The sequence below is a fragment of the Falco cherrug genome, chromosome 13, assembly GCF_023634085.1.
Source record: "Falco cherrug isolate bFalChe1 chromosome 13, bFalChe1.pri, whole genome shotgun sequence".
Lineage (NCBI taxonomy): Eukaryota > Metazoa > Chordata > Aves > Falconiformes > Falconidae > Falco > Falco cherrug.
In genome coordinates this window covers 13,138,292-13,282,470 of record NC_073709.1, presented here as the reverse complement: position 1 = coordinate 13,282,470, position 144,179 = coordinate 13,138,292, and the positions used below count along the sequence as shown (strand labels likewise).

The 144,179-nt window shown below is 41.6% G+C and overlaps 2 protein-coding genes across 2 annotated transcripts; one reads left to right on the top strand and one right to left on the bottom strand.

The window, feature by feature from the left end:
- Positions 1–51,444: 51,444 nt before the first annotated feature.
- RMDN2 (regulator of microtubule dynamics 2) lies at positions 51,445–101,714 on the top strand. Its single transcript, XM_055725873.1, has 11 exons — positions 51,445–51,593; positions 52,101–52,567; positions 60,129–60,321; positions 61,260–61,362; positions 63,455–63,515; positions 76,512–76,587; positions 78,293–78,370; positions 87,204–87,302; positions 89,059–89,112; positions 89,202–89,282; positions 99,612–101,714. The coding sequence occupies exons 2-11, from the start codon at positions 52,113–52,115 to the stop codon at positions 99,663–99,665; spliced, it is 1,254 nt and encodes a 417-aa protein (XP_055581848.1). The 5' UTR covers positions 51,445–51,593; positions 52,101–52,112; the 3' UTR covers positions 99,666–101,714.
- Positions 101,715–121,550: 19,836 nt separating this feature from the next.
- On the bottom strand, positions 121,551–128,873 carry LOC102051876 (cytochrome P450 1B1). Its single transcript, XM_055726135.1, has 3 exons — positions 127,853–128,873; positions 126,028–127,044; positions 121,551–124,465 (listed from the first exon to the last, which is right to left on the bottom strand). Exons 1-3 carry the CDS (start codon positions 127,870–127,872, stop codon positions 123,853–123,855), a joined length of 1,650 nt encoding a protein of 549 aa, XP_055582110.1. The 5' UTR covers positions 127,873–128,873; the 3' UTR covers positions 121,551–123,852.
- Between the last annotated feature and the right edge of the window lie 15,306 nt (positions 128,874–144,179).

Here is a 144,179-nt window from a genome sequence, read left to right as displayed (position 1 = left end):
GAGGCAGAAGACAACCACAGAGTGTGGGCACATCGTATGGGTATATATCTCACTCACACAATGCTTGGTGGTTTGGCAAGCATAAAATATTCCTTGCTTGCATTATACAGTCACTTTGGACCTGTGCTATCAGTCTGAAACTTACAGGAAGAATCAGCTTTAATTACTGGGCTAGTGTTGCAGAATTACTCTGTGGAGGGGCAGTAGGTCTAGGAAATCCCAGAGGTACGTATGGTGGTGCCACAGATAAAGCATCAGTGGTAGAGTTCGGCTGGTCTTATCCTCAATTGTACAAGAATAGCTATTTAATCAACTTTAATTCCATACCTTCAGTTAATTAGTCCTGGCTTTCTTGAGTGCTTTCTCAAGGACAAGCTCTCAGTGGAGACAGTCTCATTTCCCACTTGACCCAGCTCTAGGATTTTTTTGGGACTACCGGAGATTTTGAATCCTGCTGCCTTTTGTGGCTTGACATATTTGTGAATGCACATTAGACATTTAATTATATTTGGGATTTCAAAGAACTCCTGATGATCTGTGACAAGTTCATTCATTCTGCAGCCCACTGAGCACATGAATATATAACCCTCTGAAGTGTAGCTGAAATACTGAGGTATAGTTCCTTTTTCAATTTACTCATTTTAACTGGAATTTAGAATAATCAGACGTTCTATTTTTTTAGATTTATGTAATTATATGAGCACCACTAAGACTACAAATACAACCTTAGATCATTGTGAAATAGCAATAACAGTCCAAGAAAAACTCCAAGTCACCAGAAGAATGTTCACTTATGGAAGGAAAGATAAATATTTTAAGACTCACATCGTAATTTAGCTGTATCTGAAAGATTTTTTATTTTTTTTTCAGTTTATCTTTTACCTTTGGTAATTAGAAGCTATGGTTCTTGCCCTGAGGATCTTCAGCTTCTATTTAGCTTTAATTTCAGTGTATGAATGGTATGCAGCCTTCTATGCAAAATACACATGCTGCCCTGTGGCTTTCTCATCTCTGAAGATGTGCTTGTCTGGTTCTTGGTGAGCTAGAGTTAAAAAAAAAGCCCTGCATTTTGGGTTGTGCAATGTCCTTCACTTATGGATGTATGGAATAGATTTGTACACAGATAGGGCTGCTGGTAGCATTTCCATATATGTGAGCTTGTCAAATATATGTTTACCTTTTAATCATGATCGCATTTACACTCATTACATGGATTTGCTTCATTAACTCTTGCATTCTGAATTGTCAGTCAAGAAAGGGTTTTCTATCCATTCTTCTCCAGAAAAAATATAATATAGGAACAAAGATAAACATCAAAAAAGGAGAATCATCTTTTGCCAAGATTATAAGTCCTAAAGAATTTAGGAAGTTTGTTTGACTAAAATGTTTTATTTAAAATAGTAACTGCATTTATGATACACCAGTTCCCTTCCCCGCTAAGCTTCTTTGGGATCTATAAAAGCAGTCAGAATAACAGAGAGATCATAGTAATTAAAATTTTATCAGGAGTTGTTTCACCATGCAGTTTATTTCATGCAATTGCAAAATTCAGGCATCTAAAAATAATAAAACAGTTTCCCTCCACAGTCATAAGATTTTGATATAAATGTTGATGCTGGTTTTATTCCTTGATGCTAGATACACTTTGTGTGACCTTCTACCTAGTCTGTGTCATACCTTGCCCTAAAAATAGCACATGATACTGTATTTCATTCTCCTTAAAAGCCTGCTGTGTCCCTGGACATTCAGCAGATCTTCCTGACATATCAGTTTCTGTGCAGTTTTGCTTAAATCAAAAGTATTTCCAAGTAAGTACCATTCCATATGTGCATTAAATTAATCAGGTCAAGTTTTCTCATGAACGTGGTGTCTGTTGACACAAACATATATTAACAATAGCTACTATGCAGATTTAATGCTGTTTTAACATAAACTAGGTTCTGTATTTCTTCACTTAGCCTTGTCAGTCCCAACAATCTGCAAAACAGGAGTCAGGCCTTGAGGTCAGCCTACAAATCACAGTATTAGTAAATAAATAAATGTTGTATCTATTTTTTGGGGGGGTGGGTGGGGGTGGTGTCTTTTTTTTCTGTCTTTATAACTTATTTAATCGTACCATGTGTTCATGCTTTTTGCAGCACAGATTTACAGGAACTACGAATTTTTTTTTTTAATGGAACACAGTAAATATCATAGGACTTAAAGTGAAAGGCTATGTTGGCAACTGTACTGCCATTGTAACATCATTTAAAATGTGCCTGCTTTCCTCCCCTGCCAGTTCTATATAAGGACATTGAAAGAGATGCAGGGGGAAAGATGTAGCAGATTTTTGGCTACAAAGGGCTTGAGAAGCTGTCACAAAATCAGTGTCTAGTTTGCAAAAAGAAATTTGTCATTTTAAGTCCTACATTTTTGCATGTACTTAGAAACATAGGAGATCTAAATGAAGAATGAATAGTGGACTGATATTCGCAAAAATCCCAAACCAAACTTTGCCCCTCTGGCTCAAGGTATATTTATTCTGTACTTCCTAGTTCAGTGAAGGGGTTCTGATAATAACCAAAGCATGTCTTCTACCTGAAACTGTCTAATAATATCTCTCAGAGGAATAAATGGGCTTTCAAAGAGCTCTGTGACAATTGCAGCTGAGCTACTTCCCATATTTGAACCAGATCTTTTCAGCTCCAGTTGGACAAATGTTTTATGTTGCTGCTGCTGTCTTTCCCCCTCTGCCCACCCCGGATTCATGCCCCCACCGCTAGGGGTGGGGGGGCTTCTTTTATGCCATTATCATTCTTTTTCAGCCAGATCATTTCTCCAGCTCACCCTGTGGTTGCCCAGGTACTTGTATTGGCACCAAGTAGGGGATAATCTGGGGAAGGGCATGAGCAGCTCAGGCCAGGGCAAGATTGTTTCCTTCAGCAACAGGTGATATCAGTTTGTGCTGGCTGAAGTTTTTCAGACTACCACCTTGGACATCAATACGTTGCATAAGACATACTCAATGAAAGATAAAAGTACAAAACAGTCTATCCATTGATCTACTGTTCATTGAGAAGTCCTACAAGGAGCCATGGAGGCTCATTGCTGTTGATTTGAGAGGGCTCTGTGCTGGTGCTGGTATGCACACACCACCCACCGTGTTGCAGCCATTTACACAGGTCTAAAATTGGAAGCCCAAAAATAGCTAAAGTGCCCCTAAAAGCCCATTCCTCAGCCAAACCCCACCGAATGTCACAGAATCCATGCAGAAAAAGAGGCATCACCCCAGATGTAAGCCCGACCTCACACTCAGTATTTTAGCTTAACTTGCATACGGTGTGGAGGAAAACATTTTAAAATTGTAACGGGAATGGGCTTTTTAATTCCTGAAGACTGGTGCCAAAGTCAGTCACTTTCTTGTTAGGCAAAACTATGTCCACCAGAAGGCTATTTTATTTTAGTCTAATAAAATCAGAATGAAAATTTTATTAAAATATTAAAATCAAATTATATAGTTACGTGAACTGTTAGGAACTGAAGGCTAAGTCATATCCTACTGCAGAGGTAAATACTGATAATAATACTTTGCATTTTTTGATTCAAAGCACACTTGATTATGAACTAATTATCTACTGATTAGCAATTGTCTACTAATTTATGCCCTCTGACATAGCAGTGACTTCCATTTTATGCATGGAGTAATTTGGGTGGATCAGATTTACCTGACATCAGATTCTGATTCAATGATATGATGAAGATCAGACTTCAAATTTCTAAGCCATTGTCTTTTCACTGGCAATTAATACTTTAATAAATATATATAAGTAAATGCAAACAAAGCTTTTTAGTAGCCAACCTGCATTATAAAGGTTAATTTTTAATTAAACAACTACTGATTTAATTTGATCTATCTGACCCTGAAGTCTGCAGCCTGGATTTTCTCAGGGTTTACATGGTTGCTTCCACCAAGAGAAGGTGAAGATAAATTGCTTCCAAGTCAGAAGTGCAGCAGTTTACGTTCATGTGTACTTCCAGACAAGTAGAAGTGATTTCACAAGTGATGTGGGTCTCTGGACGTGAATCTTCATGCTGTAATCTCAGGCTGTGGTGTCATCATGCACCTCGCATGGTGAGGCAGATGGAGTACATTGCATTGCTCCAGATGCGAACTTTGGAAAACAAAGAATATGAAAGCAAGGCACACATCATCTCTACAGCGCAGTCTCACCTCTGCCTTTCTGAAATGATGGCACTGCATGCCAGAAATGCAATAGCTTTACAGATGGTGTGGTGATACTTTGGGAACCAATGTCAAGGCAGAGCCCTGAAAGCCAAACCCTTACCTTTTCTCTTCATTCAGAAAATCTCCAGCACAGGTTAATTACATTCATTAGGAGATACTTACTTCACACAAGCCATCTCAAAGTCTGTAAATGTTATTTTCCTCCTTTCTTCTGCTCTCCACATTACTTCTGTGCTACTGCATTCCTTTGACCTTCAGTAAATCTTTGAGTCCTTTCTGCAGGGTACATCCAGCTTGCTGGTAATTTCTATGGTGATAGGTGAGCTTGTATACCTCTGCAGGCACAATCCACAGAATTAACTATTGACAAAAGCCTTGTTTCATGTACATGTCTACTCCCCTCTTACCGCAGTCACAGCTCTGGGGAACTACTGCTCAGTTTGTTCACCATTCTGTACAGCTACATACAGCCCAGTGGCTGCAGCTGTACTGAATACAGAGAAATACGGCAGTTTAAACCATTAGAACACAACTCCAGTAAAAGCAATTATTTCAGTACTTCTGCTGTTTATTTTCCAGGTTTTGGACACCTCAGAGATTAAGCACGACCGAAGTATTTCTCTGAGGAATGCCAAGCTGGGTCAGACAGGGTTCCTCTGATTCACAGCCTGTGGCCGTGGCTATAGCAAGGACAGGCAGAGGGGGAAGAGGGAACAGATTCAGATGAAAATAGTGAGTGTGGGGCTACCCTCCCCTCTCAGCTCTGACTGCTCAGCTTTTTTCACCACATTTGGCCCTTGCAAAGCAGGAACCTCTGACTTAATCATTCAGCAGCTTTATTTGACCACACTGTCTCTCCCTTTAGGAAACATGATTACTAGGTCCTAAATGCTTCCTAGAGTCTTTCATCTTTCCTCTATCTAATTAATGCTAATTTCCTTGATGGTACTCCTAAAGTACAGTTGGAGCCTGGAAGTAGATTACAGAGCACTTTACAATATCAGCAGTAAATCAGCCAGAGATTGTGAAGCACATATAATATGCATTTCCTGAGACTTGTGGAGGGTGGGATTTTATCTTGCAATGCACTAGTGCCCCTAAGATTGTGTAACACTGTAAGTCACTCAGTTATCATGACACTTGGTTGCCTGGAAATCCTCTTCCTTTACCCCATATGCCTATTTCATTTTTGTAGACAAATCAGTTTGACACATGTTAACCTGACACTATAACTTTTGTCTTTCAGACAGTTTTCAAGAAAAATTTTTCCCAAAGACAAAATGTATAATGAATGTGCTGAGAGCAATGAAGAGGGACTAAAATAATCTTCAGGAGGATCACACTCATACTTTGAACCTAGAAGTGTACCTGAGACAACAGAAAAGTGCACATTAAAACTGAAAGGTACATTCAGCTTGCACTGTAACAGGGATGAAACCATTGAATCCATGAAAAGAAAATTATCCTCCATTTTGGAGATACTTGCCTCCAGTAAGAAAGGTATATGGGTTATTTTTCAATGTAATGTTAGACCACTTGGCTATTTGACTTCAACCAAATCATGCAGCCGACATCATTCCATGTATTGCTGAGAAGTCTTTCATAGGGGGATATATGACTGCTTGCACAAGCATGTTTCAGGGTATATTTGTGGATGTACATGCAGAACTTCAGGTGGAATTTGGAGGTCAAGTTCTAGTCATGTCCAAAATGCTCTAAAAGCCAAACCTGTGTGGCTCTGTAACTCCAATAGTCACTGTACTCCATCATCTGGTCACTTCCAGTGGTGGAAAGCAGATTTGAAATATGACTCTCTTGGCTTGGGTAGTATCTTGTCATCACTTCCTTCTGATTACCCAGGGATCTGCTCAGCCCAGGGAATTCCCAGAGATTTCATCTCTGCTGTTCTGAACAGTATTCTCTTTGATGGCAATACATGCAACCCAGTACAGTTTTGAACTTGACTCAGATTACTGTTGTAACTCTGAGTTACAGTATTGGCTTAGTTTCTTTGTATGTCTTGTTACTGCCAAAGATCAGAAGAGCTCTTAGTAGATCTTCCTAGCTAAAGTACAGTATATTCTAAAATTAATTCAAGGAAGGAAAACTCAAACAAATATACTCTTTGGTCCTTAATAATACCAAACTTCCACCTTTTTTTACCTCATTTTTTATATAAATTATAAAATGAGAACATGATCAGAGTGCATTTAAGAGAGATGGTATATTGAACTTTCTCCAGAGATGTTTTTCTGAGCCACCATACATGAAAATCAGTTAATTTTTTCAATAACAGCTTAGCTTCAGTGAACACAGTGACCCAAATACAAACTATTTTCATTGTAAATTATGATACCCACATTTTACAAAACCTATGTGTTATTTAGTTCAAAATCCTCCTCCCTTTTAATGAAATACAGTAGCTGGCACTTCTGCTGAAAAATTCATTAAATATTTCCATACTGGCTTCCAGCTTGTCTGGTGTTTTTGCCTGGCAGAATACAGTGCATCTTTGTGTGTTATTAATGGGCTGAGCTTCTGGACAAGCCCATGCTTTTTGCCACTGCCGAATTTTCTTACAAACTATACGCTATAAAATGGACAGAAACAGAAACTTTCATACATTCAGCAGACTCTTTCTAACAGAGTAAGTTAAATCACTTTCATTAGACAAAAGCTGAAATAGAGATTTCATCCCTTCAAAGCATAAATGGAATATCTTAAAAAAATCCTAGGCATTTTAGCAGTTGCAAAACTGGGAGGAATGTGGGAGGATGTTAGTCTGCAGGTCTGGTCTTTGGTCTGTGCAAGTCCTCTCCTCTTTTTGACCCTAAAATGAAGGATAACTGTATGAACACTGCAGATGCAGAATTATATAGAAGGGTTACCAGATGGGGGTGGTGCAAACAAATCGCTGTCAAGCATTAGAAGAGCCTTTCCAGGATAGCTGCAGGCTCTGGACTGGGAAATGTGCCATTCCCAACAGCACTAGGAGCCAGTGCAACACTGCTATATCCTCCATGCACTCTGGAGATATCCCAAGACCTTAAGGTTGATTGCCGAAATACAGCATTTCATTATAGGGTACCCTCACTGCCCTGGTACCCGGGAATCCTGTAGTAGGGCAGTGCAGATGTGTCTCCGAGGCTCAGTGAAGACCTCTCTGTACTTCATGGCATGCTCAGTGCAGGTGGTAGAGCAGGAGACCAGCTGTTCTCGGCCCAGTGCCCAGCAAGAAGGAGCTGGTGGAGCTGGTTCTTCCCCATATGGAGGAGTTAAGCAAGAGGTTTCCTTGGCTGTGCATCTGTCCCCTTAATCCTCACTCCTGCAGCTGAACATGTCTTCTGAAATGAAGGCAGTACAGCAAACTGTCTAGGAACTGTCAGCCCTTTGACATCTTTATACTACAAAGACAGTTTTTGGGTAATCTTCCAGATATTGTCACCCCTGGAGCAGAAACAAACATGTGCCTTAGTTTCAGCTGCAATATTAAACCTGGGCAATGTGTTAAACTGCTGGTGAGGAGGTAGTTGTGCCATCGAGCCCTAACAGTAGGGAGGTAATAACATGCTTTCCCTTGCGCTGTCTCCCTGGTGGGGGGGCCATCTCTGGCATGCAGGCAGAGGGATTTTCTAAAATTAACTGATCCAAATTTGCCAAATGAGACCATGCCCTAAATGACAACAGGAAGGTCTCATGGAGCTGAATATTTTATGAGCAGCATTTCTATCTTCCTTCATTTCAGAATGATTGGGATAAAAACAGACACAGGCAGACAAATTGGTTCCCTGAATCTCTTATTTATGAAGTTTAATACAGTAAAAGACAAGGCAAGGATCACTCATTTAAACTGCCTCAATCACATTCACCAAATCCATGTATGTAACCAATATATAACACCAATATAAATTATTTCGAGTGGGCTCCTTCCCCACCTTTCCATTCGCCCCCATCCAAAACCTACCCTCCCACCTCAAGGCTTCTAGGTTTTGAGTGAAGAAAAGTGGTGTTATCTGTTATTTGGCAAAGTGAAGGTGTCCTTCAGCTCAGTACAGGATGAAAACTTAGTGTCCCTAGCCTTGATGAGGTCACAAAGTGAAATTCATACAAAGATGGGAGACCATGTCCTAGGAGTTTCAGTGTTAATTTAGTGGGAAGGGATGGGGATCTGGCCAACATGGACTTGTATTTCCTGACTGCTTGGCAGAAGTGAATCCCTCAAAACGATTTTGTGCACAATGGCTGCCTCATGCTTAGCAATCTCATATCCTGGAATGAGACATAAAGAAATGAAAAAGGAAGCAGTAGTGATTGAGTAAAGAACATGACAGGATATGAAAATGGGGATTTTTTTTAAAACGAGGAATTTGGAGAAGATTCTAACATAAAGTCTTCAGTGGAGGCAACAGCATGTCTTTGATGACAAAGTCGTTTGATAAAAATTCTTCTCTCAATATTGCAAGGAAATGGAATGATTTTTAACCTACTCTAACAAGACGAAAATCCAGATTGCCTTTTTCTTTAGCTGTGCGTGCTCTAACACCAACAGACACTTGCTGGGAGCAACAACCAAAACTCGGGAACATGCTGCATGTTCTTCAGCACCATCTACTGGCACCTTCCCTATCCACTGCTTGGGCATTGCATCATCTACAGCCCTTGAAACAGTCAGGAACAAAGGAAACAAGTTAAATCCTCCAAAAGACTGTCCATACGTAGTAAACCTAAAGACTAGCTTGGCTGAATTGGTGCTTACATAGGTTTTGATTCTTATAAGAAACAGCACCAATCAGTCAGCTTAGAAATTGTGCAACCAGCCTAATGGTCATACTAAGAAATGGTCCCCTAAGAAAAGCACAATGGAAGCCAGGGACAAAAAGACAACTCAGAACAAAACAAAGCTCGTGAGGTGGTGAAAACACAAAATGAGGTTATCTGGGCAGGGAAAAAATCTACAGGAAATGTAAGAAGATATTAACCTGGAAAAGAGCTTTTGGAAGCAGAGACTGGGAACAGTACGTATTTCCTGAGATCTGTGCCTTAAGAGTGGCATTCCTGAACAGACTTGGACTGTTATTCTCAAATTTTGCAATACTCCTGTTTAAATATAAAACTGATTAAGAGGGAGGGATGACTGTTTTTAACAAGATTTTAGATAAACAAGCTCTGACCCCTCTGACCACAGCATCTCTACATACTCCTTCAGTGGGACAGATCTGGTGCTAGGTTTATTGACAGTCTCTACTGTCTTCAGAAACAGTGACATGAAAACAAAAAGGAAAACAAAATTTGGAGCATATCTTGTAGACACTGGCAATCAGTGCAACTCACTGACATCAAAAGCACTTACTTTCACAGTGATTCACAGCCTTTCCCTCTGTTTGTTGCCTTTTCTGCCAGTGCAGTAAACCCAAATTGAAGCACAGCCACTGAGTGAGCCCTAAAATATATTAAGTTGAACAGTGTTCAGTGCCAATTTTCAATATTAATTTCATTGACAAATGATGGTGTGCCAAAGGCATTCCAGATAGCTGTGAATGAGCTGTTCGTGGTGTTCTGAGCATGAAATACGAACAGAGAAAAATGGCATAACAGAATGTGCTACTGACACATTGGGATAAATACTCACTAAGCCTGTCTAAGTTTTTTTTATTTGTTTATCTACAGCTCTATCTCCACAGATTCATAACAGTTCAGTGAAGCAGTAGAGAGAAAAGTACATTCTCAGCATGGAAATTGACCTTAAAGTCATCTAGTCCAATGAAAAACTATTCATTAAAGGCTTCTATACACAACCTTCTATTCATAACCTTTTCTTCTTAAAAACTAATTATCATTATACTTAATTGCAACATCAGCCAAATGTTGACAAAATTACCGCTTTGGAGTAAACAATTTGCAGTATCTATTTTGACAGCAACACCTTCTGAAAGATGTTTCAACGATGTCAGCTTGGCCTCATAAGAACAAAATGTAGGCAAAACCTCATTTAGCATCAGTGCTTACGGTATTGCTGCAAACACGAATGCCTCCAGCTGCTAAAGACAAGATAACTCAGTTACTTGCTGTAGCTAGAGGTTCCGGAAAGCTATTGTTCCCCATGACATCTACAGGCTTGTGAGTTTCATAAATCTTTTGGGAAGATGTTATTTCCAAAGGAAATACAAGGATCTGAGACATCTTCCAGATAACTGCAGCTCTGATAGAAGTGGCCATAGGTGTGGGTAACAGTTTAATATAGGAGAAGTCAGTGGATGAACAGACCACAGGTAAAGCACTTAACAAGTGAGGTTAAGGAGACAAAGGCTTGAAATGACAAATGCTAGTATCATTCTTTGAAAAGGCAATTGATAAAGAATGTGCAAAGGAAAATTCAGAAGAAACATAAATAATAGAAAAATTGCCCCCAGAAGTTGTTCTGGAATTGATACAGATCAAGCTGTTTACCATTTATATACTTCCTTAAAAAGACTAAAACAAAACACTGGAGTATGCTTTTGGGGATATAAAGTATCCAACAGGCTCCTCGGTTTCTATGCAATTTTTCCAAATTTAGTAATTTTTTAGCAACTATGAGCTCAGAAAGTTGCTACTGTACTTCACTGAAGATCAGAAGTTGGCAACGCGTTATTCCAGATGGCTTCTAGACAGATCCAGGATGACCAGACAGAGCTGAAGAGCGTTTGGTGAACATATGGGCGAGTAAGATGCTTGTAGATTTTGCAAGACATTGATAGCACCACAATTCTGGCAAAACACAAACTACTTGTTCCCATTTATAAGAAATTAAAGCCTTGACAAGTGTTTGTCTTGGGTGACAGAGAGTAGAATGTTCACCAAATAATTTCCTTGTAGCATCTACAACTAAGGTAGAAGAAATCCTATAACTTAGGGATAGAAATATAAAACAATGAAACCCCACAGCTGGAGTTCTGGAGCTGGAATTTGGCTGGGACTTGCAGATGTAAAGATAATCATATCTTTATGCTGCATCTCAGTGTGTCAGTCAGAGTTATAACTTGGTCTTCAAGTGCAATTCAAAGTGCTGATTCAAAACTACCATGTCTTCCATCCTCCAGGGACAAGCCAAAACCTGACATTAAAAGAAGGTGCTATTTCTTGGTCTGAGGGTAATCAAAGATAGCTTTGGAGGACTCTGAGAGTTAATACCTGAGCAGATGGCCTGTGGTAGTAACAGATTTTAGCTCCTATTCCCTTCTTAGTCACTGCTTTACACATGGCACACGTATCTTTTGCTGGTGCTAGCATAATATGTTCTCTATGAAAGTGCAGAGTAGCAAAGCCCAGAATAAAATTAAGGAAGAGTAAAATGTGACTCGCACATGCATACAAGAGGGACAGGATTTTTCCATGCACATCAACAAACTCGTCCAAGAGCTACAATGAAAGGAATGTAACTTCCTGTTAATAAGGCCAAAAACTCATGGCAAGGACCATTTATAAACGTCCAGTGCTGAGACTCCGACCTGCAGTTTGTGTGGGGACTTCTGTCCACCCAGAAGATGCATATGCAGAAGGAAAATGACTCTCAGTGGATTCTTGCCCCATGCTATGGGCCCAGCTAGCCCAGGGGCTCCTCTGCCTGCCCTGCAGTAAGGCCTGCATGGAGGTGTTTGCTCTCCTGCCCCAGCCTGCCCCTGCAAGCAATTAGCTGTGGTCCACAACCACTGGGGTGCAGGTCCCAGGCCCCGGTCAAGGTCCTGCTTCATGCACCCCTTCAGAGGAACTCACTGTCAGCAGTGAACATGCCCCAGCTGTAGTGAAAGCAGCTTTCACTGCTGAAGTGGTCACTGAAAAGATGGATGGGGAACCCTGAGAGAAGACTCTGCTGATGTATAGGGTCCTATAGCTGGGTAAGCAGATCACATTATTACAGCAGTGAAGTAACCATGCTAGTAGCTGTATCCTGTATCACTTCAGCTCTGTTTTAAACATGAAATAGTGAGTGACTCAACAGAGAAAATGAGAAGAACCAAGCATCCAGTCACCTGTTTGCAGAAGCCCAGCAAAGTGCAGATTTCTGGGTAGTTTAACTACACTGTCTTGCTGCCAAGTACCTAAATGCTGCTTAATGATGCAGGGCAATTACAGCTGCATCCTAGTGACAGATGCATTTTGTTGTAGATAGACAGGATATAGGAGCAACTGGAACAGTTTTCTAGTAAACTGCATTAATAGGAGAGTGGTTGAGGATATTCTATTGGGAGAGCATGAAAACCATTGTCTTTGGGAAGAAAGTGAAGTTGGAAATTTGTATTTTGAGTGATGGGTAAAGGGCTAAGCCTGGACTCCTTGTAGAGTATTCTATAATCTTTACTAGCCCGAATTCAATAAACTAGTATTCATTGAGTTTTAACTAGCAATTTTGTTGGTCAGTGCAGCAATATATCCTTCTGTTAGTCTGCAGCTCTGCCTCTCAGTTTTCATCAGGCCCACATGCACTCCCACTCCAAGGCGAAGGAGCCCACAGGAATGTTATCTGGGGCTCTGCAGGGAGAGGGGACTCAATAAAAAGTGTACACAATGCCCACTTCAATCAACAGTGTTATCAACTGAGATTTTATGAACCTGAAGAATATTCGATAGCATTGCCTATTTATGTTTTAATGAACATCTCATTTTACTCCAGAGGACTGTTCACAGTCACAAAGAAAACACAGCAGTTAATGAAATGTTAATTCACAGATTACCTAGAAAATTGTTTTTCTTACAGTCATTGCAACTGTGCTATAATGTATAATTCAGTCACAATATACAATGATGGCAAATATGTCTCCTGCATATAGCATGTATGATAGAACTATAATGTAAGTTTCTTAATGGAAGTTTTGTTTCACCTGAAATTGTTTCATCTATTTAGGATATCTGGGGGAACAGAGGAGAATTCATTCAAAAAGAATAATCGATTTGTGGAAATGAAGAGTATATATTACTATACTTGCATAAAAATTGCCTGCAGTAACAGCAATAGGGTACAGGACATCAGCGCTCAGTACGATACTGTTTCTAACTCCTAGAACAGGTATTTGAGCCTCTTTCAGGCTGATGATGCCTGAGAGTTATAGGAGACCTATATAAAATGTGCCCGTAGGCTTAGCTGAAGCATTTATATCTGAGCTTAAAAACCACCAACTCAGCTGAAACTTTTGCTTAAGCATTCAAGCATGCCATCCAATGTACAGGTAGGGCACACCGACACTAGTGTATCATAGCAACTGGTCAAGGTAATTTCAAAGATTTCTGAATTTAGAGAATGTTTTGTTTTGCTTTTTATTTCCTGGCTACCTGTAAAGATTGGCTTTTTGCCTTGCTTTTGACTATGCCTCTTTAGCTATGAATAGGAGCTTTATTGCCTATGCTTCATTAACTGTGAATCAGAGCTTTAAGTCTCAAAGGGATGACAATCCGGCATTTACTAGTCACTAACATCAAATTAAAATATTATCCTAGAAAAAAGCAATCAAACTAGTATTGCGTTGTCTGACAACATTGCTGCAAAGTCCAAAAGCACTTATTAAAAAATGTATCACCTAAATTGTCAGAAGCAAAAAGATTTCTTGTTATTTACGTGGTTCTATTGAACATTTTCAAGAATACAATTTTTAATTTTGTTATATTTCTAGAGAACTGGAAAAATGTGCGTAATAGCGGTTCCTTCCCTGCTGGGATGGGTAAGTAAACAAATTTTGGCAGACTAAGTTGTTTATTCTTATTACTATAGTAATGTAATTACAATTCTTTCTAAGGGTAAAGAATGAAAGACTTTCAGTATTCGCTAGATTTTAATACCAAAGTAAGAGCATGTGAGTAAGTTTTAATGATGTTGGATAGATTCAACTTCAAAGAGTGGGCATACTGATGACATTTAATTAAAAAGTTACAGAATACATGGCTAGAATATGCTCTGGTCTGGTTATTAGCCAAGAATATGCTTTTGGCTGGTTATTAGCCAGGAATATACTCTTGACTGGTTAATAGCCAAGGTAACATGTAGATGGCCAGCCTGCAAACCAATGACAAAAGTCTTCTTGAAACAAACCAGTAACAAAATGCTAATGTTTCAAAAATTCATTCAGAAGAAAGCTATTTTTCACTGGAAAGAGGAGAGGATCATCAGTCACCCCTTGGCTACTTCTGCGCATATCATAGTTTTATCTGAGAAAATAACTTCTGATACAGTCCATATATCTCGAGTGCATACTGGAGAGCTAAAAGCCAGTTAAAAGGCTGCCTTCCTGAGTCAGGAAACAGAGAAACCTGAGCAGCTGCAGTTTGGCTGGGAATATAACTGGTGAGGTGCTCTGATAGAGACCAGGAGGGTTGGACATATACTGCAAACAGAAGGGTACAGGCAAGTTTTCCAACTGTGACAGATATATCCCTCATCCTATTAACTGAGGGAAGGAGGGAGACCAGTGCATTTTGAAGTCAAGGTGTCCTTTCTCTATTTTACCTGCAGGCACTCTCCTAGCTACAGCAGTCATCCACTGCATCTTAAGCAGATGCTCTGACTTTCTCCATTTTCTTCCATTTGCTTTTAAAAGATGCTTTTGGACGAAGGCTCTTAAAGGCAAAATCACAACGCTGTCTCCAAAGGGCTGTTTTCTGTTGCTTCCTGAGCAGCACAGTGGAGATACACAGCATCCTGTGGAGCACCTGGAGAGGGCAGGGACAGGCTGAAGGCAATTGGGAAGAGGGGCATGGCACAACTTTGTAAAGGCAGAGATTATGCAGTCCAGCACACAGCAGTAACTGGAGAAAATGGATTTCTATTAAAGAAAAGGAAAAGGCTGGGAGAATGAGGTGCTACAGGAGATCAGTGCTTACGGTGAGATCTCTCCCCAGCTCAGAGGCTGGGAGTGGTTAGACTCATTGAAGGAGCAGCAGAGAAGTGATGGAAGAAGAAATGTAGGGGTAGCCCAGAAGGTTGTCCTGTGCAGTGTAGCAACTGATGGTTTCAAGTATGCATATAAGATAGAAGATTGAAGTGTAGATAGAAGATTGAAATGTAATATTATCTGCTTAAACATGGATACAGTTCCTCCTGCTGAGCAAGTCTGTAGCTGGATTAACAAATTTTGTGCACTCCCGCCTCTCACTTGCATGGCAGTCGGGAGAAGAGCGTGGTGCTTGGCTGATCCCAAGCCAATGCACAAGCATCTGGAAGAGTTAAAAGCTGAGTTCCAGCAGATGGTGGCTTGGTATCACGCAAGCACTTGGAAGAGGTCTAAACCAGGGAAAAATAAAACTAAAATATATCTGTGAAATGTTCATCAACAAATATGTTGAACCAGATTATGATTATCCAGAGAAGGGTTGGCACATCAAACAGCAGCTCGGCTTTCTGAGGAGGACTGCTTGTTGAATGTGGGGTATTTGGCAGCCTTCTTTGTGGGAGACAACAAAAATTGCCCAGAAGAAATATGATGAAGTGCTATTTTCAAACAGCTCAGTGACTCCACAGAAGCCATTTGTGGCTATGATTTCTCACATATTATTTTACTGCATTTTTCTGTTTCAACAAAAACTTATGTTGTACGTCTGCCTGTGGTGAACTGCAGATGTGCTGGACAGGAGGAAAAGTTCATTTCAAACTTGCATGTTGAAAAACTTCACACAGTGTGAACTTATTTTCTCTTTAAACTAAATATATATTTCCGTACATTTTAAAAGTGCTGATTTTAACTGTTTTTGTTTCTGATCTGGGAACTCAAAGGGCAGTCATCTGAACAAATTTTTGCTCTTACTGAGCTATTATTACACCTTAGAGACCCAAATGGTTCCAGTGTGTGAATTTGAAGGTAATTTGACAAGACATGGAATCTAAGGTGGCAGAAGTGTAGATAGAGGCTCATTCTCTTGCAGAGAAAAAAGGTTCAGGGTATAACCTGACCTGAAATGCCGACTCAGCAACAAGGTGCCACAAAAATTTCTTTCCAAACATTGTGGCATCTGTTAATGCCAGGAAAACTCACAGAAGTTAAAGAATGTGATTGAGATGTTCAAAGTAAGATACTGAAATCTACTTCAAGCTCTGGTGATGACAGTTTCTGGTATGTCTACTCAGGAAAAGAAAAGGATCGCTGTTATACAGGTAGGTCTACCTTGCCAGCAAAATCCAGTAGCATGGGTGACAGTAATAATGAAGACTCAGAAGTCCGACATATTAGCACATGCCCGCAGCTACACTAAAAACTCTCCAAGAATCCTGGCCATGTAATTTGCTTTCTAGCATGTCCCAAAGGCCAAGCCACCAATTATTCTTGGCTGTCTTCTGTCCTTGCCTGCTGATGCTAGCCCACATCTGCCCGGTACAGCCTGCAATTGTACTCCCTCATTTTGCTGTGATGCTAGTATCACAGCGAGAATATTTAGATATGTACATTTAGATATCTAAAAGAGGGAAATGGATTTGCATTTCATTTTAATGGTTATCTGAACTGACTGCCATACTCGGAAAAACGATTAATGGGTGCTTGTTTTGGCGGCAGGCAGCTGCACACTCCCACACTCTTTCCCCATATCTCTCTGTCTCAGAACACACTCTATAATCGCTGGGTGGCCAGTGATGTTGGTAAATGAAAGGAGCATTTCAGACTGAGTACACAGAATGAGGAGGTGTAATGCAAATGGGTAATTTAGAAATAAAAACTAGGTGGTTGTTCTAAAGTAATAGTTACGATTTATCATCTGTAAAATTCTCTCACCACATCTAAACCAAGGAGTGCTTTGGAACACCTGCTCTTTGCTGTTGGAAGCTCACTTGAGCTGGAAAATTCTTCCTCCGGAGGCAATTTATTACCCGTGTAACGGATGCTATTCTGTTGAATGTGTAGCATACTGAGGTTTGGCTACCAGTTTCACTCTTTCAACACAAAGTGAAAATATGGAGCTTGTGGGTTTGGAAGAATTTTTCTTATTGATATGGAAAACTGAGAATTTAACTTGGAAATTCTTTGATTAACTCCTGATCCTGTTTATGCAGGGAAAAGGCTGTTAATGTTGGAAATTAAGTTCAAATGCATTTGAAAACAAACTCCGTTCTTCGGAGGCATCTCTTGTTTCGCCTTTTGATGGGACACCATTGCCTGAGCAAAAAGTCTATCTTTCAATAGGCTGCTATCATGATTTTACATATTTTAAAGTTCTACAATGTTATATATATTACAAATGGGAAAAGTGAAGGTTTGAGAGGCAAAAAGGGAACATTTTCTCTTACTGATGTAAGCAACTCTGAAAAAAAAGCACGTTGAGCTGTGTACGCTGAATCAGATTAAATCACTTGATTTTTCTATGAATGACTTGCAGTATATCGCCACACTTTCAGAATACACCTTTCTGGAGCATGGGCCTGCCAATCAGACTGATGTGCAAGATTAAACAAAATTTAAAAGTAGAAATCTAATCACTTCATCTTTCCTTCCTAAATATTTATCTGAAAAGGTATTTTTGTTTCATTTTGTGTTTTAATTTCAGTAAACACAAGAAGACAGGTATGACTGTGTTCATTTTGTGTATAGGACTGCTAAGGAATTACCATGCTAGACTGCTCACATCCATCTGGTATCTGATGATTCAAAAATATTTCACAAGAAATTGTGAAATGACTGATCTCAAAGTGAAATACACTCCTGTGAAACAGTTGTGGAGCTGTCACTAGTCTTTGGATTTCAAATGTTTCACAGTGATCAGAATTTTATATTCCTTGTTCTAGCTTACCTCAAAATGATAATGAAAATGATGCTTCCATTATACACTCCACAGTGGTTTGACCATTTGACTATAGTAGTTTTGATACTGTTCTTAGTTTTGAACAGGACTAGCGTACACTAGTGAATCATTTTCCTTTTTAGTGTAATGTAAGGTTTGCTTTGGTTTAACTGCAAATTAACAGGAGTTAGTAAACAAAACCATGGCTAAAAGTAAATCAGTTTGATACTTTCCTGGTGTGGATAGCTGTAGCTCAGATAAGTTTTTGCCTTGAGGCAAATCCCCTATCAGTCCTAAAGGAAGGACTAGATTTGTGTGTTCTCTCCTTACCTCCTCCTTTGTACATTTGTATTTGGATTAATGTCTTTGCAATCGTTCTAGAGAAGTGTCAGATCTGCAAAGACAAATAACAGGTATTGCTATTGCTGCTGCGAAGCTTAAGCTTATATAATGGAGAATGACAGACTGCTCGTGCAAGTGCAGTATCTCAGAAGCCTACACCAGGCCTTGCAGCAGATAAACTTGCCACAAAAGGCCTGGAGAACAATTCATGGGCACTTGGGGGTGAGGGTTGAACCGGGCATGGGTGTATTCATGCAACTTGCTGCTATTAGGAGAAAAATAATAATAATAATAGTACACAGTACTGATCAAATCCATTCCTTGAAGGTGGTTATTAAGGCCAATGCTGAAAAACCCACAGGGCAGGCATGTGGTGACATGGAAGTGGTTTTTCAAAATTGTATTGTTCTGTAAACAAAGTTGCATATCTCATATTCCACAATGACTGCTTCAGATGCAGCCTGTCAACTGGAAGTACAAACCCTGTTAGTACAGAAGCGACGAGTTGCACTTCAAGAACTGTTTATTGAACAAAAACATAATGCCAAGGCTACACGTTTGCATTTTTTTATTTCTTCTTTTTTACTTCTTGTTTAATGCTATATTTACAATGTGAATCTCATGTTGACTATATGAATACTTGGTCGTTCATATTTGGATTATTCAATGTCCTTTTCCAAGGCTTGTTATCTAAGCAACTACAAAAGTTACATTTTCTCCCAGCTAAGGTGACTGCCCAGTTCCTGTCACTGAGACTCTCTAATCACTGGCTTCCAGAAACTTCAGTCTGCAGATAACAAAAAGAGAGAGACCATGATACGAACACTAGGGTTCCCCCTTCCATACAAGCCTCTGTCTGTTTCCTGATTTAGACCAGAGTGGGGAGAATTGGGTCTGTCTGGATTTTTCTCCTCCACCCTCAGTTCTTATTTTAGTCTCTTTCGTCAGCTGTGCAACTGAAAACACTCTTCTCCCAGGCTCTCAGCATGGGCAACAGGAGGTCCCGTTTGAGAATCCTAACACATGATAATGCCAATTAAATCTCTATCTTGTATCATTACCTTATCCATCTTTAAGTTGCTCTTTCCCTCCTGCCTGTGGGTTCAAAAGACATTGTCTTGCTGCGTGGAGCTGCTGGCACGAAGTAGCTCCAAGGCCAGTGTGGGGCTGGGACCACAGCTCTGCTCTGGGGACAGTGACCAGAGCCACTTAGCCAGGGAGAGGTGGACAGTGAGTGACTTTGGTTTTCCCCCCTCAGCATTGCTTTCTGTGTGCCATTCGGCTCTGCTCTCCTGCTCCCCTGAGCAGGCTGCCTTTGCAGTCCTAATCCATTTGCACACTCTTTTGGGTGCAGAGGTTGCATTACCCTGACCTCCACCACCAGCCTTGATGGGTGCAGAGCACTCATCCAGGCACCAGCAATTCTCCCAAGGTTCGAACACACAGTAAATACTGTACCTTTGGGGTGTTTGGGATTAATAGACAAAATGGCTAAATGGTTGAGCCCACGTCACCAAAGATTGCACAGCGGGGCTTAAACCCCCAATTCCCATATCCTAGGTTGCTGCCTTACCTACATGGTGATTTCCCCCTCTTCTGTGTTCACATTACTACTGGCAAGGAAGCAATGCTGGGGCTGCAGTTCTGCCTTGCTTGCGTGATGGGTGCTCCTTCCCTACAACCCCACCATTGCCTGACATACCCTCGTGGCGGGCAGAGCCTTACCTCAAATAAACTCAGCATTTAGTGACTAACTCTCTCTGATCATCTTACAGTACTCTTGTGCGATGACACAAAAGTTGGTACACATTTTTTCTCTTATGAGCTTACCTCCAGGAAGATGAGAAACCGCAAGGAATCTAAGCACTTTGAACGTAGGCTTTGTGTGGAATTCTTACCCCCTCCCCCGATAAATCCTTGGAAACAAAGTTATTTTCAGATGTCGCCAAAGAATCTTTTCATCAGATTGCTGAGATCACGAATAATAGCTTTATTGATGAGAAATGTTGTTGATTGCCTGTTCAGCAGCGAGGAAAAATATGGCACTATTTTTTAGCCACATCTTTCAGACGTTTTTTTTCCCCTCACCATGAAACCTCCAGGCTTCCCTCTGGTACACATGAATGAATGAACTGTGCAGCCCTTTGTCAATGCCAAGATCCTCCTTATCCTGCTTTGTAGATGAAAAGACGAGGAATCTATGGATCTGCTTTGCATCTCTCACTGCAGGCAAAAGTCCCCCTTTATCACCAAGAAACACATCACGACTCAGTTAAGATTTAAGGCACAGACTTGCTGTGCTGAAGCTTAGCTCAGAGCTCAGCAGGCGTCTGCAGCTGGAGCTAAACCTGATGACCACTTGAGGCAGACAGGCAGTATTTTAGACCTGAGCATACTAAGCTACTGTGACACTGGCATGTGTGCCTCTTCTCGGTGTCACTGGTACCGACAGAATAAATATTATTGCAAGTCTTACGTCTTGAGCTGGATTTAAAATTCCACAGCTAAACACCACACTTGCAAAAGCTGCATCATTGGGTGTTGAACTAGTCTGCTCATCGTGGCTGGAAGGTTAGTTTTTTCAACCGACTCTGCAAATCAGGTCGTTCAGGGGCATCTGCACCTACTACGGTCTTTTCCAAATGTGGGTCTTATTTTGAGACAGTAATGTTTGATCCACTGTAATGTTAGTGGCACACATAACTTTTAATACTGACAAGGGGCTGGGCTGAAGACTTCTTAGTACTTCAAGTACTTAATTTGACCCAGCAGAAACAAAGTGAGGCCCTATTTGTACCCCTGCTTCTATGTCAGTTGGCTATTTACTTCCAATAGGATTGCTGTGGTCTGCAAGCTGTATTCAAAATAAATAAGGATAACAGAACACAAGTCACTAAAAGCAATGTATTAATAATGTTTTAGACTTAAGAGTATGAACTTTCAAATGTAATTCAGGTGTGATTACGATCCATGCAGCACCGATATTTTTGATCTTGTACATTGTATATGAGAGACCATCATGGTGGGCTTCTGGAGCTCACATCTAACATGATTTATGACAAGACAAGTGCATTTTAAAAGTTTTGGAAGCTTCTACACACTTTTCTATGGATTCCTTTTTAAATTGCTGTTCTGTCGCAACCTCATTTTTGAAAACAGCTTTGCTCTTTCCTTTGCTCTTAATGCAAAGGATAACTCAGAAGAAGGAAAAATGGTAGCTGCTTTTAAAATATATAGCATCTGAAACTGGAAATAAACAACATATATGGTAGCTCTGGCATTACAACACCTCACAAAGAGGTGACATAAGGTGACATTCAGTTTTGAAACTAACTGAATTTGGAGGCAATAGCTGAAGTCTGCAGGAAGAGCTGAATCCTTATTTAATTAAGAATTTTTGGATGACGGACACTGTCCTGTTTTGTGTCTGTCAGCTTCCCCTTGATTCTTTACCTCTGTCACATGTTTACAAGATTATTTATAGCCAAATTTGATGCAAAAAGTGGCAAAGAGATTTGTTTTGTTTTTACTTTAAAGCAGCTTCTGAGTGGTCTTACTGAAACTGGAATAAACCTGGCTAACTTCTAAGTAAGTGTCCAGACAGCTTAGTTTCACTATAATAGTTTAAAATAAATTCTTTAAACTAGTTTGACTGAAAGCGCAGGCTCTTGGCTGTTCTGCTGTAAGGACTGTTTTTTGCTATGTAACCTCTGCTAAATGGAGCAGAGATGGTTCTGTGATTACTGAACTAGTGGGTTTCAAAAGCCCAAAACTTGTTTACATTGAGAAGAAGTGTTTCAGCAGAACTGATTTTTACCTGCTGTTTTAAAAATATTTCTCCTCAGAGCAGCAGAAGAAGGCATGTGTTGCTCAGCGAGTCACAAAGCGTTATTTAATTCTTAAATTTCTTTACTACTTTTTACCTCTGACTCTGCATGTGGCTTCAGTGGGCACAGACTCCAGCCTTAATAGCCAAGGTCCACTTCCTTACTGCTGAAGAATCTGGCCCTACCAGCACTCCATTACATTAAGCAGGAAAGAAAATATCCTGAAAGGTGCCCCAGGATAAGGGAATGGGAGAGTAAGTGTAAATACAGCAGAGGCCGGGCAGACCAACAAGAAATGTTTAACATTCCACACTCTCCACAAAGGGCAGGTCAAGGAAAGGGAATGAGTGGTTGGGATGAAGCACATGCCACAGATATTTTTCAAGTACTGTTCAGCAGAGTATATCTGGTCACGTAAACATCCACAACAAACAGAACAGCCTTGTTCTTGAACATGGCAAACCTCCCGAGGTCCTTCTATATATGCAGGAGATGGGTCTCACTATGCAGGGAAGCCACAGCTGCTGAATTCACGGCAGTATGTCTGAATTCATAGGCACAAATAAAGCTGAAAGCTGTACCCCAAGCACCAGATGTTCTCAGATGTGACCAGTTGAACTCCTGCTTGCTCATGTCTTAGACCAACCAATATATTGTCCAACTATGTTTGCACTGAATGGCTCTGGGCAGTTACGAGATGGAAGAACTAAACTTGTCAGAAGTCGTAACTCAGTGTTTGGGGGAAAGCTAAAAAAATCCCTTTATGACAAATGAAAGTTCCATCTGCAGGGGGCAAGACTTCTTATTCTTTCTTATTTGTTGCATTGGTTGGCAAAACCTTTCATTTATGAGGAAGGAAGGGGACAGAACTGCACCAGGACTACAAACCTCAACTCAGGGATCACAAAGGAACAGAAGGAATGGAAGAGCTTTCTTTGCAAGACTTGAACGTGCCCCGGTGTAGCATTAATAGTTGCCTAGAATACTGTAAGTTTTTGGGTACTATGCTTGTAACCACTGCCTTAGTGTAGAAAAGCAATGTAGGTCTACTGCCTACCACAGTCACAGTACCCATTTTCTCTTTTTTTTCCTTCTTTTTTCTATTGGCTAATCATTAGTATTAGCCGCTATTTTGCCTCATATGCAGACTGAAACCCCTTTCCGGGTCGTTTGTGTGGTGATCCAGAGAGGTAAGCTTCCTGGAGCTAGAGAGTTTTGCAGACGTGATTTTTTTTTTTATTTTTTTTTTTTTTAAGATGGCAGGGTTCAGAAATCTAGCTAGAGTTCATGAACCTATTCTTCCTGTAACTGAAACCCATGTTTTAGTCAGGGTTGATTCAATTTTTAAAATAAATGTTTTCCTAGTTACAGGGAAAGCCAGTGCTATGTATAAGGGGTAGAATAACACCCTTCCAAAATCCATGTGTCATGGGTGGGTGGCCTCTATACAGGATATGCATGCACACAAAATCTAGCTTAGAGTAGGAGATTTTTCCTCTCTCCCCATCTGTTCTCTCCCGCCTACTCCCCTGCCATAATTGATGTTATCTTTCTGCCTTCACTCTGAGCTATTTGCATGTCAATTGCCATATTTTTAAAAACAGGTTTGTGGTCATTATTTTCAGTTTCTCTAAATGGAAATTAAGCTCAGTACCATTAGATTTCACCAGCACAGTTTTTGTCCAATTTTGGCTTAAGTAGAGTTTGCTTTTCCTTAATGGAGCTGGGTGTCTGAACTTGGATTGCTGACATAAACACAGTGATAAGAGGTTCTTGCTGCTTGGGCATATCATCTATCCAGCCTACGTTACCAACAGCACCTACCCTCTTGAAGCATCTGGAATATCAGATTTCTCTGCAGAAACTCAAATGTGGAGACTAGGGACATGCCACGCTAATGTCCACAACTTAACCTTGCAAGAGGGAAAGACGGAAGCCTCTATGTTACGGGTGCTCGCCCTCCAGTCTTTTTGCCTGAGTCCTGCAGCCCTTTTGCCCAGTGGAGTACCACTGGTGTCCCACTGCTCCCCAGGAAAAGCTCTCTGAGGACAGCAGGATTTTTCCCTTCTGGATCGTGGTCATGCACATTGTATGAAACTCCCATTCACACTGGGGAAAATTCCATGTATGCATCAAGGGCAGCACAATCTTAGGTATGCAGTCATCTGCCAAGAACAGACACATCGATTTTCTTTCATAAAACCATGGAATTACCCTTTGCAAAAGGGAGATAAATCATTAAAAGCATGTTAGGACATCAGACAGGAAAATGTAAATAACCATACCTAACAGCATCTGTTCCTGATCAGGTTTCATTCTTTGATCTTTAGAAAGATGGCTATTAATTAGCAGGGTCAATAAGCTTTTTCCTGGTAACAATGCTCTTCTGAACCACCCAAATAATAGATAGTTGCTTGCAGTTTTGCTATGCTAAACTTCTCTGGGAAGGATTCTTCACATAAATGGGATAACAAAATTACCTTACTATAAACAGTTTCGAAGTTAGGCCAGTCTGTAGTAGATAGAGAATCCATTTCATTGACAACGATGAGGACTGAATCCTTTGAAATCCTAAATGAAATGAGTTCCAATCGTACTGAGATTGCTGGTATTGCAATTGAGACTGCAATTACTGCTTGTGACATGGGTATCTATCTGCTGTGGCCACGTTCCATCTGCAACCTAAAAGCCCCCACATTAGAGGCTCTGAGACTGCTGAAACACTCCTGTTAAGCTGCTTGTCAGTCTTGCACTACTGGCTGGATTGAAAAATTTTCATTGAACTCACTGGATAAACCGTAGAGTCCTACTGATGCTCACGTGACTGGACCCCACGATGAAGTACAGTATCAGACCCTGAGGTCAGTCTCAAATCCAGAACAGGCAAATCCTCAAGCCTGACAGCAAACTGTATGTCAACAGTAAACCCCCCAACACATGGTATATGCTAGAGCAGGGTCTCACTAGCCTCCAGTCTGCAGTTTCTGATTCCACTTCTTTGGAATTCAGCAGCAAACTGGAAAAGTAACACTTGTAATTTAATTGTGGGTCATAAAATTTACAGGCAACACCTTTCTTGTTACATGATATAATCATGCACTGTTTTTTCAGTCACAGCAAACTCTGTGGAGGGAGTCTACTGAAGGGAGGGGAAATTATCTTGATTTCTCCAACTTTTCACACAGCAATAGGCATTAGAAGTTTAGGGTCTGTGATTATGTCTCTCCCTGCCACAAGATGTGCAGGAGAGTGGTCTATATGAATTTGCACATATGTTCGAGATAGGCCCAGTGTGATCCAAAGTAATTGGGATTAGAATTGCTGTTTCACGATTTTCAGGGCTGAATGTTCAGAAAATCATGGACATGCCACCTTGTCTAACTGCTAATGTGATTTGACAGCAAAATAGCTCATCCTCTCGAAGAGGATGTTAGTCAAACACACAAACACTTCCTCCTAGCTTGATCCAACAGATGCTTGGTATAATATAAGCCAATCTGTCTCTGTTCATGAAAATGTGTGTAACAAGTTGGACTATTTATCATTGCCTATCTGGCTGCTTTGACTGAAGTAGAGTGGGAAAAACTTTGCTTCACATGCAAAGCTTGCAGCCAATGACAAAATGGCTAAATGGTGAGAGAGGAGTCAAAGCAATATACGCAAGAGCTGAGAACATTTTGAAAACATGGGCATCTGTGGTTTAGGCTTACCTTACAACTGGAAAGAATTGGTTCACTATGTTCATGTGTCATTACTTGCACAACTGTAGTATCATCTGTAAGAGCATACATAAAGTGAAATTGTCATTTATCCCATCCTTACACAAAATGCTGCAATGAAACTGTGGCTATACCTGACTGGAAGGTAGGAAAAATGTAACCCCAGCTGTCACTGTGTGTCCTTAGGGTCATAGTGGTTGCACAGTTGAAAAACATTGCACTAGATGTTGTGAAAGGAAAGACGTGGTACTTTTAAGAATGATCCTCCCTGTTCCTTAGAATTGCAGAATCATAAGATTCTGTCCCATTTTAAGTATGCGAACTGGCCTACAGGTTTCAGCCAGGTTTTCACCAGTCCATACATCCAGCTTGTTCTCCAGGGCCTGTCAGCATCAAGGCTGAAATGCTAATGTATCTGAGGCCGCTTGCAGCACCAGGGAACCCTATCAAAGTGCAGCATATAGCTCCACACTGCCCCTCCTGTCTCTGCCCTTTCACAACCACACTTACACACACATTACTTCTGGGTGTGACTCACTGTCCACCTTTCTCAGGAAGAACCTCCTATAGAGCTGGGGAACTGGATTGCAGAATGATTGTAACTGTGTCTCCATACTGAAACACTTGCATAAGGTGCTTGATTTGGTAAAGAAATTAAGTACGTAAGTGCCCCAGCAACCAGACCTCTATTTGTTCAAAGAACCTAGCTGGAAACCAGTGAATGGTGGTAGGAGTTGTTTAATCTGATTTTTGCAATTCATAGCACAAACAGGCTTGAGCTTTAGGAGATAATTAGATGCAACGTCAGAGCTGTATCTTACTTTCAAGTCCTTTGTGGATAACATCAAATTATTGACTTTAAAAAGGGTTAAGATCTGTTCTTTTCCTAAGGTGTTACTTTTCTCCTCATCCTTCTCCATGTCTTTTGTGTAGCCCCATAAACTACTCTTTTAAGAGTTCAGAAACCAGCTAGCAAATCATTACCAGCTCAGAGTGCTTGTGGTGCCCTGCCTGCTGTGATACTCAGGTGCATTACAAGTGGGAACAGAGAGGGAACTTCTAAGAAATAAACCCAAATCTTTCCATGAAGTGTGTTCCCCCTGTGCTGGGGTAGAGGTGATGGGTTCCTTTCCTCTGTGGACCCAAACCCACAGTTTATGATAACTAACCGTGCGGGGATACAACACGCAAATATTAAGCGTTACACCTTCCCCATTCTCCCCTCCATCTACAGCTTATAGGCGGAGCACTGCCTGGCCCTCTGCGGGGATCCTAGCTCTCCAGCTCCAAAAGGCTTTATTTCTGCTTAGGGAAATGGAGGCTAATAGGTGAAAAATGTGTGGATGTACTTGGAAGACTGATCCCTGTAGCTCTTTCTGCTGGCTACAATTTTGCGCACTACTACTGACTAGACCATAGCAACGACTAACAACAGGGACTTCTCTCTATCCCCTTCTGTCTGAACTTGAAGTACTAAAAACAGATGCTAATTGTACGGTTCCAGACAAAAAGAAAAAGAGAGTGCTGGGGTGACTCAGGACATACTCCCACTGTTGTGCAAGGAAAAATGGTATTTAGATGTGTGGAGATCTGTCTGTGGTTAACTGTGGCTTGTTGGCAGCAGGGGAAGGGTATGCATGTATCTGCAAAAACTCACAAGCACCACCCTGAACTATTTTCAGTCTTGGAGATGAAACTGGTGATTAACTACTGTCTAAGCTGTTAGCAAATGACTATTCAATGCCATGGTGGGACAAGCTGAACTCAGTGACAAATAAGGAATGGGATAATAAATAGATTTGATGTGTTTCTTTTGAAGCATAAAACTTGCTACAAATTACGTATTTTTAAACAAAGGTATAAAAACTTATTGGAAAACAGAGGGTGGCAACACTTAGACAAAAATGTAAATATGACTCTGGTGCATATATTTTTACCTGAGGGAAATCAATGCCTGTGAAAACACTCAAGACAAGAATGCATATGAAAGTAAAAACACTCAAGGCAAGATTTTATTACCCTACAATTATATTTTTTTATTGTATTCTTGAAGATCCAGTCAAGTGATAGGTATGAAGTGCTCTGGATCACAGTCACCCTTCTTTCAGTGCTTGACTATAAGCACTGACAAGGGACTCAGGACAGCATTTTGCACCTCAAGTTAGGCACTTGTTTATAATTAGGCACCTAAATAGTTAGCATCATTATCATAGAATGATCATCATAGAATCGTTTGGGCTGGGAAAGAGCTTAAAGGTCATTAGTTCCAACTCTTCTGTTAGACCAGGTTGATCAATTTATCTTAGTTAATAAGCATACAAATGGAAAATTTTAAAGAAAAGTTAACTGAAGTTGCTTATTTAGGTGACTTAAGTACCAAAGGTTGACAATGCTGTCTATAACCTTCCTGCATCTTCAGTTACTTTAGTTTGAAGAACTATAAAACTTCACTTACATGACATTGCATGCTACAGCTGGTTTTTGTCACCGTAAAGGTCTGCATGTTGGAGTCAGGTTATTAATTAAGAAACAGTTTTTTGGCACTCTCCTGTGACTTACATCTGTAATAGACCTGCAACAGACATTGGTTCCAAACAGTTAGCTTCTTTTAAGTGTTTCCTTGAATGTTTGAATAACAAAAGCCATTATGAAAGGGTAGGTCTGTTTTCCTTGGTATGGTCCTTCCTTGTCTCACCTGATCTAAATTCTGTCTTTAGGGCAACTTCTTCACCTTTTGGACAGACATAATTCATTCTCAATAAGGCTCTAAGCTGCTAATAAGATTGTTTATACAGACTTTAAGTGGTTAGCAAGAAGGAGAGCTATTTTTACAGTCATTAAAAATGAAAATTATGGCTCTTGACACCCCTTTACAACATAAGTGTTCTGGTTATGAGGTCTCATTTGTTGCAATGAACTCTCAGGTTCATGGCTAAATGTTACGTTACTCTCCAGTTCCAACCTCCAGGTTTTAAAATCCTCCAGTAATCCCTCCAGACCAGACAGGACTCTGCTGTCCAGATGAAGCCAGGAGGGAAGGAAGAGCAGCAGCAGCGGTATACTGGAGGCAGCTCTGCAGCAGTGGGAAGCAGCCTGTGGTGGCCAGAGCCAGAAAGCTACAGCAAGTTCCTGACGACAGGAGGCCAAAGCTTGCTGATCTGTGGCTCTGCACGCCATGGTGTAACTGTCTGTGGATGGAAGGAATAACTGCCATGCTGGGCATGAAGAGATGCATTTATTTTCCTATAACGCACTGTCCTGTTTGGGCTAGATATGAAGTTGTAATCTGTACATCTACATTAATTCTTAAGGCAAGTGTGACCTGAATATTTGCATGCGATATCTCTGGCAGGCCTAAAGAAGGTCTTCAGTTTCTTTGCCTGTGCACATCTGGGGGACACTGGTGTGGCTGGTGAATGAAGAACCTGATGTATGAAGAAACCAGGATAACTTGTGTCCAGGCTTCTAGCAGATTCATGGCAATTGCAGGTACAGAGTCAACAGTGGCATCCCGCTGTGCTAAAGGCAGACAGGGCTCTTGGCTGGTAGGGTCCTCTGGTATTTGGGGCAGTATCTGTATTGTCCTGCTCTTGTAAAGCTCCAGATGCTGTTGTCAGGCTGATATCTGTGAATGGAAGCTTTTGTTAAAAAGGAAAACAGTAATTTAAACACAATAGCCTTCAATATGATAATGAGAAGCTTGAAAATGTAAACCCTAAACGTCCTCAAACCATGAGGAAGCAAAAGCAATACTTCTGTTTTTTAGATCTAGAATTTTTAATCCAGCTTTTAGTGGATGCCCAGCAATGGGCTCAGTTTCACTCAGTTGTTTGTCTTTCCCTGCACATGTCAACTGGAGAGCAGTGTCCAACTTTTGTTTCACTTACCAGTGACACCAGAGTGAGAGGGTTTGCTGCCGTGAAGCTTATGTTTACACTGGCTGCACTGTGGCCTATTTTTGTGGTTCTTGGTTCTTTCCCTCCTTCTTGCCAAATACTTAAGCTTCCATTGCCAGAAATAAGAAGATGGGCTGAGTGAAGGGTTTGGGGTGACTGAAAAGCAAAGATGGGGGGTGTGATGACAAAGGGAGCAGAATTGGGAAGTGTGTGGGGCAACGGAAAGGAGGAGGAATCTGAGACATCAAGAAGGAGTGTAAGACTCAAATGTTTTGTGTCGTTGAACCTCCAGCAGTTCCAAGACAGAGGTCTCTCTAAGTTCTAAACAACATTATTTTTGTCTGGTTACTATAAACCAATAAACAGGAAACGTGTTATAGTAATAAACAAAGGACAGGAAAAAGGAAACACCACTAATCAAACCGGAACACGGCCTGGGAATGCACAAAGGAACAAATAAGAGTTATGTTTTGCCCCATTCTTGCTCAGGATTGAGAATGATAATGAGTATGACAAAGCACAGGACAAAAAAGAATTAGACAGTTGTGGTAGGACAAAAACAAAGACCAACATCATCAGAGATATTTGGGAGCCTTGTTTATTGCTAGGAAAGAGGATGGGAGCTCTTGGTCTTGTGCAGACTCTAGCTGCTGTTCTACCTCTTACAAGGGAGTTTCACAAGCTTGTCTGTGTATGAAACTGTAACTACTCCACCTCTCTTGTCTTTTGCATGCGTGTCTGAATCAACAGAATGAAGCTATATTTGCATGAAAACAGGTGTAATACTCAGCAGTTGCCAAAGCTAGGCTATGCTTATGCTTGATGGAAAGCGAAAATATAAAGTCTTTCATTTTTATATACATACATCATATATATGTATGTATTTCTTTGTGTGGGAACATCCTATTTCCAGCATTACTAGGTTTTACTTCAGGGCAAGGGAGTATACTTTGTGCTTTTTTTGTATGTCTGTTCTGTGTTTTAGCCACAAAAACCTCTTTAGAAAACAGATTGTTTCTGTAGAGAAACTTTAGACTTATTTTTAAGTCCTAGCGTTCTAGATGTTGTTCCATGTAGTTCATCCTGAAAACAAAACTACTTTCTTGGAAACATTGTTACAAATTTTATTAGATTATTATTCACTTAATAATCACACGGCTTTATGTTGCACCTAAAGCACAAAGGTGAGTAATGAAGAATCATTTGAATTTACTTTCTACAAATAGGATATCCATAAATAAAATGCTCGAAAGAGAAAATGAGTTTCCAGTGGATAAAAGCCAGTAGCATTTGAAATACCTGATTATTCTTCATTAATGACCTAGATAATGCGACAGACTGCACCATCAGCAAGTTTGCAGATGGTAGGATACCAGTAGGAGTGGTTTTTACTCCAGATGGTTTTGGGGCTATTCCGGGGGACCTTGACAGGCTGGAGAAATAAGCCACAAAACTCATGAAGTTCAAAAAAGGGAAATGCAAGGTCCTGTCCCTGGGAAGGAACAACCCCATGCACCAGTACATGCTGAATGCTGACCAGCTGCAACACAGGCCCTGGGGATCCTGGTGGACTAGAAGTTGGCCGTAAGCCAGCAATATGGTGGTACCCACTGAAAGGGCAAGAGGCAATGGGCACACACTGAGAAACAAGAAATTCCATTTAAACATTAAAAAAAAGAATTGCTGTAAGGATGATCGAACACTGGCACAGGTTTCCCAGAGAGGTTGTGGAGTCTTCACCATTGGTGATATTCAAAAGCTGACTGAACAATGTCCTAACAACCTACTTTAGCTGACTCTGCTTTGAGTAAGGGGGGGGTCGGACTTGATGATCATGAGAGGTCCCTTCCAATGTCAACTATTTTGTGATTGTGTGAAATAAAAAAACCCACAATAATGACAGGCTGAAGATCAGCAGTTCACAGTGAAGGACAAGAAAAGGAATATTCTGCAGAGCACCTCTGACTACCTCATTTCTGAAGGTACCCAAAAAGCAAGAAGATGCTGCTGAACAGTGCTCTGGAGGTGACTGGAGAGCTCATATTAGCAGGGACCAAGCAGCTGAAGGAACACTCTGAGGTTTCCTCCACCAGACACTACAGATGGCTGAACGAGGAGGCAGTTGGTGAGGAAAATCATCGGTTCTGGAATGAGAGAAAAGAAGTGCAGACGGAGCCTCGGCAGGCTGTTTGCAGAGGGGTTACCGGCTGGCACAGTAGCTGATAGGGATGTAGCTGGCTCCCACTGTGTACCTTAGCCCTCTTAGCGCTCCTGAATGAGTACAGGGTTGTGTCCAGCCCAGATGGATGCTGAGCTTTGGCTTGAAAACAGGCATGGGTCTGTCATTAGTATTTTCTCATTCAGGTCTGGTCATCACCTGCTTCTCACTTTTCCTCCCAATCGGCTTTAGCTGATCATCTAATTCCTACCAATCATGACTAAATTACTTAGATACTCCTCAAGCAGTACAGCAACGAGAGTTTTGGAAAGCACTACCCAACAGAAGGATGGCAGAAGGACGGTCTGAAGCAAATGCATCTCCCTTGTCTGTTTTGGATCCTTTTTGTCAGAAAATAGCATTGCAGTGGTCTGGAGAAAAGTGACTAGACAGGGTTAACACACACCCCGCAAGACCTTCCCATGTGGTAGCTTAAAGAAAGGAGTGAGATACCGCTCCACCAGACACCAGGGTATCTGCAGTTTTCAGGTTAATTAGCAGTGGACTGTGCTTGTAGCTAAGAGCTGCACTCCTCCATCTGAAAGGCACATGTGTGCTTGCTTTTCTCGTGGTCAGGATGGAGAAATCGCTTTGCTGCTCTGCCAGAAGTCTGACTCTGATAGGCTGTGAGCACATTTTCTAAACCTTCCCTACAAATGCTCCAGCTTCGGCCAACAGATGTGCCTGTAACTGGCATTAGAAGGTGACTTCAGGTGTTGACTGGCTGCAGCACATTTAAGCTGTCAAGTATGGACCCTGTTCATTAGTTTCACCACTGCCCGCTCTGTTCGCCTTCCTGTTTTGCATTCACAATAGGAGTAAAAGCTGTTGGCAGAGCAGCACGTATGGAGAAATAAGAGGTTCACAGCCAGACAGCTCTTCCTATGTTCAGATCATTTCCTTGTGCAAAGGGTCCAGTCAGACTGGGCAAATACAATGCAATTAAGCTGATTTAGCCTAATTTGTGTATTAAAGAAAAGGACCCATAATTTGACCCATCCCTACTACGATGGCAGCAACAGGACAAATCTCAGGTTTTGCCTATATGAAACTATGCTGAAGTCATGAGCAGAAATACAAAGTGTGATGAGCAGGACAGATCTCTGACTCCAGGAACCCAAAACACTGCACATCGTTCATCACCATAGCACGTAAGGGCATCAGCATGTATTGCCAAATATGGCTGTCATTTAAAATGCTGGTAATTATGATTCTCAGACATATGAGCCAGTTCTACAGCTTTAGAACTGTAGAATTTCAGTGGCACATTTTCCTTCAGGCCATAGTTTGAACCCTTATCTGCTAAAACTTCAGATACTTCGTTTTTTTGCACACACTATGTGCTGAACACAAGTATGAAGAATTTTGGTAATAACAGTGGAGCATTCACAATGGCCAAGCACACAGCAAGCAAATTCTTTATGCAGCCCACTTCTCCTCACAATTATTAGTAAAACTATTTCATCAGTCTTCTCAGCTCTCATTCTATGTCTGAATGAAAATAACATGAAAAATCTCTAATGAAACATTCCCCGAAGAAGTTTTGTGCCACTAAGCTGATACAGGTGCAATGCACCAGCTCACTCAAGCAAATTACTCCAGATTTGAAAACCTGAGACATTTATTACTGAGTCCAAATTTTAAGACCTTTAAAAATCAAATGTTAGAAGTAGAAACCTGGGAGTAAAGCAAACCAAGGTCTGTGTAAGTTAGTTTTGGCAAAATTAGTAAAGAAAAAAGAACAAAATAAAATATGATCAAGGGAAGGGGAAACCCACAAACATAAAAGGCGCTCGCAGTGTACGTATTTCAAAATGGATTTTCACCAAAATCTGTTCATAAACTGAAAACTTCATTAAAACATAAAGCTTGAAAGGGTTTAGTGGACAGGGCTCTTGTTTATTATGTGAGACTGTGATGCCAGTCCAGGTGGAGGCTGTAATGAAAATAGTTCTATGATTTCAGTCCAGTTTCTTTGAAGGTTAACCCAACATCACCAACCCATCATGTCATATAACACCCAGTGGCAAGGCCAGGGTTGCTTCCATCTAGAAAGCCCTAAAACTGTAAGGACACTGCATAAACTGACCTACAAATCATTTGTGGGATAGTGGCCCAGTAAAAGTAGGTTAAAATCTTTTGATGATTATCAATAGTTTGGAAAAGATGAAAGGCCAGGTTTTCCAGAAACACGCACATGTCTGTCTTGAGCGTGAAAAATATTCTCCAGGTGTAAATGGGATCAGCATTTACACAAATACCTGGGGGCACCTGACTTGCAGATTAGTCCTGAGTGCTGTGCACACTCATGTCTTACATGGTGAAGGTGATTTAAAAAGAAAAGCAAACAGCATCTTTTTAGGAAATATGCTATAACCCCAGAATGGAGAAGAGGAAAGAGGGGAATTCAGCTGATACAGGAAACTCATCCCCATACCCTCTCAGCTGGACAAGATTTTTATGAGAAGCTGAAGAGAAATTCCTCTCAGGAGGTCCCACAATGGGCCTGAGCCAGCCTCCAGGATCCAGATATTTCAAGAACTTCTTCTCATAAGTCTGTTCCTAAAAAAGATAAAGGAGGAGGAAAGAAAGTCCTGAGTGTGACTTGAAAAAAAGGAGTATTTTCTTTCATGACAGAAGACTTGTGATATGCTACCTCTGTCTGTTGCTGCCTGGGAAAACAAGCGTAGGGAAATTCTCTATTAACACCGGCTGTTACAGCTTCGCCTGGGTTAAGGGAATTGCAGTGAGCCTTTGATAACTGTCACACACATGTACCATAAAAGGCTGCATTCACTCATTGTGGTGCACGCACCACAGCCTTAGCAAGGTACTTGCATTAAATGCAGTCTTTTGCTAAGGAGGTCTTTATTCCAACATTACGGGAAGGAAACCTATCTCCTGCAAAGCACACATTTCAGATTTCTAACTCAGGCTGTCAGATGGGCTGTCAGACAGGCTGGGAGGGGTGCTTTCTGCTCCCCCAGATCTTCCTGCTCACAGTTCCTCTCACGTCCCTCACTAACAGCTAACAGCACAGAGGGGATGCACTGCTCCCGGTTAGTACCTGGATACCTCGTCAGATGCTGTGTAAGAAGTCCTGAGAGTCCCTTGGAAGTTGAAACACTGATTGTGAAGTCAGTGGAAGGTGCTGAGGGGCAGGACAGGGCTCTGGGGCAGGTGGGGACCTAACTCGGTGCTGGCTGGATGCATTTACATCTCAGTATCTATCACCATGTGCTTTTTCCTCAGCACAGGTACCAAAAGCAAATCAGCCCTTTTTCATGAGAACAGGGTATTGTCTTTCTTTTTCCCTTTATGAGAAGGGTGCTGCTTATTCTACATATCCTGAATGTTTGTTGGGTTTTTTTTTGGGTGGGAGCAGGGGCAGACTCTCCTCTCTTCCAGAGGTTGCACTAGTTAGATGAATCAGGAGGAATACCTTTGCCAGGAACATTGTGTGCCAGACCCTGTGACAGCACAAACAGAAAATGCCTGGAGAAGCAGACCTGCAGGCAAGGTGGATCTGCTAATAGCTTAAGTAGGGCTTAAACTTGTAACAGCATGGACATACCTGCACCTCAGTCCTTACGACATGCTGAGAGGCAGTAATTTAGGCAGGCAGACAGTGCCGGTGCCTCCCCAGGCAGGTGCACTGGAAAAGCTGCTTGGGGATTTGAGGGCTGAATTCAAGTCTCAGAAGTGGCAGGTGGGGGCCTCAGCCCCTTCGGGGACTGATCCTCTCATTGTTTGCTAAATATGGAGTAGGGAATGAAATTTATCTGCATAAGCGAAAGAGAAATTGTGCTGTTAGTGAAAAAAACCCCCACCGTTACAAGTCTTTGAGATTTCTGCAAGGCAGACATTGTCACAAGCCCAGCCAGCAGGATCCCTATGCAACTTTTAGAGGCAGCTTTATTCAGCTCTGCCACTGCACTCGGGAGTGCATGAGCTCCCCGAGTCCTAACACAGTACCGTGGAGCACATTCAGATGTCAGCAAGCCCCCAAAATACCCAGCTCTAGCTATATCTTCCTAATCTAGTTTTCTCATCACTGTGCCAGTCTTTGGCTCTTATTTGTCAAAGCTAGCACCAGAATAAACCACACATTAGTTTTTTTGTTCTGAATTTGTTGGATTTTTTTTCCTTCTGCCAACACCAGCCCCCCCTGCAAAGTGGCAAGTTAGGAAGACTTCTGTTAAATGCTTGTCTAAACCTGCTTCCACCTAAATAAGTCACCACTAAATTCTGCTGACTGAGCTTTTTTGCGTGATGCATGAGGGACCCGCATTTGCCTGATGGCTGGAACTGACCAGAGAGTCTGGTCTTCCAGGCAAGTGCTGGCTGCCTGGGCCAAGGTCTGCTCCAGAGCATTGCCAATCCTAGGCTGAAGTAGTCAGGAGACCACACAATGGTGCAGTGCTTGGTTTTGGGTACAAATAGATTCAGCAAGCCCAGTGACACGTGGTATATGCCCTACCTAACATGCAGAATAGCACAAATCCTGATGTCTTCCATAATTCAACAGTTTTGTAAATGTAATGGCCATTAGGAAGCTGTATAGGCATTCCTCAAATTTTATTTATAATTAGAATTTTTCATGGAATTATAGAAAGATTTAGGTTGGATAGGACCTTCAAAGATGATGAGTAAAGGATTCACATTTGAAAACCAAGTGCTGTAAGCCATGTGCTCACTAATCCCTTGAATCATCTTCTCTGGAAGTAAGTAGCAAACATATCTGCAGCTCTATACCAAAGGTGAAATCAATGTAATTTTCAAATAAATGTTTGATTATTTATAAATGAGGAGCAATGCCAGAATGTCGCTTGTGTCATTGCCAGCACAGGGTGCAAGAGAGAGTGCTGGACACCTCACAAATTCTCTCTGTATCTAGAAGAGTGTTGAGGGGGCGTCCAGAGCTCTCCTTCCCCAAAAACTTAGTTAGTTTGTTGTTATTGTGCTATGTTTATTTTTCTTAGCATCTAATAGCAGATATACATTTGCTATTACACCTTTGTTGGAAATTTAATAGCTGCTGTCCTTAGACTGAACTATTGCTTTACTAGTCAATTCCAAATAAATTGCTTTTTAAAAGTATTTTTTCTCAAGGTAATTGTTTTATAGAAAACAAACACAGTTTTAAAAATGTTCTCTACATTTCTAACCTCATTTTTCTGTTTCCTTTCTTTGACCTAATTGTTCATTCCTGACCAGTTCTGTTTCCCAGTATCCCATCTGAACATCATTACACTGTGGATGTATTCAATCACCTCTTTATCACCTCAGAAATAGAGGCAACTAACATACAACTTTCTCTAGCTTACTCTTATTCAAAGAAATATTATATATTACTTCAGGGATCAACTTTCTTTTATTTTGGTTATTGATGCTATCATCTGATATCCATCAATGAAGCTTTTTATTCTGTATATATCCATGTATAATACAATTGTCTGGAGAATCAATGTGACCTTTAAAAAAGAATTAAAGCAATGTACAACCTCCTTTATATGTGATAGCAAGTGAAATCCTTGTACAATTGAAGTATCAGTATTGGTTTGGTTTAGTTCCCAGACGTGCATATTCTACTTCTCCCGTAACTCTCTAAAGACCCAGGTTTGGCTCCGTATAGCAAGTCTATTAAAAAGCTCCTCAGTGACATCCATGTTACAGCAGAACTGCCTGGCTGCTAGAAGGGTTCTGGAGTTTGAACGTTTTCCTGTTTGTGTACTAAAAAATGTTGAATGCTAGGCTGTGACATCACCTTATCCCATATCCTATCTTTATGGTTTCAACTGCTCTGCTTTTCTGTGCTTACAGCAGTTTAAGCTCCTCCAGCGGCTTGTTGGTTCAGTGGAGAAATTTTTGACTCTTTCATCCAAGATCTAACAAGCAAACATTGGTGATCTAGCATGAGTGCGGGGCTTTATTTGCTAAAGTCTGCCTCTCAGGGGAAGTTTATTGGCATATTTGAAGAGCTGAGGATGTTTTTGTAGTATAGAAGCCAAGCTGACCGCGATAAGACACTGTGGGGTGGAACACCAGGGTATTTTCTGTGTTTGGTTAAACTCTTATATCTGTGAGTAATTTAAAATGCTGATTAGATTTTACTGAAGACTTGTGATTCCATTTTCTCAAGAGGCCTATAAACATGAGGGTCATCTTAGTCTATGAACAACCCATATTCCAATGGCAGGATTTAAAACAAACAAACAAAACCCCCAAAATTTCTCCTAAGACAATAGCTGAGATTTTAAATGTCTATAAATTAATTAGCTTTCCAAAAGGAAGAGAGGGTGCAGTCTAGGAGAGTCACTGACTTCCCAAAGTAATGCATTAAGCAAGCCAGAGTCTGATCCAAGGCTTGTTGAAGGCAGTGAAAGGACTCCTTTCACTACAAGAGGAGTCTAAGGACTCTGCTACATCCAATGACACCATGAAATATAGGGAATTGTGACTCAAGTTTTATGATATACTCTGGTCATTTGGACACAGGACACTTGGAAGGAATATCTACTTTCTGGAGAAGAACAACAGAGAGCTGGAAATGTATGCATGTGAGACTATCTTGACACAAATCTGTGGGATATTAGAAGTTACCAGTGGCAACCATTAGTTGAGCAGTAATAGGATTCCTTGCTTTAATTTGTCTGGTCAAGACAAATGGAAAGAGCCCACAAATATATAGGGCAAAATTACTTCCAAATTCCTGTCCTTTCTTGCTGAGATGATGCTTGTACAATACGTGCAGTAAGTACAGCAGCATGTTGTGCATACCAACCACTGTTCTGCTATACAGCTAGCATATAGCTGAGAAATATTCATACTAAACATTACTTCTGTTGGAAACAACCTTCGATATTTACAATAGTCACTGAAAGAATTACACAACAATTTCATACACTGAATCTGAATTACTTCACAATTCACAAAAATATTAGTTCCACCGTTTCCAGGAAATCTGCCCTTTATTTTCCATTGACTGACATGACTGACTTTCATGTCCCAACTAACCCAGTCTGTTTTCTTCAGGAAAACACAGAAACCTCTCTACTTTCTGTAGCAGAGATTCTAATCATCTACATACGCAAACTATGAAAACACAAATCCAATAACCTCTGTCATACTTTGTTAGTTGTATGTTGGATCTTTTCCTGTGCTAAGCTCCTCTGTTTCCATAGGACCACAATTTCACACTAGTCATGTATCATCTGCTTTAAACAGCCACATAAAAAGAGATCCACCGGGGAGAAGAGGAGAGGCATGTTGCAGTTGGTGGGATTTTGACCAAATCATTCACAGTGAAAAAAGGGTTGTGAGTGGTTATGACAAAACAGGATAAATCTGTGGGTTTAGATTTGTAGATTTAGTCTGAAAACTCTCTTCTAATTAAGACTGCTTTAAAAGGCAGTCTATCCAAAGTCTTGCTTTTGCAATATCTTAAAATGAAAATTGAGAACCTAAATGTCTAAAGACTCACTTCTGATTTTTACATATTTCTACCTAAATTCATGAGCACCCATCTGCTGTTCTTGAGTACCAACTAAAATACACCAACATAATAATATTAGGAAAAGACAATTATTTCTCAGGTTTTGCTTCGTTTTTAAAAGTGGAACTTTTATAGCATTCTGGGATATTTTTGCCACATATGCTATGTAAAGGACTGTGAGAAATATAACTTCAAGCACCAGGGCTTTTTTCAGTTCTAGAGCTGAGGGATCAAGCAGCCAGCCAAGAAACACCACACAGGAATGTGTTGAGGGAATAGTAGTTCAGGTAGATGATCTGGCATGTTTCCTTCTATTGCACCATTAAATTCTGGAGGCCTAGGCTTGCCAGGACTCACTGCGTAAGTTACAGCCTGATGGGGCTCCCAGGTTCACTAGATTCACACACCAGAGACCTGCCAGCAACGCTGCAGAAAATGTAACTCTTTGAAAACCAGATGTGGCCTGCAATGGTAAAGAGGGTGGTATTCATATGCTCACAGTATGTCCAAAAAATCCCACCCCATCAGCCTCTTGCTGTTAGCATTTTAAGAAACCTTTCTGGAGTCTCCTATAAATTATTATTTTTCTAGAAAAATGTGCCTTTCATGGAGTTGCATGGGTTTTGTCACAAAAATACAGACCCTAAGGAGTTTTCTTTTTCTTTTACAAAGCTTTCTAAGTTCTGTAGCAATTTGTTTCTGGCTTTATCGTTATTGAATTTTGTGAAATGCCTTCATAAAGGAAATAATTTATGGTGGTAGCCCTCAGGACAGGCCTAAATGAGGAAGGAAAGTCTGAGTTCCCCGCTGCTGGTGATGGCAGTAGATAGGAAATCCTTGCCCAACCCTCCCACCCAGTACTTGGCATAGGACACGGCTGGAAAGCAAAAGGTCAGAGCCTGGGGAAGTGCTATATCTAAGGTGATTACGATTTATTAGGGCTATACACAAACAAATCCTCTGCACTAATTAGGGAGACTGGCACAGAAGGGAGTAAATTGCAGCTGAAAAGGAAAGACAGGAAGGTGGGCTGATAAAGAGAGTCTCCCTGACCAGAAGCCTGCGGGCACCACTGTCAGCGCTGCTTGTTTTCAGTCCCACAGTGAACTGCAGACCAACTTCAAATCAGTGCTGCCCATCGAATGCCATGGTCTCAACAGGACACTGATTTCAGCTGTCATCTCTAGAGACTTTATTCAAGAGGAACAAACTTGAGCAAAAGAAAGACAGAGGAACAACAGGGAGATTCCTTCGAGCTCTTACAAAGGTTGTCCAGGGAAGAAAATACAGACTAAGTGGCTTTGAAGTACTTTCAGGTTGTCTCTGTCAAGTACAGTACAGTACATGGAAGAATGGAGATTTTTCAAAAGAGCAAAAAAGATCCTTTCTCAGACTCTTTCCTTTGACATCTAAGTATTACCCTGTCTTAGGTTTAGAGTGACAGAATCAGGTTCCTCCTACTTTCACAGAGCCTCAGAACTCTTAGTGATGGCAAACTGTCTTTAATCTTTTCACAGTGGCTTATTTGGTCTTTGGCTTTACTGGTTCTCTCCTGATTCCCTAGTTTCCATCTGTAAAGCATACCCAACGTAAAGCCGCCTTAAATTTTGTCTGCTGTTGTTCTTATTAGAAGCGTGATTTCAGTGATGAATGTTTATAACACAGCTTGAGGAATTTCATCCTCCCCTGGTAAACTGTGTAGGAGATTGCATTAATGGGCGAAGAAAAACATCTGCTGGACTGTAGCCAGAAGCTTGGACTTGCTTACAAAGAAGAAAATATGTGTTCAACCTTCTGGTATTGTGTACAGAAGACATTTAAAAAATATTCACCTCTTTTCTCACAACCTAAAATGGAACCAGTGAAAGATTAATGTGTTTTTCACTGTTTTATAGCAAATCACTTAGTTGTGCCAAGTTTAATTCTGTCTCTTGACCAGATATCTTACAAGGCTGTCCTGCTCTATTTTCTTCTACAAATACCTCTAACTGAGAAAATAAATTACAGGTGACTGTGAAAAACTGAAGAGAAAAAAAAATTCTCCTCAAAAAGAGAAAGTGGTAATAGGTTTTACTTACAGGTATAAGGATACTGACTTGAAATAATGGATTAAGAGCTGCAGCCCAGTTTTAGCTTCCCTGAACAGTTTGCTTGAGCAAGACTTGGGACTTAAGTTCAGCAAGCCATGATGTTAGATTTATGTTTGTGCAGTTTGTTTAATTGTGGCCTGAATAAAGACAGGGTGTTCTGAGCTCGTCAAATTCACCATAGGCCAGTTTCTAACCTACGCTGAATAGAAGCAGAATCGCCATGCGTTGCCTGGTTAATCTATTACGTTGCATTTATTGTAAAGGGAATATACATGCTCAGAGGTATATTGAAGAATGGCTACTAACGGGTAGAGAGCCTAAAAATATTCATGCTGAACAGTTGTTGAGCATTTCACTGCTTGCTTAAAAACTGTAGATGCCCAGCAGTTATAAAGGAGGGTTTCAATCAGGACCTAAGGATCGCTGAGCTAGCACCCGGGGTGCACTGCTGCCTTTCTCAGCCTGGGAACAGTAACTGGGAACCATGAATCGCCCTCTGTGTTTCCTCCCCTTGCTCACTGGCCTAGGTTAAATGTCCCTTCACTGTATTCCCATGAAAAATGTTATGTGCCAGGAATGCAGGAGCACAGCTCTTATAACATGGTCCCAAGTAGCTGAACGGAGTGATTAAAAGTTGATGGGCTCTTCTGCCGCTGCGTCTCAAAAAGGGAGAAGAGAATGCCTCTTTTTCCTTAGAGCACCTTATCTCCGCTTCTGCTTCTGGGTTGGAGAAGGATGGATGATCTTTCTGCTGTTGGTATCACCTGAGGTGCTCTGGAATAGGAGACCAACTGCCCTTTCCTCCGCTGGAGCCCTGGAGAGCTGGAATTTCTCTCCTACTTTTCTGGAATCCCACTATCTGTCCAAAGTGGGATTACGGTGGAAATGCGGGTTTGATCCTGGCCCCACCTCTCAGGTTCACAGGCTCCCTGACCCATGGTAGCTTCCCTATTGAGCTGTCAAGAAGCCCAGAAAGCATGCAAACTGCTGACAGAGAAAGCCAAGTAAGCCTGCAGGGGAAGCAGGCAGTTTGGGATCCCTCCTGGCTTCTGTCACAGCCAATGTGCTGCTCAGAAACATGTCAAATACAGTTTGGGTCTTTTTCCCAATGGAGAAATTTTCTGTCAGAAGTTTCCAGCCAGCTCTGCTCTACGTTGCTACTGCTGCTCCAAATAAGAAAGCCAAAATGGCCCAGAGAGCCTCACACAGGGAAGGCGCAGGGTCCTGGGAGAGCTGGCATTCTGGCGGGTCTGCAGTCCTGGCTGGCACAACCCAATCACAAATAGACTTCCGAAATGCCAAACATTCCCTCCAAAATTATGTATCTGTATTCACTCTAGTATGATCGCCAAAGCAGTACCCAGGGACTTTAAAGGGTGTTATGCAACACTGTAGTCCTCTGATAAAAAGTCCTGCTTCTTATTAAAGTCCTAGCTCTGGTCAAAAATATTTGAGTTTAAGAGGAAAGTGAATTCTCCTGCTGTTTTTTTCCACAAAGAAGTATATGCTTTTTTTATTAAACACCAAGTTGTTTAATAGCTTGCATTTGTTACCTTAGCTGACTAAAATGCATTTATAGCCAAGCTGCACAATGGTGTCTATCTGAAATATGCAGAACTACCAAAATTATTGGGTCCAAAACTACTACCACTGAAGCCGGGCTCTTATAATGAATCAGGACATTGCTCCTGACAGGTCGTATTGCTAAAGTGTTACAGTGACTTTGCTGGCTCAGCTTAAGCAATAAATCGGTTATTATGTTATTTCTTTACATTGCAACTCTCTATGTACTACGCTTTTCCATATATTAGAAAGTGAAACATGATGAAAATATGAAGCTTGTGTTTAGTGCATGTTTTTCACCTTCTCATGGTATTTAGAAGTAGTATTACAAAGAAAATGAACTAAAATCTAAGTAGTAACTTTATGTTTTAAACTAAAGTGCCTGTAATGATGCTGTTTTCCAGCTCAGTTTGAGCTAATTTTTATTATCCTTTACTGTCAAACACTGATTATGGTCTTAGAGTTATCACAGACAAAGATTGCCATTGCCTCGAAGTGATTAAAGTATATATATATATATAAAAGATGCAGATAAGAAAAAATGCACTGAAAACCCATGTTTGGTTAGTTTTGTATTCTTGTTTCTAGTGTACTAGAAACCAGACTGCTGTTCAGTACAACTCTTTGGGAGAAGGCAGCCAAAATAAACAGGGAAGCTCTCACAGCTTCGTGATTTTCTGCTCATCCTCCTGTTTCAGTTCAGAATAAATTGCAGGACATCTTGCCAAAGGTTGAAACTAAAGTCACCCTTTTTAAGACCAAAAAGACACTGATGATCAGATGGGCTGGTCTCCCATATAACGCAGTCCACTATATGTCTCCAACAGTTTCCATGACAAGAGGCAAGAGGCAGAGGTCAGCATACCCTAGGCCCGTAAGAGCAAGGCTCAGCAGTCTACATTCTGAAGCAGACCGACAACGACTGATATCCAACCTGAGGACCTGTTCCCTTGTGAAGGGGCCTTTCTCTCCACAGAAGTTACAGGAAACCTCTATCTATGCACCCTGGTTACACACCTAAATTCAGGAGGAAGGAATCTAGATCATGATCATCTCTGCATCAGAGATAAGTTCTCTTGGCATTTAAAATTTTACTGACTTTCTCCACCTTCCTTTATTTCTTACTTCTTTGCTTTTACCTCCAGTTTTTACCTGTGATTTTTCCATATTTCTTCTGAGCATCTGTTCTGCTGCTTCCATTTCTCTTTGATTTTTCCCCCCCTAAGACTCTGAGCTGAACCTTTCTCATTAAGGGTCAGCTTACACAGAGCCACACCATGAGAATCACTCTCATTCAGATCTACACTAGAAACAAGAATAAACACCACAAAGATCTCTGTTGCTCTTTTAATTAGTCCTGAGGTGTCTGTTACCCTCCCCCAGGTACAGGTATAGGCTACAAGCAGTTGTCATCTTTCTCCATTTGTATATTGCACCCCTTCTACTACAACAGTCCCAATTAGCAGCGCATCCTCGAGGTGCACTTCAGTGAGATGGGTTGTATCAGTCCCGTTTTCCTTCAGCTCTGGGCCGTGTGCTCCTGCCTGTTTTCTCACACTGGGCTTTGCTTTGGGCTGATTCAACCCACCAATCCAGCAGAAAACTAATTTAACATAAAAGGTTTTTGGGTTTTGGGTTTTTTTTTTCAAAAACTTGATTTCCAGCCAAGTCAGTGAATTGAGTGACCTAGTGAACCCTGGATTCAGTGCAAGGGAGGGTGTAAAAGCACCTGCTTTGGCGGTGAGCTCTTGTCCAGGCAGCTTTGTTTCCCACTGGCCAGTCTTTCCCCCCTCATTCTGTTTTCCTTTTTCCAGACTTCCGACCGCCTATCTCCTCTCTTACCTCTTCTTAGACAAAACTAGTGAAACCCAAGCGCTAACATGGCTGGTTTGTTCACACCTCACTCTCCTGAGGCCTTAAGTTTAAAAGCCAGGCTCCTAGATCCACCCAAGTCACCCCCAAGGCGATGAGCCCCCAGCTCTCCCCACCACAGGCCACCATGGCCACCACTGCTGCCCACTTCGCAGTGAGGTGTCACGGCCGGCCGGCCCCACCACACACGCCGTGAGTCCCTCAGCCCCATCGTTCCGTCTCACACGAGGGGACTCCGGTGTGAGGCCTGGGGTCACGGCCGGGCAGCAGGCAACTCGAGGTGCGTCGCCACTGCCATTTGCCCCCTGAAAGGCACCGCAAAGCACCCGGACAAGCGAGGGGCGGTGTGGGGGTGTGTGGATTTTCCTTCAGTATAAACAGACTCCTTCCCAGGGCGTCACCGGCCCTTCTCGCCCTCAGAAGAACGGAGCTCACCGCCAGCACCGAGGCAGCTTTTTTAAGACGGACTGCAGAACAGGGCTGCTCGGGCCGGCCCGGGCGGGAGCCGCGGGAGCCCCCAGGACAGCCAGGCGGCGGGGCTGCCCCGCGCCCCGGGACACCCCTGCCCGGCCGCCCGGCCCGCAGCCCGCCGGCAGCCGCTCCCTCACGGGGCGCGCCCGCTGCCACCCTCCCGCCTCCCGGCCCGGCAGGCGCGGCGCGGCGGCGCTCGGGCGCCACCCAGCGGGGCCGCTGCGGCGCGGCCACGTCCTCGGGGGGCGGGCGGGCATTTCCCTCAGGTGAGAGGCGGCCGTGCGGCACGTCGGTGCGGGGAGGGCGAGTCCCTGCCGGGCCCTGGGCGCTTCTGAGAGCCTGTTGTGTGCGGGGAGAGACTCGGGCACCTGGGGAACCACGGAGGGCTCCGTGCCCCTCCTGCCCTGAACGGACTGCACATGTGGCACCACACCGGGTGCAGAGCTAGGAAGGGACCCGAGGGCCGCGGGCTCCTAAAGGAGGCACCTCATGTGCCTCCGTTCTCACGTGGGCGACACCCCCTCTGAAAACCGAGCGACACCCCCTCCGAAAACCAGGCAGCGCTGCTGCATTTCCACCTCATGGTGAGGCTGGTTCGTACCCCAGCGCCTCCCACGGGTCTGGTTTCCAGCTGTGCCTGCCCATGGCTGCCGGGCATCATTCTGCTTTGGTGCCGGTGCGGGCCCTTGCCCCGACCCAGCCGGGCCCTGGCCTCTGGAGCCCGCAGCCCCTGGCGGGAGGCGGGTGGCTGTCACGCATTGTGGTGGTGGCAGAGCTGGGGGTCAAGAGACAGCAACAAAGGGCAGGGTGCGGCATGGCTGTCAGGCGCTGTCCCCAGGGCGGTGTGTGGCCTCAGTGAAGTCACCAGGCCGTGTGTGCCTCAAACTACCCCTGCAAAGCGTCCGCTCTCAGGGCCAGAGGGAACCTGGGCCAGTTAGGGGGAGGCATTTGACTCGTGTGTGTCCTTGGAGCCAGCCAGTCCCCGACTTGTGCCGTGACCTTTCGAGCCTGGTGCCGCTCATTGCTGCACAGCCCCACCTTGCCCTCCGCACTCCCACTTGCAAGCCCGCACCAGCAGTTCCAAACATCATCCCAAAGGCATAATTGCATCATGACTTTTAAAAGTGGCATGATACTGTTTTGGATAAAAATATCAAGGAAGATTTAAATGTTATTGCCCAATGCTAGTTTGCAGCCTAACGCAAATGAGAGTACCATGAGATCAAACAGATTTCCTATTCTGCACATTTACAAATTCCATTTACACCTGCATTTGGGAGAACACAGCAGTAAGTCAAAAGGTAAGCATATTTTTTAGCATTCTTTCTGCATTTTTGAATCAGGATCTGATGCAAAATAGTGAAGTCGATAACTTACCTACATAATTTGCTGCATCACACACTGCGGGCTCTTCAGAGTAACTTTTGATGTGTATCAGACTTGTTCAGAGTGTACTGCTAGATTTTATGCTTACTTCAAACTTCTTGCTCAACAGGACTTCTAGTCGTGTGAGGAATACAGGTCTAGAAACTCCTTTAAAAGCATTTTAAATGTAAAAAAAAATTTTTAAAAAAATACAAGTGTCAAAAGGGGTTGTTTTGCATGTGGAAGATACACCATATTTTGCCATTATAATACTTCCAGAAATTGTTTTCTTGCCTTTGAAATAACTGTAAGACCAAACTAACCTTTACACCCTCATTCTGTTTATCGTGTCATATAACCCACACACGATCTCACTGAAATGAAAACAATTTAAATTGCTTTGACATTATATTTAATTTTGCGAGCTCTGGGGCAAGCTCTTCCATTTCTGTCTTTGACTTTTCTAGGTGTTCTGCTTGCTTAAGTCCTGCTTTCCCAGTCCAAGCTTATTGAGTAAAACATAAAGTATCTCCTTTATGAACATGAAGGGTTTCAAAAAACTGCTTAGGAACTTGCTAAAGGCGATTACATCAGTATGCAATAGAAGTGTATTAAGTACTTTATGTGCCTGTTGACATACAAATCTGTGTTTGCATGTGCATTTGAAAACTGGAAAGCAAAACAAGGAAACAGAAAAACATGTTTCAGTTGCTGGTAAAATTTCTTCTAAAGGTTGGGATTTTACTCTGTTGTTCTCAGAAATAACTGGTATTTCAGTTTGAATATAAAAGCACAGTCCAATGGAAATGCTTCTAAAACAACTACTCTGACCATAAATCTGCCTGTTTAAGAGAAACAGTGTAATGTTGCCTGAGATGCTTTTCTAGCTGCTCATTGGATTTGGATTTTTGAAACTACATATTGAGTAACTGTGCAGTAACTTTAAATAGTATCTATAAGAAGTGGCAGTAGAAGAAACATTTTCACTACTTTCACAGACAGCAGTACTGCTTATACTCCAGAATGTACTGGCAGGGATTTTGTTACTTCTGCTAAAATATGGTACAAAATTCTAGTCAGTCAAAAAACCCAAATCTCAATCTGGACCACACTGAATAATGATTCCCCATATAACCTACTGGTTTAATCACACTAACACAGGCTGGGTGAAATATATCTAAATTAGAAAAAAAACCCACCACCACAATGAAAACATGCAAACATTTAAAGGCCGTTATTACCATTCTTGACAATTGATATGAATACCTTCTTTTACAAGAGGGCTAACTTGGTGTTGAAGTTGCTGCAGTCTTTTTTTCCCACAAGGTAGCAGCACTAGAACTGTGAATGAGCAACAGGCTCGTGAGTCCATCTCACCAAAATTCAGAAAGGCTCCCTAGTTTATTTATTTTATAGTCTTTACGAATCTGCACCTCAGAATCAGAGGAAAATCTTCTTAAACACCAGGACTGGGTACAAATAGCAATTAAAATAACGAATAACTCCAATTTGTTAATTTTTCATTGAGGGTACTGGACAACTGTTCAGGGCAAGAGCCACAGAGAATATTGACAAGTCTTGACAGTGAATGCTTCCCTTCCCTCTGAGGTAAGAAATAATTTTGTTTATTTCTACAGCAAAAGATTCAGAAGAATTCAATACAACCTGACAGAACAGTAGGATTTCTGGCAGGCTGGTTCCAAGCCTGGTCAAAGGTACTTAAGCTTTCACAATATTTGGTGATTTATTAACAAGGTTTGATTTCACACTTAGAAGACAACTGCTGAAGTAATAAGCATGAAGTGTTACTAACACATTAAAAGTTTCTGTATTTGTTACAAGCAGTAGATTAATCTCTAGTTAGGGAGGAAGGGCATTTCAGAAAGAACAGCATACCACACAAAAAAATTTACAGAAGGATTACAGTTAAAGAATTTTATGTCAATTGTAAAATACAAATGCCTTCATACAGAAATGAAAATACTGGTAAATTAAGCTACATCTTGGCTGGAAACAGCATGTGTCAGTCAGTTACAGTGTAATGGTTTTCTCATCCATTGAACACAATTTCTCAGTAATAAGTTGACTTTTCTAACATGACCCAAAAATACTGTCCAAGTTCAAAATTACCCCAAGGACAAGTTAAACTACATGGCCTGGTTTTACGCAAGCAGCAGTGTAAGAAGGCTGGTGCCCTATGCAGGTGTGTCAGTGTTGCAGCTCCGGGGTGCGGAGCTCATCCTCAAACATCTGCCTGGGCCCAGGGGTGAAGGAAGGCAGAATTTTCACAGGGTCTTACCACCCCAGAGCTGCTGACCTTCATGCAACTTGTTGAAACTTCACTATCTTGACATCTTTCTTCTGTCAAAGTTGCCTGAAATTAAGCGACAGGTCCATGAGCTGCTGGGTGGAGAAAGTGTCATGGTATTGCCTGACCGAAGAACAGCGCACAGACAACCTGAGGACATAAGCTTTGTCTTCTTAGGAAGTAAGGCTAAAAATACATGGGGCTAACCATTTTATAACAGGCGGTGGTCCGGACTTGCATGTTTTTTAGGACTTCAGGTACAAAGTTTCTTTGGAACTAGGAAAAAATCCACATCCAGAAGAATAATACTTTTTAAAAAACAGTTCTTTCAGGTTTTTAGAACATACATCAGGTTTAGGCCAATTTAGTTGTGTCAAATCCAGGTAAATTTGTGTTTAGATCCCCAGCCTGGAATGCTGTTGTGTTCTGGCAGGTTTCTACATACATGTGATAACTTCTGTCCTGCTCTGCCTGGGTAAAATTGCCTCAGGTGAAAACTAAATAAGGAGTTTGGGACCAGACAGGTGACCTGATTTTCACAATTGCTATGCACCCAGGCAACTGTAGACAAAAGTTTTCCTGGTCCATTGTTTTTGAAAGCAGGCCGGCTTGCCTAAGGCCTGCAGCCTGAGACAGCCACTTTGGAAAACGTTTGAAAAAACTCGCTTAGGTTTTTGTATCCATAATCTGTTTCATCTTTATGCTGTGTTTGCCCTCCAATTAACTATCTTTTAAGAATACTTTCCTGTTTTAATTGACTTATAGAAAGATTTTGGCAGATGGTATTAAAAAGAGAAAACAAAGGTTCTCCAACAATTTTTTTATTACCATTCTTGAACATCTGTAATACCATCAGCATGGAGATTCATGTAGTCCCATTCCATTTTAAAATGCTTATGGATTATGTAACTTAAAACAATTACTTATAGTTAAAATTGTTCTTTAAAATAATTTTATTTTAGTAAAGTATCCATAAAATTTTGAAGATATTTCTATCCTTGGTTTAAAAACGTCGAATTACAAACATATGAACAGATTATACTTTTTTTTTTTTTGTAACTAGAAAGACTGGAGAACACTTAAACAGTATTTGTTTTTCCATCTGAACACATTTCTACTTTTCAGGTTGTAGTTTGGTCTCACATAGGGCTAGTTTCATCCTCAGGTTCTTAATGGATAATTAGATAGCAGCTGTAGTTATTTTAAAGGAAGTTTTTATTTGAAAATGAATAGACATTAGACTAATTTACATTTGCTAATTTGCAGTAAGACTGAAAATTCTTGAGCTCTTGGTACCTTTTTAAAGCACTTCTTTTTTAACAAACACTTTGTTCACTCTTTAAAGGCAGTTAGTATGTTTTTTAAGAAATACTTTGTTTCTGAGTGATATAGCTAAGGAAAATTGCAACTGATGAGGAGCAGTTTCTTTCATTGCACAGATACAGTGGTTTCCATAATGATGATTATTCCATCATTTCTGCCTCTGTTCTGCACTAGCACTTGTGAGCTTATTAGAAATTTCTGTTCTGGTTTTAACTTTCCATCTAGGCCACTAAGGCTATGTGTACGTTAGCGGGGACTGGCAGGTGTGCGTCTGTGGGCAAAACAGTTGGTGCCGAGGCCATTCCTTCAGCCCTCACAGAGGAACATGAGTTTTACGCTTTCCAGATTCTGCCGGGATGTTGTGCGCAAGCACCCTCCAGAAGCCTTCAGGAAGGCGAATGGGCACAGCAGGCTGTCTGCAATGATCCTTCTGCCATTCAAGGCCAAAAGCAGGCGGTAGATCCAGAAATAAATACAGTCATACGGGAGAGAAGGGTCTAGTGAGTCACTGATGACAGTGATATCCCAGGTGGGATGCAGGAGCAGCACCTCCCGCACCCTGTTAAAGCCAAGTTCCTCCAGACTTTGGGCAATCTGTAACAGGCTTGGGTGAAATCAGCTTTGGGCCCTTAGATGGCTAAAACCGCAATGGTGTTGTGCCAGGGCTGCTCCTCTTTCTGGCAGCCGGACAGCGGCTCGCCATGATTTTGCAGCTTCGCGCCTCAGCTGATGCCGTAAAAACACAGTTTCCCTGGGCCCAGAAGCAGCGAAGATGGAACAGCCACGGGCCCAAGAGGGACACGGACACGGGCAAACCCGCACTCCAACAGCGAATTTGAGCCACTCCTGAAGCAGGCTCGGCGGGGCTCCCACCGCCGGGGGGCTGCCACCGCTGCGACCCGCCCGCCCCACCCGGGCCCCGCTGGCCCGGAGGCCGCCCGCCCACCCCGGGGCTGCCAGTGCGAGGGCGGCGGGGCAGGCCCGGCCCAGCGCCCTCCTCCGCGGGGCAGCGCCCGCCGCCTGCGGCCGTGCCGGCAGGGCCCGCCCCCCGATCCGGGTACCGCCGCCCCCCGTGCCGCGGCGGGAGAGCGGCGGGGCCGCGCCCGGCCCGCACTCGCTCTCGCTCCCTTTTCCGGACCGGCCCGCCGGTACGTAACGGGGGCGGCGCCGGGCCCGGGGATGGTGCTGCCGCCGCCGGCGACCCCTGCCGGGGCGGCGGGGCTGGGGCGGGCTGCGGGGCGCGCGGACTCCGCGGGGCGCCAGCGGGGCCCCGGCGGCGCGGGGTGGCCGGGGCTGCGCGGCTGCGCTCCGGCCTGGCGGCTGGGCGGCCGCCGCTGCGCAAAACCCGGTGACACGAGTTTCTCGCATTAAAACAAAAATATCCCAAGGTGTGGAGAAGGTGAGGGGCGAAGGCTGCGGCCCTGCCATCGTGCGGTGCAGGCGCGTGTGCCCTTCACCCCCCGCCCCCCCCGGCGGTGCCGCTGCCGTACGGCGCCGTGCTGCTGCGGCCCCACGGCGCGGTAACTTTGTACCGCCAACAACCCGCCGGTTGTTCCAGCCCGGCGCTTCTGCCACTTCCGAGCAAAGCACGTCGTTTGGGTAGACTAGGAGAAATCTCAAACTCCCCACTGTTTGTTGTTGTCTCACGATTTCAGGAGAGCGCAGACATGTCTCCCTTCGAAAATAAAGGGCTGATACTGGGCGTGATGGCAGGGACGGCCGGAATAAGCCTGATGCTGATTTGGTACCGTAAGATTCGAAAATTCGGTGCAGCCGAGTGTGTGCCTGCGTTCCCAGATGTAGGTGACAGGCTGAACTCTGTGGGCTTGCAAAACGAAGCTCCTAACGAGCAAGGAGCAGTGATGGTTTTACATGGAAGGCAACTGCAGATACTAGAAAAATTGAATGGCTTGCTAGTAAGCGTGGACGAACTGAAGAGAGAGGTGAAATTTCTGAAAGAAGCTATTCCAAAGCTTGAAGAGCTGGTTCGAAATGAGCTTCAAGGGAAGGGAGATATTCAGAGAGTTAGCCCATCACACAGAGCAACAAAACGGCGAAAAGCTGAGACATCTTCTGGTGCACCAGAAACTACCAGCTCTGAGGAGGCAGAAAGTGAAGGAGGGTAAGTCAATAATATTTTATGTATACTACAGTACACATGCAGTGCAAATTACGTTGTTACTGCTGTGAAACTTTGTAAACAAGAGCTGTTTTAAAGTTTTATGTATATTTTACATTTCTCTATATTCGGGTGGAAATACCCAAACAAAAACAACCCAACATTCAGATTAGTGATTTTTAGACAGAGGAAACTGGGTGAAACTCTGGGTGACCATCTCTGAATCTGCACTATGGCTGAAGTTGGCTTAATGCCAAGCATAATCGAGATTTGTAAGGGCGAATTTGGTAACGATCTGATGTGGTATTGCTACATAGCTGTGCAATGAGAGGCAAAGTTCAGAATAATGGTGCAATTTTAAACCTGCTTCTAGTAAGAAAGTAGTCTTGTCTTGTGCCTCTCTGACAGAGCTTGTCCAAGCTGTACGAATGCGCTTGTGCTTTTTATAATTGTCTTCTGTGGACTGTAAAGATGAGAGTTGTTACAGTGTTCTGCCTAAAGGTATTGCATGCTATGAAAACTGTCCAAATGCAATACGTGTACAGACGGCAGTATGGTTATGTGTATTGGCTGTTGTATACGCTTTCTGGTGGCTTAAAAAGTAACCAAGGGATTTGGGATACTGACGCAGTAAGGTAGAAAATGCCTAGTTTTGATCACACCTTGCAGTCCCATTGGGGTTAATGGGATCTTTTATACATGGGAGGAACATGCAGAAGCATCAGATGTACCTGGAAACCAGGAGAGGAACCATATTCTTGTCGTCTCAAATGTTCCCTAATATACCCTCCAGTAGTAATGTAAAAATGGTGATAACATTACTCTCCCGTAATTGCAACTTTGTTTTGACATACTCAGATTAGATAGTTACGTGCAACTTCATGAGGGTATGTTTATAGCAACTGAGTTTTTTGAACCATCTCCTCGGTGTGTTATACGCACCCATGTAGGCAGCATTATGTCTGTGCATTGCCTATCTTGAGTCACTTTTTTTCTCTAAAGATATATTAATTAACTGTCATATTCTGAAGACAGCAACATGCTGCATATAATAATTACTGAATTCTATTTTTTAAGAGTTCCTGTGGGCAGGGTTTCTTGTTGTGTTACATCCCAGCCCACACACTTCACAAGACTCAAATGTTAATACCATATTTTAAGATCTGTCAGTTCTACTATGAGCCAGTTCTTTATTTTAAGTATTCAGTATGGACAGAGATATTTAAAGACATTCCTCCTTCACACGGTGTAGAAACATTTCAGTTCTATGAGTTTCTCAGGTGGTTTTATCCATGAATTGGTTTGCAGAGGCCTTTACGTTATGCATAAAATATTTGGAGATGTAGATAAGGGTAAAGGACCAGTTTATGAGTAATCAGTTCACAGATGCAATATGGGGCTTATTCAACACCCAGCATTTGAGAAGATCCTGTTTTTTGGTCAGGATTGCTGCGCTGCTGTTTGAGAACTAGCCAAGGAAACTTGTTTCTTCACGTTCTTCTGTGTGACAAGCTGATGAGATGATCCAATATGAGTGATTATAGTGTGCAAGAGCTTTGAATGTGTCCTTGAGAGAGGCCTTCTCTGACATGTATTTGAGCACAGTCAGAAGGAAGGAAGATAATTCAAGGTTATAGATAGTGTTAGTCATTTGGGTATGTGCTTTTCCAATGCTACTTTTTAATCCCTTTTGAAAAGAGGTGTTTTTTTCCCTACTAACACCTTGTACTTGATATGCTTGTTTTGGGTATCTTCTCTAAATTCATTTTGTTAAAGTAATTTTCTTTTTGTACTTTTTTTCTTCCTCTTGCAGATGGAAATAGGTTGTTAATCCTAATATATGTACACTTGCAGTGTATATAGCTTTTTCTGAGGTCTTCTGTAACCATAATGACACTGGTGCATGTTCTGTGAGAGTTTGCTGTGACAGGCAATAACAATAATATTTTTTTTTCAGTTAATGTGCATCACCACTTCATGTGCTGTAGGTATAACCATGTCTATTGTTTTATACTGTTCTGTGGTGAATTCCACACACAATAATGTATTCAGCTGCTAGTTTGTGCACTAGAGAAATAATTTTTCTCTTTGTTACAGATTAAACTTCTTTTCACTTTGTGTATTCTAAAGTACATGCAACATGTTTCGCTGCCTCAGCAGTATTTTTATGATCTAGAAGATAGGATTTTGCTTGTGTTAAGCACTTCTGGTTTTAAGTGACAAATGGGTAGAAGCTGGGAATTGACAGATGAAGTAATCTTAAGAGTTTTATGGACTTACAATGGATGACTACATTGGTTTCAGATTTGTAAACTTCTTCCAGAAAAGCTTTTAATGCTACCTGTTTTTTCCATAAAATATTTGAAGCTGACAATCTCTGATGTGGTCCTCACCGCTTTGGTGATATTCTGGTCATATTCTCAGTGTCACTGTTGGTATTTAACACCTTTGGAAGAGAAGGTTTCTGTTTTGCCTTTCAAAATTCATATACCTCTCTAAGAGGAAAAATATCACACGCTTTTTAATAAATGAGATGTTTTTACATAATGACAGGTGGCCTGAATGGAAAGTACACTGAATGGATGGGACATTGACTGAATGCTGAAGAGCCTACGATTTCTAGTCTGCGCTTTTCTGTATTCTATTCTTAACGGTTTGTTTCAGGTTTCCATCATGTACTAGTAAAACCTCAGTCTTTTAACATTTGAGAATGTGTAACAAGCACTCGTTCATTTACAGAGTAAATTGTTTCTAGATGATCACCTTGGATGGAGAGTGTCACCTAATTCTCCTCTTCATAGTTTTAAAGCTGTTTCCTTCCTGATACAGCAGTGATGAACCATTGACATCAGTGTCATGTTTGGGATGGGTCTTCAGCTGGCCTGGCATCCAAGCTTTTCAAGTTACGTTTGGCTTCAGTCATCAGAAGATTCACCACAGTAAATCCTTTTCCTACAGATGTTTTATTTATAATTTTTCCTTGAAATAGTTTAAACATTCAGCAGGAAGAAACATTTCCCTTGTCTGCTTCTGAGTATCACTTCACTTACCATTTCTTCATTTTTTCATTTATTTTTGCTGCCCATTTGTTTTCAGTGCAGCCCTCAGCTGTCCTAAGAATCTGATTTGCCAAACTTTTCCTCAAAAGCTGCTTGTCATTACTAATGGATATGCACTCTGCTGGATCATACAGTGCAAATTTGATCCAGATCAGCCTGTGACATATAATCACCTTTCTATTGAATTAGCTGGAGCAGATGAGAAGGTGTTTGTGTCAGCTTGTTATTTTTTTTAAGCTGGCAGAGAGACAACAGATGATATTTGATCTGTCTAAAAGCTGAAGTGTTGTGAACAGATGATACCTGGTTAGGGCCAGTGTCTGCCCATTTACAGGCAATCCAACACAGGTTTTGAACCAGCAAAGTGAGTTTATACCACAGTGGTGTTTTATAACATGTACCTCAGGGTTTTTTTAATCCAGTACTAGGTGCCTGGATTTACTGAGTAGCTTAACCACAGTGCGGTGAGTCTCCAGCACAGTTCTTATTTGTTCTTTGGACTTTGAACAGTCCCTTGTGATCCAAAGTCCTGTTGGTTGACCATTGCTCCTCACATTCTTACCACTGTTTTTCTCTTTTAAATAAAATCTGTTGGTAATAAAGGTGAAAACAAGTTGGCACTGACTGTAGATGCTTTTAAAGTTCTTTCATTTTCTCAAATATTGGTCCATGTGTTTATCACATGTAAATATTCACTTTTCTGTTTATCATCTGATAAAACCTCTTGTAGGAAAATACCAGATAAAATTGCAAGTGTCAGTGCTGTTATAGGAAATATTTATAAACCAAACCATAATGACTCTTCCTCATTTTTTTTTTTTAATTTCCCTTTTGGATTACTGTCATCAGCCCTAGTCTCCACTTCTGTTTGTGCTGGTACTGATATTTTTTTTTTTATAGTATTGCTTTTCGTAACATTTTTTTCTAAAATTGCTATCCTGCTAGCTGCTTTGTTGACGTCACTTATCAAGCTCTTACCATAGTTTTCTATCAGTATCTGTTGCACTCTTATTTTGTCCTTAAGTAGCTGGAAGGACTTCCTATCTTGTAATAAAACTGGCTTCAGTTCAACTTGGTGAAGTACAGTTTACCCAAGCTGTTAGAAAAAATCCTAGCTGTTTATTTTTTAGAAGCCTGTATTGCCTTCTTAATGTTAGGTGTTCATGCTTAAAACATCTCAGCTATGATAAGGATCGAACAGAGAACTAGTAAGAAAATTAATGTCATCAGAAACAAAATGTCTAGTTTGCCAAAATGGCTGAAGTGATATTAATGTTTTATACTAGATTAAATTAACTTGCTGTCATTTTTACCCCCGTGACTCCTGAGCAATGTAGGAGTTTGCCTGGCATGTGTGACTAGTGAGGTGGGAACTCATCACGAATAAGTCATGAAGCCCTTGCCTGTCACCTTGATGCTTTTCCTGTGGGAAATGCTGGGAGGCAGCAGTGTCAGCTCTGGAGCCGAAGTAGAAGAGACAAGGAAGAGGCGACCCTCTGAAGGCGCTATGAAGTTATTTTTCTGAGGAAAGAAAGGAAGAATTCAGAGTAATGCTGGTACATCTCAGGGGTAGCTAGCACGCTGAATCTTAAGCACTAGCACTTGTTTGCACTCCCTTGGACATTTTGGTATCAGGACATTTAATTTCTGGCCTTCTTATGAAAACCAGTATGCACTTCGGATCAAACTCGGTGAAGACTGGAAACATTTTCTTTCGTTTGAGAATGTTATTCTTCTCTGTTGGTTGTGCCCTTTAGTGTCGCTCCATCTCTTCTCATCTACATCAGCAGGCACAGGGTTGTATGGTTCGTTGCAGTCCCTAGGAATTACTGGCCTTGCCTACACTGAACAAAATTATTCAATGCTGTGTTTTTCACTTCCCATAGGTTGTTTTATAGGTATTGTTTTGCCTTCTTTAAAGCCAATCGACAAGTAAATTGAAATTTATGGCACTTTCATCAATGTTTAAGAGGTCTGCTCCACATTTAAGTTCTTTGAGAATTCATAAAGCAGACAGAGGAGACAGGAGAGAATTTCTGAGGACAATGGAGGTGAGAGGGAGTGGGGAAGAAATGACCTGTCCTCTCTGCTGTTTCTCAGCACAAATGTGGTCTGGAGATCATGTTTCAGTAGAAGAAGTGGAATGAGGAAAGGCTTGATGCAGTATGGTCTGATCTTAAAAGATTATTCTTCCATGGTATTTTATAATTATGGCTTTATATGTGGCACATATATATATATACACACAGGTTTATAATTATTAACTCCTTATGGCTTTACATCATCTGTTAGATAGCAACCTACTTCACACTTTTTCCTTTTGAGTGTCTCTATGAATATTCTCATATGACTGATCTGATGTCATGTGAGTTTGGTGTTTGGCCTCACTCTGATGTTTAACCATGACAGTTTGATACAACGCTGCTGAAAATCTCTGCTGGGCTAGTTTGGAGTGACAAGGCTTGGCTGTCAGCCCAGCCTTGGCCTTTATATTTTGGCTGGGAGAGTAACATTTCCTAATAATCACTTTTGTCTGTTTTCTAACATTGGAACGGTAGTGATCATAGAAATCTTAGGAAATGTTTATGCAGTGAAGATAAAGATGATGACATCAACACTGATTTCCAGACAGTGATTCCTTACTTTCATATCTACCTGCTTAGGTTCCATTTGATGCAGTGCCCAAATTCTTGTAACTAAAGACATACAACTGCAGTAATGTGTGGGAATTTGAAATTGCCTTAACTGCTTAGCTGTTGCTATTTTATATTAGGTTTTATTACCAGTTTTATTACCCTTATTTTAGGTTGGTAATTGCACAAATCCTCAGTGCATTTATCTCTTTATTAGGGGGGCTGGGGCATCCAAACCATTTGTGGAAAGGTACTTTCCAAACATACTTCACGTCATAGGATTACATATTAGAGCTAGAAGACTGCCCCCCTCCCACCAAATCCCTTGCACTTTTGGTCAAGTTAGTGTTCTTACAAATACAGCCTATATATGATGTAGCTCTGCACCCACTTCAGTGTAACTATGGAAGAACAAGATGCTGTGCTTTTGAAGATGCTTCAGAAAAACAAAGTAAGTGTTCGGTGACTTTGACTCTGGAGGATACAACATAGGATGTATCATCAACTTCATCATAATTAAGATTATGTGAAACAAACCTGTAGGAATCTAGGAAGTTTCCCATCTCTGCTCTGCTCCATGTTGTTTTCCAGTTTGAACATGTACACATGTTTTATGTATGTATTGTTTTACCTAAATGTATTCTGACTCCTCTTTCCCACATTAGCGGGTTAATTTTGCAGTGAAACTGTCAGGCCATGTCTAGCACTTTTGTACCTTGATAAGCAGTTGTACTTCTTCATTTACAGGCTGTAAGTATATCTGCTCATGGTTTAGTTCTGGTCACTTCTAAAAGCAACACATTGGAAACAGAATATTTAGGAGTCATGATTATTAACCTCCATTTATACTGCTAACATGCTGTACTGGTAGTATTGCTGGAAAAAAAATTTTCTATATTTTGACTGTCATGGCCTACTTTGATTATTCACTTGCTTAATGTGTATGGTACATTTCATGCTTTTTCTGCTCAGTTACCATTTAAAGAATCTCTGAACCTGGCAGCTGATATTTTTACATTATTATTTCTCATGAGAGCAGTATTTTCTAAAGCGGCAGTGCAGAAAATAGGCTTTTCTGTCCATTTTTTGTACATAAGAAAAGATGTACTTTTAAAAAATAGAGCCATTCAGCTGCTCCTATATGAAATTGGAGTACCCTAATGTACGCTCAGCACTTTGGACAGTAAGGCCACCTGCTTATCTCTGTATGTTATTTATGGCCTTTGTAAAATATTCCTTTGTCCTTGACTGCTTGTGCTGAGTACTTGTGCACTAAACATAATGAATTAATATAAGCTCTTTCCCAGCTTCAGGCATTCTGACCCTCAGAATGTCAAAGTAAAGGAATTGGTCACAGTGGTGGTACTGCTTATATTTAGATCTTACAAGTGTTTACCAAAACATTGTGTAAGTGATTCTTAACAGCACTTATGGTTTGGTCAGTAAGCTCATTCCTATTTAAAAAAAAACAAAGAAATTGAGGTAAAGAGTTGAAGAGGCCTAGTCAGGGTTACAGAGCATGTCTTAATACACATCAGTGATTTAAAGTGTTCTGCATTTGAAACACAGGGATACATGTGTTTCTAATATGCCGCTGCATTTTTTTAATGCAGTATTAGGCAGCAGAATGGTGTAATTACTTGCCTGTTATGTTTGGAATATGGTTGTGCTGTCCCTTTGAAGATAAAGGTTTTGCAATAATAATTATAAGCTTGTAATAACAATAATAATAATAAGCTTGATACTGTGAATAAAAACTCCTTTAAGGTTGGACAACTGGAAGAAATTGTGCTCTGAAAGTTTTGCATTTGAATTTAACAATGCTTTACCAATATTTTTAGAAAAGATGGTTATTATTTTCTGTGATTTTAGTTATCTTACAGCTCATACTGATTCTGAAGGAGACTCTGAGGAAGAAAAGGGATGTATCGAATCACCCGATGCCATTGTAAAATCAGAAGAAGGGGAGTTATTTAATCTTTTAGAGCAGGTAGACAATTTGCACAAGGGTTCAGAAGATGATAAAAAGGAGGGCTTCAGGCTGCTGCTTGAGAAAGATGACAAGGTATTAATGGGTAAACTTAATATTATTTTGCTATTAAGTCATGCTTTGCACTGCTTTTGAGAATTCCCTTAATACAAGCATTAAAATGCACACAGGAATGGAAGATGAAATTGCATGCCTATTTTTAAAATACAGTGAAAAAGAAATATTTCAAGGTGGCATCAATATTCATGTTGGGTGGGCACAGAAGATTTATTATTTTATATCACATCCGGGCTCAATAAATGCAAAATGTTGTTTGATTTATGTATTCTTGTATGCAACAAAGAAATGATACTTACTTTTACTGGTTTCAGAATGGTCTATGTGAGAAAGTCCTGCGTAATTAAGCAGTACCCAGACCTAGTATTCTCAAGAAATCAAACTAGGAGCCTGTAGCCTGCTTATACCTTTCTGGTGTACTTCATGTGAAGTTTTCTTTTGATTTTACTCTGCGCATATGTAACTCCAGATAAAATTTCAAAATGGTTTCACATATAGCGCTTAATTCAGTGTATCAGTTTCTTCTGATTTGGCAAACATTAGTTCTGATTATGTTTTCATTAACGTATTGAAATACCCAGGAAGGTAGATGAGATACTAATTGTGAGTCAGTGTGGTGCTTATGGCATCCCTGAAGAAAGCACACATCACATCATGCAGGGATCTGTCGGCTTTATCTTTTTATTTTTTTATATTAAAACAACTTTAAAACTGGTTTATGAAATAAAACTTCTTTAGATGGCTCAGGGTATCTCCAGAAGCTGTATTATATTGTCCTTAGGTCATGAAAAGTTCGTCATCTGGTTGTTCTCATATAAACTAGAAGCAGTATAGAAGGATGCAAAATAACCAAAAATTTATGCCATATTCTAATAACCTGTTTTAAGAATTATGAAAGGAAACTGTTTAAATCACATTCTGATCAGTTTAATTACCCAGCTGTCCTCTACTTTCAGTATGAAAACTGTGTGGACTTTCTTTGGAGACTTGCACGTGCTTATGGAGATCTGTTTGAGATGACTGCTGATGCTGAGGAGAAGAGGAAATATGTAACTGATGGTAAGTAGAGGAAAAACGTTTATGTGGAATGCCATCTGAATGTGGTGAAACCTGCTTTGAACTTTGGTTGAGTTTTCCAGTCCAAGGAATTTCCAGTCCAATAAATGGGAACATTTGTGCTGTAATAATAATGTTTTGTGCAATAAACTGCCGCAGTATACAACTTCAGGGCATTGTTTCCTCACTGGAGAGATTAAAAATCATTGAAGGAGAGGTATTGTGGGTCATAATTGAAGGCTGTTGACCCTGGATGGTGTCTTAAAATCCCGTATTTTGTTGAGAATCAGATGGATGCACAATGTGAAAAAAGACAGATGCTGTCAGTGCAGTTTCTGAATTACATCTCTGGGAGAGCACGAGGAATAAAGAAATAAATGCCAAGGCAAAGTCAAGGTTTGTCTTTCAGCTTTCCTGTGGCAAAGGAGCACTGCTACGTATCAGCTGCCTCTTTTGTGGGGATGGTGGGGCTGAAACTTTGTGATTCTGGAAAAACTATTACCCAGAAACAGCAGCTGTGTGTGACAATTTATATTGCTTCCAGGCATCTCTCCTCATGTGTCCTGTTTGACAGCTTAACCTCAACAAAGTTCTGATTTTCCTCTTCACAGCACTTTTTCTTTGTTGCTTTTAAAAGCATTGCCCTCTCTTTCACTGTCTGGATGCATATTGGCTAGAAGTACAGTTTACATTTTCCCTTTTTCTTTTGGCCTGTCTCCCCACCCCCCCCATTTTTATTTTTATTTTTTTAAGTAAAACCTACATCTTTTCTACCTGTGCCACTCTCCTCCAGTCAACACGCTCTTTTTACAATAATCCTTTTTGCCTGTATCTGGGAATATTTCTCTCTTTTGTCTCTCCATTGTCTCTCCCTTTTTCAACGGACCAAATCAGGTTTTATAAGTGTATTGGAAGTCTGGTTTATTTTGTATTTTTTGACACTGATCCTGTTTTCTACTTTGTTTTGTATGCAGTGACATCACTGACAAAGCAGTTTTGGCTGCCCTTTGTCATCGTTAAAGGCAGCGTCATGCCTTTGTGCCATCATTAAGTATTCCATAGCCAACATCAGCTTATTCAAGGTCCTTGTCCCTATCCTTTCGTTGTCTAAATATTCATGAAGACTTGCACTGTCTTAGCTATTTAATTGATACTGTCTTTGCTTTAGTAGCAAATTGGCTTCTTTGTATGGAAATCAGACGGTGCAGTGAGGATTATGACACAAACTAAATTACAACAGTAAACTCTGTTGTTGGATCCTTTGCTCCAGTGACTACATGTAGCCTCAGCTGATGAAAGATAATGGCATAGCAGAAGACAAGGAGAGATAAAGAATGATGGAATGAAACTGGGTCTTAGGTGTTGGCTCATGCTTATGAAGCGGTGGGTGGCGGCAGCCTTTTCATCTCAGTTTTTGGAAGTGATGCAGAGGGATTGTGACTGTGGGGGAGCTGGCAGTATTTTCATGGTTTTTTTCATTCCACTGGGTTGGATGACTGTGTATGCTGTTCTTTTATTTTATGAAGTTAACTTGCAATACAGAAATGTCAGTGTGGTTTAATTGGTTGCAGCTGAGACTTTGCAAACAGCAAGCATCTTATCTGAACTTCTTACTGGGAGCATGGGTTTGATCAAATCACCTACTGTCATCTTTATTCAGTTAAAAGTAGTACTTAATGTAAGTCTTTGTGCTGGAAAGGAACTTCAACTAGCTCATTTCTGTACCCAAGGCAGGAAACTGTTTCGCTGGCTCTTCTGACAGGTGCTTCTCTAACCAGCTTTTAAGGGTCTTCAGTGTTACAGACAACATGGCCTCCTTTGGCAGTCCAGTCCAATCCTTCCCTGGTTTAGCTGCATCTGAACTGGATTTTAAGGGAAAATACAAAAATTGCACTCATATACATATATATAGATAGATGCACATACGTATGTATGGATGTGTAAATAATGTAAAGCCAGGTCGTTACATTGTCCACCTAAATGAAGAACCAGTTTCTTCTTTGCAGCTAAGTGCATCAGGTTGCTTCATTTTGAGAGTTGCCTAGAACATGGAAGAGTACAATGAATCTTTTAATATACTGTATTCCTTTTACAGGAAAGATCAAAGCTGAAAAGGCTGTTCAGCTGGATGCCAGGAGTGCTGAGAGTCACCAATGGTAAGTTTGAGAATGTGTGCATTTTTGAAAACTTATATTTATAAAATCCAACAAAAAACCCCCAGTTGTCTTTGGCTCCAAATAGCACCCACAGCAAGTGACGTTTATCATGCTACAGTTTGACATCAATTTAATAAATTATTCATTAATATTTTTTCATGGTTTTATGGAACTCAGTTATAATCGGTAGCAGCTAGAAAGGTCTAAGTATTCTGTAAAAGCATTTACTATAGCATGTGAAACAACTCAATAACCATACTCCAGTACATACCATGAAATGTAGAAGGGAGTATTTGCTTAAACCAGTATGTTATTGCTCAGAGAAGTCATAGTTTTCCATTTACCTTCTCTTTCAACAGTTCACAAAATAATGTAATTTAGCATTGTATTTTGTCCTTTCTTTTGCTTGTAATTATCTACATTCTAATACTTAAAAATAGACTATGGAAGCTTCAGCGAACTTCTCTTTTTTTTTAGTTTTATCGTGTAATTTTCCTCCAAACTTGGCACTTGGATTAATTTTGTAGACCTTGCCAGGTCTAACAAACTCTGCAAATATAAATATTTTTTATCAAATCAATGTTATCAGGGAGAATATAATTCTGCTGTGTTCTAGCTGTATTCCTCACCTGAATATTTTATTAATCAGTTTTACTGAGCTCCTGATTTCTTTTCTAATATTGTTAGCTTTTCCTTTCCATTTTGGCTTCTATGTTCTTCATTAATCTTGTCATTACACATGTAGGATGAGATCTCACTTAACTTTTGCATATCTAAACCAAATCCTTTTATCCCAGACTCCCTTCACAATCTAAAAAGAAGCAGCCACTTCTGGAGTGCAGTTCATCTGAATCCATTTTGCCCATCTGTAATGGGGTGAGAAGAATTTCTCCCGAGGTTCAGCTGACAGCATTTCCATTGCCAATAAAGTGAACACATGTCAGCTAGCTCAGGTTTAGGTACTTGATTAGACAAAGATATTTCATTTCATTAGGTGACACTTTGGCTTGGTCTTTGTCTCCGTCTTCAAAGATGGCTATGTTATTGTTCCACACTGTGTTCATGAGTGTTACCGTATTTCTCTGATCCTTTTTTTCCTTCTGTTTATAACAACTAGTGATCCAAACACTCACTTTGTAGCAGTGGGGCACTAGAAGTGGTGTGCTGTGGGAATCTTGACTAAGCTTCACCATCACAGACAGATTTTCATTTGCTCTTTCCTGTATCTTGGAAGTAATGCTGCTGCCTGCCTGGAGGTGAAGCCTAGGTCCCAGGTGTCTATAATGTGGCAGCTTGAGACAGGAGCCTTTGCCCAGCTGTTTGTTAATTCCTATCAGCTGGAGGTTGCCACCATGACAGCAAAACTAACAAAAGAGGATCATCTGAGCATCACTCTGCAGTGCAAGGTGATTTGAAGCCCACAGCTTGAACACCTGCTGAAAGCAATTTACAGCCATTTCAGCTGTTTGCCTGTCCACAGCCATGGTCACTTCTTCAGGGTAATGCTGGTGTTTATCTCAGCTAGAGCTGTGTGTATAAGCAACCACAAAATCACATGCGAGCACAAGTCTTGCCCCTCCGCTTCCTCCCCAGCCCACAAGACTTACAAAATCTCCTAGTATAAATACTTCACTGGCAGAAACTGTGCTGATAAAAGCTTACATGTTGTTCAGGGAGAGGTAGGTGGTCTGCTGGACTTCAGATGTGAAATCCTGTACTGGCAGGCACGTCTAGCAAGGGAAGAATGACGAGTGTAAGGAGAGGTTCCAGAGGTTAGCTCAGAAAGCCTCTTTGAGAGGTTTAAGAGGAAAATCTTACGTTTTGTGAGCTACCGCTTCTTGTAACAGGCAGTGGATTTCTGTATCGTTTACGGTTTTCATCCTTTTTGTATCTGGGTTGCAAATGAATTTGAGGGGTTTATCAGTTACTGTTAAAGCGGTGGCTTTCTAGTGGTATAGATGGATACCACAGATTTGAATAGTTTGATGTAATATTTTTTTCTTAATATTTTGTTTGCTTGTCTTTCTTTTCTCAAGTCTTTCTGACTTGATGCATGATTTTGAAAGTGTGATGCTCCATACTGGTTATGCCACTCTGAGGCCCTGACTACTGGGCAGAATGGACTTCCATGCTCCAGGCAGATGTTTGTATGTTTTTGTCTAGCCTGCCAGCTGCTGTTTCAGTCTGTGGTTCCAGTAGATCCCTTTCTGCTGTGTTGCTGCTTAACCAGATGGACTTGTTTTGTAAATGTACATTTCTTTTTAATTCCTTGGTACTTTACACACATTTCATTGATTTTGTGTTGGTTTCAGGCCATTTCCCAAGTTCATTGAGGTCATTTATGTTTGTAAATGCTTGCATCCTCTCCTAGATTATAATTTTATTTTACATGTATTTTGTTATTTTGTGGGGTTTTTGAAATCGTTGACTTTATTAAAGAAATTACTGGAAGATAATGAACCCAGCACAAAACTTCGTGTGAACCTGTGCATCATTATAGGTGTTCCACAAACCCAGTTCTGCAACCATTTCTACAGGTGATTAGATGATATTTCCATGGTTAGACTTTGAGGAACATCAGGTAGGATAAAGTCAAAAGCCACATAAAGGTCAAATTATCCGAGTTGTTGCATTCCTCTGATATTCCAGGCTTATTTATCTTGTCAGAAGAGAAAAATATATTTGTTTGATACTGTTTGTTCATGACAAATTTGTGGAGCTGTTTTGTATGCTTCTGCACTGACAGAAAGAATAATTTATCTTGGAATGTTAGGAATGAAAGCTTAGGCTGGTTTGTCTGTAACACCTGTCCTTTCCTTTTTTTGTAGATAGCAACTATGTTTGCCTTTTTCCTTTCTGCTGGGTCTTTCTGCATTACCCAGGAGATTTTGGTGGTCAGCTGTATGTCAGATCTGATTGTTTGAGTCTGTCTAAACATTATTTTACATGTTAATCCCCATGAACAGGAAATAAGACTTCAGGAAATCTTCCCGGTAGAAAACTGTGCTCTCAAAGTTGTATGCAAACAGAATTTTGCCTAAAATCATAAGTAGATAAGACTGTGTAAACAGAAAACAGTGCAATACAATTAAGGCATGAAGAAATAATATGTAAAAGTAATATGAAATCCATAGTTAAAAAGGATGATAAGAGAGAAAACAAAAATGAAAAACTAGAACAAATACTTACACAAAAATACTGGGATTACTAACAGGTGGTCACTTAAAGAAGAATGGCTTGCCAGTTTTACCTAAGTTCAGCGATGAAGGGCAGTACCCAGCTCCAGATTGACTGTCTCCATTATATGTATCTACATGTGAATGAGGGACTCATCCTCCACTTAGAGGGGATGGAGAGTTGATAGGCAGAATGTGCCATTCGATGTGCCAGGGTATTTGGATGGTATGGCAGACACCACACAGCACCTCCGGGGGTCTGCACCCTTGCAGGCCGGCAGGTGGAAGCGGTGGGAAGCCCTAGGGCATCTCCAGTGGCAATAGGCACCTGTGTCCAGGCTGGGGACCTGTGAATTGAACAGGGTTTCCATTGACTGTAATAGGAGATCCGATATGCAGTTGAGCATCTCAGCACGAAAGCAGGCTCAGTGTGAAAGCAATGCTGTCTCAGACCAAAATCCTTCCTTTTCATCTCTCTGCCAGCGTAAAATTTTCTGAAGCTGTATAAGGTAAATAATCTTAGCCTGTGTAAGATAAGCCCATCTGTTTGTTGAACAGTTTTCTCGGTTTTCATGTAAGTTTCTCATTCTGTATTAGCTACCTTTCTGACCTTGACTAAGGAAAGTTTTGGTTCATTTCTTGCTAATCTGCACTTTCTTATTTCTGAGGGGGGTTGATATTTCCTATCGGCACATCTGAGGTTGTAACTCATGTTTGGTATAGCTGCTATCTATATTGTCCACTCATGCATTATTTCTGATGTTCTCTTAAACTGCTTAATATATCATGGCTTACTAAATGAGTGAGGATTAAATGATAGGCCTGTTCTTTCCCTGGTCCTGTTCCTTGCTCTCTACTTACAGTTAACCCTTGGGGGTTAGGGGAAATATAAGTGAAGAAGAGATTGAATTCACCCTTGTTGTTTTCATCTTTTGTCATTATTTCCTCCTTCCTAATTGTTCTGTACTTTCACTTATGTTTCTTTTACTTCTGCTGTGATTATAGCAGCTTTTCTTACTGCCTCTTAATGTCTCTTGTAAGTTGCAATTCAGTTTGTATTTAGCGTTTCTGATACGTAGATCTTTAAATATGCCATCCAGCTCTGAGATACATATATATCTATATATCTCTTTAGCACCCATCCAATATTCTTAGCTTAGCCGTGTGCTTTGATTTTCTTTTTTAGCCTCAATTACTTTTGGATTTTTAAGTCAATAGAGAACACCTCACTGGAGCTGAACTAGTCTTTAAAATTATTTCCTCTGCAGCAAAAAGGGTCATTTGCTGCTGTGTTTTGCTTTATAGCACATTTTAATGGTTTAGCCTGTCAAGCAAGGATTAGGGCAATAGACATCTTTGAAAGTTTGAGGCTTATCCCTGCTGCTGAAAAGCTCTGCTTACCACATAAATACACACACCCTGACTGACATAACCGTTCCAGTAAAGGACTAGTGCAGATGGAGTTATACTGGCAAAAACATCCCTTTTCCAGAGCAGGGTTTTTCCTGTTTCATGGGAGTTCTATAAACTCTTTAGGAAGTAGAATGTATCTTTTGTCTCCAGCCAGAGAATTTAACAGAATGGTCCCATGAGCAAACTCTTGCTAATGTAGGCCTAGAGTTCAGCTGTCTTGCCTTATTTCTCATATTTACTTCGGTTAAGAACAAAAAAATGCCATTTATCTTCTTAGATCACCTGTATTTTTTTATAAAACAGTATTGTGAAGTATATCAACAATCAAAGTGGCCAAATTACTGATCAGAATGCTGACAAATAGCCAATATTCATTGTCAAATTAAATGTGATAAAATATATGCAGAAAAAACAGAGCAAATTATCTTGAAGTAGTCAGTTGATTTGGGTAATGAACTTTTGCAGCTGTGAATAATTTTCGTATCTAAATCCAGATTTTTGAAAACATGTGATCATACTTAATATTGTAGTTGCCAATGAGATCAAAAAACCTTCAGATTTTTTGAATGGTGACCTCTAAAAAACAGAAGGAAATGGAAACACTGGAAAGCAAAACCATAGCTGTAACCTTTTATTATTTGTATGACCACCCTAAAGAGAGGCAGAGTAAATATTCTGAGTGACTTGTTGCTTTTTTCAACCCATGTCAATGATTGAAATTGTGAAGGAACTTGCATGCAAAATTTGGCATCAGCCACTTGTAGGCCTTCTTGTTTTTCACAAGCCTCAAACAAAATCTTTTTGTGGGTCAGTGATTCCCAGCTGATAGCTGTGAATCCTCACAGCTCATCTTGGACCATGGAGCATCTTTATTGTCCGGATTTTAATTGGAAGTGCTGTGTGAACAATTTGGTGCTATAGTTGCTTCAGATGGCATTGCTTTACAGCTTTATGATTACAGAAAACACAAAATGTAGAGGCATGTTAATAGTGCTTTTATTTAAAACTGACAATCACTTTTAAGTTCTTTTGCAAAACAAGTGAGTTTTAAAGTTTGTGGGGGGTTTGTTGCTCTTTTTTTCTTCAAGAGTTTGGAAGAGGTCCAGAAGGCTTTTCTGCTGTTGCCCAGAACCCCACACTTCCTTTTTTGCTGAGGCCTTGGTACAGGTTTTGCGAAGAACAGAGAGGTTACTAGATGTGGACAATGTTCATGACATTTGCTTTAAAAGATCGTTCTTTGCACTGAGCTTTGGTTTGTTTGCCACAAACTTAGCGCTGCTGTTAAGTTTGGGCTACTCTATAAAACTGACCTGCTAATAGGAGTCACACAGCATGTGTTTCATTTAGATTTGAGTGAGGTTATCAAGTGAAAACCTAGTAATTTTAAGTGAAGACTCCCCCTGAACCACACCTGCCCCTAAAACTTTTCTGTCATGTGCATGTGGGTTGCTCAGAAGCACAGAAACAAGTTTCACAAGCCCAGGGTTGTCCATGGAAGCAGATTCTAGAGCTGACAGTCCCTTGCTGAGAGGGAACACTGCAGAAGAGAATGAATTGGCTTTGTTGATTACATGAATAATTAGAACTTACTTGGGTGTTTTGGCTGACCTGTATTAGTAAGCAAAAAAATGGAGAAGGATATAATTATAGAAATCATACTAGCTTTCGTTAGTTGTAGGTATTTGTTACTCATTTCCAAGACTAGTTCAAAATGTCGACCCCTACGTTCGCTTTGTGCTAAGCTTGTGCCTGGGCTAGACCTGATGTTTAGGGAATCTTTGACTTGCTAGTATGGCTTAGACTTCTGAGTGGACTTGCTGTACTAGATATACAAAACTGAAAGAAGTGATAGTCCCAGGCAGAGCGTGTTGCAGTGAGGAAGTCTAGACATACATACTGTGAGGCTTGTGTGTAACAGTGGAGTGTCTCACCAGAAGGTGTTTTGTATTACCTGAGAGGTACAAAGTATTCAGAAATTTAGAAAGTTGTGTTTCTACACAAAGAAAGTATTCAGAAATGTAGAAACTTTTAACTCATGTGTCTTGCGAGCAAAAGATGGTAAAGTCTCTCAGCGTAAAGAACTGCTCAGAAGACGGTTCTTAAGAAAGTCAATTACTATTTTGATGCAACCGGGATTATGTTTCTCCTGGGATTCAATCAATGGAATAATTTTTAAGCTTAAGAGGTATTAGTATCCAGCACGATAAAGTCAGGTTCTGAAATGCATATAACTTGGGTATTTGCAGGAATGTGGGGAGCTATGCGGAAGCAGGAAAAACATAGCTCTTATGGAAGAGCTTTCATATTAGGTGGCGTGTACGTGCAAAGGGATTTTACAGAAACATCCCACAAAGAAGTGAATGTGTTGTGTACTCTCAGTAACAGAATTATAATGGATAATTTGTCAGATTTATAGGTGCAATGGCTTAAAAATAATTCTCTGGTGAAACAAAACTCTTTAAAATTACTGAATATGTTGTACAGTATTATCATACTACTACAACTTTTAAAATTAAATCCATACCATGCATCTTTCTGCCCTTAATTATCCCTTAATTAGACTTAGAAGAGACAAATAACCTAGGAGCTAGAAGCATCTGTTCCTGTTATACAGTCTTATTTTTCAGCAGTTGATACCTTGTGCAGAAATACTTTGAGTCAAAACTTGCTGTAACAAGGGTTTGGGTTAGTAGTTATTTGCCCTGCATTTGATTCATGGGAAGACCAAAAAAGTTTTACAGCAATCTTTGTTGTCCAATTTATTTTATGTTGTTTAATTAATTATGCTTAACCTTAGTCAATAATCCTTAAATTACATCATTATTTTGGTAAAAATAATTTTAAATTTCAAATATAGAAAGGCAAATTCAGAAGGCATTTCTGAAAAGCTGTAACTTGTTCTGTAGGAAGTGGATCAGGGGGATCTATAGTTTCTTGTGTATTTCTGGTTAGAGCATTTAAATAAGAGAGAATAGTGGTAGGTCACGCATTAGGACTGTGTGGTTGCTGGGGTTAGGGATTAGGTCTGATGAAAGTCACTTTTCATGGGGAAAAAAAAGAAATCACAGTCTAGTGGAGGGTTGTTTCTTTGGGTTGGTGGTTGGGTTTTGGTTTTTGGGTGGGTTTTTTTGGTTTGTTTTTTTTCTTTTCCATAGGGCAGGTCAGTGGAATATTCCAGTTCAGAAATGTTGTTGCAATGCCTCAGGGCATTTGTAGTCCCTTCTCCAAGTTCTCAATCTGTTGATCTTTCTTCTCTATGTTTCCCTCCCCGCTGAAGCAAGATATCAGATGTTGGCACTTGCATGACAGTAGCCCTTTGCAAGGGACTGAGCTTAGGTCTGTAGTCCAGCCTGTGAGAAGGAGTATCATGCATCCCCAGGGAAAAAGTTATTGAAATAGCAGTGCATTGGTGAAACACTTCAGCACCCTTATGCAAGTGCAAAGGAGGTGGGTATGAAATGTGAAAAGATCTATTTACTGCAAATTTTTTACCAGAATGGTCACAGAGGAAGTAGTACTGGCAATCTAGACCCCTAATACATTTCTGTCAGGGAGAATTTTTGTATTACCCTCTCTGAAAGCTATTGTTTCACTCTGTTTCCACATTTCTGAAGACTATATCTTACCAGTATCTTCAAGACTGTGTTTGCACCTATAATGATTAAAAATGTCTGCTACAACAAATAAAAGTTACATTTCTGGAACACAGAAATTTAACACAGTTGTGGGTTCCACAACGCCAGAAATGCAGAAAATGGCATCCACGTGTTCTACTGGTGAACTTCTGTGAAAATGCATTAACAGCAGCATTTTTCCTTGTTTTGGTATGTTGTATGTGTTGCAATAAATTACTAAGCCAGAATTCTTATATGTCCTTACTTCTGTGGTTTTTTTAAACTAGAATACTGGTTTGGTTCCCATGTTTTTGCAAGCGTCACCTACGCAAGTGTGTCCTACATCTGATGTTTCCCTGGAGCTCAGCTGCAGTGCTTTGGTGATTTTTTTTATATTAAAAACTATATTTCTGCCAATTTCTACAGTGTAGGCTCAGTTATATTCCAAGAAGAAGAAGAAGAAAAAAAAGAAAACAAAACAAAGCCCACCTAAACACTTCACTTTGCACCTTGGCGCATTTTACTCTGTATATTGGCAGTCTTTCACATTTTTAGCCACTGCTCCCATACCCTCACCAGCCTGAGGAAGGTGATAGCAAACTGATACTTTACTTTTGCACGGAAACTTAGCGTCAGATGAATTTTTAGAGATGAAATACCATGGAAGGGAAGCGATACAGTTTGAAGTATGCCAAACTGTGATCTCTGGAAGAGTAATGCAACAGGGGTCGTAAACAGTCATATAATTGCAAAATCTCCCTGCATAGGCATTGATATCTCATTGAAGCTGGATTAAAAAGAAAGCCTGAGCGTCTTGGCTGCCTTGCAGAGACTGTCAGAATACATAAGTGCGTGAAACTGGTGAGTGAGTTGATGGCTAAGAAATAAAATGGGAAGCACAGGACTGAGCTGTGCAGAGATGGGGAGATGCAAGAATGCATTCAGAACCAGAATGGAAATGAACTTTCTTTTCACTGGATTGTTTTTGTGTTACCCACACATTAGTTAGTCTATACTCATAATATCTTACATGCCAAATGTGAAGAGGAAGGAGTGAAAAATAGGTACAACACAGATGAATTAAATTCTTTGGTTGTTAGTAAATATCACAAACTTTCCTCCTATTTACAAAGTCATACCAATGGCAATTAAAAACTTTTCTGTTCATACTAGGCCTCTAAAAGGGAGACCTTGAGTTCTAAATGTAAGCCCTGTACCCACACATTTCCAAAGTCTACATGGGTTTTTTTAGAGTTTTTTTAGGGTTTTTTAGAGTTGGGATACATGGAAGGGGATATGGAAGAGGGAGGAACAAGCCTGGCATGATGGATGTTAATTCTGAATTTGGCCCTGTGAAATTTGTTAGGGAAAAAGTAAAAATTGCTATATTTGAGTGTCTTATTGTGGCTTTATCTTAATTTGAAACTTTAAATCTCTTCTGTAAATCCATCTCCTATGGGATAAACTGTGGTTGCCAGAGTCTGTGTTGCTAGCAACTCTGCGTTTTTGATATTAAAGTTCAGATTGCTTGCGAACAGACTTGATAAAATTTACTGGATCAACCTCTGTTCTTCTTTTTGCAGCAGGTAAAGTATGGCCCTTACAGTTTTACTGTGTCTGAATATGTGTAGAAATTCTGGAACACCAGAAGGGAAAACCTTAATTCACCTTGATCTGGACCCCTCTACGTGAGGGCTGCGTAGGCACTTGGCATCCATTGCTGTCGACTGCTGTTTCTTGCAAGTCTGAGTTTCAGAGACATCGCTTGTAGCAAAGGGACGTGGTGCTGGCTTATTACTGCGTTAGGTTAATTGTACTTGGAAAAGGAGTGTTAATTGTGGATGGTTGATCTGTATGCTTGTGTGGGTAACTTTTCTTCCACCTGGAAATATTTTTTTTTTTTTGTGTGTTAACAGAAGTGCTCTGTCCTAATGAGGTTATGATCATTCTTTAGATGATTATTTAGATGATATCGTGATCATTGTTTAGCTGACATGTCTGTGGCTGGTGTTTGACGTTACGTGGGAGCAGCGTTGGGTCACTTCCCTGCAGCGCCTTGTTGGTACGGTTTTCTCTGTGATTTTTCTCAGTGGAGGTCCGAGCCGTATTTTAACCTTGGCATTCAGAGGGTGTGAGGCAGGCGGTGGCCCTGCAGGCAGCCAGCAGCCGTTCCTCTAACAGAAGCACGTACCTTGCACCCGTTTCACAGGACATTTGCACGTTATTGTATGGCAATTTTTTTATTTCTCCCCTCCTAATTTTTCTAATAGCGCACAAGGTGGCGATGTAAAGGCGCTGTGAGAGGCCGGTGCCCCGGGGTGCCTGCTGTGCCCGGGTGTCACCACGAGGTGGGGCAGGTGACAAGGCAGCGGGAGGCTGCGGGACCCCGCGCTGCCCCCCCCGCCCCCGCCGGAGGCCACCGGGGAACGTGGACTGAATGACAAGGACCTGATGGCAGCATCTCTGCTTAGTTCCATCCTCGTTTCCTCTGATTGTTGGTGGCACAGGTTGCCCAGAGATGCTGCCCCATCCCTGGCAGCGTTCAAGGCCAGGCTGGGTGGGGCTTGGAGCAGCCTGGGCTGGTGGGGGGTGTCCCTCCCCGTGGTGCGGGGGTAGACTAGATGGTCTTTAAGGTCCCTTCCAACCCAAACCATTCTGTGGATCTATGATTAATGCTACCCTTTGCATCAGTGAAAATAAACTTTGCGAAAACCTTTTTTTTTTTTTTTTAAGAAAGGAAATGAATATCTGAAATACCATAGAACTCCAAAAATTAAATAATTGATTTATACCAATTGCCTGCCTAGCCCACTTCAAAAGTATAAAAAGGAATAAAAACAAAACAACCCAACGCTGATACATGAAGGGCATTCTTATTTTTTTGTATTTAAAGTTAGTACGTTGGCTTATTTTTCATTCAGTGAAAAATTTATTGGGATTTCCCTCCCCAGAGATTTTAGCTGTAAGTGGAAGTTTTTCTTTGAACTGGTTTAAACTAAGACCCTCTTTCTTGTCACGCTCAGACAGAGAAATACTGCAAGATGCTGGATTAGCTTGTTCGCTTTTCATTGTTTTCTTTTGTAGCAGCAATCCGTTTAGCTATGGTATGCTGAGTTTATCTGATTAGCACTTAATGAGTGAAAGCAGTAGGGGAAATGTTGCCTGAGTTACTTCAGCTTAATAAAGTTTTCAGTACCTTCCCCCTCTTTCTAAATACCTGAACTTTCCTGACCCCCACCCCTTGCTTTTTCCCCCAGTCGCAGCCCGTTCCCATATGAAACGCGCTCTCCCTGCAGCCTTAGCTGTCAGAAGCAGTGGTGCCATTAGCCGGATTTTGTTCGGTGCACACTGGTCGCAACATACGTCCTGCTCAACAGTGTTTGACAGTCTGTCTGCAGCTCTTAGAAATTCAGCTACCGCTGTTGTGCCAACACGCATGCCTTACCTGGGAACGCTCACTGACTGAAAACGCAACAACCTGTAGCATGAATATTTCTAATGTAAAACCATTAGGTATTGCTGTAAGCAATAAAATAATTTCTATGGTTATGATAGTGGTGACATTTTAATGGGGATTCACTGGAGCTTGAATAATTACATTATGGAAAGAAATTCAAGAAAGCTGAGGTTTAGTAATGCTTAAAAACGGGATGTGCTATTACAGATTGCAGGTCTGTTACCATAATTAACTCCATCAATTTCTTGCCTAACTCTCATGTTTTTCTCTGGACTTCAACTTGATTTCTCTCTTTAAGGTTTAATTTTTTTGATATTGCATTGTAAAATCTTTAATACAAAAGCAGAATTCTGAAAAATCTAGAGAAATAATCTGTATTAGTTTATGCTGCTTAAATATATCTTTTGTAGTTCTGTTAGTTCTATACAGAAATGTAAAGTTGTCTTAATGCCAATGAAAATGGGTCCAAAGAAGGTACAATTGACATCTGTGCAAGAGATTCCTTATGTATGGTAGGTTCTATAGCTGTTGAAGTAATAAGGAAAAAGCAATAGAAATTAGGCAGGGTGTCAATAAGACAGTGTTGCTTAGGAAACCTGATTCTTTATAGGTAGGGACCTCTGAAAATATTATCAGTTATACCTGCTTAACTATACAAATTTTTTGTAGAAATGATCTCACATTTCTTTTATCCCTGTCATTGTCTCTGATTTATAATAATAATAATAGCAATAATAATAATAATTATTTAGCAGCAGTAATAGCAGTAGTGATCCTGTTAGAGCAGAATGTGTGTGTATGTTTTTATAAAATTTTAAAGATATTAAGAGCGTTAGAGGTGCATACATGCACCAAGGTGCATAAGAAGGATAAAAGATGACAGTGAATGATTTTTGAGGTCTGCACAGCTTCTTGCTGAGCACACCATGAGGATTTGCCTTCCTGTGTGAGGTACCGTGGCTGATGGTGTTCATTTTCCTGGTGCATTGCAATGCAGAGCACAGTGTGTCCAGTTACACTGCTGTCAGTGCTGGAGCCAGCCTGGAAGTGTCACAGTGTGAATTGAATAGTGGAAATTCTCAAGAAGAAATCCGTTTTTTCACTTCACTGACAGCCCTAACAATGTCATTTAAACTTCTTGTTTCCATTGTCGTTTTGTCTTGTTTGTCTGTACCTTAATATGTACGGCCCGTGCCAAACTTCTATCCAGCCATCAAGATGGAAGAAAAACAGGTCTTAATCTGTGAATTAGGTATTGAAATATTTTGTAATTTGATTCAAAGGTTTATTTCAATCACAAAAAGTATGTGTGTGTGTTTTTCTTTTCCCCTCTCAGGTTTGCAATTATGTGTGGCTATATGTCTCAGTTTGAAAGTGTACAAAACAAAATCAGGAATGGTTATCTCTTTAAGGTATGTTTTTGTAGGTTTTTGGGTTTTTTTAAGCTATTCCTTTAAATTATTTCCTTATATAGTATCAAAGACAGACTTTTCCAATGCAGTATTTCAGCCTCACAGGTCTATTTTTGTGACGATCTTAACGTGAAAAAGTTTTTTTTATGTATGTGAATAGATTATATGCTTACAAAAATATAAGAATTGAGGTAGGATTCTGGGAACAGCACTAAGATTTCTCTTTTAATTTGTAGTCAAAAGTGGGGAGGAAAAGGGAGTAACAATTCATTTTAGAAAATAAAAACATAGGAACTATTAAGTGTTGAACTAACACAGCTCTGCAATCATCCTTCATGCCACCCCTAAAAAGTAATTCTTGTTTTAACAATGTCCTTTCAAAAGTAATTGTGTTTTTGAAGAGTCAACAGTTTGTGTTATATGTGCTACTCTCCTGCTCCTTGTCCTTGGCGTTGCTTAGGCGCTTTCCATCCCTTGCCCTCTGGGCTCATGTCCTCCCTTTCTACCTGTCAACGAGAGGCAGCAGATGTGTTCCACTTCCCCAGGAGGGCCCAGGATGGGTCCCCGTCACATCATGTCCGTGTAAGGGCTTGCAGCGTTGCAGAGCTTTCCTATGAGAGAGCATTAATTACATCTGAGCTGTGCCAAGTGAGCTAAGCTCCAAGCACTGGGACAAGCTGGGAACGAAGGGAAAATGACAAATAACACAAGTGCTGCCGTTGTTTAAGGATGGAGTTTAAAAAGAGCCCACAGTGTTAGCAGTAGCCTTCTCAGGGAGGTTTTCCTCTTCACAAGTAATTACCGAAATCAATGTGAAACATTTGGAAATGTTAAGGATTTGGGAAAATAATAGCATGAAAACATAGCTCCTATCTGAATAGTTTGTGGACAAAATGTCTGAATAATAGGCTCTTAGATGTGTGTGACAGATATTTTAGTGACTGGGTTAATTAGAAAAACAAAGATAACTGGCGGGGGAGAAAAGAAGCCTTGGTAGTTAAATTTATTTTGAGAGACAAATAGTAGTTAGGGGTGAAATAACACATTTCTTTTTGTTCTCCAAGCTTACGTTGAGCAATAAGAGCTTTCTTTAGTAAATTAGAGAAATAAAGATACTCCTGACCTGTAATGAAAATGGTTTTGGAAGAAGCACCTCATCAGTACCTTCTAGGTTTTACGGTTTCACTATAAACAGAACCATTTTATTTTCTGAATTCCACATTATAGTAACAGTTTGTTGTGTCATGTACTGTTTCGTTGGGACAGTCACATTCCAAGGTGGAAGAGGCTATGCTTTGTCTCGGATGATGGGTGCTGGCATGAAAGATCTATCAAAGAGTGGTTGCTTTCTCAGTGATGCGGTGTGTGACAGTTTCCTAATACTAACTGTAAATAAAACTAATTTAATTGAAGTGGTAGCCTTTTCAAGACAAAAGTTCTTGAGTTCTTTGAACTTTAGAGCTGCTTAGTCATGTTCTAAATACAGCATGCATTCCTGCATTGTGTGCGAAGTTGCTAAATAGTTTTGCTTGTGGTTTTCCTCCATGAGGAAGGGGGTTGCTAGTTAAAATAATTTACATTGTTTGAAAAGAATTGCAGCAGAAGAGAATTTCTGAATTTGTTTATGATTTGCAGCAAACATCTTAGAATGTAAACACACTTGCCAAACAAACATCTAAAGTGACACTGATTTTCTTCCTAATAGGAGCACCTAGACAAAGCAATTGAACTTAAGCCTCAAGATCCCTTTTTATATTACCTAAATGGAAGATGGTGCTATTCAGTAAGTTGTTTTTTCTCTAACATATTAATTGAGTATACTGAAAAGTGATAATGCATTTGAAATGAAATAGTGGGTCTTAAAGCAAAGTAGGTGTTTATTGAAGTAGATGTTCTGAGCGAAATGGAGCAGTGCATTTACATTTTCTGAATTATCTTCCACGTGTGTGATGTTAACTGCTGACCATTCCTGTCATGTGCATTAAGTAAGCTGTGCTTATGTGTCCCTCATTGTTGTGTTCAGGTTTCTTATCTGAATGTATGAATGAAAAATAACTGATATTTGGAAGGGAGGAAGAGTGACCTCTTGGTTTCAGTTCTTTGTTCTGCCACAAATTTTCTGTGTGACTTGGGCTGGTAACATAGCCTTTTGGTAAGTTTATTCCCCATCCATAAGTGAAGTTAAAAGCACTTAACGTGCTGAGGGATTATGTCTGTGGCAGCAAGATTACCATACTGGTTTGGCAAATTCCAGGACAATGACACAACTAGGATGCGGGTATAAAAACATAATTCACCAAAAATTTTTGCAAGAGATACAATTTGTGTTTTGCCAGCACAACAGGTGGTTTTGAATGTTGCGTTAATGACATAGTGATAAGTACTCATATATGAAAAGTTAAAATAAATGGTTTACATGTTTAGCTGTTGATTAATTTATTAATTTTTTGTAGAAAAATGGTGCTTGTGCTTGTAATATGAGAGCTGCCTTATTCTAAAGCTCACATCTTTGATGGCTCAGATGGCTATCCTTATTGCTTCATCTCTAATGCTGTGAAGAATCTTTCATCAGAAGAAAATGTTCTTGCATAGTCTACACTGTAAAAGATCGCTGGGAGGCTTCTTAGAATAATAACTGCTAATGCGCAATGAATGCCAGCCCTGCCTTTTTCCTCCAGCTACTTCCAGTGCTAGTCACTACAAAGTGCCTGCAAACTGAAAAGGAGTTGCTGTGATACATTGCAGACTTTGTCTTTATCTGCAACAAGACTTAATGCAAAGTAATCTTTCAGCAGTTTTTTCAGATCATATATTTAACTTTCAAAGAGCTTTCAGCAGCTACATTTTTTCTCAGTTGATTTGTATAAGGAATGACACCAACTTTTTCAAAGAGCTTTTCATTTTGCATTTTGTCACACTGTATTCTTGAATACTAGCATTAGCTATGCAAAAGTGAGTTGCTGAAGATTGTCCTATAGTATGCTTGCTATCCTACCTTTGAAGAGCATCTCTCTCACCAGTGATTCCCTAAGTGCTCTTTGCTGTGCTGTGTCCAGCAGCTGACTGCGGCTTCCTTTTATGTCAAATACTCCCAGATATTTTTCATGGCCAATTTCTCACTTGAGCTATCATTTTTGGAAACTTAGCATGTGATCTCAGTATATCTCACTTTGTTCCTGTTTTACTGGTTTTTTACTCTTGTTTCATTTTAGTGACCACTGCCAGTCCCTGACTGAGTAATACCTGTGGTGTATTGCACTGTATCGTTACAAACTCATGTTCCACGCTTGCAACATCTATGCAAATCTTCCTTACTGAACACTGAAGCCACAGATTAGCATTTGCTTTAGAGTATGACGTGACCTGCATTTTATTAAGTGCAACAATCTGCCTAAACAGATGTAGCCACTGAAATACTTAAGGATTGGTATCTGATTTTTCTTTTTCTTTCTTTGCCTTCTGTGACTGCCATGACAAAATAGCAATCTGAAACACTTTGAGTAGATTTTCATATTAGAAATAAATGCAAGTATAGGACTGAATAACATTATGTTTTAACTTCTGGGGTTGTCAGCTCTTAAAAACTTATTGTCTTTTGCACGCTTTCAGTAGCAGAATGAGGCCATCATTTGGGATGTTATGCTTTAAGTTAGTTTTAAGGCTCTGCTATGAAAGCTAGATCTTAACCCCAGCCCAGTGAAGTTGACAATATCCTCATTAGTTTTACTAGACTGTATGAATAGGTTTCTATGCTGATCCACTAATGCAAGTTTTGGCCTTTCATGTGATGCAGATAGTTGTAAGAGCTTGTGGAAGATGTGGCAAATTCCTTAGCCCTATTCTGCAGACGGTGATGTCTCATGCTGTGGCAAGTCTCTCAAAAGTAGACTGTTGACTGTGGCATTGGTTCCAAATATTTCTTCAGGGTAGCGATTACGATAGGGTCCTTGAAAAATAAATTTATCATTCCTTCTCTGTACTGGAACCTGTAGATGGAGTGATAGTGCTCCTCTTAGACCCTCTGGTTTTTCTGTTTAGTTTAGCTGCAGTTGAGCTTGGGAAAGAAGTTCAAGAAGAAAAAGGGAAGGCTGAGAAAAGAATGTTAGTTTTTACATTTAGCCTAGCTGACTTTGGGGTCAAATTAGGATTAGCCATGATGTTTGTCCGTTCATAAGTGTTGCTTCCAGGAGTATTGTTGTCTAATTTTAGTCATGTATTCTTTTACTGAAGCAGCGTAGTTAAAGATACCTAGTGCTTAATACTTTATAGGCTTTGGTAACACTATAGGGAAACCTGATGTACTTAAATCTTCCTAGTGTAGTCAGACATTTCTCATTCACTCCCCATTTAGTGTTGGGGGATCTCATTATTATCTTCTAGCACTGTTTGGGGGGCTGACAAACTGAGAAAAATAGCTATAGCATAAGAGAGTGTAAAAGGGGATGCTTCAGGTGTTGTAACTCAGAGTTCCAATTCATTTTCACAAATGACAGTTGAACAGACTTTTAGGGAAAAATTGTAATAGAGGCAAATGGAGCAGATTTATTGAAGGCTGAAACCTATATCTAGAGACTGCACGCTGTACTAATAAAAGCTATTTGATCTGTGGGGTTTTGCCAGAATTTGGCTCTGACTGCCATTTCTCACCCTCCTCAGTGTAACACAGTCCCTTGCAAAGAGCAATGGTACAGCAATGCCAAATTTTTTACTCAGCAGTTGTTCTTGCTGGGCCAGAATTGAAGCTAATGCGAAGTGCCCTAGTGCCTTCCAGCAGGACAAAAGTGCTGGATTTTCACTGCCTTGCAGCAGTGGGGGTTTGTCTATGATGCAAAGCCAGTGACAATGGTGTGCTACCTTGTCTAAAAAACAATTTTTACTGTTTCTTATTTCTCTCACCATTATAAAGCCAGTAGAGCTATACAAAACAGGAAGATTCTGTTTGGATGTGTATATCATCTCAGCTTTGTTAGAAAATTACGTCTGGTATCGCGATCAGGCAAGATTTTCACCAGTCGTTTCAGAGATGTCATGGTGGGCAAAATTTTGCCTGACACCTGCTGTGTTTAGAAGAAGCCAGGTATAGCTCTGATGCTTTTTATTTTGTTTTGCAGAGGTCACAGGAGGGAAAATGCCCTGTTTCTTTATGGATTGAGCAAACATAACTGAATGCCACTAGTAATAGATAACTGCAGAACCATACCAAATGTTATTTTAATACTGCCTTTCCCAGAGCTCATATGAACTTCTTCTGTGTGGTGGTAATTTTTTTCCAGGGTAGCTTTAGTGATAATGGATAATAGGAAAAGATGATTACCATGTAAGTGTAATGAAGATACTTTATAATATCTAGTAAGCAAAGTAAACTGGTTTTTAGTATGTAAAAGACATGTTACTATTCCAAAGAAAAACTGTAGCAAAACAATTTTTATTTAAATGTCTTTGATGGATGAAGCTTTTCCTTCTCAGCCTTCTGTGACAAAACCAGGCTTTGTTAAGTATGTATCTTTTAGGGAAGGTTTAATGTTTTAAATATATGCTTGGGTTGGTTCACATGATGTAAAATAAGTACAGTGTTTAGGGGCCTTTCAAGTTTCAGCTTTGTTTTTGTTAAGAGAAAGTGAAATCTACTTTGCTTTTCAGATCAGCAAGAAATATTTATTAGAAGTGAATTGATCCGTAGTGTGTGGTGTATGGGAATTAGTTTTCCTTCCTTAGAGTTTTGGATGCAATTATCTGTTAATCCTTTATAATTGTGTGTTTGTCAGTTGTTTTTTTTTAGTGTGTTAATGTTTAGAATAGATTTTAAAACACAAGATTTTTATGTTAAGACTTACGGCTACTTGCAATTACAGGACTGGCGTAGAACAATGGGTATTTGTGAAACTGGACCAGAGCCTCTAGTAAATGCTAGTGGGGTGTTAAAAGTCAGTTCTCTTGGGATTTTCTTTTTGCAGGTTACATGTCATGTGTTGGATTCAACTGTGGCGTATCCCAGTATCTGGGTTACACAGATTGACCCGTTTCCTTTGTCTGTGTGCTCTCTAAGTCTCTTTCCTTACTGGAAAGTGAAAAGCCCAGGGAATTCAAGTTGGATAAATGCCTGAATGGCTGTGCAGACTGTCCTGGTTCCTCAGCTGGCAAAAAAAGAGAGTATTTGTGTTGGAAGCCAATATTTTAAAACTGCTGTCCAGTTACTTAATCTCTTCCAGAAGTAAAAACATTGCAAAATTGTTTAATACAATTTTACATTATATATTGTAATAAAAAAGAAAAAGAAACTCTCTGGAGATATTTAAGTAGGTGCTATTAATATTTTACTGAAGCTGGATCAATGGGATGATTTTCCTTTATGGAAGACAATTGTGTGGTCTGTCTTCAGTGAGCTATTAGCAAGGGAACATGGGAGGAACAAATCCTTTAGGGCTGCAAGTCAGTCCTGGCTGTATTTTCATTCCAAGTGGGTTAGTTTCCTTGGTACCAACATCCTGGAATTTGAGAAGATCTGTCAATGGGCAGGGTTTGTGTCTCATCAAAAACAAGCAGAAGACAAAAAACCAAATTCCAGCCAGTGTTTTAGTTCATATGTGATTTTTGCTGATCCTAGGCTAAAGGAGAGAACAGGATGTTAGGAAATCCCTTTTCCCAGTATTTAGGGGAGAACTACGTTTTCTGCCTTGGTCTTCAGAAGAACAAGAGGCCTGATAGGAGCATGCTGGGTACAAACTTTACAGTCAGCTGCATTAAACTCTGCGGGTGGCTTTCTTCCACCTTGGGTATTAGTAGAGATCTGTGTAGAATAAATGCATGAGAGCTTGTTGTTTGACGGATCTATAGGAGAGATTGAGACAAGTATCTCTGTTAGCTTTGGGGTGCTGTAGTGTGGCCTCTCCTTGGCAGAGGCCAGGCTGTTGTGACCCATGCCCCTCCAGCCCTAGGGATGTTCAGGAGTTGGCTGGTGCTCCCTTGGGCTTTTGATTTTGCTGGAGTGAGTGGGACTAGCTCTCCTCATGTGCGGCAGCTGGGGAGTGATGTTCCTCAAGCGACCCAGTACATTAAAACCCGATATTCTGTGGTAACACAGGGTGCCTTGCAGTGCTCTTGTGAATTTTCAGGCTCCTGGGGAGACTAACATCAGGGCTGGGGAGACCTGAAAAAACAAAACTCACTTGAAGTTTAGAAGTCATCTGCAGGGCAAGGACAGTCTTCATTCTTTAATTTTGTTGTTGTAGCTATTACTTGCTGCAGTGGCTGTTTTTCTTATTCCTTTCTGCTGTCCTATACCATTCTTGGAACATGCATTAAGTGAAATCATTGTTGTGCTGAAGTTGATAACAGTTACAGTCTCTGTACTTGACTTTGTATGGACCTCCACATATGCTTTGCACTATTTGGAATAACCTTGACTGTAAAAGTCAAATTTGCACTACACTAGAGCATGTTACACCAGGGTTTCTGTTGCCTGCGCTTGCTCATACACGGAGAATGCTTAATAAAGTTGGTATAGTAGGAATGATGATTCCGTGTCACTAAACGTGGCGTAAGATTTGCTCTAATAAAGTTATTTCAGATTAAAGACTGCATGTATATGTTTAGGGGAAAGGTATAATTTCCTGTTCATCTTTATTGCTCCAGGACGCAATTTTGTGTCTTGTATAAAACAGGTCTTCTCCACTTGTCCCGCCTCAGTGATGGGGGAGTGCAGACTGACTCAGGTTGGGTGTGGTGAAGCTGTTGGGATGGGACTCACCTCACCTGTCTTTAGCCATCCACAAGGTATAACTGTCTGTGCTCCTTTTGTAGCTGAAGGAAAGACAGACAAGAGTGTCCATCCCTGGCTAATGTAGGCCAAGAGGAATTGCCTAGTGGGAATACCTCTCTCTGTATCCACAAGGTATAACTGTCTGTGCTCCTTTTGTAGCTGAAGGAAAGACAGACAAGAGTGTCCATCCCTGGCTAATGTAGGCCAAGAGGAATTGCCTAGTGGGAATACCTCTCTCTGTATCGCCGGTGCAAGGAACCTGGACAACTCGCATAACTAGGCACTTCATTTATGGATGGCTAGAGTTAGCTGCAATGAATTCATCAAGCTAGTGGCATATAAGTCTGACTGCTCAAAACATTACAGAACTCTCAGACTATCAGTGTAACAGTCACAAAGTATAATGCTGGAGCCAGTGCATGTTAAAGAAAACTCACTATTGTGCATACGTGCCTTTTGCTTTCAAACATTGTTTTAGGTTGGTGGGATTTGTAATGTAAAAATGGCCAAGTGCCTATATGTTTGGGCTTTTTAAAGTTTGAATAGTGCAAAGCAGCACCCAAGCCAGGCAAAATAAAGACTAAAACCTCAGTAAATCAGTTCTGATTAAATCTTGTAAGAAAACAAAACAACTGCCAGGAAGAAGTTGTGTTTTCAATGGGTAATTATAACTCCACATGGAAAAACTGCAATTTTGTTTCCTCGCTGTTGCATAACAGGAGACACGTGTGTGGTAATTGTATCTGTGAAGTGTACGTGTATCTCCAGGGTGTTGTGTGGTCTTGCAGAAAACAGTGTAAGCATATACATTCCTTACATTCCCTTTATTTCTGCCCCCCTGTAAGCTACCTCTATGTCTATATGATGGACCTCGAAATACAGAAAACCCCTTCTTCTTCCAAGAATGGAGAATGCTGCAGGAGTGGATTGGTGTGAGCAATACTTTTGCGAAAATTCTTTCAATATATCTCAGAAACTATAGAGCAGCTAAGGAAATTAAATGTGTGAGGGAATTATATACATCGCTACAATGTGAAGGTTTAACCAGCATGCTGCAGTGTGTTACAGAGTGTGAAAGCACTGCAGTGCGGAGTGGGGAAACATCCTGTTGCTTCAATGAAGAACAACTCCGGGATTGCTGGAGAGCTTTTGTAAAAAACACTTAATTCCCTTAGAAGACGCTTCAAGAGTGGGATATGTGAAAGAAAGAGGGTGGAAAAAAGCTTTTTTTTTTCTTAATATTGTTTCTCTCTGGAATATAATTTTTAGTGGTTTTGTGTGAAAGACTTAGTGACGGCATTTAACAAATAAGGCATTGGACCCTGCCGAACAACCAGCAGGACTGGACGAGGATGCCTTCTGTCTCCAAGCAGTGTTGCTCTTATGTAGCTAGAGTAATTGGGGCCAGATGGAAAACATGGTTCTATGTGTTTTCCTGTTGCGTGCTGGCCTGTATTTGTACTCTTTGCAATGGTATTTTTAGGGCAGTTTGCAACAAGAAATACGTAGAGCTTGATGTCTGTTCAAGAGAGAAGCATTCTGGTTGATGACTGTGGGTAGTTATGGGTGGATGGATTTTTATATTTTACCATGATTAACTGACATCTACTGGATAATTGCTGGATTTAGCTGGAGAGGGCGGGGGAAGCAGCAACAGCCCTGAAGAGATTGAGAAGCCAGGGAGTGAAGCAGGAATAATCTACAGCTATCCAAAACCATTTTAATTTTTACAGCAGTAGGACAGACTTGAATTCAAGGCTCAACTCTGTTCTTTGAATTGCGGCTCCCTCTGAAAAAGAGATGTCCCTGTGTGACTTACATTTCACCTCCAGGTCTCCAGTGAGAGGTTCTCTTTCTTTGCCTGTGTATATCCTTTCTCTGTGTTGCCTCTGCATAGACCAGGCCAGAAATTTCTAGGAAACCATAGAACCTTGGGTTTTAGCATTTTTAAACTCGTCTGTACTCTGTGACAGGAGCCATCAGTGCTGTGGTTCAAATACCGATGTGAAGGAATAAAGTCCTGACTTTTCTTTATGGATGTAGTAGATGTGTCCGAAGGAGGGTGGCTTCACTTCTCCATTTAAACAGGCTCCAGTCTGCCATCGCATTTCTTAGCAGCTCCATCCTTCGTTAGAGATGTGAGGTGTATTCTGCCAGGTTAGGCGATGGAGCCGAGTACCTTACGGCAGTAACCAGAGCAGTTTCTGTCAGTATATGTCAGGGAGGAAGTCACGTACATTGTGTGGCCATGTGACAGTTCCCTGAAGTCCTTTTATAGCAGCCCATCTTCCTGAAAGGGAAGGTCTTTGGCAAGTCTTACTTGTCAGATTTTCAGAGGAAAAATTGAAGCCTATTTCTGAACAGTGGTTGTTGCCAGCTTTCATGTGACAAAGGAACTTGTTTGCAAGCGCCAAAAGCACTCACATTTTGACTGTAGCAACAGCTTTTCATAACACTGAAAAGTAGTCAAGTACATGAACTATCATGCTAAGCTGTATGTCTCATGAAAACCTTTTAAAGTTTTAAAGCACTGTTTATAGCTGTAGGTTTTAAAATATGCCGAGGTCTTATGAAACCTAAACTGTACTTTAAGCTTTGTACATTGGAATAATCTCATATCAATGATGTTGTGTTTTATCATGTGTTTCTTAATCTGTACAGTACCTGTTAAGAGAATCTAAAATCTAAAAGGCTGTGTGTGCTTTGAGCTGGCAAATTGAGAGTATAAAACGTTCTTTTACAGGTTCTTTTGCAAAATAAGTTGTACTAGTACAGTGGCACAGGGCAGTATTTACTCCAAAACTGAGAAGCAACCCTAAAGACTTTTGATTTTTTTATTATTTCATTATCATTATAGGTAGCTCAGTTGTCTTGGATTGAAAAGAAAGTAGCTACTGCTCTCTTTGGGACTCCACCAACTTCAACAGTAGAAGAAGCGTTGCAGAATTTCCTTAAGGTAAGTCCTAGCCAAGGGTTTCCCTGTGTGACTGTTTACCAGCTGCTATATGTCACATATATATATATATATATATATGCTACATATACTGTTGTCAAGGTGTCTGCTCAACAGATCAGTAGCTATAAATCCAGGGCGCTCTTACATACCACAGAACTCTCTACTGAAAGACTTTCTCTTTTCTGTTTTGAAATTAGTTTGGAGATGAGTGGGTAGCACCTTTCTTCTTTTTCTTTAGTTTTAGGGAATTCTGCAATGACTTGACATGGTTAATAGTTATTGGATTTAATGCGAGATGGATATAGATAAGTTACTTATGTCATTGAAACAAATTAACCATAGCAGTAACCGATGATTTGCCCTTTTCTGCAAGAAGGTTAACAAGGAAGGCAAGGCAAGGCAAACTTTGACATTGTGACACTTCTCCTTTTCTGATCTGAAGCTCTTTTAGTTGCATTTCAATAGAAACCTTTCTTGTTTGTGGAGATGAAATTATCTTCGTAGTGAAGTGGAAAAGAAAGCTCTGTCATATAGGTCCATGTTCCTGGGCATTCTACTTGAATGCACAGTTTTTTTAATAAACCTGTCTTTCAGTGTCTTTCATATGAATCATTTCTACTTCTGGAGCTGAAAAATACAAGTTTTTCACTTGACTGAATTCAAAGCATAAACTTCTGTCATTGCAATTACTTTCAGACAATTTCTCAAAGGAATTGGACAAGCATATTTTCTTTGCTATCAAAAGTGCTTGTTTTCGTTCTTAATCTGTTTAAAGATGGAATGATCTCCTGAATTTTGGACAATACAATATGTTGCCATTTTCCCAGTTTAAGAGATTTTTATCTTTAAGGTCAAACTCCAAAGGTGGTAGAAACAATTTGAAATGTTCACTTTAGCTTCAGGATATTTTGTGGTGAGCTGAAGAGTGACTGTGGTTTTAGGTCATCTTCTGCAACAAAAATTAAATTACTGTCTAAAAGGCAACTGTTTGGGTTTCTTTTTCAGTTGTTTGATAATACACAGTTGTGGTAAAAGCAGCATTGTTTTGTTCTAAGGATTACAGCTACTATAAATTTCACTGATGTAATTTTTCTCTCCCAAAAGCTGTTTGTTGATTAAAGCTGCTTCTTGGTTAGTAGCTAATTGGTAAACATTTTTACTCATCTTTCAAGCTTCTACATCCTTGATATCTTTTAAGAGGAAGACAATCCTGAACTTTTTTAATGACCTGAACTTTTCAGGGGATGGTAATATGAAAAGAAAGGTGAACACAGAATTGGGTCTGCGAAAGAAAAATAATTACAAAGTTGATGAATACAGTTCATTACAAATTACACAAAGTGTGAGTGGTTGGTTGCTTGTTTATTTTTATGATGAGGAAATAAATATTAATAATCTAGAGAGAACAGTGTCTTCCAGCCCACTGTGTAAGTGAATTAATCCAATAGATACTCTGTAGAATGATCTGGTATCTTTAAAAAGCACTTAGGGAGAGGGGAGAGCAAGCAGTACCAAACATTTTTACATGTTCAATATCAGCACCTTATGTGCCAGGTTTAGGGTTTGAGTTTTGGATGTTCTTTTTTTCTTGCATTTGTTTTGAAGTGCTAAGCAGATTGCGGTGCACACGGTAGGGATGATTCAGTCTGATATTTGAGGAAGCTTAGTGCATTGCTAAAAATGTTATGCAGACCACATAAATCTCATCACACAAGTTTTATGTCTATTTTCTTTCCTGTTTTTTTTTATTACTTAGGCTGAAGAAATGCATCCAGGATATTCCAAATGCAATTATGTGTATTTGGCAAAGGTAACCAAGTTCTTTTTAAAAATAATGATTTGTAGACTCCGGTATTCTTACAGTGGTCTGATTGGAAACAAAATGTTTTTTCTTCTCAGTGCTATAAAGATCTTGGCCAGAGAAATAATGCACTGAAGTACTGTGATTCTGCGCTGTCAATTCTCTCAGTTACTAATGAGGTGGGTATTGAGAGTGATAACTTGTTCTCTTGTGACACTGTCTTGTCTTGGCACCCATTGTTGCACTGTCAGTAATAACGTAATGTTTTGTTTTTTCCTCTGAACACAGAACCTTCCTTTTTCCTCCACTCTAGGTTGGCTCATTACAGTTGTCTGTATCAACAGCTTTTAAAAAAAAATATCTTTGTTTGGGGAGCTGTCAGGGACTTGTCTGTGTCAGAGGCTGTCAGAAATTGAATCACACTCTTTGTAATTCAACCCATTTCATTAGACTATCTTAAACATAAGCAGTTGAGTGTGTCACTCTAGCTGTGCTGAAATTTTGCCCCAGACCTATTTTTCTCAGTTGAAAGCATTCTGAATTTTTGTCCCACAGTCTGTATTGCTGCTCCGGAAAGCCTCGGGTTTGTGATTCTTGTCAAGACCCCCAGTGCAGTGCGTTAGCTATAGCAGAGGTAGATGAGTTATTCAAGATTGCCTTTGTCTTCAACCGCAGTGCAGTTAAGGAGGCACAATTCTTCCAGTTACATCTGCTGGAACGTAGTTTATTTTATTCTAAGAGATTATTAGATTCTTTGTTATGTCCTTTAGAGTATTTTTAGAATGTGGACGCAAAATTTCTACGGATACTTGAGAGATTTTAAGTGATTTAATTTCTCAAATATAAACCAAGTCATGGCAAGAAGATTCACTCTGATCTCATGTAGAAGCAAGCTCCATAATTACCGACCTACGACTGGAAATGTCTTACCATCCTAGAGCGTGACAAGTTCAAACCTGAGCTTTGTCAGCCTAAGGGACCCTCTTTGAGCACAGCAGATGTGGTAGCGAGAGAGGGGTGATTCCAGAGACGAATTGGCCTTATCCCATTTAATTCTTTGAAGTTCAGGAAAAAGACCATTAAATAGCTCTGTAACTTGATTGACAATAAATGCTGTATGTGGAGCACTAACATGTTTATGTCAAGTGTTCCTGCTGGGAAGAAAGACCACTGCATGCCTCACCAGCAGCTGCTCCTGGGTGGCCTCTATTTTTGGCCCAAGTTATAGTATGTACCAATCCTAAATTAAGCAATCATTGCTTAAGTTCAGTCTTTCTTTAAATATGTATTGATACAGATATGACATTAATAATCTCTTAACTCTGCTTCATTCTTTGCTTCCTGTTGAAATGTACCTTCAGCTTGCCTATTACAGAACATAGGAAAGACTGCTGTAAATTATCCATTATTCGGTACCTTACATCTTTGGGTGGAAGTAGGACCAATGGCGTAAGGGAGGGAGCATACAACTGAAATTGCTTGAACTCAGCCTGTTTTGTATATATGAGTACTGACTGTGCTGGTGAATTTTTTGTTTTTCCTGTATTCAACTTGCTACGGGCCAGGTGATCTTGCAACGAACTGGAAAATTGCAAACAAACATATATCGCAGAAACTTCTGGCGGGCAGAAGACTGCCTGTGTTTAGTAAACTGGAAGTCATTCAACATATTCATAAGGACTCCTTGAAAAAGTATAGAGATGGCGTAGATTGGGATTCATCTTTCATAACAATAGCTGCAGAAGATTTTGTGACCAAAGGTAGTAGCTGAGGCTCCCCCTGCACTCAGAGGAGAGAGAGGCACATCAGGTGCCCCATCCTGCCTCTCTGTCCCATGATGGCAGAGACTGGATGTGAAGGTATGTGCAAGATGTGTACCTGAGACACCCAGCTGCTAGATTGGGCAGTTAATGAGTGGTGAATCTTGCCTCTGAAGTCCTGTGTCATCAGCCTAAACGTGAGCTGGAGTTCAGTGCATCCTGGGCCACCTGGAGGGGCTTAGTCCGTGGTAAAAGGAATGCCCCATCACATTTCTGAAGTACCGGCAGACCTGAGGAGGAGGGGGAACTCTGAGGTGAGAGCAGGAATTCAGGAGCAGTTTGAGGGGTGGGTGGGTGGGTGGGTGTATTCTGGCAAGCAGGGTGGAGATGAGAAAAGAATGACACTGGTATGTGAGCAGAACAAAGAGCAGCAAATGGGCCCCAAAAATCCTCTGTCCCTCTGAAAAGGACAGATGATTTGTCCTCTTCTGTTTTGACTAATTCTATAGATAACACAGATTTTTCTGCTTTGTCTTGTTTACTTGTGATGTGTTTTGAGTTAAGTTTAGAAAAAAAAGTCCAGGAAAGTATGGCATTGGGGCAAGAGTGTGTAATTCAATTAAAAAAAAAAAAAAAGGCAGTCAGCACAAGGTAAAACCAAGTGCATGCTGAAAGGAATTACTATAAAATGGAGATCTGGAACACAAACTGTGCTGATGCTGTTACCTCAAGTCCCGTCTGAATTAGAATATTACATGTTGTTTTGGTTATTGTGTTAGAGAAAGACTGTGACGGATTTGGGGGGGAAACATGTTGAAACTGAAGTGGTTCAGGTCTTGGAGAAATAACATTTAGTCAGGTTGGTTTAAGAGAGGGAAAAGACTGGAGTAAGACAAAAGAGACAGTAATAAAGGGATGCTGATAAAGTGCCTGAATTGACGACAGTGCTGTAAAAGGTGGGGTTCATGGTCTGAAAAAGAAAACACAGGACAGCAGCAGTCTGAGGATTTCTTTCAGTTTGCCACAGCACAGGGTCTCGAGGTTGTCAGAAGCGTGGTATGTTGTCACAGTCATGTGAAACCCATCATTCCCAAGTGTAATCATAGTTTCTCATGTGAATTTTCTCTCTTTCTTCAGGCAGGGGAATTCCTTTATTGTTTTTAAACATTGGCTCCCACTGAGAAACAAGTATATATATAAAGGCATAAAATCAGGCCCAGACTGAGAGAGCGAGCTGCTGGAAAGGTGCCACACTGAGGAAATGTATAGTATTTCACGATACAAATTATTCTGCAGCATAAGTATGAAAAATAATAGTAGACAATGGTTTAGGTTTTGTTGCTGCTGCACATCCACAGTTTCCAGTGACTTCAGTGGGAACCAGAGGTGCTCGGCATCAGTAAAATAGCCAATAGCTTATTTTAATCCTCAGGTCAAAATCTCAGCTTGTCTAACTCAGGGCACTTCTTTGACACTTTGTTTAGAATTCATTTTGTGTCACATTTCAAGTTAAGGGAGATGATTTTTGTCTTGAATATTGTATCGCATCCAAATAGCCCTTCTGTGCCTCTGTTCTATCACTCGCAGAATATGCTTTTAATTGAAGGGGTAGAGAGGCTTCCAAACAGAGGTAATTCTAGTTAAAGAAAAAAAAATAAAAATCAGATGGCCAGGTTCAACCCTATTATGAACCTAAAAAAAGATTCCAAAGAAATCATAAAAGAAGAGACAAGTTCTAATGGAACAACTCCTGTAGGTCCTGATACCAGTTTTTAAAAACAGTTTGGCACATTTTTAACTGATCGGTCTATGCATTTTTTTATTTTGAAAGGAAATGCAGGAGATTTGGTGCAAATTACATCCGAAACCAAAACTGATGTTACGGTACTACTTTAGAGAACTTCCCCTTTATCCTCTAAACAAAAACCTTCAATGAATTATATGGTCCTTCCTTGGCCATAAATACTGTCATACTGTAGAGTTGGTACTTCACTGCTGGAGGTGCATGAGACATTAAATTGTTCTGCTTTTCTCTGGTGGCCGTCCAGGTGGATAACCTCAGGGTCCTGGGAAACATTCACCCCTTCAGTAAAAGAGATCCTAATGTTCAGGGCTGCTGTGAGTTACTGTAAAGTGCGTAACAGCTGCTCTGTTTATCTAGTAGATGTTGTATTACCCTTACTGAGACTTAATACTTTGTAGTGTGCTCAAAGCCTTGTTGAGTGTGGCTACATGAAGGGCTGTCGAAACCAGATGTGGTGGACTACTGTGATGGAAACAAATGACTTCTTTAAATTTGAGGAGAAAAATGTAATTTGAATTTGAAAACACTAGCATTTGTCTTGCATATAAAAAAAACCCCAAAACGTGTGTGTGTGTGTGTGCTTGATTAAACACATACCACTTTGCATGTAAGGGGAATAAGACACTAATTTCTTGTTTATAACAGAGATTGTTGGATATTTTCAAGGCTGGAACTTGTAGAAAATTAAGTCTTGATGTAGGATTATAAAATGTAATAGTAAAGAAATTATTTCTTCTTGTATCTGGAGATGAGCATGGGCATGAGAGTGAACTCCATGCTTGTAGGACCAGTAAGCTCACCATAAGGGATTAACAGCCTAGCAGAGAAGGAGATTAAAATTTCAAGCTTCTGGTCTCTGTGACTTTTTTTGGAAAATGAATCTAAAAAGCAGCAGTGACATTACAAAAAATGTAGTTGAAGAAGAACCAAAGACAGCAAAGCAGGAAGAACGCAAAGCAGATCTATTTGCACTGAAAGTTGCTGGAAGTCTTACTTGAAATGCAGATAAAAACTTCCCTGAAGCTGAGAATATATTTTACAAAATTACTGGCAATTTTAAAAGAATAATATTAATTTCAAAAACACTCCCAGGAATTACACATGAAGGCAATTCAGAGCTGAAATTCAAGTGAGAGATATTTTAGTTATTACAGAAATTGACAGCATTTGCTTGTTACAGGTATGGAATGGCAGGAAGCAGAGATCGTTAAAGACTCTGCTTTCAGCCTCAGCGACATTTGAAACTCTAGAAAAGCCCATGTGGAGAAGGAGGTAAATGTAGTAATGGCTGTATGTTTACACAAGAATGCAGTTGCTGAGGAGAAATCACACTCATAAGATTTTCTTACATTTTTTTACATCACCATAATTGATCTCCCTGGTCATTAATTTACTTTTTTAATATTGTCTGTAAGGAAAAGAGTGGGAGTTACAGAGAGATGGAAGAGAGGGCGGAATATAAACTTTAGCACCCATCAGTTTTTCCTGTTAAGACAGACCATTTGTATATTTTGAACTTTCCACAACAGATTTTCCAAGAAATGCCTATTCCAGCCACCATAAATTGGTCGCATGTAGCAGACCTTGCTGTGATGTTTCCATCAGATCTCATTTGAAGCTGCTGTGGTAATCTATCCTTCTAAGTAAGAATTTGAGGAGAAAAAGCAATTTCCTTTTGCTTTTAAAGTGAAGAGTACAAATTGTGACTTGTTTGTGAAAAAACTTGCCATTGAAATTATGTGAATAATTTGGGTTAACCTTATAAAAAACGTTTTTGTTTTCTCATCAAACAGAACGTTTTCTTCTCTCAACATCAGCAGCTCAATACAAAATGTCATTGTTTTCAGAGAATATTCGTTCATTTAGATTTTATGCACGTTTTTTCTCCAAATGCCAAGCAAAAGTCCACGGTGTTTCAATGACAAAATAATGGAAGTATCCAGATTTGTATTCATTTTGAATTCTAGTCTATTGTTTTCCTGCTAATACTGTTTGTGGAGTTGAACAAGAATTTCCTAATAGCTACCACCAACCCAAAATAAGAGTGTCTTTTGAATATACTTTAAAAAACTATTCCTTAATTAGTGATTTTGCTTACACCGAATATGAGTGCTTCAAGCTCAGTGAATGAGCCTTTTTAGAACTCATTAAAGAGATCAGATTTCAAACTGTAAAATGCTGCTAAAAATGAGACATTTGTAAATGAGCTGCTAAAAGAATTCGAGACCTCCTATATTTTAAAATATTTTGCACTTCAGAGAATACAGTGTATTTTTCTCTTAGTGATCAGACCGATTTGCTGTCTGCATGTTTTTGAAGTTCTTGCCAAAAGGTTTGTTTGCATTGTCTGCTTATTCTTTCTCCCCCTCTAAAAACGATTCCAAGAAATGATGAAGATATTTTTTGTAGTTCTGTACATAAGGATAAAGTCTATCCTGATAAGTAATGAGCTTATTATTGACTAGTTTATCATGAAGTATTCATTTCAACCTCTTATCAAAGGTTTCAGCACGGTTCTTAGTGCAGCAAGGCTGATCAACCCATGATTCCTCAACACGTGGAGCGTGTCTCCTCGGTGGGTGTGCTGGCGGTGCAGGGGCACACTGGGAGTAGGATTCAGGGAGGTGGTGGTGCAGTGCAGGATGAAGAGGTTCGCAACTGGTTTCTTACTTTTGTAGAGTAGTCAAGCTTCCAGGAGTTTGAAATATATTGTCTCAGAGTCAGTATACAGGGTGAAGGAAAGCCTCAACAGGCATCTTTCTGTAGGGGCTGTAACTGGGCTTGCTCATGTTCAAGCTGTTTCAGTGATGACTGCACGGAAGGAAGGGCTGTAGGTCCCATCGTGGTGGGGCCAGCAGCTGGACAGAAGGGGAATGTCTTAAACACCAAAGCTCCACATTGTGTACAATGGTAAAAGGAAACCAGATTACAGGTGAAACTGTCTTTTAAGGTCTTAGAAAAGAACTAGTGGATAAAAAGGTTACGTGACTATTACTTATTCTAAACTGAATTCTGTGATTTTGTAACGTTTCAACTGGAGTCCTCGAACTAGCCGAACTATTATTCACAGTCTTATGGGTGTGAAAGAGTGTTTGTCCCTCTGCTAGAAGTATAATCAGAAAATGTGGAATTATTGTCAGCTACATATTTTAAAGCTGTGCCTGCCTTGATCCCAAAACTTGTGACATACAGCAGTCATATAGAAGGTTGCAAGTGGATGATTGCATTGGTTTATTGGAATATCTCAGGGGAAAAACAGTATTATGCAATTGTATGCAAATTAATGCCTACTACAGTCACACCATCTGTGACAATCTACCATGAAACTGAGAAGGGATAGCATATAGCTTCATATGATTTATATTGTGCACAAGAGCTATTACTCTTTAATTAATGATCCTTGTGCATGTTTGGAAGTCTCTTCTGTTACAGTCCAGGATTTCTCCTGCAGCTGTGAAGGAATGATACAACTGTACCCAAAAGCAGGAGTGGCTCTGAGCACCTCATTGCTGTTACAGCGTATCAGAGTACGGCTTTGGACCACCCTTGCAGCCCAGCTCTTTTAATGTACCAGGCAGCCCCTCTGACTGCAGCGAAACCCTACAGGATGCATGTCAGCTTGGGATTTGGCAGTGGTTGCACACAATCATGTTATAGTTGGCTGGTGTAACCGTTTTGGTTGTGGTCATGGGGGTGTATCATTCTCTGTTGACAGCTGGGACTTTGTCAACAAGTGCACACATGTGCAGTGCCGGGTTGGGTGTTTTTAGGGCATAAGGAAACAATTAGCAGAAATGGAAGGTAAAATCATTATCTTCCAGTCTCTGCTTTAATCGCAGTTTAATTTTTACATGCACATTTATATGTGTATGTCTGTGTGTATATATATTTATCAGGGTTTTTTTTCAGCAGAAATTAACTGTCAAAATGTGGGCTATCTCCAGTTAAGCCAACATTCCTTTTTTCCCACCAGCTCTCTCTTCCGCTCTTGTGTTCAACTCCCTCTCTTCCCTTGTTCAGTCCCTGGCCTCCCAGGTCTTTTTTTCCTGTGCATATCCGCTGTGGATGATGAAACATAAAAGAAAAGCAACTAAATAGGAAGAGGGGAAAATACAGTCACTCATCCTGTAATTTGAATAGCTTTTGTGTAGCACTTTGCAGAACATTTTGAACTCGTATTCAACTCTGAAAACGATATGAGAAGTGTTTAATAAGTTTAATAAGTAAGCCTTGACAGTAGAAAATCAAGGTTGAAAATGGCTGTTTTCAGTCAGTGCTGAACTAAGCCTCAGGGTGAACAAATGGGACTGACATAAATATATTGCATTCCTCCTACAGCTTGCACCTCTTCCTTTCCCTGCTGTGCTCTAAAGGAAGATCAAAGCCTTCCTGCCTTTAAAAAAAAACAAACACCAAAAACCCCAAAAGCCAACCTTATTGTTCATTTTGAGAAAGCCACAGGCCCTAAAATCAATGAGGAAGAGAGTTGGCCAAATACAAGATTTATGGCTTTGTCTTCCTACTAACAGTCAAGCTTTGGGTATTAATGAAGTTTTCACCCTTAAAACTGGAGACTGGTACGCTGAACAGAGCTGTGGCTTCTCTCTCCTTTTAGTGTCACACACTTGGGTCTGGAAGGACTCTGTCCAAAGGTGATGTAATAGTTCCCTTCACTCACCATTCCCAGCTTTGTTTTTAATGCCATTACTGATTTTTTTTCAGTGCTTTTGCCATCTGAGTTCTTACTATTGACTGGAAGCCACTGGCTGAATTAACATAGCCCGTTAAGTAATTTGCAACTTTTACTGATGTAGTCTTGTTTAGAACTGGCAGCCTAGAGGTAGGACTCTTTGTACATTTGCAGTTTCTTCTCCACCTAGTTCTTAGAACAGTCATGGGTTTATTTCATTCTTTTTCTTAAGCCCGGAGGAAGATTCAGGGAAGATTGCCCAATATGTCTGGGACCTTTGCAACTCATTAAAGCTTATTGCCCAATATAATCCTTTGCTTCTAAGGAGAGAGACAATTATACAAAATTGTTTAGAGATATATTTTTTAAATGCTGTATCCTGAGAAGTGAGTAAAGAATCCCATCAACCCATGAAATGCTGAACACTGTTCAGGTATGAGAAAACCTGCATCTTTATCATTTTCGGCTTGGAAAAGTATGAAGACTAGGACCAGATCCAATGAAACCTTTTTCGTTTTCTTCATACCATGGGACAATATCTGGCTTTTTACTTTTTTGTTTAATGGACTTTACAGTCATTTTCACAAGATGACCACAGTCAGTACAGAAAAGTGTATTTTCCCTGAATTAATCAACATATTGATACAAATTTTGAGTTTTCCAATTCTTGTTGAAAGCCACAGGCTGGTGCTCCAGGCAGCCTGTAGTGAGCGGGTAGTAAGGGGTGCTGAATTCAGTGTGACATTTCCTTCTGTTAGAGTATTTTGGCAAGAGCTTACTGGCTTTGCTGTGTGTGCCTTTTAAGGCCTCTGATAAATGATTAGGCAGATAGTTTAGCCTATTGTTGCCAGTGGGAGCAAGGCAGCGACTCCAAGAGAAGTGTCCAGCTAATGTATTAATGCCTTAATCCAGACCAATAATATAATGTATTTTGACGTGTCTGGCATATGGTTTCTATCATCTCAATATTCTTCTCTATTCCTCCATGACATTATAGACAACTAACCAAAATAAAGAGAAGCAGGAATTTCTTCACCCGTAAAATGTATTTTAAAATGTCCTGTATTTTGTTCCAGCTCTTTGGTTGATCGGATAATGAAGTGATCCTGAAATTCAGTGATTACTTCACTGTCTGTCTATAGTATTTGCTTTCAGAATTGCCTATGGCATTATCTGGGAAAGAAATTCTGGTCTCTGTCATTAGGAGTACTTGCACAAAATTTGTGATGTGCAAGTGCTTTTCACTTGCACTGTAAAGTACACGCGGGTGCATGTACTGGGTGTTTGGACCCTCACCAGCCTGCAGGTATGAGGTGCTGACTTTTTAGAAATGTGGTTTTAAACCAAGGTGCGTGTCACAAGCTAGAAGTTTTGCAGTGGCAAGTGGATTATATCCAGGAGACATTTCAAAAATAAGTAGAATAATGGAGGTTTTGTACTGCGGTTACACGTTCATATGCATGTGCCCCTTTCCAAACAGATTATACATATGTCACTGGTTACCTGTGAAAGAGCCTGTGGGATGAGTTTAGTTTAAAGCCCCGTGCAAACTGTGCACTTAAACATCATCCTAAAAGGAGCCTTTCCCTTCTGTCCTAGGAGGTATAATATAGCGTTGGCTCTGGGCATAGCAGATTACTTGCCTCTTGTCCCCCCGTTGGCTCCACTCTGCTATGAGCCCAGTAGCATAGGCAGAGCCCACCAACACCAGTGTGGAAGATACCAAGGGTGTATGTAGTCAGTCCATGGTGGTTATTACAGGTAGGTATGGCTGTATGCACTGAAACCACAATCTAACCTATGTCATTAATTACATTTCCCAGTGTTTTCTTGTTAACTGCATAATAAGTCATTAGCAAGCACCACAGAAATATCTTGAGGGAAAACTGCATGCAGTCGGGTTGCAAGATTGCATAAAGATACAAGGCAAGGCAGTACTTTCTGCAAAGTACACCAATAGAAGTTACAGCCTAAGCTGAAAAGGCTTGCTGGTCTGTTGAGAAAGCTGTTTGTGGCTAACATTTTAAGTGCTTTAACAGAGCTGTAAAGAGAGCGCTGCCATCTGGCTCTTGTTTTCACTTCAAACTTTGTTTGCATTCACTGATGAATTAACTTACTATGCAGTCTTTACATTCTGTGGCCGTTGCAGTTGTGTGTTGTGTCTGTTGTTAGTAAAGAAATGTGGGTAGGCATGTAGGCAAATAGAAGGGATTTATCCTATCGAAGTTGATACACGATTGTCTGTTTCTTTCAGGATAAAGAGGCCCAGAAAGACTTAGAGGCTTTACTTCTCACACTGAAGCTGTGACACGTCGCACTTTTTAACTCTTCATGCTGTTATAAAATTGCAAAACTAAAATGAGACATCTGTAGTGACTGGGAACTGCGACTGAATTCCAGCTAAGTCAATGGGAAAACTGTCATTGATTTTGGTTGGCTTGGATCGTGGCCTTTAAGCATCTGGCAATTGTGATATGAAAATGATGAATTAATTTTTGATTATTTATAATCTTGTACTGAAGTTTAATTTTAGATTGCTGACACTGTGAGTCTGATTCTCTGAACATGAAGTCCACTGCTGGCAATGGACATACTGGGGATTAGGATGCAAAATGCTTAAATCTCACTCTTTGAAAGATTAATCGACTAGTATGTGATGCCAGCATAGAATCGTGTGTAGCAAAAACAAACAAACAGATGTTTCTATAGTAAATTATATTTGTATCAACTAATTTGCACAGATCTGTACAGAAGAAAATCATGAATGTTTATGTTTACACATTTCTCTACTCTTATAAAATTAGTATCTTGTTAAAGAAAAAGCTGTTGCCTCTGCAGAGTTCTTTTTACTTTAAACCTTTTGGGTTTACATGGAAATGTGAAAACTTTACAAATTAAATATTAAAGTTATATTTTATTTGTAACATCAAGTACAATATTAAAAATCAGACCAATGAAATCCAGTGGTTTAGATTAATCTATTACAGCTGTGATGTTTAATGGATTTGTTACAGGATGTCCACAAGTTTGTGAATCCTAGCTCTTTCTCTTCAAACAGTTGCCTAGCATGGTAGCATCAGTGTGTCTTCAGAGAACCTAGTCCAGCATTTGATCGTCACTAACGTTTTGTATCATCTCTATAACATAACCTGTACATAAAAATAAGCTAATTAGAGACCTACTACTTCTATCTGAGTGTGTAGGACAGCAAAGTTTCCAGTAAAGTGGAACAGGTAAGGAAAGGATTTTGTTCACCAGTGGACCGATCCAGAATTCACCAAAGTCTGTAGAAGAATAAAGGCTAGTTTTCCAGTTTTCATTGGCTTTTAATTCAGGGTCTTAGTCTTGATGCAGGGAGTGTATCTGGAAGAAGTAAGCATTTCTGTTAAAGGAAATACAATTGGATAAGGGCAACTGTACATTCCCTTGACCTGTTTGATGCGTAAGATAACATGGACCAGTTTATGGCTAAGACAAGGACGAGTCATGACACCTATATATGGAACTAGCGTTTTAGATAGATGGGGAGCACTGAAATTAGCAAGTAAGAACTGAAGTCGCTGCAACAAAGATCTAAAAATTGGGCAGATGTGAAGGAGTGTATACACATACAACTGAAGTATGTCATAGTAAGAGTGAGCTGTAACTACTAACAACAGAAGGTAATAGGTGCAGTAGACTGGAAGAAGACAAATGTTTAGAGTTACATTTGAATTTAACCTGACTCCTTGACTCATAAAGTACAGAGATTTCAGAAAGTGGGGCTGTCCATTTTTTCAAACATTTTCTTTAAAAATATCTTTTCAGACATGCAACCGTTACTGTGAGAGATCACTGAAAAAAATCTGAGAGTTCAGAACTGGTTCTGAGTTCTCACTGTTATCTTCATGGTTTTCATTATCCTGACGATCTTTACAAATTGAAATACGCATTTTAGTTGTTTTTAAAGTTCATTCTGAGGAAAAACAGTTCCCATACCTCTTTTTCAATTCCAGACTTCGCTTTTTTTCATACACAATTTCAGAGAAAAGGAGAAATGCCATATGAGATAAATCCTACCAAAGAATTCCTTCAGTGACAGAATAACTGAGTTGTGAACAGAGAAGCTGCAAAGGTGGCGCATCTTGATTTTGGTAAGGGCTTTTGGTAGAGTTTGCTTTTGACATTTCCATAGCCAATGTAGGAAGCATAGTTTAAATTATCTACGAGAATGATTTGTACTTTGGGTTGTTCTTGGCATTTCACTATCACCTAGGAGGATGTAATAAGGAGGCCTTTACTTAAATCAATTTTATGTTCATTGATACACTTTATAAAATAGGTTGGATTATGTAATAAATATTTAATTTTCAAGCAATTATTGCTGATAAAGTCTGAAACTGTGTTGAAGGAATCTGTTAGAATAAGAGGTTATTTAACTTAAATGCTGAATTTAGGTGGCATAAATAGGATTTGCTTCATTAAGGGCAAATAGAAAGTGTTGAATTCAAGTAATTAACAGAGGATGGAGGGGAACATGGCTGGTTGTGGCAATTCTCTGGAAAAGGACATGCAGATTCCAGTGAGGAGCAAGGTAATCACTGGGCAATAATGTCATGTTTTTGTGGAAAAGCAAATTTTATACTAGTCTGAATAAATAAACATTCCCCATTAAATTCACATGAAATAACCTTTTACTTTAATTAAGTCTAATAAGGTCTAATGAGGTCTGAGCTGGAATACTATATCTAGTTTCAGGCACCACATTTCAAGGAGGTTGGGGGCTAATTGGAAAGAGTCCAGCAGAGAGACAAGAAAGATCAGACTGCTAGGCAACATAATTTTGTGAGTAAAAATCAAAAGAATTTGGTTTGTTTAGTCTGCAGGAGCAATGACTAAAGGAGTATTCACATTTGTAAAAAGCTAATGCTGAGAAGACAGTAAAAAAAAAAAAAACCAACCCAAAATCTTGTTCTTCTAATCCCCCATGCATAGGACAAGAAGTAATTGCCTACCTTTAGATTAGGCATTAGAAGAAAATAATCCTGATGGTAACTGTGCAAAGCCCTGCCATACATTTCCTGACAACATTATAAAATCATTTACACAAGTTTTAAGAAAAAGTTAAACAAAGAAAACTTCAAACATTCACAACGTTTAAGGCACAGTTCATCCTCTGGCAGAGGCTGGACTAAACGACTTCTTCAGATCCCTCCTGGCCTTGCTGTCCCTGGGGCGTGCATGGCTCCAGCCCCCGACGAGCCACAGGCATTTCTGCTGCGTTTCTGCAGTCGGTGGGGTTGTGTCTGCACACGCTGGCTCTGCATTTGGGCCCAGACTACCTGATGGATTTGTACTGTGAAACATTTACCAGCATGTTTCAAGACTTGAGTTTGAAGATGTGCGTCATGGCTACCCTCAACTATTTATTTATCACACCTGCAGTTTTAATCCATATGATTACATTTTTAAATTAAATGTCTGATTTTGTAAGTGAAATTAGTGATCTTTCTTTTCAGCCTTCTAAATCAAGCCCATTCTTCTTTTTTACTATTTGCTCTTTAGTAGTCTATGTGTCAAATCACAAAATAACATCTGGGATAGAAAGGCTGATTGTAATTATTCATTCTAAGCTGTCTTTCATAGGTTGCAGAAATATTCCTCACATGGGTAAGAAACTGCTATTTTATACAGCTAATTTTTTTTACTAGTGAGTGTATATGAGCATTCTCAGCTTTTTTTTGTTTCCATTTTGCTAATTGGAGAACTTTAAAAATTGAAACGTGTTCCCTAAGTTGTTCTCTAATTGCTCCTTGGAATAAAGCTTTTGCATTTAATTCTAGTCCTAGGCTATCTGTTCTCTGTGTCATAGCAGCTGAAGAAACAGTGAATATAGTTCCAGAGGGCCATATGTTTCCTTTTTTTGTTTAAAATATCCATAAGCAGACATTCACTTCTGTAGTTTTGTCTCAGTGGAGGAGCTAGAAGTTAACCATATTAACCCCTGTGGGCCTTTTAAGCTGCACAGAGCAGATGGTGCCATGGCCATGTTGCCCACTACCTCCTTCAGCTCTTCCACTGTAGCATCTCCTGTTTGGTCTCTGCTCCAGTATATACACTGTAAATTCTCCAGGGGAATTTGCCTCTTTACATATTTGCAAAAGGTGAGTTCAGGGGGCTTTGATCTGCTACTAGAATTCCTGTGTTTCATTACAGTTAAAATTACTAGTTCTGCCTTCCCGGGTAATTGAGATAATTTTTATTTCCTGTGGTGAAGCTAAGGGCTCTGTCATTGCATCCTGATCCCTTTGGGATTGTGCCCCTGAAACAGCAGGTAATCACAAACTAAGTTAATTATTTTTTGTAGCAATTGGTCACTGGCACACTCTGGAAATGCTTACAGTTATACACTCTCATACTACTTTGTTTAAATTACTGTCTTTCCTTTTGCAGAGTCCTAGGGTGATTTACTAATTTTTCCTATAGTAATATCAATACACTGACTTCTGGAATGAATTAGGAAGCTGTCCAGTGGTGAGTCGTGTGATGATTTAGAAAGGAAAATGACAATTCCTGTGTCCAGTTAAATAAGGAAACGAAAACTAAATCCATGCCTGCAACCCTGTTACTATAGTGGTAAGAGCTTGAATTAAAAAACAAAACAACCACAAAAAAGAAATGGCTACTGGAGATCTACCTATGTTCAACCCAAACACATCAGCTTATCTTCAGCCATCACTACCTGAACACCTTCCACCTGAAGTACCTAGAACCATAGGGAAGTACTGTGGGTTCAAGCAAGGTCCTTGGGTTTTCTGGAGTTTTCCTGGACACCCTGGCAGGTAGTCCTGTGGTGTTTTCTTTCAGTGGATACAATAGTCATGATGGATACATTACACCTACCCCAAATCAGGAAATCCTGCAGTAATCTGACAACTAAAATCCTATTGCAGCATTCATCCAGTGCAAACTGAAGAAGGAGTGACTCTGACTGAAGGGCCAACATTATTGTTTGCTTTTTTTTCCTTCTGTACACAAGGTTATGTTCTTATTTTCCAGCACTTTTCCTTCTTACAGGCTCCCAAGTTCCTTGGAGAAGAAACAAATCAAACTGCCTTGACAATGCAAAAAAAAGTAAGCTTTTCTGGCCCCATCTATGTTTGTGTAACCCATGCATATGTGACACTGGTAAATGAAGCACTAGAACTAAGAATGTGAAACATTAATAATTTTTTTTGAGGAAATATTTTACTCATTTCATTAAAATAAACAACCAGTCATTCTGGAAATATTTGTGGGAGCGATGTCCAGTGTGAACTTGAATATGAACAGAGCTCCGTGCTTGGTGGTGCTGTTGACCCATGATGTGACTGTGGGGTAAGCTACTTAGCTACGTACCCAAGTTACACGCATGCAAACACTGTCTGTCCACTCTTCATATGTCTTGTTTATTAAGATGAATTATGAGCTGGTTTCAACTGCCTACCTGTATGAGCCAAAAAAACCAGCCACACAATATTGATTGGGAATATTGTAACCTAAACATGTGTCAAGGATATAGGCATGAATGTGGTTGTACTTCTTAATCTACTAAATCTACTAAACTTAAGGTCAGGTTTCTAATTCATGAATAAAGGTAATCAACATGGCTGATGAAATTTCAGCCCTCAGGTAGGAGAGGGCTTTTTTTGTTGTTCAGAAAAATGTAGCAAATCAGCAAAGTGGATTCAGCAATTAACTTGTGTTTTGCTAATCTTGGAAGAGGATAATTTATGAAGAAATGAAAAGTCATTTGCAAAGCTCCTGACTGTGCCTCTGAGTTAAGGATTGCTCGTTTTCAGAATGCTAGGCCAGCTTATATAGTGCCCTATAAAATCATATACGCTGTCTTAAAGCAGTAATAGAATTTAAATTTTTCAAAATAAAAGAGCAGAATGCTTCTACAGCAACACTTTGAAGTGCAGCAAGGGCTTCACACAAAAGCATTGCTGGACTGTGTGTTGGGTTTGATACCACCAGTGTGTGGGTATTGGTGGTTTCAAGCAAAACAATGTTCCTGGTACATTCATCACAAATCCCTGAGTAAGAATTACCAGTGCACGCTGGCACAAAAGACCATAATTGAATGTGTGAGCTCATGGTCATTTGACGTTTTCTTTGTTTTTGAAGTGTTTGTCTTACTAAAGAGTAGTTTCACTTCATTTGTCCCAATAAAGCCTACCTGTGACATCTTTGGTGCCATTGAGAATGTGGCAAAATAGCCTCTAGACATCAGTGAGACCCCGGCTTTGTGCCTGGATGAGATTTTTGAGATTTTTAGAAGCACCTGTTTGAGCTTGTGTGACATTTGCTTCTGTACATCCTGATACCTGGTTCAGCAGCAGCACGCTGCTCTCAGCCCTTTTACAGCCATTCCCACCTGATCAAACACGTTGATTCAGGAAATGAGAAGTCAGGTCTTTGCAGCTGTTGTGGGAGACATTCAGAAAAATAGACTGGGGGGGAGGGGGGGAACCCAAACCCTAACAATGGGACCTGGACCTGTATGGTCATTTGAGCAATACTTTTAGTTAGTTCTCTGTCAGACGTGATATCTGTAAAGGACATCAGTTTATTGACCAGAGGGGGAGTTTTATGATCAATCTAGCCTATTGCACAGCACAGAATTTTTCTCCAGCCTTTACATTATCGTATTTATTCCTCCCCTCACCCCTGACTTATTTCCCCATGTGAAAAAACAGAGCTGACGGTGCTTCTTTCACCCATGTGGAGTGTTTGAAGAAGCACATCAGGCAGCAAGGCATGGCTCTGCACAGCGCCTGCGGGGAGCTCACGGCGCGTTCCAAGGGCCTGGCCGCCATCCGCCGGAGCCGGCGGCAGCAGCCCCGTGGCCAGGCCGGCGCTGGGAAATGGGGCGGCTGTGGCCTGTGGCCCTGCGGCCACTGGCAGCACCATGCCAAGGTTCAGCCAGGCGCCAACTGGTTGGAGCACACGTGTGTGGCGGTAAGCGTGTGAGTCGGCGTCGCTTTTTAGGCCTCTTTTACTCCTTCCATCGGCACCTGGAGAGCCGTGCGGGAGGCCAAAGCCTCGGGAAGCAGGCTGCCTTCCCAGGCTGGTTTGGAACGGTCGGAGGGCCTGTGCCACGCGCCAGCAGGCACCCAGCTCTACCTGCGGCCACATTGCCAGCACGGCTGTGAGCGCTGCCCCAGCTGGGGAGCGGCGGCCAGCGCCCAGGTGGGGCCCCCACAGCTGTGGGCCAGCAACCAGGCAGGTGTGGCCAGCAGCCCAACGAGCCCGGAGGCAGGTTCAGGTGGGCCCCACCAGCAGGGAATCGGTGGTTTGGTGCCTGTGATGGGACTAAGCTTCCCAGAGAGCTCGTGGAAGGTGCCTTTGGGCGTGTGCACTGGTGGCTGGGGAGCGTGTCGCTGCAGTTTGCTGGAGGATGGGCTGAGATTGTGGCTGCTGCTGGCCAAGAGGCGAAGGAGGGGTGAGTCGGTGCTGTGGGGGCAGTGAGTGGGTGCTGCAAGGGTGACCGGCTTCACACGCCATGTCTGTGTTGGGGGAGCCTGTGTGTGACAGGTGCTGCGGCGGTGGCTGATCGCAAGCCGGCATGTCTGCTTGTGGCATCTGCCAGTGTTCAGTTAAAAGAGGGAATGTGGAAGCTGTCCCTGGGAAAGCCAGCCAAAGGTAGGTGGGATTTGGTAACTCCTGGTGAGGAGGCGTGTTAAGTCGTGAGCCTGTCGCTGCCCACACGCAGGGCTCCCCCCGAGCCGGGCCCTGGCTCCCCTCAGGGCGCGGGGGACTGGCCAGGGCCTCCCTCAGCCACCACCGAGCCCTCCTCTGGGGCACCTTCTGGCAGGTGACAGTGACATGAAAATGTTTTTTTTTTCTTCTTTCCTACTTCAAAAAAAGTTTCTGTTTCTGCTCACTAACTTTAAATGTATGTGGGGAAAATACAAGGTAGAAAAGACACTTCAAATGCATTACCTATCAACCGCCATTTTCCTGTGGGAAGAGCTTGCAACTGTTGAGCAGATGAGTGCTAAAATCAAGCTACAACACTAGTGTGAGAACACTGCGGAAGTTTAGATTTGAAGGATATATTTTAACTGCCGATATTTTATTCAGTTTCCTCCAGAACTGCTTGCAGCACTTAGTTAAAAACCTCACTGAGGGGCCTGCATGAAAGGCATGGGGCGGGTGCGAGGCAGTTAGCGCTGACTACCAGCAGCTGCCATCTGCTCCATTAATTGCTAGCCTGAAATGAAAGCTGAGGGGTGTTCTGCTCTTAAATTCTTGGGGGGGAGGGGGAATGTTTAATCCTTAAATTTAGACTAGAAAAGGAACTTGAATGAAGGAGTTTTTCTTATATCAGTGAGCAGCAGAAGAGAAGCAAATGTTTAGTATATCTACGGTGGTATCGGGTAAAGGCAAACAGGCTGATTGGGTTCACCTGCACTGCAGCATGCTGATTTCTGTGTTGTGCTGGATTTACTCTGGTAAGAATGCTATGGATCCTGTCTTATTTTGAATGTCAAATTGTAATTACATGTGAAGAAATTGTATGGGGACCACAGTTTCTGTGTCTCTGTGTGTGCATATACATATAAAGATATTTGGGTGGAGATATATATCTGTAAGTTTAACAGAGAAATTAAAATAGCTATAACTTAGTGCACTTTGTAGCTACAGTAAGCAACTCAGTTACTTTGTGAACCTTTTGAAATTTCTGTCCATGTGTGAGGCAAAAACTTGAGAAAGACTCTACTTGCCCATCCTTTTTTATCCTAACTTCTAAGTGCACAGTTAAAACTGCTTCATGAAAGGGAACTGCCACAGTTCAGCACTTAATGGGATCTTCCTCTGAGAGGAAAGATAGGAAAAATACCTGTTGAATACAAGGTATTGCTAGATACCTTCGATGGTGGAAAGGAAATGTTAGATGATAATCCTGCTCGAGACTGCAGGCTCATCCTGATGTAGAGCTGCCAGTTCCTTTTGGAAGCCCTTACACATTCAACTTGGGGCAGGCAGATGGTAAAGAAAAAGGTAAAAGATGCGCTAGATTAATGGATTAGCTTTCTTTGCCTTGGTTTCTCAAACTGAGCTTGTGAGCTCTAAAGAGTTTACTGAGTCAGTAGAAATCAACTCATAGTCCACCAACCTTATTTCTAAGAGAGATGGTTGTAATTGGTGTCCCCAAACCATCATATCTGCTTCTAGGGAGTCTGTGGCTGAAGGGGAGGGATCAGGGGGAAGAGCTGTCTGTGTCTGGAGGTGGGGTTTCATCTTTTGAGGGGGCTTTTTTTAAGTAAGGGTTATGGTTTGGAGAGAAGTCCTCAAACAGGCTTGATTAATACCCATCTGTTGTATGTTTGACTTTCTTCGGTTTTCTGAATTTGGTACTCGTTCACTAAAAAGTAAAGTAACTCCTGTGGGAGCGGGAAGGGGAGAGAAATTCCAGACAAGACTGATCTTAGGTATTAAGTATGAGGAGACCAAAGCACATCCCTGAATGGCTCCTGCTGAGATGCTAATAGCTGGTCTGCTCACACTTACTACACTGAATCTCTTCTAGGTTTCTTGCCAAAACAAGTGGTATTTTCAGTCGTATTCCAAGTAAGGAGAAGTCAAAATGTAACCTTAAACCAGTGAGCTTTGGAGGCAATATTGCAGGGGCTGTGGAGTGCTTTTTCTGCAAAGCTGACAGGCAGGACATTCAGCAGGAACCGCAGGCCTGTCACTAAGTTTGACCTGAGACAACTGGGGCCCAGTGGCCAGAAGGGACGGTGTCCATAAAAATAAAGTCCTCAGCAGAGCTGTGTACATCTCCAGGACTTCAGTTTCCAAGGGGTTTAGCAAATTCTTGTATTTCAGTGTTGCTCTTGTGTGACTTCTCTCTGGAGTTGGCTTTGATTTTTATTCCAGTTTTTCTGACACATGGCAGTCAGAAACGGACAAGTTTGGAACCTTAGTTTAGCATTTACTTCCTGCATTGGTATCTTCATGACTATATACAACATCCATTATATGTAATGCTTAATGCATACAGTATGTACAACTGAGGGGAGGTAATGCTGTATTTGCTGAGTTTCTCGATCATCCTCCTGCCAAACTACTTCTAATTACTTACCTATTTCATCAGATGGCATGCCTTCTTATCTCTAGTATAAGCTTTTGTAACTAAGGGGAGCATCTGCATTTTTTCAGAGTGTCCTAAAGGCTAAAAAAAAATAATATTTCTTGCGCTGGTCAAGTCAGGTAGTATTTCACTCAATATTATTGTGATACAGTACAGTTGACGTGGAAACCTGGGTATGAAGCAGCCCAATTGCTCAAATCCACATTTTCTTTTTTCCAGTGGCATAATCGATTTTCCAGTTGTTATTGACAGATTTCAAAAGGATATATCTCATTCAGAGACACGTTAAGTAATTCTTGATATTGCAGGCATTGGAGCAGCCTTAGAGAAACACATGGTCTTTCAGCACGGATGGAATTCTCTGTTAAATTTTGCAGAATAGTTTATAAAGTTTCTGGTGTGAAAGGATACCCTTCTAAGGATTGCTTCAAGTAAAGCACTTTATGCCAATGTTTGTGAGTCATGAGCCTTTGAAGCAATCTTTTTAGACGTGGTATTTACCTGATCTCTGTTATTTTGAGAAATATACGTAAGTCTTTTAAGACATTTCTTCTGTAGTTGACACTCTCCACTTGCAAATCGTTCTGCATTCCTCATCCTTCATGTTCTTCTAGGTTTAAAACCAAAATAAACAAAGCCCTCAACCCAGTCTTTAGCTGATACAGAGAGGGATCCAGGTGCCCTGGAGTTCAGTGGGGATTTTCCTGCTGATTTCAGGTGCGATAGTGAGTAGTGTGCCATGAAATTAACTGTAGTTATCTTCTGGGTTTCTGTCACTGCCTGAAAGGAGGCAAAGTGGCAACAGATTGATGTCCTGAAATAAAGCCAGTCAGTGAAAGTGTTCAGAGAACACTGCACATCACAAAAGCCACAATTTCTAAACTGCCTGTAACCTTAAAGGGATGGGAAGAGCCAATAGGTTTTGTGGTGTAGGAAAGAAAACAGTATGTTTCCACCACAGTGTTAACAGAGTGAGAATTAAGAACTTTAAAAAATCATGTTAACAGGTTGAATATGTGAAGTTTGAACTATATTTTTCTTATTAATTAATCCAATTTTTTTTCTTATGAAAGTAGCTTTAATATTCCCAGGTATTGATTTGCGAAGAGGCATCTCCATCAACTAAATTTAAAATATCTATATAAATGCATCATCACTATTCTTCCTATAAACAGAGACCACACGGCAGCCTGTAGTTGTATCCTAATAAGCAGATAACCCTGTGAGGATGTATGTGGGGGAAACAGGTGATGCTGGGCTACCACTGAGGTGACAGCCATGCGGTTCTCTGTCTGACACTGTATCGCTTTGTGGAAGCCCCATCCGTTGTTTCAGTTGTTGGAGTTCTCATTAGTCATGTTGGAGACAGCAACGCAAACATTAAAAAAAGAAAGAAATGAGAAAGCCTGATGCATGCTAGGATTTCTGCTTTGACTCTTGGTGGTTCCCAACTGCCGTTCAGTCAGGTCGGGGGATGCTGAGGAGTCTCAGTGGTGCCAGGCAGCAGTTGCTGAGGTGCCTGGGGCACAGTGTAAGTTCCAGGAACACCATGTTTTGTTGATTCCACAATTAAATGCTATGGGATTTTAATTTGCTATTTACTCATTTTTCATTTCCTTCATTTTTGGCATTCAGAACAAATTTTGATGAAAAGATTGCCCTAGGACATGAACGCTTTCCTGGAGCTGAAAGTTGGATTAGTAAAGCACTTTCCTAGGATCTCCTCCTTTAGACCCATCTCTTTCCCTAGGGAAGGGGTGGGCTTGCTGTGAGGGCTATGGCTTGAAATGTGCACACAGGTTTTATGGTTACAGGAATCCCCAGCAAGAGCTTCACCGAGGGGCTCTCTCCTTGTGTGCACTCTTCCCTGGGGATTCAGGTGGGCAGGATCCCAGATAATGTTGGTTCCTGAAGATGGTACCCTGAGATAAATGGAGCCTTTTGGGTTTGGATGTGCATGTTTCTCAGCAGATTCGTAACTGTAGATGTAGATACCAAGTTCATGTTCCCAGCTTTTCTAGGCATTTACTTTTTAGATGTAAATGCTGAAAGAGCCTGAAGTCTGGTGTCACAGCAGCCAAGTGGCCCATCCACTCTCTCGGTGTCTCTGTCAGTACTGGATAGCTCTATAGGCAGCACAAGCAATTAATCAGAGTTATTGACAGCAATATAGGGACTTTTGGATCAAATTCTAGGTACTATGCTACCTATGAAACTACATCTTCTATTCAGTCATGACCAAGGCTGTAGCTGGAGAGTGAAAAGGAGAGGAATTCACTAACTGGGATGCGAACTGAAGCTCACTGGGAGCTTAAGCAGTTTACATGATACACCATTTTAATTGATGTAAACCCTTCCAGCAAGAAGGGAGAAGGAAATTTACTGAGCTTGGATATAATTAAAATCATGCTGAAACTTTCCTAACAGGTGCTAAATGTGACATAGTGTGTGGTCTCCCTGAACAGTGTTGGCTTTCCCTATAAATGGGAAAGTGCAACATCAGATGTTTCAATGCATGCACATGGATAAACAATGCTTTTACGGCATATTAAGAACAGTTTGATTTATGGTTCTTTAGATGCATCTTAAAATCTTGTTCGATTATGACTTTAGCGAGCTGTCCAATTTCCAAGATGTGCTTCTAAAGCAGGATGAGGGTTGTACCTGGTTTTTATTAACTATATTACAAGCTGAAAATAAACCAAGTTGCAGACAGCTGACAGCAATGTAGGTCCTCAATGTGTTTCATTAAAAATAATAATAATTCTTGGGGGCATGGAGGCAGAGATCAAGCTCTTTTTGTCTCCTGAAAGCCCTTTTATTTGTCTGGGCAAGGAAAGCAACCTGCCAGTCTTTGAAATTTACTGATATTCCTCAAGATCACTGGACTTTGAATGGAGCTTTACTTAATTATGAACTTTAACCCCATGTTTTATTCTGTTCCTGAACAAAATATGTGGCTTTGTCATGCCTTGGAGGCTACTGGCAGAGGAGTTTTCTTGTAGTCTGTATAAAAGAACCCTGAGGTTCTATGCTGAAAGTTAACAACTGCAAGTGCAGAATTACAATGGGGGTGGTCTAATTTTTTAGACCAGCATAGGGATGTGGCGATTCTCTCTGATTTGTTATTTAATCATGTGTGTATGCTTTTCTGAAGAATGGACTCAAACTGACTTGGGAATTACAAGTTTCAACAGAGAAATTCGTAGTACCTCTGCAGGAGTGCAAGTTAGTTACTGAGCACAGGTTGGGGGCAGTACCTTTAAAGAAGCATTATAAAAAATCTAGCTTAGCAGGAAGAGACAAACAAAAAGAAATATTCTAGAAAAACATTGGACTTTTTTTTTATCTTTACTATATAAGCCTATGCTACTACTGAAATCTGTTTATGCAAGAGTCGTATTTCACTGAAGTCTGTCTTTTTGAATAGTGCTGCTATTTAGTAGTCAAAACTAAAAAGGCAATAAACCACATGCATTTAAGCTGAAAACATGTTGTACCTCCTAATAAATTTAGAGATAATTTCTGTGGCACAGTTTTAGTGGAACTTATTTTGGTGAACATCTGTTACCAAATGTTTTTGTGCATTGGATAGAAAAAAGCCTCTAATAAATCTAAACTACAATTTTGATACCTCTTTTTGATGACTCTACAGAAAACATTCTGGAGACTGGGAACACAAGCCTTCTGCAAATGATTTTGACCTATATCTGAGCAAGGATGAGAGAGCAAAACAAAACCTACAAAAAAAATGAAACATTGGAAAGAAAAAGGTAGGGTTCTAATTTCTAGTTTATTTTTAAAGTGTTGTTCAGTAGCCTGAATTTCCCTATCCAGGTTTGGATTGACAAAAATTATTATTTGTTTCCTATCTCTAAATTTTAATTTTCATTATGCAGTAAATTAAAAAATATGCAGTAAAATGTAATGGCCATATAAGGGGCTTAGGTATTTGAAAAATGTTGCTCTATCGCTTTTCTTCTCTTCAACCCTGACTACAAAGTTTGACTGAAGACATGTCATGCATTTATTATTGTTGTCTTGATATCTGGAAACATATGAGAATAGATGACAGTATTTTGCAAGGAATTTGTTTTTAAAATACTGAGGAGAAAGCTTAGGATCTTTGATTTATCATCATTATAATAAATATTGATTTTTGTGCTAAAACTCAGTGAGCAAACAGGGCACTGTTTACTATCCACATCTTAAATTGCATGGTGACTTCACTTACTGCTATAGGTAAGGTTGCTGCATGTAGTTCTTAATTGTTACCTCAATTGTCTGTGCTTGTTGTGGTGCTATTTAGAACTTGAAAAGGATTAAAACCTTTGAAAGGTGGGGGGGGATTTTCACCAATGGGTCATACCTGTGTGCACTGGTCCCAGTGGTTCAGGAGTGGTTCTTTGTTAGAGCCTTGTCAAGTGGAGAATTTGGAGAATTCTACACACACCATCACCACCCCCCCCCCCCCAGCTCTGTTTGTGCTGGCCCAGGTCTTCAGGGAGAGCCAGCAGTACATGCGGTTCCTGTTAGTTCAGAAAACAGAAACATCTGGGGAAGATGTGAACGACTTACTGGCTCGGTTCAGCAGCAGGAAAGCTGGTGACAGATCGTTCTGGGCAGATAGATCCTCTCCATTATGTGCTGAAGCAGGAAGCAAATGCACATAAAATCACATAAAATCCAGCTCAAAACAGCAGGAGACGGACAGTAATGGCTGTGTTATATGGCCTTTCCCTGTTCCTACCTCTGGGGATTCTTCTCAAAGGAAGCTGAAGGGAAAGCTTTTTCTCATCCAGTGGGAATGAGGAGCAGTGCTGAGGAAAAGCACTTCTTATGGACAGCAGTGGGTTTCCCAGGGTGATGCCCATAGAGCTTTAACTTCAAAAGGAATGTGAACCTGTGGTGAACATATTATTTGCTGTGTTTACCATAAAAAATTGGAAGGAAAAAGCCTATAGTGTGGTGTGTAGTTATTATTATTGTGAAGGTAGAATGACTGGACTGGCTCCAGGAGGCCCTGCTTGATCAGGAGGTTGGACCAGATGACTTCCAGAGATCTCTTCCTATCTCAACCAGTCTTCAGTTCTGTGACCTCAGGTAGTTAAATTGTGTTAGACTCTGCAACATAGCCTGGTTAAATCAGTGTGGTTTATTTTCTCGACCTCTAAGGAAATGTGTCCCACCAGTGTTAAGGGTTTTGGTTTTTTCTAATCTAACTGCACCACTGAATATGTTCTGTAGCTTAACATGTCGGTATCTAAGCAGGGCAGACCTAAGTGTCTGTCTCTAGCATATTGCGAGTGGTAAAGGAGGTACATGGCACATCAAGAACAGTAGGTGTTCAGTCTAAGCAGGCTTGTCTGTGCTCTCTAGTTATTGGAGATAAAAAGGCAGATGGGATGAATTGCCCTCTGCAGGGGCATGGGCATGTGTGTGTTTTCATCAGTTACAACCTGTGGTCCCTAGGGTACCCAGGAGAGCTACTGTACCTGGGAATGGGGCAAATTAGCATTAGCAACTGCTCACATTCTTTTTCCTCATTTTCATTCTCCTCCATGTGAGGAAACATTTCTTTCTATTTTCTCTGGCCTGTTATTTTAATGGCTCTCCTTCTCTGCCATGTTCTTCTCGCTTCTCAGCTGCCCTGATTTTCCCTGTACTTATTCCTCCATACATAGAGAATCTTCTAGGCTATTGAGCCTGAAGAACTACTGCTTCTATTAGCATATGACCAAACCTTGCTGGATCTCCTCAAAAGGCAGGAAGGTGCCTATTTAGAAAAATAAATACATATGACTTGAGTTCAGTGAAATAACTGACTAGAACTCTTTTGCCAGCTGAAGTTATGTGTATTTCGGGGGAATATCTGAAGAAGAGAGGGATGACAAATCCTCAGGAAGGAACTTGCTCATAATTACGTGAAGACCGAGACTGTATATGAATGCAAGGATGCAGGAACCCATGCTAACTGGATCTTTGCTAGGAAAAACATTATGGTGTGATCAGGATATGGTTTGGGGGCTATAAAGAGAGCTGAAGAGGTCCAGTCACTTAATTCATTGACTTTTCATAAACCATAGAAGAAGGCATCTGCTCTCTTGAGAGCAAAAGTTATCTTTAGTATCCAGTCCTTACGTATCTGTTCTGCTTTCACAATTGCAGCCATTCAGACAATTGATGGAGCATCTATTTATTCCAAGAACTTTCCTAAAGGTTTCCATTCTGCTGTACAGTTTTATGGTTTTATACCCAATGAAAACTACTGTATGCGCTTAACTCTGGGAACAGGCTAAAGCTATTTACTCAAGCACAAAAGTATTGTATTACAGCAAGAGATAGCTTGTGAAGATAAGAAAGGAATCTTTCTGACTTTCAGTAGGACATGAAGATATTTGAAACAATGTTGTATAGTGAATACATTATCAGCCAAATGCTTTGAATTCTGGCTTTGCTGATGACTTTAAGGCAATTAGTATGTTATCCTTGAAATGCAGAGGACAATATTGCTAGTGTGCTGTAGATCTGTGTGCACAGATGCTAAGTATCTCAGTCTTAATGCCAGCAGGAGTAGGATTTTGTTGTGCAAGGTTTCAGTTCACGTCTAATGTAACTAGAGGATCTGCCTGTAATTCTTGGGGGAACCTTCTTAATTTAATTGTTTGTCTAAACTGGATTTTTTTTCCTCTCCCCTCCTTTATGGGAATTCATCCTTGTTTAATTTTAGTAAACATTTTCCGTGGTGTTTCTGACCAAATCCCGTTGGCTGATATGCCCTCAGCTCACTGTGGCACAAGTGCTTGTCACATACCTGGAAGATGCAGGCTTGGCAGGATGTTAGGCACCTTAGAGAAAGAATGCTCATCCAGAGAAAGCTGGTGGAAAACACTTCCCTGTTCCTGTGCCACCTGGCAGGGCTGCCCAGAAAGCTTCCCTGCAGGGTGTGTTTTTCTGGAAAGTAGGTACAGCTCTTCCTTGCTTCTGCCAGAAACAGAAAGATGGATGTAGTTAGGTCTTGGAACAAGTTGCAGCATGACACTGTGTCCCAGCAGCTATATACATGAATGAAGGGAAGGAAAAGGAGTTTTGTTACAATGAGGCAAAGGTTCATTTAGGAATCTCATTTTTCATTATGGTAATTATTGTGCAGTCTGAGTTTAATTTCTGGTGGCATTTTTTTTTTAACTTGAATTGAGTTATTTAAATTTCCTGAACCACAAAAAGATTAATAGTTTCACAATTTATGATTTTTCTCTGTAGATGTATAATTAAAAATAAGATATACAGTAGAATTAAATTTTTGAACTGCAGCTTGGGTTTTTCACAGAATACAAAACATAAAAGAAGCATGGAGCATTGTTTCATGCTGCAGATGATTGCAAACTGTACTTCCTTTGTGAAGTAAAAATGTGTCTTAAATCTTGCTTTCATACTGGGAACAAGGGTGCCTCACTCCACATCTCCACTTCAGTTATGAGCAGAGTAGTCCGAATAAGTGGAAGGTGTTCTGTTGTTCTTAGCACAGAAAACATGATTATGTGAAATGCCATTTGTTCTCCTAACAGGATTAGAAGCCTGGTTCTGCATTGTAACTGCTCCGCTCTTACCAGAGCTTGGTTTGGAGAAAGGAGATTGTAGAAATAAAGTCTACTCTTGTAGAACTTTCCTCACCAACAGAAAGTGATCCATCACTGAAAATATACTAATAATATCAGAGGATAAAAGCAGTTCTGGAGCATCCTGCAATATACATACCATTCTTTCCCTAGCAAGCCTAGATAAAACTGAAGACATAACTGTATAGTTTAGTTTAAAGCCTTCTTCAACAGCTTGGCAAGCCTATGACCAAAGATGCTCTTCCCCTTCTCTGACAGACAGACCCCATCAGCCCCTAGTAGACCAGGTTTCTCAAGGTGAGTCCCATGGTCAGCCTAAGTAGCTGAACTCCTGGCAGCGGCACCAGTCCCATAACCATTTGTTGATTTGCCACACTTGACCAACCCTTTCAAACCCCTTCCCTTTGACTGGCAGGACTGATGAAAAAGCTCCAGAGTCCATTACTGCTGCTGCTGGGGCTCTGTAAACCTTCTTGATACTCCTCAGACTGCTCCTGGCTGTGTCACCAGTGCCGTGTACCTAAAGGGTCCTACAGGAAAGCTGGAGAGGGACTTTTTACAAGGGCCTGTAGTGATAGGACAAGGGGGAATGGCTTTAAACTGAAAGAGGGTAGGTTTAGATTAGATGTTGGGAATAATTTCTTTACTGTGAGGGTGGTGAGGCACCGGCACAGGTTGCCCAGGGAAGCTGTGGCTGCCCCATCCCTGGCAGCGTTCAAGGCCAGGCTGGATGGGGCTTGGAGCAGCCTGGGCTGGTGGAAGGTGTCCCTGCCCATGGCAGGGGATTGAACTAGACGATCTTTAAGGTCCCTTCCAACCCAAACCATTCTATGATTCTGTGAAATGTATAGCATGGAATAGCCAACTGATACAAAACTTTTCCTGCTCAGGTTGCTCAAAAAATGACACTGACTTGCTCTGAATGTATCCTCTAGACTAGTACTGTTTATGTCTGATGTAGTGCCTGCACCTTCCACCATTCTGTCTGAACAAATGAGGAAAATTTCCTCAAAAAGTGTTTAGGCTGTTGCAACTGGGCTGCCTTTTCCTCCCCACTGTTCTCAGGCACTGGGGATGCTGAGGCAAGGAGAATGACAGACTCTCCATGGCTTCCTGTTGTAGACCAGTTTTGTTTCCAAATCCTGCAGTCTGCATGGCACAACCCAGTCCCTTGCGTTTAGTTCCTCAGCTCTCATTTCCATGTTTGCTACCTCCCAACTCAAGTAATAGGGTTAACAGGCAGTGAGGAGTTATTGTGTGAACATCTTTTGTTTGTCCAAAGTTTTCAGGAAAATAATCACTCCACACTTCAGCCTGGTGTGAAGGTAGGGTTTGGCCAGGTGCTCTCAGTTTGATGTTCCCTGATGACGATGTGAGTGAACCTCTTTAATACCATGTGGATTCTTAGCACCCTAATCCTGACATACCATGTGTACAAGCAATGTAAAATCACCACCTCTCTTTTCCTGGAAATCAGAGACCCTGTGTGCAGTTCTTCCAGGGCTGGAATCTTCCTACATTTCAGACGTGTATTTTCATTCAGACATTCATACATTCATTCATTCAGACATGATATGAGACATGGCTAGCTCTCAGCCACTCCACCAAATGACTCCTGTATAGCTCTGCAGATGATTTACGCACCTTTAATAAGTTCACTCTGCATTCACCCTCTTCCTTGCCTCCGCACCTGTGTGGTTGAAATGCCTTGGCATCCTGTATCTTCTGAGTTAACCATACTGATGGTTCAGTATCCTCAGACGCCCAGCACAGCTAAAGAGTATAGGGATAGGGAAAAAAATAGCTGCAAAAATGCAGGGTGATAAACAGCAAAGAACTTGTTGAAACACGAATCGCTGTGTGTGTTGCACTGTCTACCAAAATAATGGCACTGTTCAGAATCCAGCCCTCTTCTTCATCCAATAAAAAAGCCAGATCTACCTTCAGTGTTGTCCCAAGTTGCATTTATTGTTTGGGCAAATGAGGTCTGAATAAAATTTAAGCAAGCTAAAGATGTAGCAAAGGCAAATGTTAACTATTCACTTCCATGGCTCATTCCTCAACATTTCTCGGGTAAAATGTAGGCTCCCAGCTGCCTGTCTGTGGTTGCCCTGCCTGGATAATCTGAACCAATTTCCTACAGACAGAACTATGCACCAGGCCCTGCCACTCCCAAAAACGTACGGGGTCTGGTGCAAAACTAGGTGGAATTTGTTGTTGTGAATTTGCATTTAGTTATGTTGTGCCAAGACTATGCTGGTGCTGATAGCTGTTGCACAGATCTTGGAGTGACTCCCCTCTCCCCTTTCTAGTAGCAGTTGCTTCTCAAATTTTGATGAGTCTTATTCCTTATTGTTATGTTATTGCTACTTATTTCAGCAGCTCTGAACCAACTCCTGCTGAAGTCGGCAAGTTTAACTATTGCATTCATAAAGAATGTAGTGGCATGCTTGAATAGCGTAAATGTATTCCGTATCAACTCTGCTAGCTCAGCCTGCTTGCCTTCCCTCCTTGTTATGTAGTGAGGTGGCCTGACAGACAGCTGCTGGTTTTCCAAGAAACATGTGGTTGTCCTAATTTCTCTCTGTGCATCCTATTTTGGGGTTTGTTGTTGTTTTGTTGTTTGGCTTTTTTTTTAATCCCTTATTTCAACTTGAATGAAAGGTGTTACTAAAATTCTGGGGGATGGACTAAGGGTGTTCATGCATCCTTACACAGAGAAAGCAAGCATGAGATGACATTTGACTTTCCTGACCCGCTGAAATCAGTACAACCTGAGCATGAAGATTTTTAAAGGAAAAAAATCTTGTCTTGAATACAGCTGATCAAATAAAATACAAAGAAGTTAATGAAGAAAGTGCAACATGTATTTTTCCCCTATTGCTGTGGTGACATCCAGTCACAGGTTGGTGAGGGAGGGAGTGACAGTGCAAACACAAAACCTGATGAGATGTGCATGACTTGCTGTTGTGACCTTACCTTGTTTGAAAATGATAGTTTTTCTAACAACTGCTCCAATGAAACAAATGGAAAACAGAAATACTGATTTTATTTTTTTTAAAAAAGAAATAATTGAGCTAATTTTCTGAGTTAGTTGTATTCTGTGTCCTTAACACTTGGTACTGGCTTATGGTGGGCGATCAGAAACTTTTGGTTCCCTACTCAACTGCTATAAATATTATTTGTAGTGAATCCCCAAGACTCCCTCCAAGAATGCTTTCCTTGTGCCAACTTCTGGCTGCATCAGCACTACATCTTTTGGCACTATAGTAGTGGGTTTTGCTGCAAAAATGTGTCAGTCAACACCGAAGAGGGAGTCTAGACTTCAGCTGTAGACAGCTGGTAAAGCAGAAAAATACGTATAAATTAATGGGAAGCAGGGACAGTGTGGCAGCATCTCTTGACTATATAAAGTTGCTCTTGGCCTTTACCCAGGGAGGACACCTGCTCTGTATCCTCACGATGTCCCACTGGTCAGCCTCAGCCACATGTCCACTGCATGGGATATCTTTGGACACCACACCTTCTCCACAGGTCCTTAGCTATTTCTAGGGGGTCTTTGTAAGTAGTTTTTGACTCGTGCTCCTTCAGATTTCACCAACTCAACCTGTACAAGGAAAAACTCCAGCTGCAAATATCCCAAATCGGGAGGGAATTACTGCTAGTCAGTCTGCCCACCCTTCCATCCCACCCAGCTTTTGTTCCACTCCCTTGAGGTTGAGGAAAATGTGAAGGTCTTTTCTACGACGGCTCTGAAGTAAGCAGGCTTGTGTGGCGGTCTGGGGAAAAGAAGGCAGGGAGGGGAGATGCTGCATCATGAAGAAATGTTTTATATATGCAGTAACGACCAGCCTTCACCACAGGATTGCCTTGATTTTGTGAGAGGTTGCTCTGCAAAGGCACGTTAAGGCCTGTTTGGCCCCAAGACTTCCTTCCTGGCATTCCTGATTATACACCAAGGCCAAAACTGCACAAATGGTCCCAAAGGCAGTGGTGGGGTTCCAGAATCAGGAGTATATAGGTGCCACCACTAGATATAGGAGGGAAAAGGAGAGAGGAAAACAAGTCTATGGGCTTGAAGTAAGGGGAGATGGAAGTAAACTGAAATTCCAGAGGGAAGAACATAGCATAGGAGATTGTGCAGGGTGAGGAGAGATTAGCAGGTATTAGAAGAAAGCAAAAGACATGAGCAAATTCAGATTGATGCTGAGATGAGCAGCAGGGAATGTTCTTAGCAAGGAGCATGAGAAAGCTTAACACAGATGGCAAAGTATCAGTAAGCTGGCAGACTTAAGAAGTGTAAGGGCAGGATAAGAGAAAAACCTTTAAAACCCAGAAACGGGAAGAAAGTGACAAGTATATGAACAAATCTCTAAAATAATAATACTTTCCAAATCAGAAATAATAATTTTGCTTATCTTGATGTTAGAAAGCCATACAAAAACTAAGCAAAGGCAGTGTAAGAATAATTTTATTTAGTATTTTGGTAACACAATGATACATCTCAAAATGACCATAAAAGTTAGCTTGCTGAACAACTGCATACATTCTAAATGGGTGCTACTAAATGTGAGTAACTTCACAGGTTATAGAGGCACTATTTGACCAACAGCTACATAGTGTGTGACCCCCTGACAGTCAAGAGCAGTGTGAATGAATGTTCCATTAGTAGCCAGTGCATAGTTAAAGCTTTTGGCAGAGTACAAAATTGCAAAAGCCATTTTTATTAAAATATGAATTGGTGATCCTTGCATTACAATAACTATTCAGTTGTAGGTTACATACTTTTTATATTTTTTTTAATAACAATGCTTACAAAAGGTACAAGGAAATTGTCTTGCTAGCACTTGATCTAATGTAGATCTCCATATGAAAATGCTGGGTATCTTGCAAAGCTTTTCACAGGTATAGGCTAAGTTCTCAGATAACGCAAACTTGTACATAATTCAGAAAAACACCTGAGGTTACTCCTTGTGTATGTAATAGAAAGCTTTTTTTAGCTCTAAAAAAAGAAGATAGATGCCATATGACTTTAAACAGCTACATTACTACTGTGTAGGGTTACAGAGTAATACTTTTAGGCTTGATGCAGGTTTTTTAAATCAGTAGCGAAGCTTCTACTTAAGAAGATCAGGATTGTGTTGCTAACCCAGCTCTCCCCAATGTCAGTGTAAGTTCTGTCCCTGCTGCCAACATGACTAAGACTGGCCATCTATCGGAAAGACCCAGTGCAAAGCTTCACTTGCTTAGGTCTCAGCAGAGCTGCATTACTGTGTAGCATTGCACCCTTAATTTTCTAGTGCTACTAACACCTTGCTTAGTACTAGGCCGCACGTGGCAAGTCATGTGAAGTACTCTCATTTCTGATGGATTTCTTATGTAATTGATGGTGGTCTGTGGCTCCAAAGAAGTGCCCAACACTTTTCAAAATCAGGCATTTACATAGAGTTGTTTGCTTTTTAGAGGAACGCATGCAGCTTTGTATATACAAAAGTTAGCCAGAGGTTCAAGGCCATAAAGTTTCACAAGTTTAAAATAATACTTCTGGGGTTTTAGTTTTGATTTTATGTCCTTTGCCTCACAAAAGTTTTAAAAGTACTTTTTCTTTGGTTAATGCGTAGTTTAATTAGGACACATAATGTTAGTTTTCCTTCTGAGACTTTGTTCCAAACAAATCATACTAAAAGAACATGGTTGATTTTTAGATATATCATTGAACTCAGCCTAACAGAATGACTAGTGAGCAGGGGCGTATTTGCTGTACACTTTACTCGAGGCTTGTAACATGAAAGTTTCAATATAAAACCCCCAAATCAGCACTCCAAAATACCTCTGCCAATGTGGATTTTACTGGACTTACCTATGTGCCTAGGGACAGGGATATTAACTCTTTACTACAGAAATACAAAGTTCAGCTATACCTTTATAAAACTTTCTAATTCAAATATCTATTTTGTTAATGAATATTGCTAATGAACATATTAGCATATGGTTTGTATCACCCTCACCATTTGGTGACATATCAAATCTGATCTTTCAAAACTTAATGAAAAGTTACTATATTAGGACAATCGGTTCATTATCTATAAAATATGAATTTTATTTTCAAATATGCTTCTAAGCAAGTCCTTTTTTTTTAGTCATTTATGTAAACACTTTGGAATGCTAAAGGTAAGATTTCACATTGTCATTTTACCAAAAATCATTTGAACATTTATTATTGAGGCATGAATGTACATCCCAACAGTCACAACAGTGCTGTGTGCCTACGGCAGTTCCCAGTACAGCGATTTCAAAGGCAGGCTGCAGCGTTCTGAGCAACCTTTTTTTTTTTCTCCTTTTTTTTTTTTTTTTTAAATATGAGATTTCACTTCGGGATGTGGAGTCACTGAAGGCAAACTTAGCATTAAGGCATAGCGCATGGAGACATGGAAAGGATTGTATAAACAGTTCCTGGAGATGCTCCAACCAGTCAGTAGATAAAAAGCGCTTTACAATGGTGACTTCTGTGAACAAGCTAGAAAAGAAAAGGCTTACTTTCAAATTGCATATGTTTTACCCTTTAATATATTATATTGCTCCCCTGGCTCTCCTTCTAGAGTTAAAAAGAGAACTGAATTATACCTTGTGCAGTCTTCCTTTTTGCTCTTGTAACTTGCAATATTGGCTATTTTCCAAAAAAGATCACCAGAAAAAACTATAACTTATTTAAGTCTAAAAAGAGAGGGATTATCTTTAGATGCAAGATTTGTTGCTTAGGCATTTGCTGACAGCTGATTTTCATTGGCTGCTTTCTCTGCTTGCAGTCTTTGGACAGCCTGATCGAGCAAATCCATAGTATCTCTAAGTGTAACATTCAAGGTAAATGGCTTAGGTTTAATGGTCAACCCATAGGTAAAGTCCATTTTAGGGTCCTCATTTGGATTAGCAGTAAAATTGCACTGATGCACCAGTATAGAAGTAAAAAGAAACAGCTGCACCTTGGATAATTCCTCTCCAATACACCGACGTTTTCCCAGTGAGAAAATCATCACGCTACTAGTAAGATCTTTATTGATGAATCCATTCTCATCCAGGAATCTTGTTGGATCAAAATCCTCTGGGTTTGACCATTTTGCTGGATCGTGATTCACTGACCACTGATTAACAAAAATCACCGTGTCCTTGGGAATGAGGTAGCCCATTATGAAGGTGTTGGCTGTGGTGGCATGTGGGATAGTGACAGGCACAAAGCTGCTGAAACGCATGGATTCGTACAAGAAAGCCATGATATAGGGCAAGTGAGGCTGATCTTCAGCACATGGCAGACGGTCTCTTCCAACAATCCTATCCACTTCTTCTTGCATTTTAGCCTGCACATTCGGATACCTGTCATTTAAAGTAAGATGTGTGTACAAAAGACTTTTAAAAGACTTTCTTAAAAACAATCCTTGCTGTAAACATTTTTCACAGAACTTCACCCCTACCCCAAATAATGCATTTTGAGCAAAGTTTAAATATATTGCAGGAATGTGCAAACCTTGACGGAAAACTCTGAGAGAAAAATCCAAACTTCCCATGCAGTGGTGTCATTTTAGACACACTCAGTTTTCACGTTAATATCACATTTAACTGATTCTCAACATAAAAAATGAAACTAACTTAAAATATGCCCAAACACAACATTCTGATCCATTTTTGAAAATTCATACTAAAACTAAAATTACTTGTATCTTTTAAATAATCGGGCTTTCTGTGGGAATGAGATTTCTTTTTTCCAGCTGTGTATGTGACTTCTAAAAGTTGGCATGGAGTTTGTTATCACTAGACATATTGTGTACATATGAAAGGCTGTAGCTTTTTTTTAAAAAATACTCCCTGCTAATAATTGTCAGAATAGCTTTATGGACATCTCACTCTCATGTGGACTTTTTCTAATTAATACCAAAATACATTTTCTTTCTAATGTAATTTAAGATGACTGTTTCTGGATAATTTGGAAGACTACACAGTAACCAAACAAGATCAAAATATTAATACATTTTACTTGTTTTCCTTTCCTTGTCTAAAAGCATGCGTTCTGCCAGAGGCTTTATTTGCTTTAAGTATTCGAGTTTGGTTTCTGTGTTCTTGCCTCTTCCTCCTGCAGCAGATCTGCATGTCAAATGCTGGGCAAATGTAGGTAGTGGGGAGAAACGCAACAGGTTACGTGAATACTGGGCATCGTACCCTTAGCTCGAAGCGCTGAATATTTGCCTGGTTTTTAAAGAAGTGCCCAAGCAGATAGCGTTTGCACAAGCCTACAAATTATGCAGCCGATGAAAGAAAAAGCCGGGAGAGGCAAGAAAATCAGTGTTAAGCCTTCTGCTAAAGCAGCTCCCCTCGGTGCGCTTCCCCCGCTGGCGGCGCGGGTGGCAGAGCGGCAGGGCGGGCAGACGCCGCTGGCACGGTACCCAGCGGGGGACACCGGCGCACCAGCTGCTGGTCTCGCTTCAGCCCTTGCTATCCTGTTCCTGTCATCTCCTTAATCTCGACCGGGTGGCACCTGTTCCTTTCAGGCAGCCTTTTTGCCAGCCTCTCTATGCACCGCCACCCAACCGCCAGAGTAGTTTGGGCTTTCGTGGGGTTTCTCCCCTTCCTTTTCTTTTTCCGGCAGCTCTGCCGGCGGCTCCGTGTTAGTTAGGAGCGGCTGGGGACACGGGCCCTGGCCCCGACGGCCGCCGCTGCCCCCCCTGCCCCCGGGCCGGCTGGTACCGCCGAGAGGGCCCTTCCCCGCCCGGCGGCGAGTCTGCCCGTGCGGCGCCATTTAAGGGGGGTCCCCCGGGCTGGCGCTCGCATCCCGCCGCACCGGGCTGACCCCCGCGTCCCCCCCGCGGGCAGGTGGGGCGGCCCGGCCTCCCGCCTCCGCCCGGGCGGCGGGTAGGGGGAGGGCCCGCCCCGTCGGCACGTACCTGATGAGGAAGATGAGGAGCCACTGCAGGGCGGTGGAGAGGGTGTCCTGGCTGGCGCCGAAGATGTCGGTGACGGTGGCGGGCACGTGCTCGAGCTGCAGCCGCGGCTGCTCCCGCTGCAGGCGGATGAAGGCGTCCATCATGTCGCGGGGGGCGGCCCCCGGGCGCAGGCTGCGCTGGTGCTGCAGGAACTTGCCGCGGACAAAGCCGTAGAAGTCGCGGTTGAGGTCGCGGAAGGCGCGGTAGGCGGCGCGCACGGGGCTGGGGAAGCGCTGGAGCCAGGGCAGCGCGTCCACCAGGCTGCCGGCGCCCACCGCCCGCCCGAACTGCTCGTTGCGCCCCACCAGGCGCAGGAACTCGCCGTCGCCGTGGCTGTAGCGGCGGCCGAAGCACAGGGCGCTCATCACGTTGGCCACGGCCACCACCAGGACGCGCGAGGGGTCGAGGAAGGTGCCGCCGGCGCTGCCGCGCACCAGCAGCGCCACCAGCGCCCGCGCCTCGCCCACCAGGTGCCGCTCCAGCAGGCGGCGGGTGGCGGGGCTGCCGGTGGAGAAGGCGCGCACCGTGGCGTGCGCCGCCCGGCGGTGCAGCTTCCACAGCTCCGAGTAGCCGCCGAAGGCCAGGCTGAGCCCGCCCGACACCAGCTGGAAGGAGGGGAAGGGCGGCCGGCCGGCGAAGGCGGCCCCCTGGCGGACGAGGGCCTGGCGGATGGCGCGCTCCCCGTTCAGCACCACCACCGGCCACCGGCCCAGGCGCAGCTGGAAGACGGCGCCGTAGGTGCTGGCCAGGCGAGCGAAGGAGAGGTGCGGGGCGCTGCCCAGCTGCGCCGCGTTGCCGATCAAGGGCCAGGGGAAAGGGCCCGGCGGCGCCCGGCGCTGGCCCTGCCGCCGGCGCTGCTGCTGCTGCAGGAGGAGCTTGCCCAGGTGGATGGCGGCGAGCAGGCAGAGGAGGAGCAGCAGGGAGCTTTGCAAGGGGGGGATGCCGCCCAGAGCTTCCCCGAGCCTCTCGAGGGCCATGCTGCAAGGGAAAGGGAAAGGGCAAGGGCAAGGTCGGCGGCCCCGCGGAAGGGCTGGGGAGCTCCCCGCCGCCCGCGGGCGCGGAGAAGCCCCGGGCGGGCGAGGGGACAGGGGCGCGCTGGCGTGGCGGAGCGCAGCGCCGGTGGCCGTCTCGGCGCTGGCAGTCGGGGTGCGTCCTTGCTATGCGCTCCTCGTGTGCCTAAAGCCCGCCCGGATCCTGTGCGAACATAATCGATAATCAAACGGCAAGCGCTCAACAGGGGATCGAATTCGTGTTTGGCGGCGGGGCCGCTGCTCTCTCCTCCGCCGGTGGGGAAAGTTTGCAGCGGGGGATTCAGAAGGTCACAGCAGAGAGGCAGGAAGGGAGGCAGGAGGATGCTCTGGCCTGACGAGCCGCCGCGGATGCAGGCAGCCGCTGTGCGCCCGAGACAGGTTCATCCCGGCGCCGCGCACCGCTCCGCCCGGCGAATGAGCCCCCACGAGAAACGAGGACCCCCGCCGCCCTGGTAGCCTCCTGCTGCTCCAGAGGGGAAACCTCCCAGGCCGTGGAGCCCCCACCCTGGCCCGAGCCCTTCCCTCCTCCCCGCACCTTCGTGCCCGTCGCGGCAGCTCAGGCTGGCGGCCGGCGGCCCCGGGGATGGGCTGCGGAGGATGCCTGAGGTTCCGGCGTGGCAGCGCTGACTGGTGCCGCTTCCCATCCCCGTGCCGGGGGCCATCCGCTCCTGCCGTTTGCTCCAGGCTTTCTGAAGCAGCGAGGGGAGGAAGGGGTGAAACAAAGGGTCACCCCGGGCGCCTGTAGCAGAACTGACCTGTTGCACGGTGCTTCCATCTGAGACCTCGGGGAGGATGGAGAGGGGCCGGGCAGCCGCCGGCGGCTCTAACGGGCAGCCTCGGGAGGAGAGCGGCGACGGCGACGTTCAGATCCCAGCCTCTGGGAAACTCATTAGGAGCCCCGGTTCCTGTCACCCGGAGCTTGGCAGGTCATGTGAGGCAAATGCCAGTTGCACCCGATCCCAGCGCAGAGTTAGGATCACCTTCCCAGCGCTTTAACCCTTCGGAGCTCGCCCCGCCCGCAGCCACCTGCCCGGCGTAGCACCTCGGACCGGGGGCGAGCGGGCTGCTGCTGCCGCCCCCTCCCTCCCACCTGCCTGCTGGGCTGCGGGGACGGGACGGGGCCACCCCAGCCCGCTGCGGGGAGCGAGGGCGAGCGGCTCAGAGGGCGCGGGGAGGGCGGCCCGCTGCCCCCAGGCGGAGCCCGAGCCGGAGCCGCCGCGTCTGGGCGCCTGGCATCGGTACCGGCGGCTTTAAGTCCGCCGGCATCAGCGGTGCGCGGCGCGGCGCGGGCGTGCCGCAGTTACCCCGCTGACAAATCGCCGCTGCCTGGCCCTTCCCCTGGCTTGAGGGGTCGCGGCTATTTGCCAGCTGCCCTTGGGCTCTCGCCAAGTGGAGCGGCTGAGCCGCGGATGCTTTTTGTGGCCGGGGCCAAAAGTTTTAGCGGAGGGGGTGCCGGGAGGGGAGCGGGGTGGCGGGCGGGCTCGCAGCCCTCGCTGTCGGGAGGCAAAGGCTCGCCTGCATCTTGGGGGCTGAGGAAGCCGGAGCGCTTCCCCTCCTCCGCCTGTCGCCTCCCCGTTGCGTGCGGAGTTTGCATTGCGTGAGCCGGGGCTGGAAAGCCTCCAGCCATCTCCTCCCCGGGCCCCTACCCCTCCTCGCAATACCTGACACCGGCTCGGGGGGGAAGGAACAGGGGAGCGCCGGGCAGCTCGCCCCGCGGCCGGCCCCGCTGCCCTCCCGCCTCGCCCCCTCCCCGCGTTCGCTCCCCGCCCGCGCACGGCGCTTTGTTACTCTTCAATGCGGCACCTCCGCCCGCCCCGGCAGGGCTGCGGGCGGCGCTCCGAGGGCCCCCACCCCGGCTTTCTGCTGCCCCGGGTGGAACCGGGGCTGCAGAACCCCCAGGCACCGAGGAAACTGCTCCCCAAGAAAGCAGAACGCGCTTGCTTTGTTGTCGTTGGGTTTGCAAAATTTAAAAAAAATCTAACATTTATTTCGGATTCTCTAAGTCAAGTCATGAGAAGAAAAGAAAGTGTTTTGGTAGCATTTAGGGATTAGACAAAATCAGATGCTGGGAGTTAGCCCAGCTCAGGGTGTGAAGCCAGGCCTGGCCAGGCTGCTTACTGCCTCTGTCTTTGCTAAGGAGTGTAGTCCTGACTGCTGTCACTGTCCAGGGCTCTTCCAGTCAGCAGAACTGCCTCTTGCTCAGGCTAGCATCAGCCATATCTCTTCTTCTTGCCATTGCAAAGTGACAGAGGTGTCAAAACTGTTTTCCAAGCAGTGCCAGAAAAAGTGAACTTCCCTCTTACCAAACCCCATCCCTGGGGTGAACTGGAAGGATCCTGCAATCCAGCACAGCACATGGCCCAGCTTCAAAGAGGAGCAAACATAGCTACATCCCCACGGCATTAAGGTTAGGGCAAGCCTGAAGAGAGACTAGATGGTTTGATCTCTCCACCACCATCAGAAAATTGAAACCAAATTTCACATGCTGTAAGTGAAGTGGCCTGTCCCACCCTTCGCTCCTTTACCAGTCACATGTCAAAGAAGAGATATGAGCTTCTCACTGCAGAGTGTTCTGAGCACAGGATCGGGGTGAACTAGCTTGGATCAGTTACCTGAGCTCTGGATTATAGTGCTGGGCATTTGACACTGCCAGCAGGTAAATTTGCCTTTGTCCTGGTGACCATGGTAATCAGTTGCTGAAGACCCAGGCATTACAGCTCGTGGTAGTAAGTCCTTAAATCCTTTCTTCAATGCAGCACTTTAACTAGTTGTATTGCAGTCAAAGTGAGAGATTGCCATTTACTTCAGAACGAGAACAGATTCCATTCCAGCTCCCATGTAAATCTGAATTTATAAAAATATATATATGTATAACATATATATATAAAGAAAAAAAATATAAAGTTTCAGGATGTCCAAACTGTGGATGCAGTTGGTAAGAGGAAGGACACCTGAGCACGAGGCTGCCGGAGGTGACATGCTGTGCCATTTCTTACCTCTGCTGCAAGCAGCCCTGCACCCATTTCACTGTTTCTCATCCATTCACTGAGGGAGCATGGGTCCAGTGCACTGTATGCTTTGCATCCTACTGACTTTTTTTTTCAACATCATACTGCAAGTGGGTTTGCTTCCTGGCTGCTAGCAGGCAGTACAGAGAAACACATTTCCACTGTCATAAGCTGCAGTTTCAAAGTTTAATGCATAACACCAGGAATTACAAGTCCTGGTACATATTTTTTTTTTAATGCTGTAAGAAAACATTAATTTCTTTTTTTTTTTTTTTTTTTTTTACTTCTCTGTTCTTCAGCAGTTCTGTTGCTGTTAGGAGAGAAACAAAAATCTAGTTTAGATGTTTTTGTTCTATTATGGTAGTCCCAGCTGGTCCCCCTGTGCCACGTGCTGTACAGTCAGGATATTTACAGTCTTGGCTTACTATTGCATCTATTGCAGCCTGAGTATTATTTTGATTGTATGAAGTGAATGTTCACCTAATTTTCTAGGCTCTGGTTCTATGTGACCTTGATAGTCCCTTACAATCCAGCATTTTATCACACCAGTGAATTAGTGTGGTACAAAATGCAGGCAATGGATGATTAGGTCCTTGGTCTCTGTTACATTCCACAAACTGCCCTCCAGCCTACCTCTTTATCTACTCTTCTCACTTCTTTTGTTTCTGGAAGCATAGAAGTTCAGAATTCTTCTTAGATAATGCATATTTATTTTTTCCCAGTTCTGGGGACTTAATTCATACACAGGTTCTACTGAAGCCAGTCCCAGATTCCTGAGTCACAGTTAGTTTTGTTAGGCATTGAAGACTGGATCACTGAAAATGTATGTCATCTAAAATGAATTATTTCTAGGGCCTAGAAAACCCTACTTGATGTAAGATATGGAAGACAAAAGGAGTTGAAGGGGCAGAAGGGGGTGGTTTGGGGATTAAAGGAAAGGAATTCGGGCCTAATCAGTTAAAAATGCTGATTGATTTGACAGGTATGCCAGACACAGAAGGCTGGCAGAGTCTCTGGGGACACCAGTACCGCTATGACTCTGAATGCTTTACGTATGTGAACAAGGGTCCTTGTTGTGGAGGTATAAGCTTGATAAAGGAGGAGGAATTCATGCAACCTAGAGTCTTCATTTGCCCTTTGAGAGGAAATTTTAATCTTTCTGCCACAGTTCTCTCTTTTCCAAGAAAACCCCTTAACTCATAAGAGATTTTTTCAAGTGTTGAGAATTACTTACCTAAATAAGAGTTTGCAGACTCAATTTTCAGTTTTTCTTCTAGCTATGGCAGATGTTGGCTTTTCCTTTGGACACTGGCAAGGTGCTCATAAGTCCTCATGAGCAGCAACTGGAGTTTCTCAGGGACTTGAGTTTCTCCCATTTTCTTTCCTTACCTCTTCCTTTTGCAGCTTTCCATGCAGAGCCCTCACACACTGGGTTTCTCTGTCTCTTTCCCATACCTGGAACTGTGTATCTTTTCCTCCTCTCACTTAATTTTATAAGATCTCAAGGTGCGTTATATGATGGTTGAGCAATGTTTTATCCTGGGATTACTTCAGTACAGAACTTGTATGAATTGCTTACAGTTTATAGAGTGATCCAAGCCATTCTTCATTAAATACTCCCTTGGAAATATTGTTTCTGATTGTCTGTTCCTGAGTGTTGCACAATACTACATAAAATGAAGAAATAAGTAGCTTAACTGTAAAACACAAATCACTTGGAAACTTCAACAGATGCAATATCCTGTTGTTTCAGGCTGCTTAAGATTGTACAGGTGTTCTTATGTACCTCTGGAATTTTGACTCTAGTCTCAACAATACTGCTGTAAATCAGGAAAATCACCATTAAAACAATCAGATTACAGTCAGGATTAGAATTTGTAAGCCTCTGTGTTTACAACAGCTTGCTCAAATTATGTTTACGCTGCAGTCCAGCACAATGCAGAGTTACCACTGTGCTTCAAGTAGTGTCAGATCCGGGAGCAGAAGATCTGCACCAGCCACTCAGTCCAGACCCAGTGCTGCCCCAGGGCAGCCGGCCACCGTCTGTGCTTGCTGCTTTGCACCATATAGATGTGCCTGCTCACTCGGGCTTACCTACATGTTACGGAATTGTTCAGTGTTAAAACTAACCTGAGACTGGGGTACCACAAGTGTGGGTGATAATGATATCATCTCTGATGCAGGTTTCTGGTTTTGCTCAGTTTGACAGCTTTCCTGTCTTGCCAAGCATGAGATGTAAGCAAAATATAAGGAGCCACATCCTCAGCACTGCCCAGAGCGCCAGGCATACATAGGAGCTGGCTGCAGCTCCATGATTCAGGGTTATTTATTTAGGCCACTCACTGTGGCCTAAAACTAAAGCATTTGTGGTGTGCTTTTTAAAGCATATGTATTTGTGGTTACATATCACATTCTTAACATTCATTAACTTGCTTCATTAAATTTCCTTCAACTGTCACTCTTCCTTGCATTCCCAGACTTCCCAGCTCACATTTTCAGGTTTCCATTGCTATTGAAAAGCCTAAATTGGGCTCCTAATTCTGAGCCAAATTCCCTCAGCTGCTGTGGGAAGGCAAGAAACCTCCCAGTACTTCTTGAGGCTCAGCTCAGTGCTAGTCTGAATTGTAGCCTCTCCATCTGTTTACATTTTCCATGTTACTTGCAAATTAAAAGCATACATTGTGGACTGCTTCCACACAGGTAACACGTAGGTACGATTACAGAAATGAGGATATAGTTATACTTAATATTACACTTAATTCAGGCATCAATTATGAAACTGTTTTAATTTTGCATTGCCAAGTTCCTGCAATATTTCTTTCCAAAGTTTGCTGTCTTTACTTGACAGTATTAGATGAAACCACATAGCTAACTCTTTTTTGAGAGGAAAACACAGAGCTGATCTCTTTGTGCCTACCTTTTTGAGAAGCCTTCTTAAACTGCCTTCTGCTATGAGGCAAAAGAGCAAAATCTAATTTACACACTGTTGGGCACTCATCTGTGGTGTTTTGTCTCTGTATTTATGCTGTACAAATCCTCTTTGTTAAAGTACTCTGAAGAAGATGAACAAAATGACAACATTTAGGAAAATTTATACACTGTTCAAGATGTGCATTATTGTTTCTGTTGTCAGCATGTGATGTGTGGGCAAACTGTTGTGCCTACTCACTCTCCGTCTTTATCAAAGGGTTTCCCTGGGGCATCTGGCGGCTTTACATCCTCACACTGTTCCTGAGCTTTGCAGAACCAAGAGCTGCCCAGCCCCATATTTATTTTGAGGTATAGAAACCTTGTAGCCCATACCATGTGCTAGGTGGCTCCAAAGCTTAAAAATGGTGACATTGCTTAGGGCCAATGTTAACATGTTAACAAGCAGTAACATTATATGTCTCATTTGTTTTCCAGACTTTGTTGGGTGTTGTATTAGTAGTGGTAATACAAAGCGTGTCGTGCAATTAATTGCTTTATTAACTCTTAAGATTTTACGATTTGCCATTTTAGAAAATGCCAGTGCACTTGTATGCTCAGCATAGTGACGGATGCTAGCTCAAAACAGCCCTGGGCTACAGCTGAAAGCAAAGTCTGCTTCACTCACAGGCAGAAGCATATTCTGTAGGAGGAAAGGTTTTGAAGATTTACTTGTGAAGTTCTACAAAGTCATTATTACACTTGTGCAAAATATGATTTTTCAGAGTTTGGAAATTTGTCCAAATTTGAGTGAATTATCAAGGGAAGAAGAAAGGCAGAAGTGTGGGAGAGAAGGCATTACCCAGGTGAATGTCAAGCCCCTGCTTTAGAGCCTAAGGCTACAAAGCTTTTCAAAGAAAAGGCCACCACCGTATTTTAATATGAACGCTTACTTTCCTTGTTCTCGTAAATGGATTCAACTGGGTTTGGACTGAACATTTCTAAAAATTACAATGTAAACCATGGAGTTTTTGGGGATGGAAAATTTCAGAACAGATGATTAAAGCTGGATAAAGTTATAAGTACTGGAGGACCTGGAGTTTCCAGCTAAGGGAACTGTGCAAGTAGACACCGTGACTCTTCTGCACAGAGAGAAAAGGTAGTGAAGCATTGATGGAATGAAGAAATTTACAATTGATGGAATGAAGAAATTGATGAGAACATGTGTTTTTCTGTCTCATGTACAGGGTGTCCTAGCCATTAGGCTAATTAGCCCAGCCTGTGAACGTTCAGCTCACCACTTTCCAAGCAGTAATTTCCCATGATACAAACACTGGTCATTTCGGTTCTTTAGTTTGTATTGAGCGTGTACCATTCTTTTGTGCCTTGGCAGCAGAACAACTAATCAAAACATTAAAATAGGCAACACTATTTGAATCTAATAGCCTCCAGAGCAATCCAAGCTGAATTTCAAAATTCTTCTTCCTTTAGGGAATAAACCTGGTTATGTAGTGGGGGATACAGGTCTGATCCACGTAAGGGAGCTGCACAGAGATATGAACATTACTTTGTCCCTTGTTATGGTACCTCCCATTTTGCTGTTTAAGGGGGCTCTTGGACTGGGCTGCAAATGTCTAAGAGTACTTCAGAAAGTGATGCCAGGCTCTAATATAATGTGTACATACATATATATGTATGTATATGCTTTCTCTTTTGGAGTCAGAGTGGGACTGTTGCTGAAGCATAAATTCAAGTGCCAAAGGCAGGTCTTGACTACCCATGGTATTTTCTGGTATTTTCATGGGGCTGGCAGTGTGTGTCTGTCTTCCTTGGGCTTCAGTTCTGAACTTCTGAAAAGCCTTCTGTTTATGTGCATGTCCCAGTGGATACACCAAACTTGCTTGTGCTATTAGGCATGGACTCCATAGGGTAATTTAGGTACTCCGTCTGGGGTAATTTCTTGTCCAAAAGTTTGAAATTTTATAGTGGGAAGGTTTCAGTGTTTTAAAAAACTATCATCCTTGGTACTGCTCCTTTCACGTACTCTAAGAGAGGAGGTTGTGCTGGTCACAAACTGGTTGTTGGGATGGCAGCTGAAACGAAGAGGAACACAACAATTTGTGCACCATGAGAGCTTTCCCTAGCTTTTAATCATGAAGAGATGGGCATTTAACTGGGGTTTCCCAAAGAAGATCATGTCATGGACCTTAGAAATGTCATGTCAGTCAAGGAGTTGCTTGTAAATGTCAACTCTTAGATAGCCCTGTTCAAATGAGCCAGGGAACATACTCACTCTCCTTCTGCAGGTCAATAAAATGTTGAGTAGTATTTGTGAAGAAGCTGGAGGGTAATAGATTTTCCACCAAAAACACTGGTTCTGGCTACAGTGGCTTTGCTGAAGTATCCTTTCAAGTGGAAATGTGTGAATCCAAACCAGGAGACCTTCAGTGATTTGGCTGCTGAGGGAAACATTTGCATATCCTTCTGCAGCAAGGTATTCTTGGCTTCCTTTGCTCTGTTGTGCAAGGGTTTGGCGTGTTTGCCTCCAGCAGTAACTGCATTTCGGTGGTAAATTAAATGACTCAAATACTAGGGACTGGGACGTATGTGGATAATACTCTAGCCTATGAAATTATTCATGTTCTTCCCTGGGGTATGGGAAATGGGAGATGTTTATTTGCACATTTTTTAATTTGAAGAAAGACTTGGAGAAATATATTCAAACCAAATAGATAAGGGAAACACCCTTTGTGGTATCTGTGGTCAATGAAGGAAAAATGGAGCTTAGGAGATTTTTATAGTATTTCACACAAGGGCTGCAATCTTGATCAAGACAGTTGACTTCTGTAAAACTAACAACAACAACAATAATAATAATGATAATAATAACAATGATAATGATAGTAATATTAAAGATTTCCTCTAGCCCTCAGTAAGTTCAGCAGGGAGAGAAAACGCTCTTGACACATACAGATTGCTCCTAGCTTTTGGAAGCAAACCTAAGGAAGTGTCTGTTTCTGAGCCGTTCAGGTCTTCTAACCTTCAGCAATGGCAGATCAAAGACCATGAAGGAAACAGACTGCAGGTGCCAGTCAGGGCAGGTTTTGTCTTGTCACAGCACTCCGGGAAGAGGCATTTGCTAATGTCTGTTAATCTCATGGAACGCCAAAGGAGAAAGAAAGAAAAAAATTGCCATAAATTCTTCCCTTTCCCAAGCAGCCCACACCCAGGCTCAGGGTGGCTGCACGAAGGTTTGCTGGCTGCCTCCAGCAGGGACAGCAGTGTGGGAGCCGTGCCTGCCCCAGGGTGCCAGGGCGAATCTGGGGTCACCCTGGGGGGGCTGGCTCTGTCAGGGAATAGGGGACGAAGCAGCCACAGAAGCAGCATCACACTGGAAGTGTACCCTCATGGCAAAGGTGAAAGCAGTGGTAGTTGAGGCCATAAGAGCAAAGACCTCCCAAAGAAGAAAGCCCAGGGTCCATCTTGGCTACTGTCCTCTCCCATAGCAACACTCCCACCCTACAGTCAAGAAGGAAGTGCAAAACGCTGTGCGGCACCATGGGGAAGAGGTAGCAGCAGTGGAGGTAACAGGGTGCTTTTAGCAGATTCGGGGAGAAGACAGGATTAGGCACAGCTTGGGGTGCTGTAGGGGATGGCTTTGGCCAAAACCCAGGAGTGCCCCTGTCTTTCTTTTGAGGTGTAAATGGCATGCAAGGAGGCTCCTCTCAGTGGCTTCCCTGTGAAGATAAATAACCTGATCTCCCGGTTATTATCCCCCTGCTCTCCTCCCCTTCCCCCTGACTGACTTTGATTATTGTAACTTTACATGCGCTTTTAATTTGCGTGCAGGCAAGTACAAAGGCACAACCGGATATACCTGTTATTTGCCAATGACCTGAAAGAGTATAGTTTATGTTAAGCCTTGGGTTATGGTAAGGTTTGCACGCGATTCCTCAATATATATGCTGCAGGCAACTGATGGATGGAAGTGATGGAGGGTGGAGGAAAGTTTTAAAGTGACAGAACCTGATTTGGTTCCTACTTAATCCACCAGTTACGTAAAGGCCTATACTGAAATCTTGTGTAGAGCCCATGTTTTACCCCTCTGTTCAGGCAAGGAATGTATGATCACGTTATCCGGGTTGATGGCTGCTCCTGTAACTGATCTCATGAAAGCTGTATGAAAATTAGGCAAAGATGGCAGGTAGCCTATTTATACCTCCCTGTTTGTATATGCTCTGGCACAGCAGGGGGATGTTTGGAGGTGCAGGAGGAAGCGACAAATGAGATGATTTGCAGCAACGAAGTCAGTGCTGAGTGCAGAGATGCAGCACTACTGAGGTGTGGGGGCCTGTGATGGAGAGGGGATCCACATTTTGTTGACCGAGGCTTAGACCCCACGCTGCTTGGAGAGATTTCATTTGGGCTAGCCTCCCTTAGCAAGATCTAAAGAATATCCACCACTCATGGGTTGCCTGGTCCTGCAGGAAAAGAAGGGAGAGTAGTTAGTCTAGCAGTTACAGCAGAAGATTGCAAGGAGGTGTGGGGTCCAGTGCCAAGCCCACACACTGACTTGCTCACCCTCGAAAGTAACCACAGAGAAAGCCTAGTGACATTTTAAAAACATTTCATTTCAGTGATTCCATATCAAATTAGCTAGGTCTTCAAGCAAAAAGGAAGTGTTTTTATCTGCCAGGCAAGTAAACTAACCTTGAGGTCTGAAACTTGAGTGGTTTTAGTTCTGGTATGGGTCTTAACCTAGTGTTAAAGCCTGCACCAAAAGAATTAATTAGACATTTCGTTTGGAGGTTCAGGAAAGGGAAAGGATCCCATGCATTCTCAGCACCACCTCTTATCTCTAGGGAAGTGAAAACAGCATAGTTAAATGCAGATTTACAGGACCTATGGGACAGACTTTGCTACTCACACTTCCCTCAGAAACAGTGGGACAAGGTACAGAGAATCAAGTGCCACTTTTACAAACGAGGGCATCGTAAAATGATTGCTAAAATAACAGAAGACAAGATGGACCTATTGTTACAAGAGCGCCATGTAAGTTTATGTTTCTGGACATAAGCACATTTAATCTTTTCTGTGTCTCAGCTTCCCCATAAAACTGGGAGTGATGATAGTATATGGATCTGCCCAGTATCTGTTCTGCTGTTCTCTGACTTGTTAAAATAGACCTTGTACAGTCAGCATCCAGGAAAGTGATGTTTAAATTTGCAGGATAGCAATAGAGGGACTGAATTTGTACACGTGTTTTTAAGTCAAACAAGGCAACGTTGCCTTCCATCTTCACAAGCCCACAGTACAGCAGGCAACCATGGTCTGTTTGTGAAAGGCATTTATCTGAAGCAACCTTGAAAGTAAATCCATTGCATTTTCTAGTCTCTGCTCTGTGATTTCTTGCTTCCTGTTTGCAACCTTCCCGCTTATCTGCCCTTTTGAGGAATCAGTTTTATTTAAAATACCGTTCTTTTCTTAATTAGTTTCCTGTTTACCAACATGTTTTTCAGTACTAAGCAGCCAAAATACATAACACTTTTGTATGTCTTCGTTGTTATTCTTCCTCATTTGTCTTGATACTTTGGCTGAGTGTGGAAAACTCACATCTAATAGCAACTTCTCAGAGGTCGTGAACTCTTAAACACATGGCTTGTCTTTCTGTGGTCAGTATATTTCTGAAAGCTAAAACGTATGTACAGGCTTGTTCTGCTGAAGAAAGGTTTCCATTTTGTTTCTCTCTCTTTTTTTTTTTTTTTTTTTAATAAAAGAATCGCATCTAGCACCCCATAGCCTGGTTTTTATATATGTTTAGCAAAATTGCTCTAAGTGCTGATGCACAAAACAAACCCTTAAAGTGTTGTGCACTCAAAAACCTGGAAGAGTATAAAACTGTCAGCTCCAGCCCTAGAATAAAATATTCACAACAGCAAACCCTGTTGTGACAGGGTTAAACAGTCAGGAAAGGGTTACAGGCTGCCTGCTTGTCACTTGATTCAGCAGGGGTTTAGATGAAGATGTGTGCCCTTTTTCTGGCATGGAAAGCCTGGGAGCCCCTGCAGCTGGCTTTGGATGAGGGAATAGCTTTGCTTTGTGTTACTTTATGAATTTGATGTTTAGATAATAAACTGTATCCTGGAGCGAAAGCCGAAGAAGACTTGGGTATTTCTGTGCCTTGACCTTTCCCTTTTCCCTGGGCAAGAAAGCCCACCAGCATACAGGCTGTGAAAGAGCATGTGACAAGCATAGTAAAATATTTCCTTTTCCTTTATTAAAGTAATCCTGGGTTACGTTATCGAAAGAGAAGTGTGAGGAGGCAGGTATGAAGAAGGTGTAAAGAAACAGCAGGCCCATGTTTCACTTGTACATGAGAAAGTCCTACTGAAGATAATGTTTTTTTGATAACAGTGTTTGAGATCAACTCGTGATATCTATCTAAAACTCAGCATTTGCTGAGCAGTGGCTGCTGGAGCATGAGGTATGTCTTCTGTCTACTGAAGATTTTGAATTCCCAGGTAGGAAACCTGTCATTAGATTAGGAGGTCAGACCAGCTAATGTGACCTTCAGCTGGATAAGGATCACAGAAATGGATGCCAAGTCTGAAGCAGCGCACATGTAAAATACGGTAGCAGTAGCAATCTGCTGCAGTGTTATTTACAGTTGCTGTTTCTGTAGTGGGCAGAGCTCTGCCTGCACAGCACTTACTGCTGTTGAGGTAGGGTGGAGCGGGAAGTCACTTCCCAAAAGAGTGCGTAGTCCAGGCGTGAGAGGGGATGGAGATACAGATAGTCTGGGTAGGTGTGATTAGGCAACAGTTTCAGCACATGAACAGCTTCACAGTTTATAGAGCCTGTGGAAAAAAAGTGATGGTGCCAATTATATATTACACATTTTTGCATGGCAGATTTCTTAAAATTCTGAGAAAAGAATGCTGGGCCATTGGGTGTAAGTCAGTATTTCCACACTGATTCAAATCAGGGAGGAAGTCTTTGGCGGGCTGCGAGTACAGGAAACAGGCTTAGTATCCCAAATGATCTGGGTATACTGCAGGGAAGACTGGACACCAACAAGATGAAGTAAAAAAAGTGCAGAGGACTAGACACAAATGAGATTGGTTCACGATATCTACTTAATAGTTGATACTTTAAATGCTCGCGCCCCTAAGCAGCAACCTTGCCTGGGAAGGCAGCCTCTGCACAAGCATCAGGGAGGCTGGGATCACGATAGATTAAACAAATTAAACAGGATGTTGCAAAAGGCAGATGTCAGTCTGCAATGGATAAGAAGCAGAATAATAAGTAAGGTATGGGTGGTGACTCTAAGTCTTTTCTTGCCCTGATGAAGTCACAGCAGGGGAACTCTAATTTAAGAGTTCATTAGAACATTAGATCTAATTCTCTAAATTAGAACAGATCTAATTTAAGCACTGTATTCAGGAGACATGTGGACAGACTGGAGGGAGGTAAGAGCAGAGCAGTAACAACTATGGCAAAGTTTAAGAGATGTAAACTTTTTGGCTTGCTTAGACTGATAAGGACTTCAGTATTTAGGTGGGTGCCCTAAAAAGTAATGAGGACCAAGGATTTTTTTCTAGCTCTAATGGCTGTATGGTCAAAACTTACCTGATCGTTACACAAGATTTAAACACTAGGGAAAAACTTTGTACCAAGACAACAGAGCACTGGGAAAGGCTACCTATTGGAGGTTCTGGTGAGTCAGAAAAATGTTCCTCTGCTGTCATTGGAGTGTACACTGTTCTTGTTTGGTTTGGTGAATGTGAATGAGTTTGACTGTGGCCCATTTCAGGATTGTTTGTGGCCTGAGACAGCTTTGCAGAGCAGGGATGATGGTGGCCCTGGTGCACTTTTATGCAACTTTAATGCACTTTTACCAAGCACTGCAGGTGGAAGGCAGCCAGCGAGCCGCCTGCTCTCTGCAAGCCCATACACCTCTTCTCTTGCACGGGTCTAAAGCTGACTTTTCTTAGTCCTGGTAAGGTCACTCATATCTGAATGCTTTTTCAATCCTGTTAGTTGACAGTCTTGTTAGATGATTTTACTGTGATTTTCAATGTTCACATTGATGAGCATTCCTCCTTTCTGATAACAATAACAACTACAACACCTTCATTTAAGTCTCCTTTAAGGTCTTACTTCTTGGAAGCCAAAGAAGTAGTGCAGCATGCACACACCTCTCCAGCCAGTCGTCTCCCAGCACACCGAGCTGTAGGATCCATGGGTGCACACTAATGTCATCTCAGTGCACTACCAGATCATTTGGCAGGACGAACTTGTTCTGACACAGTTTTTACACTTTATGCCAGATGTATAAGCAGAAATGGTACCCATAAGAGCAGTATGAAAAAATCCTATCTAGTCTGTCATAAATTCTGCATAGGTGCCCCTATCTCTTCAGAGTATGCTGGACTAATCTGAACTATGGAGTGAGCTTGTAGCAGTTTGACATAGCCCAGGTATTTTAGATCTATATTGCAAGTATACTTGCCTTGTGGAGTTGTATTATCAAGTTGTAGCCTGACTTGCTCTGTATGGTGCATAATTCTCACTCTTCAGTCAAGGTCATCTGAAATCAGTATTTCAGCAGGGAGGTATGCGGATTCTCTTTACTAAGTGTGCATCGGCCATTTTAAAATAGGTTGTTTACTGTGGTTTTAATGTACTGCTCCTTGATGTATGTTGCTCTATGGCATCTTTGTTACGTATTACAGGATAAGTTTTGAGTGGACTTTTCATTGTCTGCTCTTGATTTAAGATCTAGGCAACTGTCCATATCATACAGCAAAACAGTTTGCAATCTGGAATAAACATCTCTGTCAATCAATTGTACTAAGCTATGGAGGAACAATGTAAGTGTAAGTAGATACTTACCTCTAAATTCCAGCCAGCATCTGAAATAGATCACCTGGGGATGCAGATGTATTTGCATAAATGTACACAGATCATAGTGATAATAATGTAAATAACATTTCTTGTGAGGTAATTGCAGACCCTTTTGCAATCAACTCCTAAGCTTAGCAGTACAGTGTACTTGTGAGGTGGGTAATTATTAAAATTCCATTTTAGAGAGGAAAACACTGAAACAACGTGATTAGGGACTTTCCAGAGGCCATCCCTGACGTTTTTCACTTGTTTGGCAGTAAAATAAAATTTAATTACTTCTGCTCCTGTACTTTATCTACAGACTCCTTTTCGTTTTTTATACTTTTGCCTGGCATTACCTGTTATACCTAATACCTCTTCACATTCAAGCAGACCTTTGCTAAATGTGTCCACTCCACTGATAGATAAATTTTGACAGAAGTTTTCCATGTCACTAAGAAAATGTGAGTACAAAACAAGCATCTTCTATACCAGGAAAAATAAATGCATGCGCCCACTGCTACTGTTTCCCAAAGTTTGTTTTGACAAGCCAGACCTGTATGAAAATCAGCTAGGCACCACACTCACTTCCATCTTAATGTCAACTGATGAACCAGACTGATGACACTGGCTCACCCTACTTGAAATATTTATAAATTCTTTGGGGAAATTTGGCAACAAAACACACGTTTAAAACGCCAAACATGGTAGAAGAATAATTGTGGCAAAAAACAGGCAACTCCACATGGAGTCTGTGAGTGCATCTTTTATTACATCTGTTAGGTATCATCTAGGACAAACTACTCCAATTCTGCTGTGGATGTGGTCATGCCCTGATTCATGGGAGAAGAAGCACACACACAGCTCACATGCAGAGACCTGGAGCCACAGCCTCAGCTGCAGATGTGCTGCTCTCAGTACCAGCAACGCATGTGTGAGCATACATATGACACACATCTCTCCACTGCGACCCCTTGTTCCTTGGCTTTGTGTTCCCATGTGCAAGGTGGAGCAGCCTAGAAGGTGAAGTAGCTGAAAACTACAGATGTAACTTGCAGAGGGACACAGAGCTGAAACCATGGAGGACTGAGGAGGATCTCCAGGGATAACACAGCCCACCATGCTGCTGTCAAGCCTGGATCAAATATGTTTGTAACAATTCCAACAGACGCGTGTTTGAGCTTTCCTGGAAACCCTTCCTGACGGAGATCCCACTTTGTCCTTTGACAGTATGTCTGGGCCTTTGTTGCCCTTTCCCAAATGTCATGCTTCAGGTCTCCTTGCAGTTCAGACACAACACTTTTTATCCACAAGGGATCTGGACAATAGAGTCTTCTGTCTGCAGCTTTTTGTATATTTGAAATCTGACATGGTGTCTCCCCTCAGTCTTCTTTAGGTAGAGCCCTCAGCCTTCTTGTAGATTATAGCTTCTAGATATAAATCGATTTTTCTTCATTATTTTTTCTAGGCACCTTGCTATTGCTCTGTGTTATTCTTAAAGCCAGAGCCTAAAACTGGACAAAGTATCCAAAAGAGCACAAATGAGTAGAACAAAAAGATTATTTTTTTAAAGATAAATCTTGTGGCACACGACTCCAGGATTGCTATTTGTTTTATCTTGTGGCTGTCTTTTCAGAGTGGGAAGCAATTCTTTTTTCAGTATTATATGTCCTGCAACAAGATCTTGCGAGGTAATGAAAAAGGTTGAACAAATGCATTATGAAGTTATAACAGCTACATATGTGAATGTGTAGCTAGCTTTGAATGTCATTGCATTTATTAGTTTATTATAGTAACGGTGTTGTGATGAACAAGACTATTTCCTGTTCCTGTGGGAATGACACCGGAGTTTACATGTCCCCAGGAACAGCTACCTTTACTTTAGTAGGAGCTATTTTATGTTCTGCTTGGAAAACACTTTCATTATTCTTGACTTCTTATCTCCTAGCTAGTCTGTTTTGATGCTCGAAAAAATACAGTGGTGTGTATTTGGGTAGAGTACACAGGTAGTACCATCTTCTTCATCAAAGTTATCTTTCATTTCCTTGCTTCACTAGTAACTGTCCATGTCATCTCTTCAGAAACTATCTCTGGTGACTGTGGAACTAAGACATTTCAGTGACATATCTTTTGTCATTTAAAATTATCTGTTCTGTTTTGTACAGAAAACAGAAAGAGAGCTATTACGAAAACTGAGCAGACATGCAAGACCCTAAACCAGAAGGATAAATTTCCTCTCTGAAGTTGATAGAAGTGCAGTTACTCTGTGACCATGGTACAT

Coding starts and splice junctions, on each gene's coding strand:
- LOC102051876 (XM_055726135.1), bottom strand. CDS start 127,872: ATGGAAGCACCGTGCAACAG. Junction 127,045..127,852: donor ATGGAAGCACCGTGCAACAG/GTCAGTTCTGCT, acceptor TTTCCCTTGCAG/CATGGCCCTCGAGAGGCTCG. Junction 124,466..126,027: donor CTCCTCATCTTCCTCATCAG/GTACGTGCCGAC, acceptor TTTAAATGACAG/GTATCCGAATGTGCAGGCTA.
- RMDN2 (XM_055725873.1), top strand. CDS start 52,113: ATGTCTCCCTTCGAAAATAAAGGGCTGATACTGGGCGTGATGGCAGGG. Junction 61,363..63,454: donor GAGGAAATATGTAACTGATG/GTAAGTAGAGGA, acceptor TTCCTTTTACAG/GAAAGATCAAAGCTGAAAAG. Junction 87,303..89,058: donor CGTTGCAGAATTTCCTTAAG/GTAAGTCCTAGC, acceptor TTTATTACTTAG/GCTGAAGAAATGCATCCAGG.